The sequence below is a fragment of the Amblyomma mixtum genome, chromosome 2, assembly GCF_055824585.1.
Source record: "Amblyomma mixtum isolate Tamu chromosome 2, ASM5582458v1, whole genome shotgun sequence".
Lineage (NCBI taxonomy): Eukaryota > Metazoa > Arthropoda > Arachnida > Ixodida > Ixodidae > Amblyomma > Amblyomma mixtum.
In genome coordinates, this window is record NC_143013.1 from 4,236,096 (window position 1) to 4,380,274 (window position 144,179).

The following is a 144,179-nucleotide window of genomic DNA, read 5'->3' on the forward strand; positions in this document are numbered from 1 at the left end:
GGTACGGCGCCACTGATTGATTGGTACGGTGGCAATATGATTTTTGCGCAGGTTTTTCGGGCGTTACCAAGAGACTTTCGTTGTCACAGCTTTTTGGAAAGTAAGATCTTAAGATAAGCTTTTCATTAGAGCAAGTTTTGAATTTGTTTCTAGATGCAGCTTATAAAAAAATAAATCTCCGCATATCCGTTTTCATACTATCAGTATAGGTTTCCTATACAGCCATTTGTTTTTATCTTTCTTAATAGGCAGACATGAGGAACAAAAGCCAGAAACAGGTTTCTACGCATCTCAAGAGCCATGACTTTGGCGTTGTTTATGCACGCGAGCAAAATCATATTTTCTACTTCCACACTCGCATGTAACTTGCACTTTTAACTGGGGGAAGTGATTTGAAGAAGCTTGCAGTCCAGGCAGATGATACAGTCAACCGGATGCAGCCTTTGGCTACAGAGGTAAAAACCAAACATGGATGCAATGTTTTTTTGATCAAATACCTATTGTGTGATGCCCTAAATGATGTCAGAGTAAGGCTGTGCTTAGTGAAGCGAAAGCCGTTGTTGTAGACCTTACTTTCACTTCTTTTATTCATTGCTGCGCTGGGCTAAGTTGAGAAGACTGAGCGCTACTTCGTGTTACGCATGGCACAGCATAGTCGGAGAATGAGAGGTATTACTTCTTTACGTCCAGCGATCAGAGCTCACTGCTTTCGAATTTCTCCGCACAGCGTGATTTTGACTGGCTTTTAGAGTAACGTCGTTTCAGAGAGAAATAGTAAACTCTAAAAATGAAGAACAGACGTGCATCATATGTTGCAATGGGAGGCAGCAGTTTTATTACGGTTTGTCGGATGGACCGACTGGATTTGAAAATTTCATCACATACGGTTGACACGAATGGCCCAGGGCTAGGGTAAGCCGTAAAGCAAGTTATAAGCTGGGTGTGTAAGGCAAGGCATGTGAAATTGCATTTTTTTTATTTAGGTGGTTCTGCTCGCGCGATGATAGTAGTAATTGTTCTAAATAAAAATGAACAATAATTTTGAGATCTGGTCACCGCATGAGGTCGCAGTAAATGAAAAGTAACAAAACACAGTCAAACTTCCACGAGGCTTCTCAAGGTCGGATCACTTTACTTATTACGAAGCTGCATAGTTTTACCAATGGTTTTGGCTATTTTCTGTTGATCTCGGTACAAAGTTACTGTAAGCCTTGTTCCTATGCGAGGTTTTATGCAAGAATGTGGTTATGTGAGTTGCTTACATAAGCAGCCACCTTTTGAAGCATGGTCAAGCCGACACGAAAAAGCGCACGATATTGTGCTCAAATTGATGGAATTCTTTCTTGTTGTCGATTCCAGGCCTGATCCCTAAAAAGCATGATTTCGGCTTGAGCCCGAAACACCTTATGAAACTACGTAGAGAAGAGCGCTAAAAGTATTACCACTTCCGCGATGTAGGCATGAGCCCAAATGTTATTCCGAAGTCTTGTATAACCTATCGCATGATATGCATGAGACCTAGAACTGAGGTGCCGCAGAAGTCACAAAAGCCACATAAAAAAGGATGCCTCTATTGTGATTTAGAGAATTTCTATACATCTTTTTCATAAGGTTTTACAGGAGCAAGCTTACAATATGAACCAGAAGGAGAAAGGAAATTATTCGATGAGATAACAAAAATATGCCATCTAAATGAGCTTACACCCCTTAACTCAGCAGATAACAAACAGTAAAATATGCATTGTATAAGCTAAAAGGTGCAGTCATGGAATGATAGCAAATACAGTATGTTGTGGCGCGTAAAAACAAACCAAGTTGTAAAAAGCGCTAAATTTGTTTTAAAACTTGTTAGGTTCAGTTAAGCTTAATACTGCTTCTTGAAGTAACTGCCGATGCTTGGAAGTTTTCAGGAAGAAAAGTGTTGCCTTTTACGTACCGTTCATGCACAATATGTGTAGGAACTCCCCCTGACGGTCCTACAACCTTGAAACCTCCTCCTGTATTTTGCAAATAATTAAAGTAAAACTGAAATCTAGTGTGTTGTAGAATTAGTACTGGGGGTGGGGCGGCTGTGAACGTGTGGAGTTGCTTAAGGCAAGCAGCAAAAATTTTACTGGTAACCTGCAAGAGATAAGCTGTTGTAAAATCTTTTACGAAACACGCATTTCCGACAGCATTATGTGCTCCAGCAAGCAGTGAATATTTGTCTCATCCTGTACCTCTGTCCGTGCGTAGTCAAGGCGTGTAGTAATTTTCACATGCGCTGTCCTTCCTCTTTAAAATATAGATATAGTGTTTGTTCGACTGTTACTAGAGCGTGTTGTTCGTAGCATGTTTAATGAAGTTGCCATGCAACCAATGTAGCTTCCGTTGTCGGAAACTCTGATTAAAGGTCCTAGCGATGCTAGTATTTAGCGAAAGCCATGTGAGACTGCTTTATGTGTCTGAACAGTTCAAAGCAAAAGAATAAGTTGAAATAAACGATCTGATGATCATCGCTACGATATTTATTGATTTCAGGCCGAATATTTCAGTGGGCGATTCGCAACCGATCAAGAATGCTGGCTTGCGCAAGCACGAAAAGTGAAAATCTATTTAATGGACATGTACCGCAGCTGCTTTGAGATAGTATTTTTCTCCTGTTATTTAATGCCCGATTGTTTCATATTTGCCTTTGTACGCCATGCACACTTCTGCCTCATTGCTCCATTTTAGGTTCTAATCTTCCAGTTTCACACGCTTCTACAAGTTGCGCTTAATTTTTCTGGTAGGTAAATGCTTGGCATTCGTTTGTGAGCTTGTTTGTATTTTACGAGAGAGAGTACTTGCTCTACGTACGCGTTCGTTAGTTTCGTTCACAATGAAGGAACTCCAGTAAAACTTTGGTTTAATTGGCCGAATGGTTAAACAAGAAAACTTTACAGAGCTGTTCCAGTTTAATTATTTTCTTCCTGCCCGTAAGTGCGTGTGTTTACGTCATAGTCACTCACGTATAGTCACGTATAGTCTGTTTACGTATAGTCGCTTTTTCATAGAAAAAGGAGGGGACAGTTTATTTGGTTTGCACGTATTTCTGCCTGTCTGCTATGCGTAGCCCGTTATACCCAGTAACACGGACCGGAACACTTTATTTTACATTCTTTTTGCAGCCCCATCATCCTCTTTCTATGCTATGTGCGGGGTGAAAAATGGGACTGTGCGGCCTACTCGTGGCTCCCTCTGCCAGCTGGATAGGCCGAGTGCCGTTTCGGCTGCCAGGATTTGTCCAGTTTCATAGGAAGCGGTCAGAATGGGATCTGCCGTGGCACATCCGTGGGTCGGCGAAGCCACAGGCGAGTTATCAGCATACTCGCCGCGGGATTGTGAGCGTTCGGCTGTAGATGCAGGGGCAGGTTCGGAAGGGTCCACACTGGGCACGTGGAATCCGGTCAAAAAACGTGGCAAAAATTCGAAATAAAAAACAAATCCCACGGAGGCTCCTCGCCTTGGGCGAACCAAGCTCTGGTTTTGGGGAAGCACCACTTAGGCTCTAAAAGGAAAGAGGAGAGAGCGGATAATCGGCGCGGGCTAACTAAGCCTTGGTTTTGGGCAGACTGCTTTTAGGCACCAAAAAAAGAAAAGGATGGAACAGTACGCAGTCGGAGTGGCCAGTAAGCGAAGGAAACTCGGGAATGACCGGCAGTTGCACCAGAGTATACCAATTAGTAGCTCCGATGAAAATGCAGAAATTTCTCACTGCCCTGGCGCCCGGGCTATCGCACCCTCGTATGTGGAGAACGAGGGGGTCATCGGACATAACAGTGAGAACGCTAGGCGTTCGGGCCCAGAGAGGCTTGGTTGGAACGCCTCTCGAATACTTGGTCGGAGATAACAGCGCGAAGCGGTTTCCCGTCGTATGGCGTGCCAGTAGTAAAGTGCCGGCCACGGCATGTTCGAGTACCTTGGAGTAAAAGCCGAAGCATCACTCCTGCGGTGACATCCCAGTATGGTCGGGGCGGTGGAACCAGGCTTTGGGGAAAGGACCTCTTGTCTTGCCTCTGGTAGGGATCTCTTTCCCATAAGGTCGGAAACCTGGCAGGCTACTACTGATGTTGGGAGTCCGCTTCAAGGCCGACTGCCGCAGATTCGTCTCAGAGCGAGTGCTCGCCCTCCAAGGAGGCCTGAAAAGAAGCTGGACTCAATTTGGATCATTGTGCAAAAACCTACGCTGTCCCCATTCCAAATTCCCACAACCCACAACCCTTTCCCATCCACTCAACTTATTCCCTATTCCGATCCCTTCATGCTACCTCCCAGTGGAGACATGGGCAGTTCCCTCGGGCCTGCTCCCCGGGCTGTGGTGTCGCAGTGTAGCAACCCCCCCCCCTTTTTTTTTCTTCATTTTCCGTCTGGGTGGACCCAAAAAAACTTTTAAGGCAAAAGCCTTTAATGCCTCATACGATCGTCAGTTAGCAGAAAGTGTCATACCATTGGCAGCGTTTTACTCGTGTTAACTCGGGGACTTAAATACATAGAAAACGAATGGTTGCTTCAGACAGAGGAGGAAAAGTAAAAAATGAACCTAGAAGCTACGTTTGATGACTGTAGAGTAATTAGTTAATTAATTACAGTAAAAAATGGCAAAATTGCGTAGAATTAACGCGGATGTCGATATAGCCACGGGAACGGTGTGACGTCACATCTACCGGAAGTCGTCACGGCATAGTGAAAATTTTGACAGGATGGTCGGAAAAACGTCGAATTTCTGTCAGATTAGATGAACAAATGTGTAATTAAGCGTAATACCCGCTTAAGATCCCTGAAAGATGTATAATTTGGGTATCGATAAAGCAACGGGAACGGTGTGACGTCACATCCACCGGAAGTAGTCACGGCATAGTGTCCTCGGCTTTCCTCTCTGAACAATTTAGTTGCCAAAATGTTCTCGCAATTTTGTCCCTCGTGATCAATTAGTTTTATTTACCGTTGAATTAAACCTGTTATGCATAGCAGTGCAGACAGGGCCCTATTATTTTTCATTGGTTTGGTTTGGTTTATGGGGTTTAACGTCCCAAAGCGACTAAGGCTATGAGAGACGCCGTAGTGGAGGGCTCCGGAAATTTCGACCACCTGGGGTTCTTTAACGTGCACTGACATCGCACAGTACACGGGCCTCTAGAATTTCTCCTCCAAAGAAATTCCAGCCGCCGCGGCCGGGATCGAACCCACGTCTTTCGGATCAGTAGCCGAGCACCATAGCCACTGAGCCACCGCGGCGGCTATTTTTCATTCCTTTTGTTTGCCCAAATATACTTTTTATCCGCTATATGTACTGATAAATATTTTAATGTATACATTTATTACATGATATACGAGTGTGTGATTCCTTAACATGCTTAGTGAACCTCACGTAGAATAAGATGAAGACAAAAACAGCATTGTTCTTATTTTATAATTTCCTACAGCGCAGAATGAAAAAAGCCTCGAAGGAAACAACAAACATTTCCTTTTCTATCTAGACATTCCTTTCAAATTCCTGAATGGAAGGAATATAAAAAAAAAAAACTTTCGTGAGCGTCAACTTTCCATTATTGAATTTCTGGAGCCTAAACGTTTCTTCAAGATAACAGGAAATCCTTATTTTCAGAATTTTGTTCACTTTTTTATTTTAGACTTTTTCGATTTGCGCAAGTAAAACGATTTCTGGGTTACTTCCATTGTCCTTGATGTAGCACCGAAATTGACTTTACAACCCATTCTAAAAAGAACTCAAAGTGTCGCGTAAAGCCAGGAAAACTCAGCTGCCGTTTAGCAGTAAATTAGATTTCCCGCAACGAGGAAACGTACTTAACAAAATATAGAATACATAAACAGGTAACAAAGCTCCATGAGCATAAAATGTTACAGCCAAGAAAAACCCCGATGCTACCGGAAAACTCAAACAAGCTGCAAGTAGAATGAGCATCGGAATTTTGTTTCTTGATTCGCATGTGCGCCTAGCAGAGTAAGACGGCAGAAATAAATTAAAGATATTCTTGAAAAGCTGAATTGTTTCCGTCAGCGGAGTCTTAGAGCCAGCAGCCAGTCTATAAAGACAGTAATTTGGAGAACCGTTCAGTGTAGCCTGGAGGCTTCCCCTTGTCAAGTGTGGTCGAACTGAAGAGAGACATGTATTACACTCAGGCAGCCTGAGGGCCGCAGCATTGGTGTATAATGAGCTTAAACCGATCATAATAATAAATGAATCTGCCCAAAATATAGGCCAGCGGAAATTTTGCCACATGAAGATCAAAATAGTGTATTAGTAAAGAAGCTACAAGAAACATTGCCGGAGAGTTAACTGTTTCTTTAAAAGTATGACCGCTATGCACAGTAATGTATAATATAAGGAACATTGTTACAACATACAAAACTGGTAGTCGCGAGCCGAGAAATTGCAATAGAACATTAACATCTCATTTGCCTTCGAAAATTCGTCCGCAATGCTTGATAAGCTTGGAAAGCTGTTCACCGTCTTGCCTAAGCTATACTCCAGCAAGACCAAATTGCCGCGGAACCGTTGAGACCACTTCCACTCGAAGGATGCGTTGCAGCCTGAGCTCAGCCGTATAACGTGGGCTGCTCCCGATGACACTTCTATTATGGTAGACACCAAGTACCTGGAACAGATCTGGTCTTAATTTGCGTGATTAGGACCCCGTGATTTCACATTGTAGGAACCTACAAAACATTCTCAGAACACTCAGGAAAGGAACAAAGATTTGCAGCATTTCTGTCTGTTTACTTTCCCTGAAGGCTGTTTTCCTTCTACTTGGAGACTCTCGCTTTGCGTTCAAGTGTTATTGCATGAAAAGTAAGTTTCGATTTGAGGTGGATTCCAAGATGCTATTGGTCAACTGTAAAACAGCCCCATCAAAAAAACAAACAAAAATTCTGCTATCGAAGGAGATTTTCCTGTCGTATTTTGGAACCTGTGAACACAAATTTTTGTAGTAATAACAGAATCTGCTGTGGTATTGTTCAGTCTCCTGCCGTAACAACAGAGCCAGTTCTGTCGCAACAACCGGAAACTTAACAATAGTACTGAAAAATCAGTCGTACCAGAGGACGACAAAAATTTTGTCGCATTTACGGACCGGCTATTTTGTACTTTTAAACTGAGAAAGAATGTGTTAACAAAAAATTTACGCAGATCTTAATCTTTGTGGCCTCACACACCAGAAACATTCAGCGTTCCAGCTATATTAGTGGCTGCAGATATACATGCAGAGCTGCAGAGCTATACATGGCTGCAGATATGACATTGGTGCAGCCAACGTGTGAGTTGCCAGACTGAAAGAGTGAGAGTGCTGACGAAAAAATGCAGTCTCTTTTATTAGACCTCGTCGAACGCAGCTGCCTTGCTCATAGATGCAAACAGCTGTAACAGGTGAGCTCTAGAGTGAGACTTTGGATGTTTGTTCCCAAAATTTTCGATATATCACTTTTATTGTGCGTGTAAGCATTTCGACGCCCCATATTCAAAACGAGTATCATGAGGCAGACAGTGAAGACAGATGAAGAGATATGTACATGACATCAAGCAACACACGCAAACTTTGTACGCACGACAGTGAACATCAATAAATGACGATCACGGAAATACACGTTTCAATAGATCATTATATAAAAATAACACCGAGCATTATTACCGGCAGATAGGCACCATAAAGCACGTGTGATAATGTTATTATTGAGCGCCGCCCATGCGAACTACATCGAAGAGCAAAACGGTTAGTGGTGCAGGGTCAGGAGTCGACACTGAAACTGAATCTTGTACGAAGGTGTTGCCAACTTGGAGCAGGCGTAAGGTATTGACGAGAAAAAGTTTAAGCGGACATGTCCATTTAACAGCTTCTCGTGGCCGCTTGTTCGGGCAGTTTCCCACACTCGTTCTTTCAAGTGCAAAACTTTGAGTTACAAAACGATAAACACTTTTCTGATAGCTCTAATCGTTCTAGGCAGTGCACAGATTGGTAAATTAGACGCAAAACTTCGCATTATACAGCAAAATAGTTAAACTATTGAGAACAAAACTCGGTTAAAAATTGAACGCTTCAGACACATCAGTGATCGATGTCGACAAGAATACATATATAAGAAATGTTGACACGCGAGTGTGAAATCCACATGAGCAGAAACAAATATTCGTACGTAGCCAGTTGGCTGAAAGGCTACAACCGTAGACTGCGCTGTGAGTAGGAGAGAAGGTTCTTGGTGTGGAGTCCTCATCGAGGGCTTTATCGATGAGGCTTTGTCGCAGTGTGGTCGTCGGTAAAATATCTCGTTTCGTCGATTGAGAAAAGGCTAACCAAATAGCAATGATAGCACCCTGTAAAGAAGGCACACATAAAAAGTTATCATAAAGAAGATAAATTTGTGAAACACAGATTGATTGTTTTACACGACTTTCTGTGAAAAAAAAAACTGCAGTTCCAAATTCATCAAAAAATTAGCTGAGGTTTAGCTCTGATTAAACCGGGCAAGTTGCGTAAGCAAGCAGCAACTGTTTTGCCCGAGGCAAACGCGCGTATTTATTCCCCGTTTCCGTCCCGCTTCCTCTCTCCTCTCTCCACATTCCGACACATGCGTCGAGAGCGCGCGACTAGGCGCGCGGCAGCGGCGGCGGCGGCGGCGCAGCGGCGGTCCTGCCGCCTGGTGGAGCATGGCTGAAACGGTTGCTATGGCAACGGCGCTCCATCTCTTTGACCTCGGCCACCGCCGGGAGCTACGCGAAGGCTCGAAGCCTGGCGCAGTTTTGCTTACGCAATAAAACTTGTAAGAGAAAATTTGGTTTCCTCTCGAATAGCACTTATACTCTAGAACGTGACAATCATTTATGCTGCGAAATTTCTCACGAGTTCTACAGGGTTAATAGAAAATTTAGTACCTTTATTTAGTAAAAATTAATAAAAATCTCTTTCGCAGGGTGACTAATACACTGCTGTTATCTCGTTCACCAACCTAACCGTTAATACGGATCACTTGTTTGCTGACGTGCTGTACTGCAGGACGCGGATGTCAATATTATTAGGACCCTTTACTTGTCTTTATACCTCGAGAAAGTAATTTTCAATATTGCTGGTTTGCTTTACTGGCCTACACTATACAAAGTTATTTTTTTTAACCTTTACAGATTTTCAGTTTAAAAATGATGAGTGAGACGTCTGTGCGGAGTATTTAGCTGGATTGCACAGCAAGGAGGACATAATGTACAGTACGGTCCACTGTTAAAGGGAACGTGCGATCGCGGGGCTTCCGCGCTTTGCGAAGCGCTGCCGCCCAGAACGTGCGAGAATTGACGGCGCAAGATGCTGGTTTTGGTTTGGTTTTGGTTTATGGGGTTTAACGTCCCAAAGCGACTAAGGCTATGAGAGACGCCGTAGTGGAGGGCTCCGGAAATTTCGACCACCTGGGGTTCTTTAACGTGCACTGACATCGCACAGTACACGGGCCTCTAGAATTTCTCCTCCAAAGAAATTCTAGCCGCCGCGGCCGGGATCGAACCCGCGTCTTTTGGGTCAGCAGCCGAGCACCATAACCGCTGAGCCACCGCGGCGGCGGCACAAGATGCATGCACAGTAAGCATGTCAGCTGGTCTTTTCGCGCATGTGCCTGATGCCGGCCATTCTCGCGGCATTTAGGCAACATGGCTTCGCGAAGCGCGGAGGCCACGCGATCGTATGTTCCCTTTAACAATGGACCGTACTGTACGTCGTATGGATCAATAATTGAGCTGTTAATTAACATGAATTAACTAGTACACTTTTTAGTTTTTATTTTTGAGAGAAAAGTTTTGTTGCGCTATTGGTGACAGTCAGAATAGAAGATGAGCCGTGTTTTTTAAATTTTCTTAAACGGCAATGTGGTTTGAACTATCGAACGTCAAAAACATGCATTTGAAAGCTCATTGAGTTGGCTTTCCCGCATTACCTAATTATAAAATGGCCTCGATGCGCGCCGTATCGCCGCCGAAATCAGCTTCACTTCTTCTACATCATCGAATGCTTAAGAAGTACGAGAGACGCCATTTCATAATTATGCAGTGGGGAGAGCCAACTCAACTGGTTTTCTAATGCGTATTTTTGGCGTTCGATATATGAAAAGATAGTGCCGATTAAAAAAAATCAAACATAGTGCTCACCTTTCATGTTGACGGCAATCAATTTAGACGTATCTTTGCCTCCTAAAATCGTAAATAAAGAAAGTTTGTAGGTAATTTCAATAAATTAATCGTCTAAATGTTGATGTTTATGAGGTATATAATGTGCGCCTTGCTGTAAAATCCAGCTTAACAGACCGCACCGACTTGTCTCTCGGAGTTTTTAAAACAAAATTTGCAAATGTTAAAAAGAAGACACCGTGTAGAAAATAGACTATACAGCACTAAAGCCCAGTTCTTCAGCTGCCTCGTTCTCCACGCACGGTGGCTACACTCACTCACTCACTCACTCACTCACTCACTCACTCACTCACTCACTCACTCACTCACTCACTCACTCACTCACTCACTCACTCACTCACTCACTCACTCACTCACTCACTCACTCACTCACTCACTCACTCACTCACTCACTCACCAGTCTGGTCTGCCGCTGGCATGTCGACGCCGCTTTCCTACACAAAGTCTTCGTGCCGGTGCAGGGCCTTGGCACGCTGCGCACTCTCCTCGCACGATGCAGAACGTCGAGCAGGAGTGTGTGCTGAGCGCGGCCCTTGCGGTGACGGCGGCCTCACGGTTCCGAACGTGAGCTGCGCAGAGGTTTGAGCGCAAGCGAGCGAATTTTAGGGTTCACACACTTTAAGAACTCGCTGGTCGCGTGCAGCACACAGACATTCAAGGCAAGTTATTCCACAGCTGAAAATGTTCCGAACTGAACATTCCGATGCACTCGCGAACAATTTTTGGCTTTCACACCCGCAATCTATGCATGATAGCTCACCACGTTATTAATTGATCTGAGATTTTCCAGTTGTCAGATCCGTTGTGGTCGCCCTGATACAAGGCTGGCGCAAGACACACGTACTGGATTCGAGCTCGCGGTCAAAAATCATCGCCCTTCCTCCTCCCATAAGCCCTTCCTTCTCGGCCGCGTACATTTGCATGGTGTCGCCCTGCTCTATGACTTCGCCTAGCATGACAAGTTGTCGATGACGTAGCTCCTGAAGCTGCCACTGCCCCCTCCCAGGCTCCTATGTGATTCAACTGTAACCGTTTTCTGCGGGAACCGGACGTGGTTTGTCGTGAATAACATATTCGTGGCACTCGCTCCACGGCCTTCATTTACAAAACTACTCTTTCGACCCCAACTTTCCTCGATTCGTAGTGGCCCATCGGTACAAGCAACGAGATCAGAGCCTAATTATGTGCACTCAATCAGAAACCACAGATCGTGTTCACTTAGTAAAACTTTCTTCAATTGCTCTAATTCGGCCGCATTTCCTGGTTGAAGAGAATGCAATCCAGACTGGCCGTTGGCGTGAGGATGACGCGGGTGCGGGAACTGATGGTAGCTATTATTTCGTCAGCTCTGGTGCGGGCCAAAAGGCTGCGGGTTTGTTTTAATACAAAAACAAAGTTTTCTAGTTTCGTCAAGAAATTCCGGATTTTATTCAATTCCAGGTAACCACCAAGCTCAATCTCAAATAAAAGCTAATAACAAAGTTTACGCATGTGCCTTCAGGTCACTTGGAAAAGATAACGCTTAATTTGCAACCGCGACGCTTACCACAAGTTGCATTACTACTACTTCTACGGTACTGTAGTCATGCTCAAGAACTGGCCATTTGTTTTCAGCTGTTACTCTGATAGCGTACAAGGGCTGCCTGATCCAGTACACAATTTTATTTTCCTCTAAAATTATAAAAATATGTTCAACGGGGACCATATCTCAAGAATACATGCCTCAGATTTCGTTAAAGCCTACGACAAAAGCATGAGTAATGGAGAGCTTAGAAAGTAGACAGTTCACGCAGTTGGCTGTTGTGTAAGGGAAGCGACCAGTTTTCACGCTTAAAATAACAACGCAGGCGCACGCTGTCAAAGAAGTAAGTCCAAATGCAGCTCGGTAGTCTTATTCAGATTACAGCAGTCTCAAGAATTTGCGCTGAATTTCTGAAAAAAAAAAAATGAATGCATTTGTTGCCGAAACAGGATGTCTAAAAACCGAATCCACTCAGGCGCGTATTGAAAAGTAAGGAGCTTATCGATAGGTATTAGTACAGTTTGATGAGCAAAATTCATGCTTTCTTGAATACGTTCACCATGCTCCAGGAATAAGGCAACTAAAACTAGTCCTGCTCGTCGCAGTGATACAAAATAAATATTGACTTTATAACTAGAGATACACTTCTCCGGTTGCGCAACCTGCTGGATGTCTTCCCTCTATATCAAAGGGCTGCCGCTCTGGTGCTCGGGAGTTGAAGCTAACAGGATGTGAAGTGGCTTAATGGCACTAGAGCTTGGTACTTTGCGCAACGAAAGCCCTCCAAGCGTAATGGACAGATTGAGTTTCCGCAAGAGTTGCCCACGTGGGGCTTCTTGGAAACATATCTAACCATATTTTATCAAAAGGATCGTTCACTCTGAAATGACATTTGTAATTGGACGAAAACGCACTTATACGGTATCGCAAAAATTTAGCTTTCATCTCATAACACCGTTTCTCCGTATATTTTATCTGAAAATTCAACTACGTCTCTTTTAAGCGGAGCGGATAGATGTTTGTATATGTCGGTTCTTTAAAGTGGCTCTAAATGGTATTTTTCGAAGCTGCTGGCTTTCTTCAAGCAATGAAGCGCGCGGTCTCTAACAACTGCTAACCTAACCTCTACCCGAACGAAGAAAGGTGCCTCTACATCAATGCTAATGGTTTGTCGATGACACGTGAAATTTTGTGAGCGCTCTACCTTGCACTGCATGGAAAGCTAGCTTCAGGGAAATGGCGTCGACCGTCGTAATATGTCTTACGGCTGAAAACATTTGCCGACACGGACGTGAAATGCTGAGGGCACATTCTTAAAAACTATTTCCTGTGTAACTTCACTGAAATCCCTGCATTCTATCCAGACTCTTTTTTTTCTTCCTCTGCTGGCCAACCCTGTTGTTCTCATCTTTACCGGATACTACGGATAATAGATGTCAAGGCATCCAAAACTAAGCGCATGCTCTTTTGACGGAGTTGCATATGCCACTTGATTTAAGCCGCAAATCCCAGGGTGTCAACCTGGATTTAGTTAGCCAGAAATTTATATCGTCGTTAGGAGTACCTGTAAGCGTAGAACGCACTGCTGGAAACAAGTGCCACGTTCTAGTGCGGCTAATAGATAATATTAACTGTGAGAAGAGGGTGACCCTATCGATTAGGGGCATAGGGCAATAGCGAAGTTCCAGTGCGCAGGCGAAGAACAAAAAAATTCAGGGGGCACTTTGGCTCTCGAAAGTGCTGCAAGGCGAAAGCGTTTCCTGGCGCACTGTTTGTTTTTATTTATTTTTATTTTTCATATATTTTATTTTGACCTTTTTCTTACTCTTATTGTTTTTATTTTTATTTTCATATCTTATTTTATATTGTTTTTATTTTTATTTTTTTATTTTTCCTTTCCTTCACTTTCCTTTTATTTTATTTATGAAACCCATGCATTCACTAGATGCGCCTTTATTCATGCTCGAACCTTGAGCCTTCGTGGCGGAGTGGTAGCGTCTCCGCTTCAAATTCCAAAGGCTGTGGTTCGATTCCACCCTCGGCGCAGTTTCTTTTTAAGCAGTGACGCCGAAAGGCGGACAAATCTGCCGACGCGTCTGTCGACACGGCTGCCGGCAGCGTCTGTCGACACCGCTGCCGACGCGTCTGTCGACAAGGCTGCCGACAGCGTCTGCTAACGACAGTATGAGGCATTAAAGGATTTCGCCTTAATAACGCTATTCATGTTATTATCCTGCTCATACGCAGTGGCGACCCACTATTCCCATATGCCCCTGACCGATAGGGCCACTCTGCTATAAAAGTGCCTAATTATGGCTGCACTGGAGTCTTGGGGAGCGTCCCTCATCAGCCGCTTTCCTTTCCTTAGCATTCTGCCGGTCGGCTGCTAGACCAGGAAACGGACCAAGTCAAAGACGAGCAAGTTATCGCAGTCCTGAAGGCCTTTATGAATACCGTGAATGAACTGCTTTGCAGCCTGCACACGCCTGCTGCACGAAAGGCACTGCAAGTGCTGGATGTGTTCGATCCATTCTTTGCAGCTGTTGAGTAGCAAGCACAATGGCACCTCCAGCCTCAACGTTCCGAGAAGAAATCGCGATGTCTCCCTTTAGCATTCATATTACTAACTGCAAATGCAAGCAGCCTTGCTTGGTAGAACGTTTGTTCTGTGTGTTATATATGCCTCCTGATTTAAATCTCAGGGTGTCAACCTGGAATTAGTGAGCCACAAATTTAAAAATATATCATCAGCAGGAGTACCTGTAAGCGTAAAACGGACTGCTGGAAACAAGTGCCACATTCTAGTGCGGCTAATAGATAATAGAGATAGGTCTCAGCGCTCGACAGCCCTCTAGGTGAGCAGGCCACTGCTGCCGAGGCGTCTGACTTTCAGCGCGCCTATCTTCGGTTGCTGTGGTTACTCCGGACCACACTGCTCTACTCCCACTCATCGAACTCTCTTAGTGCAGTATAGCCGACCGGAACACCCATCAGGTTAGCCTCCGTGCCTTTTTTCTGCAGGTTTTCTCGGTCTCTCCTTCGCGAGTAACTGCGCGCTCGGCTTTCTTTGACACTTTTTATGTACGTTGACTCGCGCCATTAGACACTTTTAGTTGGGCGTACGCAGTACGCTTGCGCACGCATCGCTTACTGCGTTGCGTACGCTGTAATGTAAGCACGACACTTTTAGCTGGTCGTGCCGTAGCGTCCCTCAGGGGCACGCGTAAGCAGTAGCGCCATCTAGTGATAAGAAGCCAAAGCACATCAACGCTGTGTTTAAGAAATTTTCATCCGTAATTACTGATAACTAGGGTGGGTGCACTGCGAGCCTTTTTTGTTCCAAGAAAAACTATGCAAATAGAACAAAATGTAACAAATGACTAAAAGCTAGAAAACTGCTTCGCCAGGTGTCGTTCTTGCGAGGTAAACAAAGGGCATTTAGCTAGGCCTAAGAGCTTGAAAATCGACAAATGATCTGAAAAACCGGGGCTAGTTATCACTTATACCTCTACGCGTGGGCGAGAGTGTGCGAAATAAAAGCGAACCGCTACCATTTGAGCGACCTATCGCGTCGAAGAATCCAGCGGCGACATACGTTTATTCCGAAGCGGGCGAGCAGGGCGCCGCCATTTTGTCAACGCAACCCGTAACGTGCCCGTAGCGCACGCACGCAACGGCACGATACGTGCGCACGTACGCAATCGGCCCAGCGTTACGGAACGTTCTGCGCATGCGCACTCGCGACCCGCAACGCTCCTGCGTACGCAAGCACGGGCTACACAACACGCTGGGGCTTTCGGCTCGGCCGGACGCCGCCACCGCTACCGCTGCAATCAACCATCGCGTCAAAGAAAAAATTGCAGCTGGTTGCTGGTCGTTCTGATGGATGGCGCCACGGGGCCATTGCTCTAGTGTTCTCTATTTGCTCCTGCACTGGCCCGCGCCTTACGTAATGACGGCAACTCACGCGGCGCTGTCACCTACCAGGAACAACTTTGATTCGGAGTATTTCAGTTTTTGCGTTGAGCTTATGGTAACTTGCTGCATTTTCTTTCGGCGTTTCACCTATTACTTCACTTTTTTTATGGTATATTTTGCATGGCGCGCATTTTTCTATGGTTAGAAGGTTTATTTTTTCGCACTAAAAAATCACAATTATTATTGATTCACAAACAGAAGCAAAATGGGACAGAGAAAATGCTTGCTTTAGTTGCTACCAGCTACTATATTTTTAATTTAAGTGCAGATATTTAGATTTTAATTGCAAAAGTTATTTTAAAAATGAGCTGACGCTGAGCAATATCGAGTGCTAACACACCTAACACGGTCGCCGGTTCGAATCCCTGCCGTGAGCTCTACTCTAACTTAGCTAGCAGATTTACGCTGCACGAAAAGCGATCACAATGCCACTACCTCCCGCACACACTGCGACAAACGGTTGAGCCGCAATGTTTATATGAATATTCGTAAAGCCGTGGAATTGGGGGTACATAGGTCGCCCGTTCGAATCACTGCCGTGAGCTGGCTCTAACTTAACCAGCAAGTTTATGCTGCACGAAACGCTGAATCGTATTACACCATCCGGAACATTCTGCAAATGGTTGGCCAACAAATTTTCTACAAATGTCGGGACTAAGTGGCCCGACTTTGACGCCTGTCGGACAGAGATATATATATACCGAATCGGCGTAGTTTAGGTTGGACTTGTGGTTTTTGGGCATCACGCTTCTGCGTGTTACTTTTGTATTCCATTATGTAAATACCTCTATTACCATGGCAACCCCTAGAAAAAAATGTCCTTGTTATGGAGCCGCCATCTCGGATTCTACTCGTGTAATCAACATAACTCGGAGGTTCGAAACGCCACCAGTAGAGCTAACACTCGAAAGGAACTAATTGCTTTGAAGCTTTGAAGTAGGTCGAAAAAGAGCCTTTAAAATAACGTCCCTCTTAAAATTTTCGTACAAAACCTAGTTAGAGCATATTCCATCTCTTCGGCAGTCCAACAAGAAAATCATATACGCCATGTATCTTACGATCATGTTTTTAGATGCAATGAGCTAGTGGCTTCTTAGGATCGCTGATCAGGTATTACTTTTACACATTGTAGGGTATAAAAAAACACAGTGCGAATTTTTCCTTCTTGTACGTGTCCTTGTGTAAGGTCACAAAAAAAACAGACCAGGAAAAAACAAACGAGGCCTATCTTACGACGTGATACACACTAAAAACAAAGCGACATGGCACGAAAACTTTTGTGATTTCAGGTTAGGCACAACCGTGTTCACTTTTAATAACTTTTTGTTCTGAAAACACAGAGAAAACACAAATATACGAAGTCCCACGTGACCCGAGCCAGGGAAAGTGGAAATCTGACACAGGTTTCAAAACTTTACTCCACCGTTTTTCGAAATCTCGCCACCACTACAGTGATTAAAGTTACCTAACCTCTTAGCACCCCAAGAAGCGTCAACAGTTTAAAAACTGATGGAAGTTGATGGAAGGAATTCAGAAGATAGTTCTGATGAAGAGATTTCTGAAGCAGCATCCTCATTGTGAAGTTCGAGCTGCTATTTAAAAAAAAAAAATGCGCGAAGTCTAAAGCGCTCGCGGAAGTGCCTTTCCTAAACATTCTTTGCGCAGCTGAACTCCTTAACTGGCGGTTATCATTGTGAGCATAAGTTTACGAAGGCGCATTCGATACCTGCTCGAGGAAGTGTCAACCGTCAAGCAGCCTCCGTGTATTCGTGTACTTCATAAGAGTGCATAAAAAAAAATACTTGCAATTAAGCTGCCTCTTGAAGGGCTTCTGAAGATTTTAAGATCGAAGTTTTCGTCTCTTTGTTTTCAGTTGTTTTATAGTTGCTCATTTAAAGGAATTTTCCTTCAACGACGCAAAAACGAACAAGCGCCCCTCTCTCGTCTTATTCTTGATAAAAGAGGGGCGATAGGACCTCCTTTTCTTTTCTTCTGCAAAAGTGTGGCAGACGCATAAATAAGCCGTTTCGCACTTAATGAACAGTAAGTATTATTTTTATAATGTTTGACTGGGGTTACGTGGGAGATATAAATTACTTACTAAGTGTGATTTTAAAGCAAGAAATACTTTGTAGCTAGTCTACCAAGAGCCGTATTTGTTACACAGATTAAGCCAGTTCCTAAAATTAGCATCAAAGCTGTCGCCTCCTTTGATATAGCTGCTTTCTTGTTGCTTGCGTAAAGCAACATCCCTTTAACCCCTCAACGTGAGCAATTCCCTGCCTTTCCTGCAGCCCTCCGCAGGAGGAAGACAATGGGGCATTTTTGATCATTTAGTTGATGTCGGGAACTGTGCTAGGTGCTTAAATAAGCACACAGTCGGCCTTGATGAACAAAACGTGTCAGTTTTGATTATCCTTGCCTCGAGTTACGTGGGACGCATATCAATCTTTCATTTCAATGCGATCAAAAAGCATGAAATGCTTTCTAGTAGGTCTAGCAAAAGCCGTACTTCATAGACAGTCAAAGCCACGTCCTCGTCTCCAACATCGTCTTCGTTGTGGACTCCGCTGTCGTCTTCACTGTCCGAAATTCGTTGCACGCTCCACCCGTACCGCTAGCACCTCCGAGCACCTGCGTGCAACGAAGTGGACACGACTCAGGGGTCTAAAAGCACCTCTTCGAGTACTGAAAGCCGTCGGCTTCGAAATCACCATGTCCATGAGAATTCGTTTTACACCCTTTTTCCCTCACTGGAACTAGCTGAGACCTCGCCCTTGCTTCTCTTAGTTACCTTTGATTTAAATTTTGCGTTACCGAGGAATAGAAGGCATTTCATGCTTTAGTGCGCAACGCCATCGCTAAGTTTCGCCAGGTGAAATGTGGTCCACTGCCACCAACCTGCTGGAGGAGCGAGGGTTTCTCAGGGCGTCGGTCTCTACCGTGTCAAAAGCAGTGAAACGCAGAAAGCGTAGCGGGGCGCTCACGTCAGAGCTTGTGGAAGGAAAGTTGCGCTTGAAGCTTCGGTCGTACGGCAGCGAGGACCAGGACTGCGCCGAGTGGCGCTCGGCCGCCGCTCGCCGGCACTCGCGAAGCTTGGCCAGGAAGCAGTGCAGCTGCTGCTTGAACAGCCGCGTCGTCAGAGTGTACAGCACCGGGTTGAGCGCTGTGTTCACCGGTAGCAAGAAGACGGCCACCCATGCGTACAGGGTCTCGTCGATTGGGATACCTGCACACCAGTGCACGCAACTGTGGTTAACGCACAACCCTAGAGCACTGACAGACAAGAAAACAAAAGTAATAAGTTTAATTGTATGAATGTTATAAATGTTATTATATCATGTTATTATATTAAGCTACAATTAATATTTTTAAAACCTTTCATCAGCTGATTCATTTTATCCCTGGCAGGAGGCTATGGCTCAAAGCGACGCCCGCCTAAAGCACTTGGTAGGCTTTGCACATGCAGGGCGCATGTTGCAATATTGCTTTGATTAATGCTAGACAGAACATGTTCCTAAACGAAATCGCCTTAGCACCGTAAACAAGGATAGCGACCGCAGACAACTGTAAGCTGTAGATTATTGTAAGCAAAGCGCCTTTAGAGTCCACACGTTGTTAGACACATAAATGAATGAATAATACTTTTATTGATCCACCGAGAAGGAGGCCCGAATCCCCGGTCCCGGCAAGCAGGCCTCGGACGCGGGTAGGGATGCTCCGCAGACTAACGACTAGTGGAGTTGCAGTGTTGCTTCACGGCCTCAGCCGCCAGGCGGGTGACTTGCTGCTCGATGGTGGGGTCTTAGAATAATTCGGTTCGATTTTTTTTTAAGGCCCGGGGAGTCGGCGCATTCCCAAATGATGTGATCGATAGTGCAAGGTTTTCCGCAATTCTCACATTTCGCGTCGTTTTCATTCCTGGTCTGCGTCAAGTAGGCCCAGACTAGGCAGATGTAATTTCCAGCTTGTAGCCTCCTCCAGATACGCGCCTCGTTGTTGGGGAGAGACCGTTCTGGAGGTGGAAATGTCCGTCTTTGTGATTTTTAGTGTTCAGTAAACTCGTTATATGCGGCTATGCTGTCATTTAATCCTCTGTATACGGGTTGCCCTACGGCTGCTCGTTAGTACAGATCTCGAGCGAGCTGGTGCGCAGCCTCATTGCCAGGGACAGATTCGTGCGCAGGTGTCCATATTATAGATATTCTTCTATCAATTGGATTTTTTTTCCTCTGAAATTCTACCTATTACAAAACTTCGAACGGCTGTTTTTCTGTAGCTAATAATTATATGCGCTCGGGTACCGACGCAAGCGAGCGCTATTGCTACTTCTTCGGCCGTCGTTACGTCTCAGGTGCGCGACGAGGCCGTGATTTTGGGTGTGCCTTCTCCCCCTACCACTGCCGATACTGCCGCTCCATGCTTCCAGCTTGTTGCGTCCACATAGGCTACATACTCGGCTTTCTTGTTTTTCATATTTTTAGCTATAACCTTGGCCCTGTGTTCTCTGCGTTCTTTGTTGTGTATTAAGTGCATGTTTCTCGGTTGAGGTCTGGTTAGTAGATTCATTTTCACGTCTGGGGGGATGCCTGTTTTTTCGCGCTGGCCTCTGTCTGGTCGGAGGCCTATACATCCTAGAATTGTTCTTCCCGTCCTCGTTTGACTCAATCTTTCGTGGTTCTCGACGCTTCGTATAGTTCCTGCCATCTATTGTGGACGTGGACCCCCATTACTTCCAGTTTCTCCGTTTAGGTGGATATGGGGAGTCCTAGTGCTCGCTTTACGCATTTCCTAATTATGGCGTGGATTCTGTTGCATTGCGCTTTTTTGATGTTTAGAAAGGGTGTGGGGTAACATACTTGGCTGATGATGTAGGCTTGAGTTGTTTTCAGGTGGTCACGCTCTTTGAGACCGTGGTCTTTTTCAGCGATTCTCCTGAATATACCGGTTACTTTCGCCGGGTAGAGTTCTAATTTTCTAATGGTGTTTGTGTTTTGTCCGTTTCCTTGAATGAACATTCCAAAAATTCTGATTTCTTCCGCCCTCGGGACGGTCTTGCTTTCTAACTCGATTTTTATGTTTACGTTTTTCTTTTTCTCTGAGCTATAGACGAAAAATTACGATTTTTCCGGGGAGCATGATAGACCTCTGCGCCGTACCTGACTACTATGTCTGCGCAACTTGCAGTGTTTGTTCTATCTCCGCGTCGCTTCCTTTGTTCATCCAGAGGTTTATACCGTCCGCGTACAAGCTGAACTTTAAGTCTTGAATTCGAATTAGTAATGGGGGCAGTGCTCTCATTGCTAAGTTAAACAGAAACGGGGATAGGACCGAGCCCTGAGGGGTGCCCTTGCTCCCTAGTTCGGTCGAGGGAGGTTCGATGTCTTGGAATTTCATGACTATTTCTTTGTTTGAGAGGAAGTCTTTGATGTAGCTATGTGGTTTCTCGCCTACTTCGATGTCTTGTAGTACGGCAAGTACTGCGTCGTGCCTTACATTATCGAAGGCTTTGATTAGGCTAAGCCTAGTATGGCCTTTGTGTCTCTGGTTTTATGGTCGATGATTCCGTGTTTGAGTGTAAGCATGACATCTTGTGTGCTGAGGCCCGGTCTGAAACCGATCATTTCGTGAGGCCAGAGGTCCTCTTTCTCCATGTATTCAGTTAATCTCGTCTGCACTACGTGCTCCACAAGTTTACCCACGCATGAGGTTAGTCAGATGGGTCTTAAGTTTTCTAGCCTGAGCGGTTTGTCTGGTTTGGGAATGAGAACCCCGTTCGCCTTTTTCCACGTTTGCGGGGTGCTACCGGTGTCCCATACTTTGTTCACGCATTCTGTTAATGCCGAGATTGATGCGTCGTCGTGGTTTCTGAGTATCGTGTTTGTAATCCCAACTGGTGCCCCTGGGATGTACGCGTTTCTACTACCTTCGGGTGCTAGTATCCCGTTCCGTGCAAAATATAGGAAAATGCCTGCTTAATAATAAGCACCTGTTTGTAGTTGAATCCAGTCTGTGTCCTTGTAAATGCCCTCACGATGTATTCCGCTGAAACATCTTTACTGCGTATGCTTCTCATGAGCTATATGATTATCAACCGCCTCCACCCCCCCCCCCCCCCCCCCCCCCCCCCCCGCCAGAAACGACCGGGACAAGCATTGGACTGAGCCTGTGGTACGCACCTGCAATGGCGATGATTTTGATGATGACAATTGGCATCCAGCAGAGAAAGTCGGTGCCTACAATGAAGGCAAAGCGCTTGGCGATGGCGCGGTCATGCAGCTGCTGAGTTGACCGCAGTCCAACCTTGGAGTGCTTAATGGTGACAAACATGCTGAGGTAGGCGTATGCGATGAAGCTGAATGCAATTGTGTTCACCGTGCAGAATACGAACGCCGAGTATTCCCAACCTGTAAGAAATGAATGAATGAATGAATTTATTTCGGAAGGTAGATAACGTAGATTAAGCACAACCCACAAACAATCCTCACTCTCAATCATTAACGCCATCCCTTTCATCCAGTTAAAGTTAGTCGTGGCTACTGCTGCAGCTGTGATGGGAGATGAACCAATTCCACTATACATTGTGAACTACAAAGCAACGCCAACCATAAAAGTGGTACGGTACAACATGACTTAATTTTACAGTAGGATGTAAAATTTATTAAGTGAATATTGTAAGCGACTCTTGCAAAGTTGTTGGATGCATTGCTGAGAAACACACTGCCTGTCTCTGCTACACAAGCAGTGTCTAGTGTAATCTAATTAAGTGCAGTGTTTGCTAGGTCTTTTTTTCTGCCAGGTACTTTGCTCACCTCGGCGTTTAGGAAAAAAACTAAAACTGCTTTTTTTACTGGCGAAATAATATGAAAACAATAGGATGTATTTTCAAGTAATACTATGCATTCAACATTAGTAACGCGTTAATATTGAGGAGTTGAATTATCGCCCTGTAAAGTTCATGTGCCTCACTGTCGCCTATTAGTTTATTTTGATAGAGAACACAGGCACACGCGTTCACACTTCGGAAGTAAAGGAGCACTTGGCACAAATGTTAGGACATTGATCGCTTCAAAATGGTTGCAACTACAGGTGACGGCTCAAGACCCAGTGTACATCACTGGAAGTTTTATGAGTTTTAGGAAGTTTTATGAAGGCTTATGAGTTATGAGCAGCCTTTGCACTGCCGCTCACCTTTCGTGCCCGGGTCGTGGATGTGTAGAGGCAGGCATACGCCGTTGCTCCCATAGAAGTCTTCCCCGTAGTAGTCGGGCCAGAGCATGGGGACGGCAGCCATGAGCAACGTGGTGAGCCATACGCAGATCATGCAGCAGGTCGCCGACCTCAGGGTGCGCTTCTTTATGGACAACGGGTAGAGAATGGAGATGAAGCGGTCTACCGTGATCACGGTGAGAGTGAACACGGACGCCTCGCTGCTCACGGTCGAGAGCACGCCGGAAGCGCTGCAGCTCCACGAGTGCCTCCACCGGTAGTCGTGGCGGATGTATTCGCCCCGGAAGCGAACGTCATGCGCAGCTATGACCAGCAGGTACACGCCCATCAGCAGATCGGCCAGGGCCAGGTTCTTGATGTAGAACGAGTGCACCTGCGCTCGCGGAAGAGCCTCGGTTGAGTTGCATGCGCTGGTTGAAGAGGAACTAGGTGAAATGTGCTAAGGAGTTTTATGCGAAGCATATTACTAGAGCTACACTACAGCCCGTCGAGCGTGGCGGTGGAGCTACCATTGTGACCACGTGACACCACGTGACAACATGACGTCACAGCAGAGGAGAGATGGGCTGCCGGCTCGCGCGGTCGGCCGCGGCGGTGAAGGCTCCACATCAGAGGCGTGGCGGCTGACCACGTGACAACATGACGTCACAGCAGAGGAGAGATGGGCTGCCGGCTCGCGCGGTCGGCCGCAGCGGTGGAGGCTCCACATCAGAGGCGCTGCAGCTGACCACGTGACGCTACAGCAGCGGTATAAAGCTGAGCTTGCCTCGCTCTCCGGGCACTTATGAGGCGGCCAGGTGTTGGGATGCCGCCTAGAAGCAGGGCTGATTTGAACGAGAAGCGAAAGCTTCAGCGTTTCCAATGTGTTTCCAATGTACTTTCCATGGGTGCCAAGAATGCTGTTGTAGCCGGTGCTGGGGCAGCGGTTGTACACTCCGCATTGAATTCACCGATGATCCCGTATATAGCTGCCACGGCAATCCTTGCTACACTTCTAGTGGTTGTATTAAAATGACCAAGTATTCAACCAAGGAAAGCCATGTATTACCAAGCCTAGCCATCAATATGATTCGCATCTGACTAGGCTTAACCTTAGCTAAGCCTCAGCCTTTTTTTTTTTATTCAGCAATGCTCTTGCTCTCCAGTGCTGCTTCTATTACTTTTTTGCTTGTGTATGCGAATATCGATGAAAGTTCTACGTTAGGCCTGCATCCTGGAAAATTTGTTCCCTTGAAAGCAACACTGAAAACATTGGCCATGAGGCGTTAGGTAAACAGAGAAAGCAAGCTGGAAGGGGGCGTACACTACGGTACTCAATGTTCAACACCAGAAGACAGGGCAGACAATGCCAGCATCGGTCCATGTAAGGAAGGAAAAGAAAAAACAACACAGAAAAGGCGGAAAGAAGTCGCTAAACTAAGAACGGAAGCTTTTCCAGAAAGGCGAAGGACAAGAGACGATAAAACGATTCACATATCCAGGGCGTTTCACGTAAGATTTTACACAATTTTTAAAATAGGCTTTTTGACTTCGAAGAGCGCTTTTTTCGGCATAGCATTTTCAGCGCTGCAGTACATCAGGATAAAGCTAAGACGTGCTAACTAGCAGGTTGGTTGATTAATAGTGAATAGTTACGCTTTTAACTATTACTGTTAGTCTTTTTAATTACTGAAAGGCGTCTAGCCCACTGTAAATAATATCTATACCAATTTTTATAGTTTCGAAAATGCGCTTACCCTTGGCGCTGTGATCCAACAAATTTTGGCTTTTTCAGCGAGTTACGTGCACTGGAGGAGTTGCTTTGCCTGCAGGCTTCTCAAAAGCGCTTGTATATTAGCGCGATATAGTTAAGATGCGATGGACCACAGCGCCCAGGGTAACCACCTTTTCGGAATTATAAAAATTAATATGGATATTATTTACGGGGGGCTACACGCCTCTCAAAAATTAAGGAGCCTAACGGTAATAGTTAATAGTTAAAAGTTAAATATTCCATATTAGTTAGGCAACATACTACTTGCACATCTTAGCTGTATTCTGTTGTACTTACTGCTGACAGTGATATGTCGTAAAAAGCACTCTTCTAGATCCAAAAGCTTATTTTTGTATATTGTCGATATAAAAGACACGATACGCGAAAACGGGAAATGAGCTCGTTAAGAGCGCAAGACCTATTAACAAGAAAGGCGCGTTCACCTCATTGTGCTCCCTGAACATGACGCGTCCGACGAGCACCAGCAGGTTTCCCCCGACGGCGATGATGGCCACGATCCAGGCTGCCACCCGAAGCACCACATTGTCGAGTAGATGAGCAAGGCTGCTGATGCCGTCGCCGCGGGGCTCGCATACGCGGACGTGCAGGGCCATCGAGCACATGCTGAAGTCACTGAAGTATCTGCGCATTACCGGAGGGGGCGGCAGGAAATGAGGTGGCCGCGGGAAAAAACGCGTGGGTTCTGACCACAGAGCTGGAATTCTGAGCAGTGGGCGTGCAGGGCCGTGGAGTTATTGGGTCTTAATAATGCGACCTTTTTCCTCGCCATGCCATCCTGTCACAATTACGGCGCCGGTTTCCGTCAGGGTAGAGAGTTTTTGAGGTATCTATGCAGAACTGTGAAAACACATGCAGTCGCGTTCTACCCAATAGCATAAAAGCAGCGGGGAGCCCACCCCGACAACTAGGGAAGAGTGGGCCACCGAGAATTCATTTCGAGAGAACCCGAAACGAGCCTGGCTGATGTGATTATTCGGTAAATAACCATACAGTTTACTAGCTAGTAGAAACCGTGTATTCAAACCGTGTGTACAGACCGCAACTGTGATTGGATAAACTTTTCTTTTGTGCTATGTCTGTGTAAATGCTCCTAATGTACAACCACTCGTAATTGCTTTTGGAACGTGATTTGTGGACGAATATTTATTTCTTTCCATTAAGGAGGCACTATTTAAGGTATATTGGTGGAGCGTTTAACCCGAACACTCAGTATTATTCTGCATATTCTCATTTCTGACTGAGTGCAAAAACGGCAATGAGATTGACTTTCTTCGCAAAGGTTACGTTCCATAATGTTTTGTTGACGGGTGTACATAGTTATGCGTAAAAACTGTTTTCCTCTCTAACCCTAAGTATTATCTCTATTATATTTGTTATTGAGATGGTATTAGAAACTTAATCGGGAAAAATAAGCGTTGTCTGTCACCTAGTTCTCAGGAACGAAAGTGACAACTAGACCTTTCGTTGCACGTTCATTATGTCCGTGTCGCCGCTTATCCGCACCTTCAAGGAAACCTGTAACCGCCAGCTAGATGAACCGAAGAGATGTCTGGTTGTGTGTAGACTGACGCGTAGGTGTCCACAAGCACAACCATGAAGGAATGGCTCAAAATTCAATGTAAAGGCATCAACAGCTTCTAACGCTGTCACATTGGCGACACATAATATAATTAGGTGCCCGTGGGAATTATTTATTCGTGCTCGGCTGCTGACCTGAAAGACGCGGGTTCGATCCCGGCCGCGGCGGTTTAATTTCTTTGGAGGCGAAATTCTAGAGACCCGTGCACTGTGCGATGTCAGTGCACGTTAAAGAACCCCAGGTGGTCGAAATTTCCGGAGCCCTTCACAACGGCGTCCTTCATAGCCTGAGTCGCTTTGGGACGTTAAACCCCATAAACAAAACCAAACCAAACCAAACCTATCTCCCTCGTACTAAATTTGGTCTATTGAGCAGGTTCAAAAAATTATTCTTGGTAACCACTTTCCAGGTGTTTAGTGTGCTTTCCGCAGGTTTGATCATTGTCGTGTGGTTTAGACGCGGAAAAAAAAATATAATACATGCAGAGCCGATTTGAGCTAATCTTTTGATATATCAGTAAACATTACACCCCACCCTCCCAATCTGCCCACGCGTCCCTCTTATCGTGTTCGAATACACCGATGTACTGCTTTCAGCGCATCCTCCTGTGACAGTGCCTTGAGAGAAAGGAAGCAAGTGGTGTTAAGTAGACTTCGCTATTCTTCTGTGTCGCTGCATGGCCTTTCAGAATGAGATACGTTGCTGGGGTGTTCGACCTCAGTGAATCAATGAGGGGGATTTCCCCACGTGTTTTGTTACTAAACTTTGCTTTCAGTAAAACAAGTATTCCACCCAATGATTTTCGACATACCAACTTCTCGCACAAAAAGAAAGAAGTGCCTGCCTTGAATAAATCATTCACTGTTGGTTAAACCAAGGAAAAAAAATGTGCGAACAAATATCCTTTCATGCCCGGCTCACGAGTAGAAAGTAGATGAAAAAAAATGCGTAAAGAGTTGTGTTATGCTTACATGTGCGTCAGATTCTGCAAAGATGCGAAGACCTGCGGCGAACAACTGCGTAGCGTGTTCTTCTTGATATTGCTGAAACAAAAAAGTGGACACATTATTTCATCGACATCATCATTAGCCTATTATTTATCTCAAGTATTCTGTCCTGTTCCGACGGGTATGTCCCTCGCGGCTACTGACTTCGATTCGGCTATAACGAGCACAAGGCTGACCTCGATTCCTAGCGCAGCGGCCGAATGCGATTAAGATGAAATGCGAAGGAGCCCATGCACTAGTATTCTATTATTTATTTATTTTTTCTCCAAATGTTTCTGTCTTCTGGAATTCAACCCCTGTATCTTGGATACTGCCCCCTAGTGGGCACGTGCCAACTTTATTTCAGGCCAACCAATTTCGATAACGTGTGAAATGGCTCGAGGCATTTGGCATTAATCCGGGACCCTGCACTACGGCTAATATCACTGCCCAGAAGAAGTACCTTCTATATCATCCTAGTTACCGCTATCAGATGAACTGAGTCCAATTCAGGAAAAAGGCTTCTGCTGATGTTCTAATATTTTTCTCTCCTGCCAAGCGCGCGCTCCTTCTCAAAGCAAACTCCCCTTATATCTACGTTTTACACTCGGGCTCGCCCGGCTACATTTTGTTTCTCACAAGAACCGCTGCACTTTTGTTACAGGCAGTTGCTTGTCTGTTCGCCTCATTCGATGTTCTGCCCAAGTTCGTTCAATTTACACTTTGATGTCATTAAATACAGCTTTCTACACAGCACACTTGACTTGCATTCTGGCTCTGAAAGCTACCGCAGTCATTTTACTTGCGATGGAACACCGTGCGGTCCTCAATTTACTTCCAAGATTTTCCTTTAGCCTCCAAGTGTTGTGCTTCTTAGGAGAATCCCCCCCCCCCCCCCCCCCCCAAAAAAAAGCTACTTTCATGAACTCCTTCTTTAGAGGGATATCGGCTCGCTATGGTTCATAACTTGGGAGTGGCTACCAGACGCACTCTAAACGCTTCGTATCTTCCTGCTTGTGTTATTCTCGTCGCAAGAAAAGCCAAACCTTCTGTATGTGGCGGGGCAATGTCTAGCGGAATACTTACAGTGACTGCAACCTTTTCAGGGGCAGGAATGTGTCAATGGGAATAAAGTCGAGATGGTTTCCTTCCAGGTCACTGTAATAATAAGGAAAGGGAGATTATCACACAGAAGAGTGATAACAGCTCGGAAAAGTTGAAAACAAAATGACAATGGTAGAATGTACGCTAATTACATTACGCGACTGCGCTGTGCCATTGACATCCGTTCATCGCAGGCTAGTGATATAGGCGATTAATCTAATAGGTTAATTGTAGCCTACAAACACGCTCCAGACAATAACAGATTCTCGCACATTCCTTAAGGTGCAGGCTCACACATGGCAACACTGTTTGGACAAACGACCAACACGGGTAGCTCCTAGTTACGATATGTAACGACGGCAACGAAAACGTTGTTTACCCTGGAAAGTTATTAATGAGCTACCTCTAGAGAAGACAGATTATTTCAGCACAGCTTAACTAAATTAAATACCACGTGACGCTTTCTTATTGGGACTTATTGGGATCGCATACCTCATAGAAACAGATCCAGTGGCACTAATGTCTGCTCATTTTTGTATCTTTTTTAGGAATTATCGAGATATTTACTTTGTGTTTTCATGAAGCACTCTACTATTTACATTTAGCGGTAAAGAAAGCATGCGCATGAAACCTAAGCTTGATGAAGGTATGGAGTTTGATGTTGTGTGCGATTGTAATGCACTAAAGAAGAACATTTGGAACGAGTTGCTGAACTATATCAAAAACTACGTTAGTTTGCCAATAATATGTTACAATATATGTAAAGTACACCACTTTTTCCACTGCATGAGTAAATACATATGAGTGTTGCCACTTTCTCAATGTGTGTTGCTGTTGAACGTTTCCGAATTCCTGTTTCTATTCGTAAGTTATGCGAGTCGCTTGCAAAAGGGATTAATTTGGTTAGTCTTAGCCAAATAAGAAGCTCCTTAATCGCTGATATTTTGTGGCTGTATGTAGCCTTGCAATACGAAAAAAAAAAGAAAAAAAAAACGCCTTCGAATACATGTTAGAGACATAACATACGCACATGTTTAGCAGTTCGTCCAGGCCAAGAAACGGCGTCTCGAGGATACGAATCTTGTTGTACGCAAGGTTCCTGAAAGCGACGAGACAAGACACGGTTGCAGGTTACACTCAATCACTATAGAAAAAGTGTATTTTAGTTGGGTACGAAGCAAACCGACGCGAACGTTGGCTTTCCCGCGACATTTCAGAAAGGTTCTTGGAAGAGCGATACTCAGGAATACCTCATAGTCGTCACTCTTCTTGAGGTAATGGGACGAAGGAAACCGCATGCTTATAGTACAGTCTGCAATGTATCAGTACACCTGCCGAGTCCATTGGCAGCCCTATAAGGTGCGACACTCGAGCCCTTCGAAGATAGCTTGTGTAGACAACCTAAATTTAATGGCGTCGTATGTGCTTTCACGTTGAAGAGTGAGGTAGGAAGATGTTCGCACTTAGCACTGAAGACGACAGAGTCGGGGTGATACATGACAACGGAGCGCGAAAACAAGACGACGGACGAAAACAGAACACAGACCACGAGCGCTATCTGTCTTCGCCCGTCGTCTTGTTTTCACGCTCCTTTTGTGATGGATCATCGATACCGACTCACCCAACTTTCCACCTTTGTCGTGGTGACAACAAGACACAGGATAAGCAAAGATGATGCTCAACCCTCCCGCCATTCTTCAGAGATTCCGTGCTGAGCTCTGCTTGAAGCTCGAAATACGCGGCGAAATTCTACGCCTGCCAGACAATCTTACTATTGCTTCTCGTGAAACGTCTTTGAAAGGCGGGGCCGCCACACAATTTCGCTGTTGTTGTGGTTGCTACGAAACTCTATACATGCACTTCATCTTCTCTTTTGTCAGTGTGGCCTCAGACACGGAGTCTATCATAGTACAAAATTTGGTGCATTCATTCATTCTTTCATTCTTTCTTTGCGAACGAAACCCAGCGTCTCCAATTGTGGCCCGCGATGGCAGGCGTCCGTGAAACCTTACACTCTAGAAGCCGAGAGAAAGAGAGATTGCGCGGAGTAGGAAAGTAATAAAATTTGCTGCGTTATTGGGTTTTTGGAGCGACAGCCTATAGAAACGCGAGTCACCCGACGTTGTTTGTTGTGAGACTTCACCTCCGTTCACTCGGTTTTGCCCCAGAGCACACGCCGTCTAGAAAAGCTAGATTTGATTTCACTACCACAACTTCGCTTATTTGAAACAGCGAAGAAAGCATTGACAGCTTTTATTTGCCTGCACTGACGTGCGACACAACGTCAATGATGGCAGGTCAGGTCTCTTTCCTCACGTTTCGTTTACTTTCTATTTAATGAGTTTTCGGGATTGAATACAACTTCTTGCAATACGCTGCTTGTTGATCTTAGAATACCTGTTTAAATTCTAGTGACTGACAGTTCCATTTTTTTTCAGTGCTGACACGGTTTACTCAAATTTACTTACAGCGTGAGCAGGAGTGACAGGCCACCGAAACATGGAGAAGAAAGTCGAGTAAGCTTGTTTCTTGTCAACGATCTGTAGGCAAACAAATAGTTTTAGTATTTTCTCACAACTTCCTGAAGAAACCCGAAATTTAGAAAAAAAAAGCACTGTGAAACTAATACTTACAGTATTTCGAGGCTTTTCAGAGCGGTGAATGTCTCTGGATGCAAAGTCTCAATAGAGTTTTCGTCAAGCCATCTGTAAAGAAAGTAGAAGGTTTTTCTAACTTGAAGCGAAAGAAATCTGAAAGCAAATTTTCACCCAGCGTACCACTCAGGTTCAACGCAAAGTGTCACACTCCTGAACATATTTGAAACACGGATTCCCATGCATCCAATGCTAAGTTTTCAATGAGTGTAGTTATTTTGATCCCCAGCCCGGAGTCTGCAATTGTAATCGGTACCTACCAGGAGGGGTTCTCGTTTATTCTACTTTCAGCGAAATTATTGCGGAAACCTGAGTGAAGTTTGCCGACGTAAACCGACCTAACCGACACCCTGCGCGTTACGCGCATTTCTTTCATATAGTATACACTTATGCGGGTGCACAGACTGACGTTCAGACGTTCAGACTGCAGCTGTGAACAGGGGTAGGTGCCAACAAATGTTCCAAACATCCTAACGCTGTCTTTAACTTTATAACTGTCCTTCCTAATTGTGCGCTTTGCTATAACCTGACAACAATATCCCAATTAAGCACTCTTCACGGTGATTTACAAAGGAAGCACCATGCTCTGGAACATCATATGCACGCAGAAAAATATCCTGCATTAATTTTAGGCCTGTATGGAAGGGCGTCGCAGACGATATGGAGGGGTTATGGGTGCGACTCCTACGAGTGAAGTGTTTTCCGTTTCTTGTGCAGTTCGCATATCATTCAACCATCTAACGACTGTCGCAATCACTTTCCCTCTGCGAGTAAGAAAAAGGAACCATTTCGCAATGGGATCTTTGATAACTTTGGCGCTTTGTTGCTTTGGTGCTTGTTGCTCTTGGTGCTCGAGTATGTGTTTTCCTAACGACTTGGTCTTTGAAGCTAAAAGTGTAGATCAATCTCGACCAAGCTTTGAAGGTGTTGCTATTGCGTAATATTGCATATTTTAGTTGTAGCTCCTCCGTGAATTTATTTTTCAGCATAACAAAGTCTGAGCATGCCGCCGCCTTGAAGAGGAATTGAGCAGGAACGAAGTGCTACTGTCCAGTGCTATATAACAATCCGAAGCGTTTTGCAGTTTGTGAGAAAGAAATAATCAAATAGCTATTAGAGCATTTGAGTGCTCTGCGACTAAAACACACATTCGGAATTTATGTTTTCAGTACCGTAAGGTTAAGCAGTATACAAGTGCTTTAGAAAAAAATGACTAACCTGAGCGGTACGTACCAGGGACCTTCACTAAAACCATTTTTTAAGTTTATTTGTTCTCACTTCTTTTGCACAGAACAGCTACACAGGGCTAGCAAACAGAACAAAGATTAGGAAAAACCTGCTTACCAACGACTGGTAACAAAACTTCTCTAACTGGGGAAAAAATTCTCGGAATTTAAACCTTTCTGCGTAATAGCCCTACCTTGCGCGTGGAAGTGAGGGAGTAATTGCGCAGACCTCGTATTTTTGTGGTAAATTAGTGTTAAGAACCCGTTACACCTACACAGCTTCATTCAATGGTTGCAGCTAATCGAAATAATATATGTGGATGGCAGAGTGTATTAAATAACGATAAAACTTCACAAAACGAAATTCATGTCACGTTAGATATCTCATCAAGCGCGTGGCTTCGTATTACGATTATCGTTCCTTGCTCGTCGAAAAACAGTAGGGAGGCATACACCAAGAACGGCATTGCAAAGAGCTGAATGAACATTTGTTAAAACTGTCATTTGATTACTATTCCATTTTGTAGAAGTTTAGCAACGCGCCTTTGTCCTGAGATATGCACATCTAAAATATTAGCCCAAACAGTCTTATTACGCATGCGACAGCGCGGCACACAGCATGAACCTTCTCTCTGGGTGGCGCAGCTGTCGCCTACGGCATTCCGTCTGACAAGGATGCGGGAGGACATGCGACGGTGACCACTTTTATTTCTTGGCCAGCAAAGCAAAAAATGACTGTGCGGGCGACGGGAGGCGAAGACGGCTTCTTTCAGCGATTCCTATTACACTGAGAGATAAAACGTGGCGCAGCTTTAGACTACGCATGCAGTCAAGTGCAGCCGTACCGCATTGCTGGCCAAGCGCGAAAGGTAATCACAGTCGCCTCTCACTCCACAGCTAGGTCACACCAGGGGGGAGCTTCGTGCCGGGAGCCGCGGTCTCGCGTGAGTAATTGGGCGGATTGAGCTGAAAGTTTAGAAACGCAGATCTCAGCACACAAGTGCTCTACTAAAATTGTACAAAACAGAATACATCAAATGCCACTATCCCTAAGTTTTTAATAAATGAAATTATTTAAATACTGATATTACGATGACAATTATCCTCATATTTTCTGTCCGGCTGCCAGCATATCCCATGTACAAAAAAAGCTGCTATGCAGTGCTACTTGCATTAAAGAAAAGTCCTGACAGTGTAACTTTGAACGCCCTGTATATTATTTCGGAAGGTTGCTGAAAGTATCTAAAAAACAAGTAAATCAACTACACTGCAAGCAGAGGTCGAGTGCTGATTGCGCTACACATGCTTTACTTACAGGCTTGTTAGGCTCTCTAGGTGTCGAAAAAGCTTTGGATGGATTCTTCTGAGGGCACAGCTTCTGAGATCCCTGCAAGGTTGTTTGTCGTTATTTTACGTCGGACGTAGATTCCTGATGGGTCATAACGGAGCTGGGAAACACTTATGAAGATATTTTATTAGTGATCGTTTATATTGAGGTGGCCATCAGCTTGGTATTACGCAAAGATTTCATTATTGAACCATCGCAATGAAGAAGAAACCCATTTCGATAATGTGAGCACAAACTGAGTGTCACGCAACTTCAGTGAAGCTTCAGTGCTTTACAACGCAGTCCTTGCCATTACGGTTTCAATATATAGGTCTATGCTCCTTTCAACAACTACCATGCTCATTTCGCATTTTATATTTTTCTAAACGGCGCATAGCGTTGGCAATAGTTGGGCTTTGTTTAACTTCGGAAAACAAAGCAGCGCTTTTAAGAATGACACGCTCTCCAAGTTTCATATTTTGAGCTGAAGTGGGATATGAACGGCAGCTTCTAATAAGCAAACTTGAGGCCCTGTAATCTTCCCGAAACCTGACGACTCTGCGGTATTTGGCGGAAAGGATGCTTTCTAATATTAAAATATTAAAATAATTTCTATAACTTCTTGCTTGCTAGTATCTCCATCGGACACGAGTTCAAATAACTGCATAAATCCTTACAGAAGTATGCCACCTTCACATTCTTGTACCTTTGCGAACATTACAGCTGGGTTTTTAGAGACTTAACGAATCGCTTTAGAAGCGTGCATGGAGGATAGAGAGTGGCAGTGTAGGATCTATGTGCTGCGTTATTTCTGCTTTCTGTGCACAAAAATAATGTTCGCAGATATTTATGAACGTCTTATGAGTGTAAGAAGAAACTTACAAAATGCTCAAGTTTTCAAGGCCACTGAACGCTTCAGGTGATATATCGCGTAGAGCGTTGTGAGACAAAACCCTGAAAAGAATAATAGCACATATAACTTTATCAGTTAGGCAGTAAATGAGTGCTACAAAAATGGTCACACTTTCACGCATTTACATATTTTAAATTTCCTTCCTTACAGTCAAGGCTGCTACAAAAGTGTTGACAGAACCAAGTTGACAAAAGGTCAACACGGTTGTAAGGAGTTATCCGTTACTGTGGTACGCCAAGTAGGCGATAATGGGGGAATATAATAGCACTTTTACAAACTTTTATTCAAAATTTCAACACAATGTAAGTTAACATCATTGATGGACAGTCCGGTCTACGGGAAAGTTTGCCTTTCTAGCACCCGTGAGTGTAGGAATGACTGAAAAATGTTTTTGGTAGCATTCGGAACCTAACAGTCGAGCAGAAGTCCATTCTCTATGGAGCAGAAGGACGGATGCGTAGACATGTGCAGCAAATTAACGCCAGCTGTTTCAGTGGCATTAAAATCTTGTCACATTGGATTGATAGGGTTTGTTGTCTCACACCCTCCGCAATAATAACGGCCAAGTTTTTGCTTGAAAGCCATGCTGTTATGTACTCACAGGTTTTCTAATTCCTTGCTCCCTTGGAAGGTGTAGTCGCGCAGCCAGACGATGTCGTTACCAAGCAGATATCTGGTAAGAAAAATTCACTTTTAGATGTTATCGGTTGCCTAACGTGAATAAAGAGGCTTGCACAAGTGACAACTTTCTAGAAGGAAGCGCTTATGAAGTGAGGGAAGCGGCCGGTCAGTGTACATACTGGTTATTAATAATAAAAGGCTCGTTATGCACTGATACAGGCTCCCTTTACCAAATTTTGATCTCAGGTGAGCTCCAGTTTGTCAAAAGCAGAAGTATTATTTGTGTAATATTGATCATTTGCTAAAACATACATTAAACGTCACCCTTTTTATTTAGGCATTTAAATGTTTTCACACACTTTTTAAAAGCTGCCGCGTGAAAGCTGCAGGTGCCCACGACAAGGTATTTCTTCACTGGTTCGCTCCTTTTTGGAAAGGTTAAGTTTCCTAGACAGAAACACTAAATTTTTTTTAGGCTTAAGGCACTCTCAGATTCTGTATGATTTGCTAGATTTACTTTAAGAGATCAATGTCTGAGGAAATTGGGAACACATGCGTTGCGCTCTACAGTTTGTAGGCTTCCAAAAGTCTTGCCCTCTAGGAGGGTCCTTAAAAATTTTGGATACTTTGACAAAATTTCTAGCCAGTTTAAAGGAATTCTGGCGGCGCTGCCCAGTGATAGCAAACTATTATATAAACAGTGCTCGCCATAGGCCATTGAAGGTGTCCGCTATCAGAGCAGTTACACATGATAAACATCACGATAACCCCGTGAACTGCCTATGAAAGTGTTCTAGCTAGTTTATGTCCTTTTAATTATCTATTTTCTACACGGTTTTGCTCTCGACAACAGACTCTACAAACGGCTGTAAGAGTTTTTTTAACCACCAGGTCCTATATTTAACCTGAAAGAAGCAATCATTTTTGACTGCTTCCAGCTGTGTGTAGTGACCAAAAAAGTTTTCCTATCTTCAGCTCTCAAATGTCGTGTTTTTTTTTTCGCTGACTCCAAACACATTTTTCGGTAACGCCGCGCGCCCTTCCTAGTTTGTCTTCATTGTGTGCTGGAAAATATTTTTAGCTTCGGAGCGCTCTTGGGCACGCTGACCAAAGATTATGACCTCGAAACCGGCGCATTTCTGTTGAGCGATACTCACGCATCTTTTAAACTTGGAAGATTTTCGAAGACGTTTTTCGAGAGTTCTTCGACTTTCGACGAGGACAGGAACCTGGAGCAAGAACATGACGAGGAGTTTTCAGGAAGCACTAGCCCCAAAACATGCATGCTCTCATACCTTGAGGAACAAATTCGCATTTGAAACTGAGAAACGCGAGTTTCGCAACCAGTTGAAATTGTTTCATTCGTTGCCGAATCTAGCAAACGATTAGGTTGTCACAGCTGGGTTCACGTCACAATTGTAGAGCGCGCAGTTTTCAAGTATGCTTGCAACAAGCTATTGGTACGAGGCGTGGAATCAAGTTTCACTTTATGCTCTGTGTCTCAGTGGGAGTAATCGACAAAACAACACAAAAGTTATAATAGCTTGAGAACAGTAAGAAAGAGAGAAGGAGACTGCAATGGTGGTTAAATCAGGATCATCGTGATTAGACCACCACCCTGAAACTAAGAGCATCTGTTGGGCCTCGTCCGCTAAGCGCGCAAGACCCAACTGATTTCTGCGAAGGGTGGCGTGAGCCACCGCACAAAGAATGCGAGAATATGCTCAACCAAAATGATATTCGAAAAAAAGCCTATTTTTATGTTCCAGCTTTCAGGATCATTATCTTGGTGTCTTTGTATACGAGAAGTCCAAAAGTGACTGCCTGTAACGGAAGACCATTATTTTCAACGTTAAGCCCATTAGCAGTGACGTGAATTACACTGTCCGTCGCAACAGTCCTTGAAAGACTGTGTAGGAAAAATTACACTTAGTGACGTTTCTTACATAGGGCGTTTTCTACAGCTCGATCCACACATCCACCTATGGAATTTCGCGTCACTCGTCAATTCTATCCCAAGCGTGCCTGCGTGCCTGCGTGTGTTAGACGCGAAGAGACACTCCAGTGGTGAAGTCTCGTGCATTGCTAACCAAAAACGCGCCGGGACCAGCAAGCACTGGCGTCTCGGACTCAGTAATGCAGGTAGCCACTGAACCACAAGCTGTCAAGACGGAAACATCAAACGCGTTAACATCCATTGGCTTTCGATTTGCCAATCTCCACACAAAAAGAAGCACTCAAGGTAGACTTGTTTGAAGGATAAATATAAACAAACAAACAAACAAACTGTAATGGGGCGACACAGTCACAGTCAGTACGGACGGGCCACAGTCCTTGTTTCAGCGGTGCTGCTCAGCAGGCCAGCGTTCGGAAGCGCAAAACCCGAACTTCGTCTGCGTCGGCTTTCTTCTTCCTCTTCTTCGTCGGCGCTAGCTGCTGGGGCATCAAACCCCAACTCTTTCTTACAAAACAAACAAACAAACAAGCAAGCATCGTAATGAAAAGAAGGTAACGAGTTCGCGCTGCAAGATACAGCTGTAAGCATTGAGATAATATCTACAGTATAGAAGCAAGTACCGTTGGCCACATTTTGCCTCCACACTGCCTGGCGCGACTGGTTTTTCACAAGTTATTGCAAGTGAGCCAAGACGTGAGAATGCTTGAGTAGCCAACAAAATAGCCCTATTTCTTGCGTGCTTGGAAGAATACTTATGCCATCAATTAAACGCTTAAGATTTCTCTCGAAGGAAACCACCCGAGCTGCTCTACAACAAATATTTACTTCTCTCGAGCATGTATCTCGTTTTTGTGGTCTGAAGTTATCAACTAAAAAAACGCTGTAGTGCGCTCCTTAATTTAGGCAGCATTTTACTTTTTCTGCTTCTTAATGGGATTGCACAAGTTTGCAAAAATGGGGAGTCTTGTATTCCTGCTTTTGCAAATTTACTAAGTGATTACCAAAGCACGTGTCGAAGTTATCTTGATAACTTCTTTTTTAGGAATCATAATAAGAATTTCATGACCCGGCTACTTCCCATAACGCTCGTGCTAAAAAAAAAAAAAAAACTAAGCAAGCTGTGAAATTCCCTAACTTCATGCCAGCGAATGCTAATAGCATGGCCTTCAGCTCGCATTACCGTACCCCTACTATTCATAAGTCTTTCAGAGTAGTAATAACAAAACCCTCAGCTTTACTGCGGTCGTTTATAACTTTCGGGAGGCTTCACTACTCAGAGGATTCGTTCCTCATGTACCACCGTTTTTCACAGCGATAAAGCTGTCCATATTAGAAGGAAGACGGCAACTTGCTCAGAGCAGTTTGAGGACGGCTTATTCGTTTCGTGCGTAGCGAATAAATCAACTACGTCGAGCAGAAGTAACAAGAGAGATACAACAAAATCAATTAGACGCGATGAATGGCGGACCTGACTGCAGAGATATACCGATGCGGTCTGTGGTCAAAAGGATCGCTAAAAATAGCGGGTTGTTCTTCTAGGTGTTTGACACCACTGTGGCCGAAATAAAAAACGTTTTTGACTTCTTACTCTTGTTTTATGGGCAATACGCAATTCATTTATCTCCAAGATGAAAGCCAGGACTGCGTACTTCAGCGGTGAGGTCGAGCAAATTCGCTACGCCATGGACGGTCTAACATCCTCTCTTCTCGAGTGTGTTCGCGTATTTGTTGACGAGTGCGTGCGGGTGGGAAAAAGCGTCCCACACAACATACCTTACTCCATTCAGGCTGCTCCTTACGCAAGCTACAAAAAGAAATCAGGGTCCCAGCGGTTGCTCTCAAAACCGGCGAAGATCAAAAGAGGTACAAGGAAAAATTTATTGTTTACCTGCCCAAACTCGTAAACACTGAATGTGCAACAGGAAGATGGATCCCGGACAACCTAAGATAAGGGAGGCCACGTCACGAGGGGGAAATAACATTCGGGTTCGTATCATGAATACGCAGACGAGTCCGCTGAACAGGATTCGTATGTTTCCAAGTAAACAACAGGAAGAAGGTAGTTCTCGCAGATATTTTGCTGGGAGGCACAACGTACTCTGGAGATTGTGTTTACGTGTTGGCGTGACAACGCGGCTGAGGGTCGGCTGAAGGTCGATGGAGTATCTGCACTGGACACGTGCCGCGCTGGTGCGGATGTTGGTCAGGACGCGGATCTTGTACCTGGCGCCTTTTTGGCCGCTTTCTTTTCAGCGCATCGTTACTCAGGGACTCGATGGTAAATCGAGTTCCCAGCTGGGAGACAAATGACTTTCTACTCTGTGTGTTTTCTTGTGGAAAACGAGTGACTTCGTGTTATCGTCATCTTCACAGCATCAGGACTTTTATTTCTGTTTGTCCCGTTTCAATATTTCAGATTTTACAGGCACACTGAAACAATAAATTGTGCAGCATTGTTCTGGCTTGCTTATTTCCCAGAACTTCCTGTTGAGGAAATTGTTTCTTTCTTTCTTTCTTTCTTTCTTTCTTTCTTTCTTTCTTTCTTTCTTTCTTTCTTTCTTTCTTTCTTTCTTTCTTTCTTTCTTTCTTTCTTTCTTTCTTTCTTTCTTTCTTTCTTTCTTTCTTTCTTTCTTTCTTTCTTCTCTTCTTTCTTTCTTTCTTTCTTTCTTTCTTTCGTTCTTTCTTTCTTTCGTTCTTTCTTCCTTTCTTTCTCTCTTTCTTTCTTTCTTTCTTTCTTTCTTTCTTTCTTTCCTTCTTTCTTTTTTTCTTTCTTTCTTTCTTTCTTTCTTTCCTTCTTTCTTTCTTTCTCTCCTTCTTTCTCTCCTTCTTTCTTTTTCTTTCCTTCCTTCTTTCTTCCTTTCTTTCTTTCATTCATTCACTTTTTCTTCTCTCTTTCCTTCGCTCTCTTTATTTATTTATTTTTTCTTCCTTTCTTTCTTCCCTTCTTCCTTTCTTTCTTTCATTCTTTCTTTGTTTCTTTCTTTCCTTCTCTCTCTATTTCTTTCTTCCTTAGTTCTTTCTTTCCTTCTCTCTTTCTTTCTTTCATTGTTTCTTTCTTTATTTCTTTCTTACTTTCTTTCTTCCCTTCTTTCTTTCTTCCTTCCTTTCTTTCTCTCTTTATTGCCTCCTTTGCTTCTTTTTTTCTTTCCTTCTTTCCCTCTTTCTTTCTTTGACTTCCTCTGCCCTGCCTGTATTTTTACAATGTCAGCGTAGGCACAGCCAGCAGCGATAATGGTGCCACCGATAAACGAATTTCTTTTTCGATTGCGTACACTAATAATATTCCTTAAAGAAGGTCAAAAGTTCTCAGCTCCTTTGTATTGGATCACTAAAGCGATTTCTTTTGACGTTTTAGCGAGTTTGTTCATGCCTTCCTTCAATACGTGTTTTTGAGGTATCTTTGCACGAACTCGCTCTATCTGCGCGGCGCCTGATCCCGCCGCAAACGCTCACAGAGCAGGTTTACGTTAACTATAGCTAATCTAGTCCCTGATAACTTACAGAACCAGCCAGGTTGGTTGGAATAACAGCTGACAGCAAAACTAATTTCCTCGCATCACATTCCGTCGTCCTCTTACGAAAAACAGAACGAAAATGGAGCGTAAACAAATTATGATGACTGAGGCCTCCGGTAGTAAGAGAAACAGTCATTGCGCGACCGCCCCCCCCCCCCCCCCCCTATAACCAGAACTGGAGCTACGTCTGAACGCTGCCTTGTTCGCCGTTATTGGAGTGAAGAGCTCTGGTTGCAGCAGGGACGTCCTGGCAAAAGCTTCCTGGTCGGGTAATGCCTTCTAGTGTACATAATACATCAACGTACACGCACGAAATGTGCATCGCCGAACCGGCAAGCCGGTAATGAAATTACGCCTGGCTCTGAAGGGCTGTCAGATGCCATGTCCCAGAAATGCACCTGTAATAGGTTGTCACTAAAGCGTTTTTTCCGCAATGTCGACTTTGGCAGCAATGTGGAGGTCTAAAAGCTCTCTGGTACTCCTCGCGCAATAAAGGGCTGTTGTCGCTCACGAGGCCCCCACGTAAATACTCGAGGCTGTAGATGTAGTTTGTTGGAAATGTTTTAGCGCTAGCTCTAACATTTGATTCTATTTCACCATCCACCTCTAACTTGCCGCAGGTTAGCTGGTGATTGCGGTTGTCAGCTACGGCTTTTTGGACAGTACAGATGCATGGCGTGTGCCTTAGTTATGACGCTAACCGGAGCGGAGAGCCAGAAATGTAATTTCGCTGCCTACATAACACGATTAGAAACTAATGCTGACAAACGAAACAGAAAACAGCGTGACCGTAGGCACACGCGTTAAGCACTGCGAGCACCGGCAGGCCGCTGTTCATTCCGAAAGTAGACAACTTGAAAGGAGGAAAAACAAGAGCAGGTACTTGACGCCCGCCAAAACGGAACGCAAAATGCGCGGCGTCTTCGTTATCTCTCATGCAAGGCTAACGCTTCTAGGCAAAGGTTATGGTTATTAGCAAGGCTCGCGGGTTGTGGCGTTAACGCTAGTAATCACCAAGCCTATTGTCATTAACCGCACTCATACTCGTCGATTCTTTGTGAGGTTGTTTGAGCTACTGTTGTTTGGGCTATCGTGCAAGTATATTCCGCTATGAGGGTGAGTGATTTTGGGATGGTTGTCGCAGCGATATGCTGGTAACAAGAACTGTAGAGCTGCATTTCGTTCCGTAAGCAGCCATGAGAACAAGAGTAGGGCAAAACAATTTCCCTGTAACCTATTTCACAAAGAGGTTCTTTTAGATTTTCTATCGAACAACTTGAAGGGTAAATAAAGGCTTTGAGTGCTTTCAGTGAAATAACATTTGCTAGATCTTCGGACTTGATGTGTTGTTGAAGTTAACATTTAGTCTGCATTTCGCCTGTACTTTTCCTAGTGGCTCTGCATTAAAAAACAAGCAATTTGGGGTGTTGGGAGAGCTGTCGAAAGTAAAAAAGTGACTTGTCAATGAAAAATGTTGGCATCAGTAGTGGCAGGTAGGGTCATTTCTCATGGAATTATCAACACGAGGCACAGCGTGACTTTCGCAGCCGAATCACTCCACCAGAACCTGTTCACTCGCCACCTTGCGAATAATCGTGTATTTCTGACATCTAGGATAGCCGTTTCGAGCTTTGAAAAACTCCCATCGCACCAACCCTTAACAATCACATGTCTCGTGTTAAAAGGTTCGCTCAAAGGGAAAGTCCACCAGTAAGCTGCGCCAGTTGTGCATGTTCATTAAAAGTACACTCTCAGTTGTTTTGTGCTCATTTCTTTCTGAAAGGTACTGACTGCGCCCTGGAACGAGTCATTCATCACACAAGTGTTTCTTTACTTAACGCTACATCTTTCTGGCTAACGAGATATATGTGTTCTCATGAATTACACGTGCTAGTATGTTTATGCTGCTATCAGTATTACAAACACCTGAAGTGCGCAAGCAACCAAAGAGCAAGTATCCGCTGCTCTTTTTTCAAAGTCGCACTTTTTAATTTACCAAGGAGCGGTATACAAAACAAGGAATGCGAGAAAACTCAAGGAGCAGCTTGAAAACCTGTATAGCAGAGGTCTTACAGCTATACAGTCTTTTTAAATCTTAACCATGCCACAGCAAATAGACTAATTGTACGGAGGAACAGTAAATTCTGTAACAGACTGATAAGTTACCACTTATGAGAATATAATCGCGGATGCAATTAGCAGGTTCTAAAACTCAATATTCCACCGCCGCCAAATAGTCTCCGCAAGGACAAGAACGGCTACTTTCGATGAGGTCCTGAAATGGGTAGGTGTGCGATTATTGTCGGCACTCCTATGACAGACCGCAGTGGCGACCAAAGGACATCACGGAATTGCACAAATGCTACCCAAACGTTGAAATGCATATAGGTTTACAAAATCTGCTTACAAGGTCTCCAGGTACGGCATCTTTGGAAAGTCACTGGTACGGAGCGTCGTGAAGAGGTTACCAGATAGATCCCTGCGCAAAAGCAAACCAGGCACACATTACATTTCTGCCAGGGATGACCAGAAAGCGCAGCAAACCATTAAATTTTTATACACAAAGAAAACAAACTACTGAGCCTCTTTACTTTTTTTGTACGTTTTGACGATCCCTTAATCAGTGGAGGACCAAATAAAAATTCTTAAACGGGAGTTATGAAAGCAACTTTGAAGTTTGCTGCCAATGGCGCAATAGAGATAGTAAAAAAGTCTCGTGCAATACTGAAAGCAACTTCAATTTGGTAGAGTTCATCGATGTTCCATATTTGTTTTATTTACGCTGTGGATGCCACTTTAAGTCAGAGGGAAAATGTAAGTCTCGGGGCACCTTGAAACTGAATTTAAGTACGCATAACTCTTTTTAAATCTGCGGCGCAAAAATATACTCACAGGTCAATAGCGTCTGCTGGCACATTCGGCGGTATCTTAGTGAGGCCTGTATTTTCACAGTAGAAACTCCGGCCCATGCAACGGCATCCTGGGTAAACCCAATCTGCAAAAAGAAAAAAAATTGTCTTGGTTTTCATTTTGGAGGTAAGCCGCTCGATGGCTTAGTGGTTTTGGTGCTCGGCTTCTGACCCGAAAGATGCGGGCTCGGTCCCAGCCGTGGCGGTCGCGTTTCGATTGCGGTGAAATGCTAGAGGCTAGTGTACTTTGCGATGTCAGTGCATGTGAACGAACCCCAGATGGTCGAAATTTCCGGAGCCTTTCACTACGGCGTCCCTCATAACCCGAGTCGCTTTGGTACATTAAATGCCATAAAGCCAACACCAAATAATTTTGGAAGAAACTCGGACCGACGCTGCTAGCCAAACTTGTCTGTATTCGGCAAGATTAACCTAGCCTTCATCAGCAACTACACGACTACTGTCATTTGTTTCTCCTTTTACCGATATGACAGCTACTTACCACGGCAAAGCGAATAAAATTCAAAAATTGGTGCCTGCTCTGTTCGCTTTTCTGTCTGAAACGCATTCATGCTAAGCCTATCACTACGCTCATACGTTAGGAAAAGGTAGACGGGCCCAAACTATAAACAATAACCCTGTTTAAACAATTTCATGCGCTTTTTACAATCACTGGTTTCTGCCGTAAAATGCGATTTAATGTTTACCTCCCATCACAATTGTCTTCACTGCATACAGAGTGGCGAGTAACGTCACATGTTTTTTTTTTTTCTACCACTACAGGCCTGAAACTCACTAAACATAATTTCTATGTTCAGTGGATACCAATGCCGTTGATATGAAAGTATCTTTTCAATTTCGGGAAGACTGTTCACAGCAAACCCAAAGGAAAGCAATCGATATTTTCGCCCGGCTCCTGGTATTCAAGGAAAATGCTAATGTCTTTCTTCTTGGCGAAAGCGAAAATGAGTTCGTAATAAACATTTATCAGCAAAACTCACCCTTTCTGTATAAAATGAGAAGTGCCTCGCAGAATCTACCTAAAAGTTACTTGCTGAGGAAGAAATAGCTTGAAAAAGGGACTTTTTTCTCAAATGTAGGTTGGCGGTGTTCGTAATTAAACCTAACCATTTCTGACATCTGAAGTCTTTCATAAATGACGGCATATGCGAAAGAAGTGAACAGACATCAGGGGCGGTGTATTACGCAGTAATGTGACTATTTCACATAAGATTTAGTCCCTCTAGTCCGATTGGTTCCTGATACTGTGTTTCACTACTGCCCACACTTTCTTCCAGCTCCCTCCGGTCGCCCAGTAGGGTTAGTTCTCATCATTTCAGTTTCGATGTCCTCAAAACCTAAATCTCAAGTCTTGCGTTTCAATAGCGGGCTTATGTGTATAGTGCTCTAGATGCCCCCATTTCTTCTACGCGCACGATATTTTATTTCAGCCGCCGACGCCAAAGTCTACCCAAAAGTTACTTGCTGAGGAAAAAATAGCTTGAAAAAGGGATTTTTTTTTTCTCAAATGTAGGTTGGAGGTGTTCGTAATTAAACCTAACCATTTCTGACATCTGAAATGTTTCAAATGGCGGCATATGCGAAAGAAGTCGACAGACATCAGGGGCGATGTATTACGCAATAATGTGATTATTTCAGATAAGATTTAGTCCCGCTAGTCCGATTGGTTCCTGATACTATGTTTCACTACTGCCCACACTTTCTTCCAGCCCCCTCCGGTCGCCCAATAGGGTTAGTTCTCATCATTTCAGTTTCGATGTCCTCAAAACCTAAATCTGAAGTCTTGCGTTTCAATAGCGGGCTCATATATATAGTCCTCTAAATGCTCCCATTTCTTCTATGCGCACGATTTTTTTTATTTCAGCCGCCGACGCCAAAGTTTATTCATTGCATTTCTACTTGACGTCACAACTCTCTGCACCGAGTGCCGCATCATGAATTCGCGCCATTTAATTGAGTTGTCGTCAGGTGTTAAGGCTTCTATCTTTTTATTGTTTTTTTTTGGCACCTTGTTAATATTGCACAGCATTTATTATTTATACGGGGGAAACAGATTAATAAAACTGCTCGAATCCACACAGCCCTTCGTTTGTGCTGATGATATCTTCGTTGCCGGTTATCTCCCAGAAAAAAAAAAATTGCACTTCTAACCAAATAACGTTCTCGTCGTGAAGTTATGTGTTACAAAAGCCCTGAATAGAGTATGATTGGTCGCAGCGCATGATGGACGTTTACACCATTTTTGGCCTTGAAATGTTTTGTTTCTAATGAAATCAGAATATATTTTAAAAGCTGAGATGATAATCTATCAATATAATCTGCTATGTGAAGGCTGAACGTATTTTATAAACCAAATGCTTTTCAGGAGTAAAATTATTCCTAGTTAATTGCAACATATTTGCATTTGCAAAGCCAGAAACCTTTTGAAGATATAACAAAAAAAATAATTTCACGGTCGCGACTTCTTTGAAGAACCTAATCAAACATTGCGGGGTAACCAAATGCAGGTCATTATGAAGAAAATAACTGTTGTTCGACTTTCTTGTTTTTAACGAATGCGGATTGCGGATTTTAATTTATTTGCTGAGTGACAACATTATCTGTGGTAAGAGTTGTTATAAAATTTTCAGGTTTCGTAACAGTAAATGTTTAACATTGTTTTTTTACGAGATCTTTCATATGCGGTCCGATTTGCAAAGAAGCGCAACGTGTTTGTACCGACGAAAATACTTTTTTCGTCTGTGGTAGACATTCATTTCATTTGATCTGATGCTGCCGCCGTATACAGTAACAGAGAACACGGCTGTTCATCTGCTTCCAAAGGGAGTGCAATCCATGCAGGCGTGAGCTGTAAACCAGATCTGCGTCCCGAGTAAATGGATGTTCGCAGAAATGTGCCACATGTAATGACCACTGGTGGCTAGCAACGTAGATGAAAATAAGCAGTAATTCCTTGAATTCAATACAACTGCTGTTTTCACTTTTCCTTAGGTTAGAGAAAACTCTTGGGAGTTACCCTTTTAAAATGTACTTTGTCCTTTGTCTGGCGCGGCCATGTAACTGTTCTCAAAATTAGTGAAAAAATGTGCTGTTATTGTCATTATTAAATGAAACAATACCGTGAAAGTAAGCGGCTGATATCCCTCTGTATTGAAAAACTTTCCTCCGAACAACTTATTCTCCATAACTCATTAACCGCAGTCTGCAGTTCTTGAAAGGGTGGTCGTCGGCTTATCCCGCCGTTGGAAGCAGCGAGATCCAATTTGCCAAACGATCAACTGAAACATCTGAAGCACAACAGAGTCGCTCGTAAACTGCTATCACAGGTAAAACGTATCTAAACGAAAGAGAGGTAATTGAGGTGGTCCTTTTGTTCTGTTCTGGAAAGAACAATAGGACGTATTATCCTCTATCTGCCAACAAACATATCAACTTACTCTTGCGGAGATACAGGCAGTCAGCGCAGCGTTTGTTTACAAAACAGGCGCTTATTGTTTCGAGCAGCTGTCCACCAAATTGAACTTGCATTGTGTCCTGCGAGCATTGTTCTAATCTTCTAAAGGCGTGTTGGTTATGCCCACCATCAGTACCAAACGACATAAGCGTAATGCTTGTAAAGTTTACGGTGAGTAATGATCGCTCTGTCTATCTTTGTTGGCCGGCTGCGAACACCTGCTTAATCGCAAGAATTTTTTTAACCAGGTATAGTATTGAAATAATTATAAGTTGAGATAATGAAAACAGGGAACTTCCAGGAAAGTTACTTTGTTTTGAAGTGGAACCAACGGACAGCGAAAATTATTCGTATGATGCATGATGCCGTTTGTGCTCGACTGTTCTGCATTGTAGCCTGTGAAAGCTCAGCTTTACTAGCCTACAACTGAGTGCCCTCCTGCCGACATTCTAATGTTCAGAATTGATAATCCCTTTCTCCCTTGATATTCGATGTTCACGAATTTTAGCGCGGAACAACAATAGAGGTTGCAAAGGCTTAGCACTGCCTTCGAAGCGTATCTATAGCTTCAGCGATATAGTATATCAGTGTCGATACGTCAGTGTTGTACGAGGAGTTATCTATTCATAACGTCGTAACAATGAATCATGTTAACTCTGCGCCGTTTTATCAACATTGAGCAACAGGGCTGGTTTCATTCCTGAGCTGCATTTAATTTCACTATCCTGATTGTATTCTGGGAACAAGATATCATAGCGCAGATTTTATTTTTTGTCCCTATCTTCAACACTGGGCTTGCAGTCACTTATGTCATTCGCTGCATAAGATAAGCTTAAGAGTCACGAGTAAAGTCGAAACTGTCTTTCTTCTCTAAGCGTTTAGTTTTAGAAGCTCAAGCTTGTACAGCCGCATTTACAAACAAGCTTTTTAGAGAGGTAAGAATAATTTATTTTCATTTCCTAACTACTTGCACAGAACATCACGGTGCGTGCGAGCTTTATCGCCAGTTGTCTCCCAGGGAGTAATCCTCTCTCAAAAATGCCATTTTCGTCAGAATTCAAAGACTTCCGACCTGGCCGAGCTTTATGTTGACACTACTAACAGAGTTGAAAGCAATACAGAACGAAATAAAACTCTTTTTTTTTTTTATAGATTGCGCGGGTCATCCGTAAGTGCCGCAGAAACACTATATAATCACTTTCTAACCAGTTAATAGCATACGACGACCACCAAAATCCGCAAGAAAAGGTGTAAGGGTCTCTTTCAACAACGCTTATTAATAAAGCATCCCGAAATCATTTAACAGCGATGATTTGTCGCAAATAAGAGTAAGGTATACTCATTCCGGAGAATTTGGCGAGCAGTGAAGATTATAAATGAAAATTCACATTCGAGCTTTCTTTATTTGGCTGTAGTAATGACTAATACGGCCAGGTCAGCTGCAAAAACAAGCTCTCGGACACGGCTACACAAAGCCGCAGCGTTCTCTTTCTTCGGGGAGCCGAGCAGCTTTAATTGACTCGAATTTTACAGATAATAGGTATTATCCCTCGAGATGTTCGTAATTCGCTTTCTTATGCACGAAAAAGGATAATGTTAGTCAAGTATTCTCTAGTTGAAGTCTCAAGTAGGCCACTAATTTCAAAAATGAGGATAAATATGGCAAAATAAATGTTAAAGACATCACATGGTACAAAGAAGGGTGCCTACATTGTAGTCATATGCCCCTTGTAGCCTTTTCCGCTATATGGCGAGACTGAGGTGTACGTTAGAAATCATTTCGCTTCTAATCAAGAGAGTTTCAACACTTGATATTAATCTCTCATTGCCTTCGGCTGGTATCATCGACCCACAGCCTTCATAGTTATAGTTATTCAATATGAAATTTATTATACTAAGCGCGCATCAGTAGCAATATGTTCACAAGATACCATTCCTTATATCCACTAAGGAGGGTGGCAATGCCGGTCATTTCTTAAAAAGGTGTCAAATGAAGAACCGCTATAACATAGGACGGCTCGGGACACAGCGATGCAGATCTCACAAATGAGTATCTACTGAACACCACCGCAGCTTTTCTGAAAGCGCATGCGTGTGCCCGAAATCAACGGTGAAGGTGAAAGCCTGAAATAAAGGTGAAAAAAAAAAAAACTGGAGTTATTAAAAAAACAAGATGTCTCCTAGAAACCTCCACCTGGAAGGAACAGCCGAAATAAGTCTTAACAGCTACTAGGAGTGATGTAACGAGTGTTTCACCGTGGAAAGAGAAAGCTAAATATTGCAATCACGCACCTTAGAGATTAGGATGGCGGCTTCCCTAACAATTTATGTTCCTTGATAATCTCGCTTGCGACTGTTTTCTTCTCCCAGTTCTTTCCGCGTCAGTATATTTTCAGTAGCAGTGCCAAATTTAATGTTTATTTCTAACACTTCGTACATAAAAGCTGCGTCAGTGCTCTATAAATATTCAGTTTTCAGTATCCTATTGTTGTGTCTACTTCTGTCGCCCCGTGATGATGCAATTCATCTTTTTTTTTTATTGACCGTACATCTACTGGCCAAGCCTGGCTCCCAGACTAGAAAGAAATCTTATGGCGTCCACTGTGTGCACTGAGCACGACCACAACGCTTAGCCGGACCCGCGGGTGCAGGAGAGAATGATGGCGACATATCTCAAAATTACAGCTCACGACAGCCAATCCTCCGTAAACTGTATGCACTCTGTCAGTTGCTCCCCGGGGTAGAAGACATCCGCTGTGCTTTTCTAGCGTTACTGCTTCCCGCTTCCCATGTCTGCGGAGTGTCACGCGCCTGTTCTGAGGAGATAGCTCCGTAATTTGAGCCTTCTTTCTCTTATGTGCTTGCGTTGCAGTGTGCGAGAGCTGAAGTTAGATTTTTAGGCGTAGAAATCAGTGGACCGTTGCTTTTTGGGCTATATATTTTTTTTTTTATCTGGAAACTACATTCACTGCATTGAGTCTTGTGTGTCTTGAAATATTGGAAGCAGGGAACGACATCCACTGGAAGCAAAAAGGGTACTTGAAGCTCAGAGATTGCCCTTGCAAGACAAAGTATATAAAACATCCAGAGGAATGTGGCCATGGCCCCGTCTCAATTTTGTTTTTAGTGTTTTGAGCTCTGCGAAGGTATTAATCTGAAGCTTTTCATGAAAGGGTAAGCTATGAGTAGAGAGGGTAACGGGGATAAATATCCTTAAAAGGTGGTTTTGGGGGCGCTCTGCACTGGAGTGATTCCATGCTGCAGCCGTCATTCGTGCCACACTAAGAACCATCACAAGTTTAGGGATGAATTGAGGCCTACAAAAAGAGCGTGAACAATTACACGAAACGCTGCCACCGTTCATGTCGAACTTGTCTGCATTGCCCTCCTCACGTGCGACACAGAGGGCGCCACTACAGGCTAGAAAGTATATTACAGTTTTTATCTTCCGAATGGATTTTCCTTTGTGAGCGTGAATGTGCAACGCAGAATAAGAAAAAAATTCTTTGCGTGATTAACAATCTTCAGTGCAATTGGGTCGATTTTTTTGTGCACTATTTCTCATCAGTACCAACAGAAGACAGCACAAAAAGACCCTGCGTCAATATTGTATTCATAGAAGCCTACCCCCCCCCCCCCCCCCCCTTCAATGCCAGACTTGTCGTAAAGCTAATTAATTCATTCTTACAAAAATAGAAGGTTGCAAATATATGAGCAAAGTTCACCGTGTCTAACCAGCGAGTGATGCGAAAAACTAAGTAACCGAAAAGTAAAAGCACCGAAGGTATCGTGGGTTTTGTTTGCGGAACGCTGGAATGTTTTTAAAGTAACTTTTTTGACGTCTGTATTCCTAAGCTCTTTCGAACTCCGGTCTTGGATTCCTCGCCATTTCGAGTGGGATGGGAAAACAACATTACTACATAGAAATAGCTATATTGCGAAAGCTTGGGAATGTAATTCACTAAAAAAAATTTACGCCACAGCCAGCTTACCGAACCGAAAACCTTCGCTGCTCGGCGGCCGACTACTGCAGAGAGGTCGCTAAACTACGCGACATCTCGCGTCTACAAAAACAGCCAGCCCAAACCGATTTATAGCAGCTCAGATGGCTATCGTCCCTGGGAACATTTGGCGCTGTGCTCTAACAAAAGTAAAATTGTTCTTTTGAGCGCAACGGCTGTTACTTCGTTGTGCCAGCGAAGACGGATTAAACGACGCTGTGCTTTATTTTATATTGTCACGAGGTGGTGACAACGTCGTGAACAATGGACAAGCAAACATAAGTGACGGTGAACCGAATTCTTTGTTAAGCCCACTTGCGCCCGCAATAAACAGAACAACTCGCTAGTGGCGACAGCAACAACAGTTCGGCGGTCGTCGGCGAACAAAATGACCGCATATCTCGACCGCGCTCAGTTTCAAAGCTGAAGGAGAATTATAATAGAACTATTTGCACACGGCCGGCTACAAACATTTCAGATGAATGTGATAGCATCACTCGTCAGAAACAAAGTGACAAAACCACGTGCCGGCGGCTTTGAGCATGAAAAAATAAACATTAGAAAGCGTTGCGGCAATGTCAATCTTAAGAACAACTAAAAGGTTATTACAGCAATCATAGCTCGGAGCTAACGATTCTAATATAAAATTTCTACTCACATTCAAATGCCCTTGTTAAAAATAACAAATTTGAATTTCTTGCTGCTGATATAGCATAATTAACCTGCTCGTAGCGGTTCTTTTAAAAAGCAACAAGTGTTCTCAACAGGCCCAAGAACAATTGGCAGAAAGAAGAGCTGAAGCTCATTTACAACTCATGTAGATGTCTATGTCCATAGATTATTCTAAGCTCACTGGTCCTAATTATAGGTTAAGCGTAGCTCCCGTTGTCGGCGCGCCGCCGGTGAGCTTGCCGCCAGAGCGGATAGCAAACACGACGCCGAACCGGAGGCGAACCGAAATGAGAACACGCAGGCGAACCTAAACGAACTTTGGAGAACCTTTTTGTCTGCGCTCTGTCACCTAGGTGCTGCGCTGTCGCCGGAGCACCTCATGCGTCAACAACAGCGTCTTCCAATCCTGCTGCGGTAGAAGCCAGCGCACATGCGCTTTGAAGCCCAGGCTCTGTCCTCCAGCCAGAGTGCTGCACGCGCAGCCCTTGCGACTTTGAAGCGAGAGCTCTTTCCGAATTGACCAATCCGCGTGCCCGAGGCCTTGTATAGAACCATGGCGCCATCCTTCGGCACAGCGCGGATAGTGAGGGCATTGCATTAGGCCGCGCAAGCAGTGCTGCGGTGGGCTGATTTTGTTTCGACGAGACGAGACCTCATCTGGCTACGTGGTTTAGGCGCTAGAATATTTCCCCTAATTAATAATCAGAGCACCAGAAAAACACAGACAGGACCTTCTTCCTGTCTGCGCTAGAATGTGTTGCGCCGGTGCTGCTAAGCGATTCATTCTTAAGTCTACTATTGACCACCAGAGAAAGCGTTTTTGTTTTTTAAACTGATTTTCTGACCGATAAGTATGAGTTGCGCTGACTCCAAATGCATGCCTGGCAAAATAAACAATTGCTTGAAAGGAAGAGCCCACAGTAGTAGTAGTAAAATACTTTTATTCGACCAAAGTTTATAGGCCGAGCATTTCGACCGCCTGGGCGACCAGAAGCCGCTGTTCTTCTTCCCCTTCAGCGCCAAGCCAGTCGAGCCAGGTGGTGATGGATAGAGAGGGTGGGGGGAAGGAACCCGACTGCTGAGCAGCCGGGCAATAGAAGAGGCAATGGGCCAGGTCCGCATAGATACAGGGGCAGTTGGGACAGGAAGGGTCCGATCGATAGCGATAGAGGAAGAGGCGGGACGGGGTGATAACTGCATTCATCTGAATGTGCCGAAGAAGGCGAGACTCCGGCACAAACGTTGATCAGCGCTGCGCGAGGCAGAGGTGCAGTGGCGGTGGGCGGCCTAGGAGATGTGTGCTTTGAGGACACCCCGCAGTTTTCGTACACACAGAGTAAATTTCTTCGGAATGTTTCTACCGTAAACTTTGTCCTTCTGTGCTAATATCAGGTCCACGGTTTCCCTCCATTTTTTTAAGCTGTGCAAGTATATGTATCCATGAACGCAAAACAGCTTTGTCATGCTATTATTTACATTGTTCCTGTGTCACCTTCACTGACTTCCCTTTCTATCGAAATATATCTTCCATAGCCGTAGGCTTGACATATTCTTATATAAAAGCCCATTTTATAAAAGAAATATGCAGCTAGCCCTGAGCAACCAGTCGTGAGTAACCGGCACGTGAGAAACGCGGGTAGGGTGTATAGCTTTTCCAGAAATTATAGAGCACAAGACGTTTGCTTCTATTTTATGCTGTGCAGCTCGATATGCATCGCCCCGGTTCCAAATCACTCGAAAGTGAAATTAACTCTTGCGCTCACGCGTCCGAAAATACGGACATCTACAGATGTTATAAGAGGCCTACTAAACGGCTGAAAAGTAAACGCCTTGTGCTCTTCATTTCTGGTGATGGCTGCAACGCCCGTCCGAAAACCAGCTCTTCATTTATAAGGTAAACAATATGTGTTTTGTAGGTTCGCCATCCTGCAAAAACCCCGAGCGTTGCAGCCTGCTGAGCACACCTCGCTAGGGATACCATTTCGTTCACACGGCTTGGTATCCATGGTTCAATGCTGCTTCAAAAAAATATCTGTCTCTTATGAGGTTTTCCGAGGGAAATAAGCAAGTTAGCGCAATTCCGGATTGTTTAAAAGTGGCTTGTGATATTGACTATAATTATATTTTATGTTTTCTTGGTAATGCAAGTCTTCATAGGTGGTTTCGTGTTTGTAATGAAAACTGTAATCCACACGCATGGTGGTTAGTTATTAAGCTAATCATCTAATGCGATTTTCTCGGCTGCGCACATCAAAGCGCCTTTTTCGTAACGTTTTCAAAAGATCCCCTATTATTTCACTCTAATTTAACTCATCTAGCCTCAAACATGAAGCCACACTTATTGAGAACGCGAAAGCATCTATGCAGAGCGCATATTTCTTTGCCGCTAAGCCGGGAACTGGCTGTTACTAATGCCTTACTTTACGCAAGCTTGCGTTTTAAATACAGCGAGGGAAAGCATGCGCCTTTGTTTAGAGCCTTTTCGGCTTTGCGCCGTTGCATCACGATTCAGAGTCATGCATATAAGGGCAGCACCAGGGGCTTTCCATGTTTACCATATTCAAATTAATCTTATAGTGCATGCTTTCAATCTCGCTCCTCATTAATTATTTCCAACAAGTGTGGTAGCCATGCGATATTTCAGTCAGACGCACACCGTTTTTAAACTTGGCCATTTCAGTAGCCTAGGGTCAGGTCATTTACGCGAGCAGCATTCAATTCTCGATGTAGCAAACATGCTTTGCATGTTAATACCCGCTGCCCGCTTTATTAACAAAGTTTTAAGGCTTGTATTAGATCGTCTAGGACATTTTAATAATGGGCTCATCGCTTCCATTATCTACTTTAGTCGTCACAATGCCTGCGAGTGTTTTTTTAGTAATGTTAGGGATGTCAACGCTGCGTCGCGCTGAGCTTTGTCCTTGATCACAGATTTAGTTTCCTTTTTTGGTTTGGTGTCTTCGGTGCTTTAAAACAGCTGCACTCGGTATGTTGAAAACTGTTTCTTCTTTTTTTTTCTCGCAGAGAGAAGGGAAGGAATATGATGTGACTATGAAATGAAAATGCTAGAAACACCCCAAAGTCGCCCTTTAAATTAATGCGGAAAATATTTTCTGGTTGATACGACTGGACGTGGTCATTGCTCTAACTTTCTTGCACAAATGAACCGAAAAATATTAGAGATTTTAACTCTGAAACAATTTCTTGAATCTTACTTCTGGAAGTTACGTTTCTCATCCTGCTTTCAAAAGGCTGTCTTTTCACCTCCAATCCTTCTCGTCAGCAGGTGCTTGATATGTATTCGACACTCTTCAAAGGCAGTTTGTTTATATTGCTACTGGCCTTTTCATTTGCGAGCAGTATGACTTTCGCCATCCTGCCGCACAAAAACACGAAAGGTGGAATGGTAAGTCAACTCTCCTCTATTCATGCTATAGAAAAAAGTGAACGCTTGCTCGGTGTTAAGTGGCATGTCATCGGAGTATAGAAGAAGGAAGCGACCCCACCATCGCCTTGCAGTTTCTAGAGAAGTTCCAGGGCAAAGCAGATAAGCCTACTTACAAGCAATTAGGACTCCGCTTACCAAAGGTTGAACGAGCCGAAACGCCCGTCATAGTAAACCCTTTCTCTTGTCTGATTCGAACCGTGCCTTTTCGATAAGCAACCATCGTCTCTCCCGCTACCCTCTTTAGGCATCGTTGACTGGAACTGCGCTACGACTGAAATTGACGGCATACGAAAGAAATACATGAAGAACAAAGTTGTTCCGCTAGGAGTTCTATTTTAGGTGATTAGAAAGCGAAGAAACTCAGTGATGGCTTTTTAACACGCGAAGCACTCAACACACCGCGTCACAATACGCGACTGCGCCAATGCTTTTTTAATCGTCACGTGCCTGTAATTTCGCTTTCGTTTCAGAGGTGTAGGGGTGTTTTGCTTTTATGGGCAATTTCAGGAAGACGATCGTTTGAGCAGATCATTTGGGCTGGATTTTACAAAACTACCGACATTAAAACAATTAGTTTCTCGTCTCACTGTAGATTCTGCCACCTGCATAAATTTTATTGCTTAGACATCATTACTTTTCACTTATATCTGCACCTCCGAATGGAGTGCTTGTGGTAAACTTACCGCACTTTTTGCTCCTTTTCTCCCTGTCCTCATCTGGTCTCTTCTGGAAGTAGTTCTTGAAAAACTCCCGCACATGTTCGTCTCCTGGAAAAACACAAAGAAATGCTCGAAACTGTATTCAAATGATCTACATCTGACGGCTATATAAAGTAGTCGCATAATGTGCGGACTGCAAAACCTGTGAAGCATTTGTTAACAAGCCAATTACCATCGCGAATTATAAAGATGAGACCTCACGGTTGAATTACGAGCCATTTAACATACATATCTAAGCTGACACGTGTGTGCCAGCCGTCACTTGCTCTGATACCACAAGGGTTTGCTTTTCGTAACAAGTGGCACTCTTTGATAATACCTGATTGCTAACATTCCCCGATTGATGTTTCGTCCTTTCTGTATCTTCTCGCCATGTTCTCTTTATACAGCTGCCTTCTCTTTGGCAACAAATCATTTACTTTCAGTCAGCGCATTTATCTGTGTTATTCTCTACCGCCAAGTCAGTTAGCTCTGTTCAGTCGTTTCCGTAAGTTCTATGACATGTTGATGTATAGGAACTTTCAATGGAGTTCCTGCTGGTTGGTCTCAAACTGTGAAACAAACATCGTCTCTTAGGAGCAACTTAAAGAAAAAAGGTTGAGCTCCACCCATACAGCCACACAAGCGAAATGTTTTCTTTTAAGTTTTTGTTGTTCTTTTCCTGTACGAGATAAACGCACTTATAATACATAACCAAAACGATAAGGCTGACCTTGCCAGCTATTTGTGCATAGTCTGTGCTTAAATTTTACTGCAACGAATAGAATTTGTGTCTGGGCATCAGCACACGCTTCCATGTTCATGCAGACATTGCCGTGCTTTCCTAAGATATCCACATCCGTACTTACCGCAGCTGAGTTCATCAGAGCTGTCAGGGCAGTCCGCACGGCCGTCGCATATGAACTGCCTCCGAACACAGTCCTTTCCTGTCTTGCATGGAAAAAAACCTTCAGGGCACGAGGTCTCAGAAGCGCCGACCAAGGCCGACTTGCCGATCCCTGCGCATCATGAAAAGAAAAAGAAAAAGGATTGAGAGAGTTTCATGTGGCTAAATCAACCCAGCCGAAGTTATACTTACTTTTATATTCATTCCATACAAACAATGCACAAAAAAGTGACAAGCTGGGGATAACACGCAGCAAAACTCTCGTTATGACTATCTTAACTAGTCCTTTGTTTATTGCAATGTTTTCCCATTGAGAACAAACATCAAATCGTTCAAGTTTTGATACTTCGTTGTTTTCACTTTTCCTGTAGAGAAGTGGCTTGTTAAATAATGCTTCAACCAGTTTCTCAAAGTATGGTGCATTAGTGCATATCCAACGCGTGCTCACGCGTGCATATCCCACGCGTGCTCACAACGCGTGCTCACAGCACCATAAGCGGCTCAGCGCTAATGGTGCTGGTCTGCTGCTCGGAATGACGCGGGTAGGTCCCGACCGCACCGGTCGCATTTCGATGGAGGAGAAATGCTAGAAGCCCGCTTACTGTGCGTTCTCTGTGCACATTAAAAGAACCCCAGTTGGTTCCCGAGCTATTCATTGCGGCGTCACCCATAATCTGAGTTGCTTCGAGACTTTAAAGACCTTAAAGCCAACCAGACCACATCGACTTAGTGCAACCAAAGGAAAATTTTGTGCCAGTTCATGAAATCGTGTTCCAAGAAATGGATTAAAATTATTACATTTCTTTTTTTTTTTGCAAGGTCAACTGCAATAAAAATTCTGTGTTGCAAGGGAATCTTTTGTGAAGTCGAAAATTCCTCGTCAACAAAGCGCCGAGTTCGCAACAGATCGCGAGTTTTCCGCACGTTCGTCGAAGACAGAAACAAAAAAACGTGAAAAGAAAGAAAGCGAAGAGAAATGAAGAACTTAGAGTGGATTAAATTAGAGAAATAAGATAGCTCAGGAGAAGGAATAATGGCATTTTTGGTGGTGCTTTTACATAGATAGAACGTTTGAAGCCTAACTGCGAGGTAATCTGGGTTAGCTTGGAGGGTAGCACATAATTAATATCTGCCTGGCTGGTTTTATTGACACTTATATTGTTCAAAGAATATAGGACACAAATACCAAAATAACGAGGAGGAACGCAGTCCACGAAACTAAAGAAAGTATCAAATAATTCATTCCTTCTTCTATGCGGTGTTATTTTAATTGACGTAGAGTCTCCGCAGCTGTGCGAATGCGAATGCGTATCGCATTCGCATTTGCCATGCGAATGCGATACGAAATAAGGTAGTTAAGATCACCCTCCCAAGAAACAGTACTGCTTTTGTAAGCGCCACCTGCAGAACCCAGGTAGGCTAGCACCGGCAAACGGAGAGCGGGGCAGAAAGAAGCACAATTATACAAAAAGTTATGACACCATTTTTACAACATTTGTTGCACCGAGAACTCGGAGCCTTAGTCACGAGGCAAGACATTTCGATAGAGCCGAGAAGCTCACGAACAAAACAGGCAGCACGTAGTGCCTCATGACTACTTCACCGCACGGTAGGGTAAGTGCATTACACCAGCTTTAATAAATGAATGGTGTAAGAGCAGAGGACGCTCGGATGCCCCAGACGACCATAATACAGCGGGCGAAAAAGCTGGCCTAGTGCGGCACGTGGGATTAATTGAACGGCGAGATAAGAATCAGAAGCATCCCAGAAACCTTCATGGCGCACCACAGTCGATAGTCGTGTCCACAGGACGAACAAAATTACAGTCCCGCTGAAGATATCCCCTAGAAAATTCATTCTCTGGCTCGGGCGGTCAACTATTTACTTGAACGTAGAACTGCGGGGAGTAAACGGCACCGTCTATGTGCCCTGTTATTGCACACCCGTAAATCACTTGAGATGGCTTATATAAGCTCCACGCCGAGAGACTAGAAAGAAGACTTTGTCCCCAGCCAAGTTTCAGCGTCATCGTCTGCGGCAGATTTTTCTTACGTCTTAGAGACACCTGTACAGTTCTTGAAGCTGGCGCCTTACAGCTAATTGGTGCATAAAAAAACAAGGAAAATCAGAAATTTAAGAGAAACTTACTGGTACTTCGGTGGGTTCTTTTTGTGCCTAGCCACTCACAAAAATTTTTTAAAGAAAAATGCACAGAATCGGTGTTCATACGGGGCTTTTCGAAAAATAGAAGGAACTAATTGGGCAGAACTAATTTTAGCATGTCACTCTTAGCTTTCGCCGTATAGCCAATGGTATGAAATCAATGTGTATGCCTGGCTTTAGCGAGTGCAAAAAGAAATAAACAGAACAAAAAGCCACCTTCCATGTGTTGTCAACGGATGGAATTTGAAATGGATGGCATGTTGAGAAGCGACCCCAAGGTTCCAGAATGAAAGGGTGATAATACTGTTACGTGGCGGCCAGCCGAAGAATGAGACGTGGTGAACCATGAGCAAGAGATGATTTAATGGCCGCTGGCCTAGCGCGGGCGCTCCGTCACGCGCCACTGCCAGCTTCGTCTTCGTCACACTACCCGGGGCCTCCGAGCGATGGTCCCGATCGGTGACGAACAGACGGCGAAATGGTGACGAAGACGAAGCTGGCAGTGGCGCGGGACGGAATGCCCGCGCTAGGCCAGCGGCCATTAAATCATCTCATAGCCATCGTTCACCACGCCTCATTCTTCGGCTGGCCGCCGCGTTACAATACATTTAAAATCGAAGCCCCAAAATAACCGCTTCTTCCCCATGGAGCAGGGCCAGCCTTAGATATTGAGGTAGGTGAGGGTTTCTACACGCACGCACGCACGCACGCACGCACGCTCGCACGCACGCACGCACGCACGCACGCACGCACGCACGCACGCACGCACGCACGCACGCACGCACGCTCGCACGCACGCACGCACGCACGCTCGCACGCTCGCACGCACGCACGCACACACGCACGCGCACACACACACACACACACGCGCACACACGCGCACGCACGCACGCACGGGCACGCACGGGCACGCACGGGCACGCACACGCACACACACACAGACACACGAAAGGAAACCTTACCACTTTTTGTCAATATTGTTCTCGTGGAAATTAGTACAATAAGAATAGGCGCTTCCCTAGGATGAAATACTCTAGTAATCGCTAACAAAGCTAAACCACCTAATCTTGAAAAAAAAAAGTATCTTCAGAACTGCATATTTGATTATTACACCACGCGTCCACTTTGTTGCTTGCCACAATAAAAACCTACACAATTATTGAAAATGTTATATTAACCAAAAGTATAGCGCTTTTTAGTCAAGCGCGCATTGAAGATCAAAACTTGGCCCTTGACCCTGCTTTCAAGAAGAAACCGAAAAAAAGCCTCGCATTGTTCAAACCGCATCGGCGAATCTACGTGGTCTTTTTCTCATGATGCCATCATTCACCGACCTTCCATTAGACATGACACAAACGAACACTCTTGGAGAGAAATTTCATTTTCCAGGGAAGTAAAAAAGTTACGAAAGTCCGTTCTTAATTTTATCAAAACTGCATGAATTGCCTCTCGCAAAAAGGGGTAGTGCGCATGAAGGATTCTATCTACAGCGCTGCACTCACTCCAGCCAGCTTCTCGATTTTCTTATAGCAAGACAGAAAATGAAATCCTTTCATGTCGCTCTTTCCACGCATATTTTGTCCGCTGGTGGTGATATGCACAAAGATGCAATATTTTTTGACCATTTTCTTATTGATTGCAGAAGTAATAAAAATACTTCTCTCTAGGACTTAAAGGCACACTAAGGACTGTTTCATATAATTCTTCATCCAAGTGGTTGGCGCATGAGAGCCTTAGTCGTTTTAGCGCCGTAAAACTGAATATAACAATTCTTCAAAGTGAATTTTTTTCGTATGCTTTTTTCCCTTCTGTTTTGTCGTTTTCGTCAGCAAAATACATATTTATAGCAGAGAGACTGACATAACCAAAGATTCTAGCGCCGAGACGTACAACACGCAAGACACAGGCAACGCAGGCGCTTATTAACAACTGTTTAATGCGGTGAAAGTGATCGACCTATATGCCCTTCCAAAATCTTTGCCCGTGCGCACGCGTACAAGCCAACAGGAAAATACAACCAAAAGGTCTTGTCATAGTAGAAATGTAAGAAATTTCTTCTCAGCCTCATAGGGATAAACAGATTTCTGACTTACGCAGTTTCACCCCGAATTTTTTACGTGAAAGACTTCCAAAGTTTCACGAGCTGCTTGTTGAAGCTGAAACTGCAATTTTTTTCCCGGTTCAACACTCGAACTTGTGACTTTTTGAGGATGATGCTGAGAGAATTGCGGACTCCATTATCACTGACTGGAACTGACTGGAAGTGAAAAGAAAAGTATTCACGTCGTTCCAGTTTCCTTTCGACAGCGACCAATACGAACGAAAATTCCGTGCAGAATTTTTGTAGCCTATAAGACCTTTGTCTTCCGTCGAAGTATCCTCTTTGGCCTTGCAACGCAATAAACAGTTGTCATAGGCATACATCGATTTGCACTCTGCCCTTTTAAGAACAGAGAGCCTTGGTCATGGCAGTGCTAAGGTATGGCTCGAAACAAGCTCCCAAGCGACTGCCCTGAATTATAAGCTTTTAGCGGTTTTTAACGAATCACACGCTCTGTGAGAATTTAATCTTAAGACCTGAGCTTTAGCTAACGGCTCTAGCAGAGGGCTAGCGGGTTTCGATATTCCCTCTCGGGAGAAACACATGCGCATTTTCTTGTCGGGAGAAACACATATGCATGCAGCCGTCGCAAACTTTCTGCCCTTTTTATCTTTCTCACTAACAGCACAGCGAGACAAAATATATCTGGCCTGAGCTTAAAGCAAAATATAGAAACCGAATCAACGCTTCAGGGAGCCGCAGCGGCATAAAAATCGGTGTCTGCCATAACACGTGTGGAGCTATCAGACGTCAAACCCGACATAAGGCATACCATACCAAGACTTAGGAGGGAATTTTCACCTTCCACCTTTTTCGGGCTTTTTTTTCCCCCTCTTGCTGAAGGTCTCGCGAATCGTCTCACTATTCCTTGACTGTCGTTGCCTCACCTATCCTACGGGTGCATTATTCTAGGCGCGGAAGAAGTACAAAGTTGCACAAGCGCATGTGAGTCTCTGCCACCGAGCCTAGCCTACATTGCTTTCAGGAATTCATTGTATGCTGCAGGTCACTAAGTACGAAAGTGTTGTACGAAAAGAGCCTCTGAAGAGGGGTATCGTGAACGGCGTTGACAGCAGTTCCTCCTTTGCAGCAGAATAGAGAAAGTACACCGCTGTTCCAACTTGAGTGTTATTTATACAAGTCAAACATTATTTATGGCATTCAAAGCTGTGCAGCGTTTGTTGAAAACAGTCATGCTGTTTCTACACCCTATTTGAATGATAAAGATATAATTGAACAAGAAGTCCGAGACAAAAAGTACATTAACCACATCTCGAAGACAGCTTTTTATCGCAAGTTAGCTCTAATCCTAAGAAACATGGAAGCGTCTTGAGGACCGTCCAAACCAGCGAGAACTAGGTGTAGTAGCTTCAACGTTACCTACTTGACGCCGTAAGTAGTCCTAAGTCTAATGACGACAGACACAAGGACACCGATTTCCGCAATGACTCACTCGCTTCATAGCACACGACGTCACATAGCGCATCCACAAATGCACTCATCGGCCCGGAGAATCATTACTATACCTAGGAGGCCCTTGTTTCTTACGTCTGATCCCAAATATCACCATATGCTTTCCTGAAGCGCGCTTAATCCTCGTAGCTGTCCTCGTAGTAATCCTCATAGCGGCTTGCGAATTAAGCCCTGCTGTCTCCGTCGGACCAATTCTCATTTGCCGTTTCAGAACTCTTCCGCTGTGTTACAGGGGAACAGAAGCCACGTAGCTTCTGTCTCATTGAGAATACACCGAGAACAAGCGGATTCTCAACAACCCGGGAGAGATTTGCTCGGCTTGATTCGCGTTTGTATCCTATAGGGTGCATATAGAACCCTCTCTTCTTACTCTCAGGCATGTCTAGAGGGACGTCAAGGCTCAAGGGTCTTGCTGGGTACCATACTCATTAAATGCGGAAGAACGAAAAGAACCGGATGAAACTGGGGCATCACCGGGTGGATTCGCTCGGAGAGGGACCGACCTGGCACCTTCAAGACCTTGCCTTCTGGAGGCACTGAGTGTAATTAGGGCTGCCCTGTTCCGCGCAAGAGCAACGTCGGCGGTCAGGATGGGTTCTGCTGGGACCCATTGTGCACGGATTGCGAATCCCAGGGAGTGTTGTGAGCATTGTGGGTGTGATGCAGTCCACGTTGCTTGTTTACATATGCGGGGCAGGGCTATAGAGGTCCAAACTGGGCACGTGAAGTACAGCTACAAGTGGCAAAGATTAAAAATTCTAAAAAGGACATGCCGCACGATCTGCGTCCAGTAAAAATGGTGTGCCACACATCCGCTGCGCACTGCTCTTCGATTACAAAGAGCTTGGTGCCTAGCAGGGACTTACGGCTTGGGCGAGCCAAGGCGGAATTCTGGAGAATTCGTGCTGGCCGGGCTCGGTGGGCTTCAAGTGGTGGCTACTGTAACCGGAGGTAGTACTACTCCTCTCCAAAATGAGCACTACTGCGGGCGTGGGTTAGCTTTGAAGGAGCGGTCATCAAACTGAGTAATCTCAGAGCAGGGAGAAACTACTGCCAACATACTACGCCGGTGATGAAAACCATGAAAGGGTACCGTTTCAATCAGAACAGGTGCCGAAGCATTCACAGTGGTTCGTGGAAAAGCAGGGCCCTTTAATAGTTGATGAAGTTTCGGGAGGGGGAAACTGGCTTGGGTCAGGGGACTCCAAATCGTGCCCCTGTTAGTGCTGTCTGTCTAGTGGACCCCAGCAAGCGTTCAGTGGAGATGAGAGTATGCTTCGAGGCGTAAGACCACACATTCGGCAAAGAGCGAAGGCTCGCTCTCTGCGGAGGACTGGAAAAGAGCTTGGCTCTGTCAGGACCATTCGCAACAATCTACGCTGTGCACAATCCGGACCCAATTCCCATAACATCTCATTATCAATCTCAATCTCTTTCCCTTCAACCCATCCTTTCCGGCTACTTCCCAGCGGAGATTAGGGAAGCCTCCCTCGGGTCCCTTGCCCGGCTGTGGTGTCGCTTCGGTGGCTCCTCCTTTCTGATTTATTCTTCGCTTTCAGTTCTGGCAAAGTACATTTTTCGTCAGTAGCTATTTCTTTATCATTATAATTCCCTGTCGAAAAAAACACAAAAACGGTAAACGTGTCGTCACAAGAGAAGTTTTGCAATATATTTGGCCTTATCTTACAGTAGCAGCAGAAATTTTTCCAGTAACAACAGTTTTCTGTCTATTTCGCTGCCCCTTGTCGTAATGACAGAACTGCAGAAAAATATATAAAAAAAATGGTACAGAACCGCAGAAGAGTACTACAATAGGGCAGAAAAAATCTTTTCTTGCAACGTTTTCCTCGCACTATTCACATAATTCTGCAGTTTTTCCGACTTAGCTCGGTTTGGATTAAGCCTGCTATTTCTTGTGGCGTGGCCTGAGGCAATCTTTTTTATATTTTTCTTGTGGCACCGTGATTTTCTCTAGTCTCATAATCAGCGCTTTCTAAACTGCAGTTTTTCCACAAATAGACGGTGTTTGACAGCGTCATTTATGACAAAAATTGCTTGTGTTTGTCGAGTAGCGTGCTTCAATGCGTTTTGTCTGTGTTGCTGCGGCGTCGTCGGGTGCCTATTTTGAGCCTCTCTCAGATGTGTGTTTATCGTGCGAAAATAAGGCAAGCGAGTGGCTTCCATGGATAACTTGGGCTCCGATATCTTCCGTTCTGTTGCCGAGACACGCTGTTTTTTCTCATGACAAGTGCTCATTGTAATAGCCAGTGAGGGTGAAACATTTCTTTGTCTCTTGTCGCATGCACTACAAATGAAGCGGGAAGTGACCACTGCAGCTGTCTTGTTCACGACGGAGAAATGAAGCACTGACCACAGGGAAAAGCATCAGAAGAAAAATCGCAGCTAGTATCTTGATCCTTCTTAATCCTCCCGTGTTTGGCCAAAGGCGTGCACCTGATCCGCTTCTATAATAAACAGCTAACTGACAAACTCTCCACCTGAAACGATAATCCCAGAGTGAAGGTAATACAACTACGGTATTACAGCACAATGGTGCTATGCGACAAGTTTCAAAAGTGTTTCAATTGTACACTGATGGTATTGTGTGCCGTGCCGTTACACCGAGTTTTCGGTCCCTTTTAATATGATAAAAAAATCCTTCTTTAGTACAATCGCACTTCGTAGCATTCAGTAGAGGCTGCCGCAGGACTTCTGAAGCTTTATAACTTGTCAGAATGCCAGGTTCGTAGACAACAATCGAAATGTCACAGAACGAACCTATGACCGCTGTCGTTGCTGAAAATAAATTAGAGGGCGCGGGTCAATTCTGCGGCATTAATACGGACGCAAGCGCTAATGGTGGCGTGTAGTCGTTAATGACACGAATACTCTTTAATCACGAGTCAGAGTTACCTAAGCACTTCTTGCAATCCTGCCCGTACGGAATTCTGGTAGGTTAATCCAAGATATCCAGTTTTCTGCGTAAGGGAACCCTCTAAACCAACAACCTCCGCTAGGCTCTCCCTCAGAAATATTTGGCTGCCCTCAGGCTACCATCGTTGGACGGAGCGCTGCCTCTCTGTAAATATTGGGTTTCCTTCACTCCAAGTGCGGGGGCGAGCATGTCCTAGATGTGACGACTTAGATGATTTCGTCCTGGTATGCTCTTTATTTTTCGGTTTTTATTGTAGCCGCCACGCGTTCCTAGCCTACCTGCTGCATTGTGCTAACAACCCCTTCCCGCGTCCACTTCAGTTGCGCCGCACCGTCGGCAAGCCCAATACGCTCCAGCACAGCATTGCACCAGCGTAAGAAGACTATGACAAGAAAGATAAATATTTAGCATCTACAAAACTGCCGACTCCAGGGCACGGCCACTCCTCTCTTATCTCCAACCTCCGGTAAATGCCAACTCGGACAACTGAAAGGAACTTCGGGCAAACCGTGGTCCTAATTCAGACCGTACGCGATGCAGAGTACACTTCTCACAGCCACGAATCCGCCCAATCATTTGTAGCTAATGAGGCAAGTTTTGTTTGCTTAGTGGCAATGATACATGAGTTTAGAGCCAGTAGCCATGAGCGTCGTCAATACGTGTCTTATTATTTTAGCGAACCTGGTAGCGTTGATCACCTGTTTTAGCCTCGGGGTAAGCGGCTGTAGTTCTTACGGCGAGAGCCGTAAGAACTACAGCCTGCGTCATCGCTGTAGCCCCACCCTGCGTCATGGTGCAGCTGAAGCTCATTGGGGTGTAGCTGTTTTTTCTTAGCCTGGCTTGGCACCAGAAAAAATCGACACCAAGGCAGGCCAAGCGAGAGAGCAGAGAAAGACGAAGAAGCGGGAGAGGTAAAGGAGACAAAATGGAGGGACACCATCGTAGAGAAAGAAACGAACCAAATCGAAAAAAAAAATTACTGGGTAAACAAAGGTACAGCTGGTTTAAAACTAGCTTCTCGCTTAATGTTTGAACTAGTCCGCAGTGAAGTTTATGTTTTTTTTTTGCTGTTTTCGTATTAGGGCTTTTTACTTCGTTGAGGGGATTCCGAAGAAAACGATAAACAGAATTTCGCAGAACTAGTCAGATGTCATTTACGAACTGAATCCACAAACAGCGGCCAATAGGATCGTACTAATGCATTATTTTGTTTGTCTGTTTTTTATTTTTTTTTTCGCTCTGTGGCTCAGTTTAATCAGCACTTGCCTGCGGAAGTGAAGAGCTTTCTTGTTCAGCGTCTTTCATAGACGACGTGCAGCTACGGGAAGGTAAACTGCATGCACCATATCATCGCTTCTTTTTTTTTTCCTTTTCTCTTCGTCACGTGTGTTCCTTTGTGTTCTGCCTTGGCTTTGATGTCTATTTTTTCTCTACGTCTTCTGTTTGTCTTCCTGGCTCGGCATATATTGCTTTCTTCTCACTGAATAAAACATATAGTAGGGAAGTTACCACATATGAAGACAAACTGCGCCCACTTCCGGAAGCCGGAAAGGCTAGTCTCGCCTAGCAGGCACGACCGTTCATTTCTCTAGGGGAGCTGGGAAGCAGCCCCTAGCGTAAGGACCACTTCAGCAATGACTCTGTCCACTCGGACTAAGCGTTCATGGCTGGCACCTTTGTTTGCCTGAGAGTCATTCTCGATCGCTCTCTGGGGAACCAGTGGGAAGGAAGCATTAAATCTAACCTCATTTCCGATCTCTGCTTCAACTGGCAGAATTACAAGCGTCTCTCCATTCTACAAGCCAAGAGTATTAACAAGCGATTCACACTGACTACTCCTTACGCAATTTCTTCGCAATCGAAGGCTGATATTTTAGTTTTTGTGCCAAATAGCTGCCGCGAAAGTGCTGAAGCCGCTTACTGAATGGTCGCACAACTTGGTAAAACTCGTAAAAGCGGCTTCTGACGCTGCTAGGCTCTTATCCTATCCTTATCACTTCTTGTAACCAGAACATTACAATTATTCGACACGGTAGCTATGAGACATATTCGAGATGTGCGTTGGTGTCTCTGTCAGATAAACAGGAGCTCTAATTTCGGTGCACCTTGTTAGAGCCACTGTGATCATAAAACTTTTCGCCAATTCTATGAGCAGTTTAAGAGATTATCCGCTCTTTGGGAACAAGGTATCGTTACCTGTTCTTGTACATATAGCTGCAGGACTGTCAGGAGTCAACGCGTGGATCAAACTTGCGTGCATTCATGCTACGCAGTAAAAAAGAAGGGAATCTTTCAGGTAGTATCAACGTTATACGCACCTGTTCTGCTACAAAAATAGTTTTTTCATGAATAAGTGTATCAGGAACCCCTGTCGTGTAAAGGTTCCTGCAGTTCGCGCGTAAAATCAGGCGCATACAGGGCATACAAAGATACGTGAGGCCTGCAAACTGGGGATTCTATTTGTTTTCACTCTGCGGCCTTCAATTAAATCCGAATTTGTAAGCGACAGTTTTTTTTTCCTTCTTGGTGCAGCGGTCGTAGCGGGAAGCATTTAGCATTGAACAAGAGTCGATTTTATACTGTTATTTTTTTTTTAATGTAGAACGCTTCACGATTTTGCCGAGTCTTCGGTGCACATTTAAGCTACGTCGTACGTACCTGACGATAAATTAATTATCAGTTATAATAATGTAACACATTATAAGCAGCCTGGGTACTGTGTGGAAGACGGGTGTAGGAAAAAGTGTCCCCGGAGAAAACGTCCAAAAAAGGTCCCTGGAAAAAAGGTCCCCTTAGGAATCACCGTCTAGGAAAAAATGTCCCCAATTGAAGAAAAAATTTCTTCCGGAACCCATTTGACAGTTAATTGCCCGCTTTATTAGACTCTTGTCTGGATTTGAGGATAGATGTAAGCATGAAGTATTTTGTAGTACTAGACCGCGCCATGGTCATGCAGTCCAAGTCATGCAAAGGAAAAGCACTTCTGCAGGTTACTTCGCAGAAGCGCCGAACGATCCAGAGACGCACTTACTCTCGACCACTTTCCTTTCACCGCCATCATTGTTCTTCATGGACGCCCCGTATCTGTTCGTTGTTTAGTCGCTGCTGTGCCGACATCTATAATCGTTGTAGCTTGCAATGTTACAGCTTGCCAAGAAGAACCGCAAGTTCAAGCTTTGATACCACGGTGAAGAAATGCAGCTGGAAGCAAAGAAATACACCAGACTAAAATGCATGGAAGCTAAATCTACAAAAGATGATGTAACATAAAATTAGTTATACGTGACGACTGTAGCAGGAAATGAGTTGCTGGGTGAAAACTAATACAATAAGGCATGGAGACTAAAACCATAAAAGATAATGTAAGCTAAAATCAGTAAAATATGACGAGTAAAAGGAAATTAGAGTCTGGGTGATGAAGACCTGAGTCAGGGAATAAAAATCTGAAGATATGAAAAGAAATGATCATGCAAGCCAACAAAAATGCAGCTAACGGATGAAGTAACGTGAGTAAACTGAAGTAAAAAATAAAAGAGCATAGAGTTATAACCTGATCGTTTGCCCAACATTTGGCAAAAAAATCTTCGATTTTGGTCGTCCCGGCAGCGTAGTTTGCACATACGTTCCGAAGAAGCTGCTGCATGGCCACGAGCGTGGTTCTGTTTCTTTTTTTTTTTGGCACCGCACTGAGTTTACACTGGGCTATCTTCACGGTCCCGGTGGCTTCTTCTGAACGCTAGGCGTCGATCGTCTTCCACACCGTTGGGAGGCTGTGACCCAGCATGCTCGGCAGCACCACCGGCAAACAACTTGTATCCGCCACATGCGAGCAGTACATGCATGCGGATCGCATGCATGCGAGTTGCATGCATGTACACAAGCAAGGCGGCCGGATGCTCAAATTGCGGCGGCTTACGATATTTTTGGTGTCACCCGTTTGGGGACATTTTTTCCTACTTCGCAAATCGGGACGTTTTTTCCGGGGATGTACGTTCCGGGCACATTTTTTCCGGGGACCTATCTTCCGGGGACATTTTTTCTGGGGACGTTTTTTCCGGCTCCCGTGGAAGACATATATGTATCTATCGCCACATCTCATGGACACATGGACATTTTCACGTTTTGGTGCCTGGCCCTTGGCCAGGCGAGCAAGGGACGCAGAAGTCCTTGAAGGAAGCCCTTGCCTGCGTGCAACAGCCCACTGATAGTTAGGCACTTATGGACTGTTCACTTGTCATATCTATATTTGGTAGGTCGGCGGGGGCTGCGCACACAAACGCACCAGCCAATGGAAAACGCGTTTTCGCAGTAGGGTTCTGCCCTCAGAACTTGAATTGAAGACATGTTCTTCGAGTCCACCCGTTTCGCAGAGATCAATAAACGCCTAAGAGGGAAGTAAAAACAGGGAATTTAATGCGCGCACGTAGGAAAACGGTTTTCTGCTCTTTTTTTCTTTAGGAATGGCACGTATATGTGCATTCAGTCCTTTGTACCCGTCATCGGCGCCCTCTTCTTTACCTTGTCCCCATTGTCAGTAAGCAATGCACCAAAAAGTAAACAAAAGAACAGGAGGAAGAACTGTCCCAATGCGAGCCGAGAAGCTCCAAGTGTCCTTCTGTATTCTCACGAATGGCCCAGATCTGCTTTACGTCATTTTTTGCTAGGGAGCCCCCGCCGTGATTGGACCAATCCCGAGCACCTCTCTGTTGCTAAGGGAGGCTATTGCTTTCCAGCAAACAAGTCGCACTTGTGCGACGTGAGATAGCGAGAGATAGAATAAAATATCGCCACCGAGCATCACAGATCTGCGCTGGGTGGAAAAGAGAAAAGTTGCAGTTGCTAGCGACAGGAAGGACTCAATTTAGTTAAACATCAGGGTCCTCTTCATCTGTTCACTCTTTCAAGTAGAAAATGTTGCCAGAATTCGCAGTCAGCTGAAAGCTACGTCACAGATTTACAGTGCCCAACTGCGTATTGTAGTGGCCAAAAAAAAATATTTATTTGCATTTGCAGTATGAGGAGCTTCTTCTGAGGAGTTTCTTTTTTGACGTCCACAAGCCATTGCTAGGCTAAAAGAATGCAACATTCTGCTGCTGTGTTCAATTCTGAAGGGATTTAAAAAGGATATTTGCGGCTGCAGTGTTCTCCTGTCATGGTTACAATTAGTTCCTTTCACTTTTGTGTCAGTGCTTGACAGCTAGGCAGCAAGCCTCATTCAGTGCCTATTTTTATCAAAGAACAAAAATAAAGAGATGAACCATTCTTTCGTACTTTTTTTTTTTTGCTTGGTAGTGCAAGCGACCTTGGTGTTAAACCGAATGGCGACAGAAAGGTCGAAGCTGGAGCAGTACGAGAGAAAGAAGCTGCGGGACAACGTGACAGACAGTGTGACAGTTATCGAAAAGCAGCCAGATTTCTCCTTAATGATTGGCTTTTACTCTGATTAATGTTTTTGCTGTACGCTGAGGCTTGACACACGACAGACGTTTCTGCAAGCTGAAGGTGGAGAGTGCTGGTGGGAAGGTGATGGGTTTCATTTCAGGAAAGCGGAGGCGATGTGGAAAGGTAGATTAAGGGTGGTGATGGCTGGGGGGAGGGTGATAGCCGCCTACCTTGAGGGGTAGCATGGGTAGGTGGTTAGTTTGTGGTGCTTCTGGTGGGTAGCTAGCTCGTCCAGTCTTTGAATTTGATTCCGCCGTCGCTTTTTGGTTAAGCTGTGTGTGGGCTTTTAGTGGGCGTCGACCCTATGGAAAGTGGAGGTAGGTGGGGCGGTAGTGGGTGCTGCTTCTGGAGGGAGGAGTTGGGAGGATGGGTGGTGAAGGGCGAAGTGGGCATGGGCGGGCTGGTGAGCTGGATAGACGGTCACCGTGAGTAAGTGAGACTCAGAAGGGTGAAGAGTTGGGCTTGCTGATGGCAGCTCCCTAGCTCGGTGGCTGTAGTGGTCTGGAGGCGGTTGGTGGGTGGTTCTTCTGTCATGAAGACTTCTACCAATCTTACTAGCGTTTTTGTAGGGACAGTAGCTATGCATTAGAGTAGGGTTTTAACAGGGTTACCCGATTAGACGTGCGACAGCATGTAGTTAGCCTGGTTCGCTCATGGTGTTGCTGCCCCGCCGCGGTGGCTCAGTGGTTACGGCGCTCGGCTGCTGACCCGAAAGACGCGGGTTCGATCCCGACCGCGGCGGCCGAATTTCGATGAGGCGAAATTCTAGAGACCCGTGTGCTGTGCGATGTCAGTGCGCTTTAAAGAACCCCAGGTGGTCGAAATTTCCGGAGCCCTTCACTACGGCGTCCCTCATAGCCTTAGTTGCCTCGGGACGTTAAACCCTAATAAACCAATAAACCAATCTTGATGTTGGTCTCGTGCAGCGGGCCGCGAAGTTGATCTGTTCGCGCCGGCGTGGGATCAAAATCCCATCGCGGCAATTCCTCGAGGTTGGCCAGAGTCACCCTCAAGATCAAGCTTTCAACAAAGTTTGGGGTTCCAACCGCGTTAAGTAGTGCTTTCGCAGGAAAAATCGTAACGTGGTGGTGACGGGTGGTCGGCATTTAAGAAGACAGCGAAAGGCTTCCAAAAGAAACACTTCGTTCGGCTGATTTGCACCCACAAAGAAATTAGCTGCTGAGAGGCGATGATAGCAATAAACGTGCTCGGATGTCGTGGAGGGCCAGATTCACCACCACTCTGTGCCTTGCTGACAATGAACTGACAGAGTTTCGACATAAAGCGCGCAATGCACACACGACAAGATCGAGCAGAGTGGAACCAACACGGACAGCCAGCTAAAAACAGTCAGATAAATCTCGTCGCATTTCCCGTTACAATGCGATAAAACAACTTTGTGTCTGTGAGCGTAAGCGAACAAACATTACGAAGCTTAAACTAAGTAACGGGCTTCCTTCCTTCTTCCTTTTTTTTTTTTTTTTTGCCAGGAGAAAAGTTACTGTCTCGTCACTTTCTTCCGTCCGTTCGACTGGCTTTCGTTGCGCTCTGAGGATAAAAAGCGACCGATTCTCAGAAGCTGTATTAAGGCAATGCCTCGAGCCCTGCCTTCCTGTCTCTGACCACGTTTTCATCTTTACCGAAGAGCTTTCGCATCCGCGAAGGAAGCCTCCTTTGCGGGAAGAAAGAAAGAACAAGAGGAGGTTCGGTGCGGCTTAGTGTGTGGACTCCAACGGTTCGTGGTTTGCGGATCGGATTATGTCGCATAATAAATATGCTGCCAGCGTATTTTCGCGCCTGCTCCTCAGGTCATTGGTTTTTTTTTTTTTTTTAACACGTCGCTTTTAAGTCTGTTATCAAACCCAGTGCGGCTACGAAGTGATGGCTGTAGGATTGAAAAAAATATATTTTTGCTTAGCTTAGCGAAGCATAATACTACAGCCGCCGCGGTGGCTCAGTGGCTATGGTGCTCGGCTACTGACCCGAAAGACGTGGGTTCGATCCCGGCCGCGGCGGCTGGAATTTCTTTGGAGGAGAAATTCTAGAGGCCCGTGTACTGTGCGATGTCAGTGCACGTTAAAGAACCCCAGGTGGTCGAAATTTCCGGAGCCCTCCACTACGGCGTCTCTCATAGCCTTAGTCGCTTTGGGACGTTAAACCCCATAAACCATAATACTACACATGGTAGTTCGAATTCAAAGAATTTCAATTCGCTCGGCTGCTTGAGCACGAGGTCGCGGGTTCGGCCACATTTAGAAGAAGAGGAAATGTAAAGAAGAAAGAAGCCCGTGTGCGGGTCTCTCGGTGCGCTGTAAAAAAACAATGTAATCACACATAATTCAGAGGCCTATACTACAGCATAGCTTGCATTTCACAAAAGAATGCTCTCAGTGAATGACTAATTGACGATATTAACTCTGATCAACCCAAATTTTTTCTACCGTTGTATTTCATGTCTAGCCGAGCCGCCGGCCATGAAAACTACCAAGAGCGGCAGGCGTTTCAGCTCACAAATATACCGAATTGGTTTCGCGATGGAACAAGTCATGTGCGTATAAGGACAGGACTGCATATGATGTGCTCGTTTCAGTGTTACAGAGTGTTTCTATGGGCTCAGTGGGCCTCCAGCTGGCTGATCGTCACTCATTGATGATTGATTGAGAATTTACTAAGTTCTTAATCGCATATATCTGCACGGCGCGCTGTCAGCCGATTATAATGAGTTGTGCGGGATTTTCGACCACTTGCACTTTGGCCACTCGGAACTGAAAGGCCACAAAGTGTGTAATAAGACAGCGCAGTTTCACATAATATACGTTGAGTCAGCATAACTCCTTGCGTGCTGATGTCTAGGAACATCGGGGTGTCGTTGAAAACCCCCAAAGCAAGGGGAACCGGTGAAATCTGTAGGGCTTTGGTCATTGCTTCGGTGATAAGTGCATCATTTCCTTTTATGTCAGAAACGTGTTTCTCGTCCTGCCCGCTAAGAACACTTCCAACATGAGAACGTAAGGATCCTCAGGAGCAATTATCAGATCTAAAAAGAAAGCAGAGCTGCTTGTGGACTCTGTCATTATGAAGTTAAGCTTCGACAGCGCGTCGGCTTCAACAATGTTAATGCTGTAGCAGTCTTTGCCTGTGCAAGGTAGCCAACCGGAATACCTCTTTGGTTAATATCCCTGCCTCCCCCCCCCCCCCCTCTCTGCATTTATCTATCTGTAGCAGTATTTCAGCAGGTGACAACGCCTGATTTCGTCACTTAGGCTATTTACGAATCAGCAATAGAGACAAGAGGAGTTGGGTCGGTGCTTTTTCCCGGAGAGGGGACGATGCCTTGAACATGTCCAGTCACTTCGATGTTAGGTTATTTATTTTCTGGAACTTTTACAGGCTGCACAAACACGCTCACCTGGGCTCTTTCCACCTTCCACTGAAATTTAGTAGCATATCGAGCTTTCACTAATAAAGTCTCCACTTAAATGCTCACGTAAAAGCAATGTGTAGTGCTTGGCAATAAGCATTACGGCGTTTCAGAAAGAAGTATTAGCATCGACGCTAAGGTGCAGTCTTTGTCGAAAGTTTAGAGCCCAGGGAGTTTGCTTATAAGCCTTGCAGTGGGCCTCCTGAAGTATTTTTGGGAGTCCTAACCACTGGAGGAAGCACGACTCGGAAATCTTACCTTCAGGAAATTCGGAGCGCTGGAGATGCATTAGGAACCACGCAGTGTGGCTCAGAAGCAAACCATCTGGCCTCCAAACTTTTGACAAAAACTGTGCATGCCAATCCAGGCAACCTCCCCCCCCCCCCCCCCCCGCCTTAAAAAAAAAAGAAAGAAAAATCCCCGCCACTTTTCTGCACGACGCGCTCACTAAAGGCCAGGTTTAATAAGCGATGGATAAATCCGCAAGGACAATACCTGAAATAAAATTTGCGTAACTAGAATTTGACTACTGAACGCAGAACTTAGGATGTAATTTCACTGCTCGCGACGGTTTTGTTTCTGTTGTCTTGGCTGAGTGGGATGTCAAATGTCACGCGTCATCATTGGTCGCGACCGACTGTTTTCGCATAGCTTAGAACCGTTTGAGTATTTACGAAGCAGCAGACCAGGTACAGTGGTTTAACAAATATCTTTGATCAGATCTTGTTTACGATACACGAGGGCTAAAAACAATATCTGCCCGGTAAACTTTGCGTTGCGTTAAACGGCATTTGCCAAAAGAAAGAGGTAACTTTTCTAGGAGCTTGCATGCTCAGGCCCTCTGCGGCCGCTGCGGAGCTCTTTCACCCGAAATTGAGCCCGGGAAATATAGCTCATTGGCACGATATCACACCGTCTTGTTTTCTAGTTTTCTCTGAAGACTTTCTTTTCGTCGGCCATCGCTGGGAAGAACTTCAAGTTCAGGATGAAAAAAAAATGTTATTTAAGAACTCGTTTAAAGGGTTATTAGATTAGGCAAGCTGCATCAGTTTCCAAAGATGCTAGAAAGTGCCAGGTGAATTATTGCTGAGCTCTAGAAGATAACTCCTCCCTCACCTTCTAGTGCCTGCCCATCAGCGTATACGAACCGAAGGTTCTACGGAAATAATAAAAGCAACTTGCGCTGTTAAAAATACAGCATTCCACCAGAAGAAAAGGCGCAAGTTCTAAAGCTATGATTCCAGCGCACGCTTCAAAGATAAAGAAAGAAAAAAAAACATTGATAATGAGCAAAGTGTGCTCTTTCTGCGCGCAGGAATCGTCGATAATGTACAGACGTAAAACTATTTTGCTCTTACAAGAACAATCTATTTAAGAGTGTTTACTCTTTCAAGACGGAGCGCCGTACATTGCTTAACTGCACGGGCTCTGCTTCAAGCACCTCACCAACCACAGATGCCATACGTCTTCCAAGCCCGGGAAGCTAAAAATCCTCAAGTGCAACTTTGATGGGATACAGGGCGACCGCATTAAAGTAATAGAACTCAGTGTTGCTATACTGGCTGAAATTGGCTCCTATTGCAAGGCCCAAGATAGAGTGCTGTTTACTTTCGTTCTCCCCAAATCGACCGTGCTTTCTTCGCCAAAAGACTAAAAGCACCCTGTGTGTAAACAGCCGAGCCTGACGAAGAGCCCAGCACACTTCCCACATCGAGATAAAAAAGAAAAGAAAGGTACCGCCGGCGGTCACGCGTTCGCCCCATGGTATTTCGTGCAGTCGTATCTTTGCAGACCTGGTCATTGTTTTTTTTTTGCACGAATAAACGTGCAGCACGTTTCTTTCAGGATCGCAGCAGTTGGCGCCTTCAGATTTCATTTCATTTCATTTCATTTATTTTACCCTCAGGGCTTTCGCATTACAGAGGGGGTGGGACAGTGAAGAAAACAATACATAGATCAAAAAACAGGGCTATATATACGAACAATATTGAAAGATCCTAGAGACATAGGACGAGTAGCGTTGAGCGTTCGCTGATTGCGTTCATTTCTTTCCCTCGTGTGTCTTGTTGCTCCTGTCTTTGATCGAGGGGACACGTGCCTACACGGACAAAAACATTCGGTACCTTATCTGTGTTTGAAACAAAAGGTTTTCAACCTTTCCTGAAATTGTACAAACAGAAATCACACTTCCTCGATGGCGGATTTTTTTCTCTTTCCCGCTGCTTTTGGAAGCAAAATATATTCATTGATGGAGCTGTCTTTTTGGAACTTTTTCTATAAAATTAAGAATCGTGCGCTGAAGTTTCAGGTTAGTTGTGGTAAAGACTCTTGGATTACAGTTTGAGGAAGTGTTCGCTACTGTCATTCTGTCCCTTAATTGCAATCGGTGTAGCAAAGTTTTCACATCTAGGCAAGCAATTTGAGCTTCGCGAACATTCTATGTTCACCGTCGTCTTCTGTAATGTTTACCAATAATTTTTCGTGCACCAAAAGCGCTAATAGATGCGCGGGAACGGACATGCGGCAGTTGCTCCTGAAGGGAACTTTAACATGCCGGTGCCGAAAGTGTACTTACATTCACGGAACGCCACGAAGAGCAGGAGAAGTTGAAGATGATGCATTCAAAAGGTCCTGCACCTGGTCCTTGACGTTTCCTGAGCCCGTCTCCAACCAGCAAGGATACCTACCCGGGGAAGAAAAAAACGAAACGTTTGTTCATTACGCACAAATACTTGCAACTAACAGCGCTGCATACTACTAAACTTGCATTTTCTAATGAGTACCAGAGGTCCTTTTGTCTTGAACGAATAAGTGAGGACAGCCAATGACAGCAATAGAAAGGCTTTTTCTTCTCATTAACAACAAATGAGACGTACGTACCACTGCGTTCATCGTAATCTGTACACCACGAGCTGTTGAATTGTTTTATTGAATAAAATTTCTGCAGCAGCGTCTTATATATTTAGTTCCAAACACACTAAATTCAGTAAGTAGAAAAGACCGACAACGATGTGTTGTTATCGCCTCTTTTCATTGTTCTCTTACACACGCGTTCGAATTACGCTGTTTTCTTGTTCCGTTCAGCAGGAATTTTGAGACCTCTGCTTTTGAAAAATAAGCGTTACGACTGACGAGTCCAGGCAACATTTTCTTGAACTGATCATAGCTGCAGGTCTAGTGTGGGACCTTAGAGACAGTAAGCAGTCGAGGTAGCGAGTACAAGGTCACAGAAGGCGCAGTTGATAATTTAATAACCAAGGCTACATCGTCACCGTCCACTAAAGCCTGAGTTCCATATCATGCTGATAGAAATACACGGACACATGAACGTTCATTAAATACTGTACTTTCATTAAGTACATAAAACAAATAACGAAAGATGGAGAAAATAAGCTCGTTCAGCGGACAAAGAACAGGTCTGATAAATAGAAGTATAACGATCAACAGTGTCGTATGTTTGTTGTATTAACTTTTCGAAAAGTGCAAAGTGAGATTCATCGCCCTCCTTGTGAAAAGCGTAAGCTAGACTAATTCAACAACTACAACTTGTCGATATTAATCTCTGAATGCCTCTTGAATCGTGTGTGCAATAAGCCCAGGTATTAAAAAAAAACAGACTTAAAATAACCTGTGCTTGGTGGAGACTGATGATGTCTTGCAGGCAGCAGCTGACGACAATAATAAGGCAGGAAATATTTGACATTAGTAGGTGTCTGATATTATTCTTTCGCATTTTAATTAATACAAAGACGCATTAAAAACGATAAATCCATAACCATGCGTGTGCACCCAATGTACATAAACAGAAGTCGTTTACGCACGTAACTTACACGACTATGCTGGAACAGTGTCAGAGGGTAGTGGCTACCGTCAATCCTTTAATAAAGAATAATCAGGTCAGTGCAGTTGGTATGAATATCTACGCTGTATAATTAATGGCGGACTTGTTTTCAGACCATCTCCTTCTGAAGAATACTCGTAGCACGCTCGTGTTTTGAGATACCCACCCCTTAACTTCCATCTCGATTTTTTTTTCATCTCGAAGTTTGTAATTATAGTTTTTTGTAATTATAGTTATTAAGCTTTGACGATCGAAATGCAACTCCTCCCTGTCGTGAGGTACCTGTAGCATGAAATAGAATTTTGTTCCGTTTTTGTCATGTTACTACTATTATTGTTGTTTGGCAGTATAGATCAGTGCTTTTTTTTTCTCATTTCTGCTGGACTATGAAGAAACATGATTCTTCCTGCGTACGCACGTTAAAGATTATTACCCAATATTGTAAAAGACAAATTTTTGCGCATACCATACGAATTTACCATGATCTCCTCTGCTCAGCATCTTTATGTGACGCTGCATCAGCCAGAGGTGCTAAATGTGATATGGTAAAGCGCATTCGAAAGGCGTTCACAAGTAGTAAATATAAAGTGCGTTAAAATGGGATTACATTAATCGAACAACCACTATAATAGGTATAATGTTTCTTAAAGGGAGGCGGGGTGGGGGAGGAAACAACCATATGCCACCGGTGGGATCCGAAGCCACTTGAAGCGAAATTCGGATGTCCTGGGTTCGGTTCTCACCTGGAGCGATGGTTGTTTTTCTTCTTCTTTCTTATCAATTATGTTTAACCTCCAGTTAATTAACACCACAAATGGAGAAAAGTCCTCTATGCTCCTTGGTATTGCTGTTGGCTTCCGTCATGTTTGTCGTAACGAGTGTCTCTTTCCATTCCTTTCTCTGCCCATTAACTGGTTCCTATAGATACAGCGCGCTAATCGTAGCCATCATAAAAGAGTACACGCTGCCTTTAAATAAAGTCATCAATGCAAGGGTCACTTCCCGGCTAGAGATGTGAAGGCCTGAAAAAAACACTGCAGTTTTGGAAAAAAAACACCGTTTTTTTTTCGTTTTTTTCAGACGAGGAAAAATGGAAAGAAACATCGAGAATTTCACAATGCAATTTCAATGTTTTATGATTGCTTGATTTTGGTTAAGGTTTTTGTTTTTGCTTTGAAAACCATTGCAGCGTGCATCGTTGAACGAATGGAGAGCAGTCGTCATCGCTGTTGCCAGGTAGTGCTTTTAAATTGTTCGTGCTGCGAGTATGCGCCTTGAAGGCCAGGTCAAATATAAGATCCAGGCTTGACTTAGAAACATACTAGTACTTGAACTCACTGCTAAAGTAGAACAAAATGGCTTCAAGTTCTACAGCGCTACACACATGGTATAAATAACATAGGCTGCTGTGCACGTAAGCGGTTTTAGCCAAATACAAGCCTAGCTTCTTGATTTCCAACGCAGCAGAGTACAGGGCATCCGCAGGAATTTGGTCCAGGACAGGGGTCTTCAGCGAAGCACGTGGCCCCATTACCTGGTAGCAAGACCTTTGCACCAACCAGCCGCTAACTTGTCTGGCTTGCCAACTGCTGCAGATACCACCATCATCCGCCAGCTGCGAACGAAACTGGTCCCGTTTCGGAAACGTCCATACAAGGATTCGCAACAGGCTTTCAGGGGAACGCGTTCAAAAGCTTGTGTATGTGCAGTCGAACCTAGCTGTGGACGCAGCCTCAATACATGCTGCTGCGCGTAGTGCCGCATCCAGCTACAGTGACTTTTAGTCTGATATGGAGTGACTTAGAGGTCAGTTTTCATGTTCACTTCCTTGGTGCAATAGAACAAGAAGTTCGTTCCACAAATATGATATTTATATCTCCATATTCGCCTGAAGTGCAAATCATTATTTATCTTCTCGGTGCAATAGAACAAGAAGTTCGTTTCACAATATGAAATCTATAACTGCAGATTCGACTGAACTTCGGAGCACTATTATTGATCGTTGTGCTGTTGCAAATAAATCTGTTCTTGTCACGTTTTGCAAAATTTCCAATTTTTCATGAAAAAGCCCTTAAAAAAACGTTTTTTTTCGTTTCATTCAAAATTTCTTGAAATTTTACATCTCTATTCCTGGCACAGGTTTCTCATGCTCTGTTGTAATTCCGATTTCAATTTCACTCCATCGCGTTTGAGCTGCACAATATTAAATCTGGTTTGGTTTGGTTTAGGGGGTTTAACGTCTCAAAGCGACTGAGGCTATGAGGGACGCCGTAGTGGAGGGCTCCGGAAATTTCGACCACCTGGGGTTCTTTAACGTGCACTGACATCGCACAGTACACGGGCCTCTAGAATTTCACCTCCAAAGAAATTCTAGCCGCTGCGGCCGGGATCGAACCCGCGTCTTTCGGGTCAGCAGCCGAGCACCATAACCACTGAGCCACCGCGGCGGCAATATTAAATCTGGTATTCATCACGTGTTGTCTATGGCATGAGCAGCAACTCCTTTATTTATTTTTTTTAGCAACAGCTGAAAAATTCGAAGATCCAAGAAAAGGTTTTCGAAGTTTCGCTTATAAAATCTCAGCATAACATACCACTTAGGAGAAGTTTGTTCACAGTGCCTAATTGTTATTCACAGGTCATTTTGTTATTGTTTTCAATGCAATTGCATTCAAAGCCTCATGTAGAAAAAAAAATCGTCGTCGGCCAAATAATTCCCATGAGTGGAAGGGACGTGAAAGCAATGGATGTGACAACTATATGTTTCAATGTATCTTTAGTGCATCCGTGAAGTTGCCTCTAGACCCCTTCGGGGAAACACCTAACTGCCAGTTAGATTACCCGAAGAGATGCCTAGTTCTTTACAGACAGACGTGTAAGTGTCCAGCAACGCAACCCTCAAACAATGACACAAAACTTAGAGGCATCAATAGCTTCGAATGCTTTGCAATGCCAACCCATAATGTAATTAGGCGTCCCTGTGAATTTTTTACCATTTTTTTTTTACCGGTGCTCGTTTCTCGACATTAATGAAGACCTCTTTACGGCAGTGCATGAGTAGTACATAAAGAAGTAATTGACTTGCACGTAGCTTTCGACTCTCTCACTACCTTAGCGTTAGATTCTTCGCCTTCGGATCAGATGCTATAAACTTAACTTTATTCTGCCAAAAACTAGGTCTCACCGAATCCCAGCTGATTTCCCCTGCCTTAGCTGTAGGCCCTCCTTTTCTTAATTTCATTATAAATTCATACACCCGGCTGACATTCTTACGAGCGTTTCCAGCTGCTTTTTCAGGCACCCTTTGATTAAAGAGCAAGGAGGTGAAGTCCACATTTTGAACTGAAGCTCGGCGTATCTACATATCTCCCAAGCAATCCATTATTTAAATGTCACACACTCCACTAACTGGCATCGCTTCCAAATTAGGAGAGATAAAAATTGGTAAACTTTCCTTCGCAGGAAACACCTCTTTTAACAGCGCCGCTAAGTTTGCAATATTTGTTTTGTCATGTTCTCTTTCCTCGCTGCAATTATGGAGCCCTAAAACTTCACCATCCGCGCGAGAAGCGATGAAAAGATTTTAAATACGCGCAACAGTTTCAAAGCAGTTTAGGATCTGTGCTTTCTGTTTTTTACCTCTAAATTATACCGTCCCCTTTATATTGAGCTGAGCCGAAAGAGGCTTTGATTTTCCTGGAAGACCACCCAATGCGTTCCCTGCTGTCGCCATCTCCGCTTCAGTTCTCCTGACACCTCGAGCTCTGCCGACAATAAGTTTAAAGCCGGTTCCTTTGTTCCCCATCCGCGCCAGCGCTTGTGCTGTCGTCCCAGCCACGTGACAATAACAAGCAGCCTTAAAATGCAATGCAATAACTCTCTTGAGGAAGATCCTATTAATTTAGATAAGAGGTGAATATTTAAATATTGAGCACTTAACTTAATTTCCTAGTGAATTCACAGCGATAAATTCATTTAACGGGCACGTCTGGCAGCCCAATCTTGTTTTTTAATCCAGTTTCAGGAGTGCATTAGAAAAAGGTCATCTGCGGACAATGTTTCCAAGCATTCAAGTTATATGGCGGAACTGCCGATATAGCAAAATGTAATTGAGCCTAAAAACTTCCTGCTTCTCGTATGACTGATAACTTCTCGCATCACTAGGTTATCAGTCAAGAGATTATGTCTTAAAATTTTTTTCTTTGCGACCACAACATATTGCCTGGCATCTAATGGTGCATTTTCTAACTTGACGAATGGTCATTGGGTTGCATATGCCTATTTTTTCATGTGTGGAAAGAATATAATGAAAAAATTCTGCTTAAATTGCCTTTCAAAACGTTTTGAAGAAGGTATACGTTGTGCAAAATAAAATACTGTGAATAAAACGGTCTATGATAGAAGCACCCATGCCCGTTATTACTGCGACTTTTGCTGAAGAGCTGGCTCCGTGCAAAACTGTGTGTCGACGCTTATCGACGTGATAGGCCAGGTGAATACGACATAAGGCAAGAAAACAATGTCAGGTGCCACGTGTTTTGGCCACGTCTTTATTTTCGGATAAATTGAAGGTCATTGGTAATATCAAGATTAAAATTTGTGGCCTTTCGGAACCTATACTTCTTTCGTGTCCACTAAGGATGAGAGAACTTTGGCCCCCCAGTGAACAAGGAACCAACGGGTTTCAAAACATCAGAAACTTCAACCTTCATGTGGTAAATGACCTTTAAATTCTTGATTGTCAAGCCTGACCGCACGAACTTTCGTCACACCCGCAGCTGTGCTTTGTCTCCGATGTTTCGCTGCAGTTATTTTTTTAGTAAGAGGTATTTTTTTTTCTAGCCCTTTTGGATCTCGGGTGGAGGGAAAAGGGACGATGCACGGTTTAATTGGGATAGCTACTCATTCGTTATTTGAGACGTCTTCACTTTCTTAACACTACATCGTTCTCTTGGCATTGCAGCTGGCTTCAAACATCCTATCTGATGTTGCTTCTGCAGTCACCCTAACGTTTTCATTTCGTCGTGTTTCTTTGTTGACTCATATGAGCAGGAGGGTCTTTTTGAAAAAACTCTTTGCCTTTGAAACCTTTCACTACTTTATTTTTGTGCTCGCCTCTCTGCCTGCTTTATTGAATCCCCCGAGTCCAGAATCTTTTATTGCTTTCAGCTTCCATCACCGTTCTGGCCTGGATTCCATCTTTCGGAGTTCTTTCCTATTGAGGCGGAGCTTCAATTCCGCTGCTGTTTTCGGTTGTCCGTTGTTTCTTTTTCGTTCGCTTTAGTCATGTTTCTTTTTTGATTGCCTGTCATCTTTTCAGTTTCGTTCACTGCTGTTGTATTGGGACACGACTCCAGATGACAGAGGGGGACACTAGAACCTATCCCCCCCCCCCTACCTCCGTATTTCTTCCGTATTAAAGTGTCAGTTCCAAGCTAGAATGTGTCCTTCCGTATACTCCTCTGTGCGTGCCACTTTGAGCCATTCAGGATGCCTCGAATGCCTGCTGTGTACGTTCATAGAACAAGCATGGCCTTGGCCCATGTGAACGACTCGTCAGTACAGGTCGGTGTGACTGTTTTTTTCTTTCACTCGAAACTGTGGACAAGCTCTCTGGCAAATATATAGTCATCAAACAAACCAGAACATAACTTCGAACAAAGCGGAAGGGAATGAACACATCTGCGGCACGAGCGATTGTTCTCAAAAGTCTTCGCCTCTGATGCACATTCACTATAGATGCTGCTATGGCGAGCTGAAGTTGCCGGCACAATTTTCGCTGCAGTAGAGTGAGAGAGGCCGCAGTGAAACTTTCTCCAGGATTTCGAGCGCTTCGTTTATTTCCAACAAGTGACTCGTAGAATAAAGCTATGCATTAAGAAACTGCGGTAGTCGGTGCACCTACACCAACAGGGCTTAATCAAAATTCCGCAAGTGCGCTTTCTCCCATAACTGTGTTGCCAAAGACAAGATGGCCGGCTTCTCTATAACGATAATAATAATAATAATAACAAAAATCTGCGAAGGCTACAGGACCGGCGCTAAGGATGTGGATGGAATTTAAGGAACGCATTTTGGAAGAATCAAACTAACAACTCGTCCCTCTTGCTTTGTTTCAGCTGGAAACGCGAGACTAGCCATCCTGTCTTGAGCAACAAAGTTATACGAGAAAGCGCACTTGCGAAATTTTGAATATCCTCTTTTCTAGGGATGCTTGGTTTATGGTTTGGTTTATGGGAGTTTAACTCAGGCAACGATAGACGTCGTAGTGGAGGGCTCCGGAAATTTCGACCACCTGGAGTTGTTCTTTAACGGGCACTGACATCGCACTGTACACGGGCCTCTAGAATTTAGCCTCCATATTGTAGGGATGCGCTTAGTCGGGGTGCAAGTGCGAATAGGGTTAAAGAATCCTTGCATAGATCGGAGGTCACTTTATGGCGATTCAAACGTTTGTTGTGGAATCTGCGCTAATGCTGTAGCAAATAGACTAGAAAAAGTTTTAGAGCCGAGTAACTCGTATTTGTTTGTCGTTTCATATGTGGCCCTGCTTTATACCCACATACTGTATATCATTGTACGTTTTAACATCCATTTACGGTACAAAGCCTTAGCCGGTTGTGAACTATAAAAACCAACGCCACACGAGATAGAAACGCTTTAGCCGCTTTGTAAGCATATACGGGCGCCGTAGTTATAAACCGATGTCAACAGAGTCCGCGTTCGGAATGGACGCTACGTCATCATGGAAGTAAACAAACCACCACTGCTGCACATCGCTCCTCGAAAATGAAACTAGGCCCTAGCAGCTGTACAAATGTTTGTCTTCCCGCAGATTTACGACCATGCATCGACCAACAAGGCTCAAAATCCCGAACACTAATCCCTGCCTCCTGAATATGGAGCGGTTCATCATACGAATATAGAGAACGCGAAACACGTTGTGGGGAGGGGGTGGGGGGGCACAGAAAATAATTGGGGTTTGTAGCAGCCTCGCCATTAGTGGGCGCAATCTGACGCAATCTGAATGCTGGGCAGGCATTCATCAGCCTAAGGGGTATGCGGACCGGGGTGTGGTGGTGGCGAAAATTTGAACATGGATGTTGGATGATTCACCTGCACCTTGAAGTGGGCACCTACAGCGGGGCCACACTTCTGGTTTGGAAGTACTTATGAATTCTTCGTCACGAGCCACAGTGAGACGTCTAGCCTGTATCTTGGCTTTCTACAGTGAGAGCAGCTCCTCGCACGTTTAATTGCCAAAGTACGGGTCGCCTCATCTGGTTTATTCACCCTAGCACGAGATGGCGCCGCAAAACTTCTTTTCTTAAAGTCCCTTGATTATTTGAAACCAGTTCCAATCCTCGAATCAGCTGCGACCGGGTGACATTCTCGCACACTCCTCGCCATTTACGTGACCCTCCCACGAAGAATGGTTTACCTCCCGATTTTCTGGAAGGTGACTGGTTCTCACCGCTGCGTTGAACGATGTGATATCTATGCTCTGCGCTAGCGTACTGCTGTACTGTTGCGCACTTTAACGGCAAGCGGCCTAAAAATAACCACGCAGTTTCTGAGATCGTACACAAGTGCGATTACATGCGCGAGAAGTGATGCTTCACAACATTAAAAATAGAGATTTGTTCCTATGAATTACACTACGTCGTTTCAACACACGAGGACGGCCAATGCAACGCTCAGCTGTGAAGTGGCCCTGATAAGCCACTTACTTGACAGTCAATTTTTGTTGTGTGGTGATGTAAGAAAAATTGCGAATTCAGGAGGCTGCTCCCAGCACTCATTGAATTGTGTGACTTAGTGAACTATGGCAAGTACTGGTGAATTTTTGTTACCTAATATACCCAAGTCATTATCAAATGCTTTAAATACGTCAGAGGGAAGCGCTGAAATTTTCTCTTACGTAAAAATTTGCGAGGTGCCATAATTTCCAAAGCCATCTGATGAATATGAGAAATAAGCGTCTCATAAATACTTCAAAGCTTCTCAAAATTAATGCGTCAGTATGCATTCCATCATGTAGCCTTCACTGCGCCATCGCAGTTAATTTAGTTAAGAATTACGAAACACAACGGATGTTAAAATTCAATAGCAAACAGCATTTCGTGTATACCTAATTCCTGTTAACCCTAAGTACGCTCCGCTCAGGCTTTTCGGTCGGTCGGTCGGTCGGTCGGTCGGTCGGTCGGTCGGTCGGTCGGTCGGTCGGTCGGTCGGTCGGTCGGTCGGTCGGTCGGTCGGTCGGTCGGTCGGTCGGTCGGTCGGTCGGTCGGTCGGTCGGTCGGTCGGTCGGTCGGTCGGTCGGTCGGTCGGTCGGTCGGTCGGTCGGTCGGTCGGTCGGTCGGTCGGTCGGTCGGTCGGTCGGTCGGTCGGTCGGTCGGTCGGTCGGTCGGTCGGTCGGTCGGTCGGTCGGTCGGTCGGTCGGTCGGTCGGTCGGTCGGTCGGTCGGTCGGTCGGTCGGTCGGTCGGTCGGTCGGTCGGTCGGTCGGTCGGTCGGTCGGTCGGTCGGTCGGTCGGTCGGTCGGTCGGTCGGTCGGTCGGTCGGTCGGTCGGTCGGTCGGTCGGTCGGTCGGTCGGTCGGTCGGTCGGTCGGTCGGTCGGTCGGTCGGTCGGTCGGTCGGTCGGTCGGTCGGTCGGTCGGTCGGTCGGTCGGTCGGTCGGTCGGTCGGTCGGTCGGTCGGTCGGTCGGTCGGTCGGTCGGTCGGTCGGTCGGTCGGTCGGTCGGTCGGTCGGTCGGTCGGTCGGTCGGTCGGTCGGTCGGTCGGTCGGTCGGTCGGTCGGTCGGTCGGTCGGTCGGTCGGTCGGTCGGTCGGTCGGTCGGTCGGTCGGTCGGTCGGTCGGTCGGTCGGTCGGTCGGTCGGTCGGTCGGTCGGTCGGTCGGTCGGTCGGTCGGTCGGTCGGTCGGTCGGTCGGTCGGTCGGTCGGTCGGTCGGTCGGTCGGTCGGTCGGTCGGTCGGTCGGTCGGTCGGTCGGTCGGTCGGTCGGTCGGTCGGTCGGTCGGTCGGTCGGTCGGTCGGTCGGTCGGTCGGTCGGTCGGTCGGTCGGTCGGTCGGTCGGTCGGTCGGTCGGTCGGTCGGTCGGTCGGTCGGTCGGTCGGTCGGTCGGTCGGTCGGTCGGTCGGTCGGTCGGTCGGTCGGTCGGTCGGTCGGTCGGTCGGTCGGTCGGTCGGTCGGTCGGTCGGTCGGTCGGTCGGTCGGTCGGTCGGTCGGTCGGTCGGTCGGTCGGTCGGTCGGTCGGTCGGTCGGTCGGTCGGTCGGTCGGTCGGTCGGTCGGTCGGTCGGTCGGTCGGTCGGTCGGTCGGTCGGTCGGTCGGTCGGTCGGTCGGTCGGTCGGTCGGTCGGTCGGTCGGTCGGTCGGTCGGTCGGTCGGTCGGTCGGTCGGTCGGTCGGTCGGTCGGTCGGTCGGTCGGTCGGTCGGTCGGTCGGTCGGTCGGTCGGTCGGTCGGTCGGTCGGTCGGTCGGTCGGTCGGTCGGTCGGTCGGTCGGTCGGTCGGTCGGTCGGTCGGTCGGTCGGTCGGTCGGTCGGTCGGTCGGTCGGTCGGTCGGTCGGTCGGTCGGTCGGTCGGTCGGTCGGTCGGTCGGTCGGTCGGTCGGTCGGTCGGTCGGTCGGTCGGTCGGTCGGTCGGTCGGTCGGTCGGTCGGTCGGTCGGTCGGTCGGTCGGTCGGTCGGTCGGTCGGTCGGTCGGTCGGTCGGTCGGTCGGTCGGTCGGTCGGTCGGTCGGTCGGTCGGTCGGTCGGTTTATTCTGCATTGCAAAGACACTTTACAGGTTCAGGCCTGCCCAAGCCTCATTGGGCTAGTGTGGCAGCGCCTGGCAGGTAGCGGCAAGTTGCGTGCGGCGCTTACAAACTAAAGAGAGAGAGAGAGAGACTCTTTAATGAAATGCAGAGAATTTAGCCGGCGTTTAAAAATCGCTGGCATGCTACTCTGCGTAAGAAGGGGAACTCGGGAGATAAAGACAGAAGGAGAGCAGCTGGGAAGAGGTAAAAGAAAAAAACGAAGATAAAATGCGGCCATTAAATGGGTACTAAGGATGCAATGGCGAGTATTGATGTAACCTATGGAATGATGGAGCGCATAGTCCGACAAATGGGCTGACAAAGTTCACTGCATGAAGAATGCATGAAGGTAACGTGCAAGTGAATGTAGAGCTTATCGAGAAGTCCAATGTCTTTTAAATATGTAAAAAGAAAATTCATTGCAAGTCTCTGTTGCCTGAAGCAGGCTAAGGGACCTAAGACTTTGTCCAATGTCAGGGGCACTGGGCAGAGCTTCTGCATGCAATATTCATAGTACGCACGCTCGTAAGCATACGCAGGGCACACAAGTAGGATATGTTCCACAGTTTCTATCGAGGCAAAATTGTCACAATGTGGACTGTTCACTTGTCCAAAACGATATCGCAGGCCGTTTGTATATGCAACATTCAGACGAAGTCGGTGATAAAGTGTTTCCAGTTGTCGAGGAATTCTGGGTGAGAGTCTTGATCTAAGATGTGGGTCGAATGAGTGAAGAAATTGGTACTGATGTGTCGGCAAACTCCAAAGCCGATACGTTTCTTCGTAAGCAAAACTTTTAGCCATTTGGGACGCATCAGATTTCATGAAAAAAGTTCGAATGTATCTCCGATGTTGATGGCCCTTACGGGCCGCTTCATCTGCTTTTTCATTAGCCAGAATACCACAGTGAGCAGGTACCCACTGAAATGTTATGCAGTGGCCTGCGGCAATAGCTAAATGATGTATATACCCAATGTCCAGGGAAACTGGCTGGTGATTCGTTTTCTTCAGCAGGTCGGCCAGGATCCGCAGAGATGCTTTTGAATCGGTGAAGATAACCCAACGGCCGGCGGTTCGGCGCAGGATGTAAGAAACAGTTTCCTTAATGCCGTGAAGCTCAGCTGTCGTAGAGGATGTCCTCTGCTGCAGCCGGTAAGAAAGGGCATGGTCTGTTGAGGGCACATAAAGGCCACAAGAAGAGGTTTCTTTAGTAGTTGAACCATCGGTGAAGATATGGGTGTGCTGCGTATATTCTTCGATTAAGTAGGCGAGAGTAGCTTGCAGAAGCGCTGCCTGTGGCATGCGGCTCTTTGAATTCACACCTGGAACAGACTTCTTCACCTTTAGAGGAGAGAGTGTCCATGGAGGAAAGGCCAGAGGTAGTAGTTTCAGTGGCTGATTAATAGTAGGGAGGGGCAGGAGCTGCACTGCCTGGCCAAAGCTAGAGTTGCTGTGAGTTAGGTGGACACGGTGTAGGAAGTGCTTCTTCCCTGCCAGGACATGGCGGAGATGGGTACGCATAGTTTCCTGGGCGGCAATCACCTCTAGTGGGAAACATCCTGCCTCCGCTACTGTTCCTGATGCAGAGGAACCCTTTGGGAGGCCAGGGCATATTCGCAGGCAGTTGTTCCGTGCGGCAACGAGAGTCTTATTGCTTGATGTAGATAATCTTTGAAGCACTGGTAGACAGTAGCGCAAGGTACCTTCAACGTAGGCTTTTTCAAGCAGAAGCACTGATCGGCAGTTGCTACCCCACCTTGTTCCCGCCATGAACCTGAACACTTGCGATGATGCAGTAATCCTCTGGCGAAGTCATTTGATCTGAGGTGACCATGACAGATTGTAGTCGATTACAACGCCCAGGAATCGCTGAGATCGTACATATGGCAGCGATCGTCCGCCTAGGAGCAGCGGATATCGGGTCATCGTTTTTCTCGTAAACGCCATTACAACACTCTTTTCTGGCGATAGACGAAGACCTCTGGAAGCCAGGTACATCGAAACGTGCAATAGCGCTCTCTGAAGACGTTGCTGGGTAATATAGCGCGAACGTGATGCGGTCCAGATGCAGATATCATCAGCATAAATTGTTATGCGGACCCCTCGCGGAAGGTTTCTTGATATGTGAATAAGGACAATAATGAACAAGAGAGGGCTGAGCACCGCTCCCTGTGGTACGCCCCTCTCCACTGCGTGAAAGCGTGTTGGACCGTCTGGAGTGGTCATAAAAATTTGCTGTTCTTTTAAATAATGCCCAATTCACTTGTATAGCCTTCCTCCAAGGCCAAGACTGCCAAAGGCTGCGAGAATTGCATGGTGAAAGACAGAGTCAAAGGCGGCCTTGATGTCTAAGAAAACAGCTGTCGGGATGTACCCAGGATGAAGGTACTCCTCAAGTGATGAGACGAGGGCGATGATATTGTCAGTCGCAGACCTGTTTTGACGGAACCCGTTCATTTCTTGGGGGAACTCATTTCGGTTTTCTAGGAACCAAATTATTCGTTTGCAGATCATGCGCTCCATGAGCTTACCTACGCAGCTCAGTAGGGCAATGGGCCGGAATGATGCGTAGCTTGCTGGCTGCTTACAGGGCTTCATAACGGGCACAATTTTTGGAATAACATAAAGCAACAGAAAAGTTGGACAGCAGCAAAACGCTGAACACATCCCATCTTAATATTCGCTTCTGTCATTATCTTTGTCCTGGTGCGAAAAGAAGGCAGAAGTCGAATGAAAATACGCCTTTTTGCTGTTTTATTGCAGTCTCCAAAAGCGTTGCTTTAAACGGAAGTATTGTTCATTTACCATAGCTTAATTAGTCGCAAGCGGCGTGATTTGTCCTCCTCTTTGACTAATTACTTCAAAGCATTCTACCTTATCTGTCGCTAATATATCGCACGTTTTTCTTGTAAGTATTGTTTTAAAAGCTGTTGAACATCTCGGTACTACAAAGCAGGCGTTTGGAAGAAAAAGACACGGTTAAACGTACCCGGCAACAGCTAATTGGCGTTCTCAGAGCGATTTCCCCTGGCACTGAGGTAATCACTGCTCTCAATGGATTTCGTTTTCTTCAGATACTTTTTTTCTTTTCTCTGCCGGCCTTATTAGTGAAAACAGAGCACAACTTTATATGGTGCACCGGAATTTTTTGCACGACCAAGAAGTTCCGGGTTGATAGCACGAGGCGATAATCATTAGAAAGAACTCGATTGTCTCTGAAATACTTTACCAGGAACAATGGATTCTACCAGGAATTTCCGCGAAGGATGTAAGAAGCCATTAAATGCAGGAATTTGATTAAGGCACCCGACAGCACCAACTATATATCAAGAGAGCTGACTTATTTCGCACATTTAAGACGTGCCACAAGAAGGACCGCGAAATCAATACGATTTCTCATTTTTTTAAAAACTGCCAGAATCTGCTTTTCAATTTTTTCCCGGGATAGGTTATAGTAATGAGTTTTTTGAATTCACCTCTACAAAATGACCTTCATCAACATAATCAAGTACAAAAAAACATCTTTAGCAGTAAGTATATGCACTGAACATTTATACCTTGATGCTAAAATATACTTTTTTGTGTCGTGTTCCAAACACCCTGATGTTGCTTATCAGTGGCCCTACTCCAAATTGCTTTTTAGAGCAGGTGTCGTGCGTTGTTGTGCGTAACAGCCGAAAACCTCACTTTATTTAACGGAAGAGGGAATCTGATATGAACCTGCGGAGTAGCGTTCAGGACCGTTCAGGAACTCTTTAAGCGCTGAGGTGTTCTATGGAGATAATTTCAAACTAAATTTGAAGGTGACTGTTCACTTTTTCCTTGTACGAAAGAATGGCGTAAAATTATGTCACTCTCGTGATGTATCAACGTCGCTTGTGTTGTATGTAGTAGTGCTTAAGCGGTGTAGTTCACAAATATGCATGCCGGGTGAGACGGAACGGAAAGCCTAATAGCACACAAAACATATCGTCTTAAAGATCACTTATATAGTTGAGTACTTTTTGTGATGCCGTGCTCGTCGTGATTAAATCTGGTGCTGTCGCAGGCGAATAAAATATTTCACGAGACGTCCAATTTCATATAAGCTACTTCCGCCCAGAATATTACTTGAAACGGTCGTAACAACTGGCTCAAAGGGCCTTCTGCATACAATCGTGCTCAGCAGGGCGGAACTGCCATATGCGCAACCAATGAAGACCTTCGAATGATTTGTTCCATGTTCTTCTCGACTGACCCGTTGGGTACATCGCCGGCAGGGGTGTATGTATGTGTGTGTGTGTGTGTGTGTGTGTGTGTGTGTGTGTGTGTGTGTGTGTGTGTGTGTGTGTGTGTGTGTGTGTGTGTGTGTGTGTGTGTGTGTGTGTGTGTGTGTGTGTGTGTGTGTGTGTGTGTGTGTGTACCGTATTTTCCGGTGTATAAGACGCACCCTTGTATAAGACGCACCCCCCGTGTATGAAGGCAGCCATTGAAAATTTATCATATAAGACGCGCCCGTGTATAAGACGCATCCCAATTTACCCAGTTAGGCTAGTGAGGCTTAATTAAACATGCTTGTGCAACCATTGCAAAATGCACCTTACCTGTGAGAAGTTCTTAAGCACCGCAAAGCGATCGAAAAAGGCAACACTCACTCCATACCCACCCATGTTTTAGCAAAAAAAGAAAAAAAACGAAGGAACTCTCCTTATGTCCATAAGAACATTTTATATTAACTTAAAACCTTCGAAGTCTTGATCTTAAGATGTGCTATCAAAAAGCACGCCCATTTCTGGAGGCGACCCAGCTGAAACATTTTCTTCGCACTACGTACGTACTACGTACACGGAGCAAACAAAGTTGCAAAGGGTGACTGAAAGAAACGCCGGCTTGTCTTGACAATGGCGAGAAACGCGATTGTCACCATCTTTTGGCATTTCACATTTCTTTTGCTTGAGGCCTGGGAAACGGTCGCGGGTTTATGATTCCGGAAGTCGTCATTCCCACCGTTTAATAATAAAGTTGCTCTCGGTGGTCCCCGTATTGAAGTATTAACCGTGTTAAAACCGCGTTATTGGTAGTGATGTTTTTTCGGTGAAGAAAGCTTGAACATGGATTTGAGTAATTTCTGAACTCACAAAAAAAACAGAAAAAGTTGCATATGAGACGCACCCTTGTATAGGATGCACCAGCAAGATTTTTGAAAAAAAGCCGCGTCTTAATGTATGTATGTATGTATGTATGTATGTATGTATGTATGTATCTATGTATGTATGTATGTATGTATGTATGTATGTATGTATGTATGTATGTATGTATGTATGTATGTATGTATGCATGCATGCATGCATGCATGCATGTATGTATGTATGTATGTATGTATGTATGTATGTATGTATGTATGTATGTATGTATGTATGTATGTATGTATGTATGTATGTATGTATGTATGTATGTATGTATGTATGTATGTATGTATGTATGTATGTATGTATGTATGTATGTATGTATGTATGTATGTATGTATGTATGTATGTATGTATGTATGTATGTATGTATGTATGTATGTATGTATGTATGTATGTATGTATGTATGTATGTATGTATGTATGTATGTACATGGTCTGTTCTGAAAGTAGTAGGACTGGTTTTTTTTCCTGGGCGAACGGGCGGACGAGAGGTGGTCTGCGCGTGCAGGATCGTTGAAGGGGGATATTGGGAATGCTGTGGAAAATCGGCAGTCGGCTCTCGGCCGTTAAAAAGAGTAGGTCGCTTGTACTGTGAACCCCTGTCGAAACGTCTCGTCACGCAGAATCGTCGAGCGTTTACTGCATCAGCGATACGCGATCAAATTTTGAGTAAATCTTGGTAAAACGGGCAAAGAGACTCACAACATGATTAAGGAGGCCTACGGTGACGCTTCCATGGGTAGATCAGGTGTTTTTGATAGGCACAAGCTTTTCCGAGAAGGTAAGGAAAGAGTGGAGGAAGACGACCGCTTCAGACGCCCTTCGACCAGCAAGACCAACGAAAATGTGTAGCGAGGGAAACATTTACTTAACAGTGATCTATCAGAATGATTGCTGATGACTTGAGCATTCCTCAAACCCAAGTTTTTGGGATCGTGACAGAAAACTTACCCATGAGTAAAGCGTGCGCGAAGTTGGTGCCGGGAGTGTTGTCAGAGGAGGAAAAGGCCAACCGGTAGGATCTTCTTCGTCATCTGAATGAGGACCCCGATTTTTTGTCCCGCACAAGGCGGCAACGCTGTATCAGCCCCCCTACAGCCTCGACTTGGCCCTGCCAGACTTTTTTCTATTCCCGAGAATAAAATCGACGCTCGAGGGGAAACATCACGGATCGGTAGAGGTGGTTCAACAGGCCGTGACGAGGGAGCTAAACAGCATTCCGATTCAGGCGTTCCTAGAGGCGTACGAAAATTGTAAAACTCATTAGCAGCAGTGAGTAGGTGCGGAAGGGTGCTACCTTGAAAAATTGTAATCGTTTGTACTATTCTCTTGAATAAATTTTGTTTAAAAAAATGAGTCCTACTACTTTCGGAACAGACCATGTATGTATGTATGTATGTATGTATGTATGTATGTATGTATGTATGTATGTATGTATGTATGTATGTACGTACGCACGTACGTACGTACGTATGTATGTATGTATGTATGTATGTATGTATGTATGTATGTATGTATGTATGTATGTATGTATGTATGTATGTATGTATGTATGTATGTATGTATGTATGTATGTATGTATGTATGTATGTATGTATGTATGTATGTATGTATGTATGTACGTACGTACGTACGTACGTATGTATGTATGTATGTATGTATGTATGTATGTACGTATGTATGTACGTATGTATGTATGCATGTATGCATGTATGCATGTATGCATGTATGCATGTATGTACGTATGTATGTATGTATGTATATATGTATGTATGTATGTATGTATGTATGTATGTATGTATGTATGTATGTATGTATGTATGTATGTATGTGTAGATGGTGCGTGCGTGCGCAATGCGAGTCCGACGGTTAAAACACTTACCAAAAAAGTCCCCACCATCCTACGCTTCCGCAAGCATAAAATTTACCGAAACACAAGTAGTACACAGCTAAAATTCAACTTTCTACGTTTATTGAAACAAACTGCTCTCAGCGCACCGCTCTTTTTCTTGTTGGGACGAATTTGAACAAACTGGCGGACACACGAACGAAAGTCGAAACGACTGACCGATCGGGGGAGGGGATGAACGGGACTCCGAACGAATGTACGAATGAATGAATTGATACGTGTAAATGCGATGAGCTGCTTGTAGCGAGAGTCTTCGTGCGTCTCTTCAGCCGTAAAGTGTTGCTGCTTCTGCGAGAGAAGTCCATCAACTCGCCGCCATCATCATCCGCCTAACTACGCCCACTGCAGGACAGTCCTCCTCATATCTCTCCAATGAATTATCGCCTCTGCCAGCCGCGGCAACCTTATCCCCGCAAGCATCTCAATCTCATCCACCCACCTAATCTTCTGCCTTCCCCTGATAGAACTGCCTTCTCTTAGAATTCCCCCATTACCTTTAACGACCATCGGTTATCTTGCCGTCGCATTACGTTCCCTGCCCAAGCCGATTTCTTCTTGCTTTTAGCTAGTATGTCATTAACTTGAGTTCTTTCCCTGAACCTCTCTGCTCTCTTCCAACCTCTTAACGTTACACCTCTCATTTTCCTGTCCATAGCCGGCTGCTTTGTACTTAAATTAGGTTAAACCCCTTTCGTTACCTTCCATTTTCTGCCTTATATGTGAGTGCCTGTAAGATACAGCCGTTATATACATTTCCCTTCAGAAAGGTTGGCAAACTGTCATTCAAGATCCGATATTGAGTAACTGCACCATATTTATTCTTTTGACTTTTTCATTCTCGTAGACACTATATGCCCGAAATAAACGTATTCCCTTACCACTTCCTTCGTCTCGCTACCAATCTTAAACATCCGTTGCCTTTCGAGACTGCTGAAAATTACTTTTTCTACGCAATAAATTTTATACCAACGGTTTGGATTTACCTCTATGAGTCTTTGATCTTGTTTTGTTCATGAATTGATGATGAACTAACACTCCAACAAAGCACTGCCATGCGATAGTGCCCAACATCCGGTTTAATAATAATAAAAACCTTGGCCGGGTGAGGGTATAAAGGGAAGATGAACCAGCTTTTTAGAAATCTCCGAAATTCTAGGATGGTAAGTAAATCATTCCAATGCTTTTCTATTTTTCTCTAGCATGTCAGATGGTGACGTAACAGGAATTAAAGTTTAGGCTTCTCTTCTCAATGTCGGAGAAATGCGGAGAAGCTCTGTGATGACGTCACGGATGGTGACATTTCAAATTTCCGGTGCCGGCGCCAAGTCCCTGCTGTGCGTTGTCGGATGCCAGCAAACAACATCCCGCGTGCTCTAGCTACTATAGCTCTGATTTTTTTCACTCCGCGACCAAGCGTTTCTGCCTTGGAAAGAAACGACTCCCGTAGAGGATGCCACTGTGAGCCGCGAACCCGGATCTGCGCACTGCGGGGAAGCATGAAACCCGTCGTGGGATTATTTGGTTCTCACTCATCATTAATCCTAGCACAAAAAGACTTCACAAGCTCTATGTGGAAGTTACACGCACTCGGCCCCTTTAAGATGATAGAATTCTAAAGGCCCCACACTCACCCCCTATAACGAACCATCTCGTGAACCTCTAGATGAAATTCCGATGAGGAGGCGAGCAGTTTCTTTGGATTTATGTTACTTTACTTTGCAGCCTGTGCGTTGTATTCAGAGGTTCGGAACTTCGGATTTCATTCCGCGGGCGAATATTCAATAATTCAACCGAGTCATTTCTTCTGCTGCCATCGATCTTGTGCCATAGTCACTGTCAAGATATCGTACAGCCTTTGCATCAGCAGTGCTCTTCAATCTTCAATCTGTTCTAGAGAGGCGTTGAGCTTTATGAGACAGCGCTACTCGACAATGAGTCGCAATGTCTTGCGTTCTTTTCCTGGCATTCATTAAACCGTGATTTTGGTTTCAAGCGGGATTTTTGCCTTTGTTCTGCAGTGACGAAAATGCCTATTTGAAGACACTGCCGAGCTGCGAATGTTTTTTCTTGACGTTCAATGAGATAAGTTGCATTTAACTTAGTTCTAAGCACGATTTCTACTTATTTTGTTATTACCGACTTAATAATGCAAACTTTGCGTGGATGGCGACTATCTGAGCAGCATGTAGTCTTTCCGTCAATATTTGTTATCAGTTTTCTCTTTGCCCTGATGTATATAAGGAGTTTTCGCAGACATATGGCATAGATCACTTAACAGAAAGCGAGTGCTACGTAAGGAACAAAAAGCGCAGGCAGTTGCGGGAAGGCTACATGAAAAGAGGTGTCAATAAAATAAACTTTTGAATCCTGGTAGAATGTCGGCTTAAATAAAGGGCCCTTGTTGCCTTGAATAATTATGGGCATAACGGGTGTTCTGTCAGTATATTAGTAATCCATTTTAGCTGCTCATTCTTTCTTACGAAGCACAGATGCATTAAAGAAAAAAGAGCCATCGTTATTACGCCTTTGAAAACTATTATTTGAATGGAGGAAAAAAAAGCAGGTATTTTAACGACCATGTCGTCCCTGGCAAGTCTGTTCATCGACAGAAAACATTTCATCTTTCAGTACGCCTTCTGAGTGCGCTGGCTTATATACAAAGTTAAAGTTACCTCCCCAGGGAAAAAATTCCGACTGGCAAATACGTAGTCATGTCTATCAGGAGAAGAAGAAAAAAGCTGGGTGTGGTCAAATAAGAATTTTGTGTCCCGTATTTTTTAATTCTCTAATGCGCCAAATGTCACGAACTACTCGGAATTCAGCACTGAAGGTCGCAAATTCCACTCTATCATACAGTATAATGATGCGCAAACAGATAACTTTGTTCAGCGTACTTTATTTATGAAAGTTACTGCTACTGCATCCATTCGATTTTGTATTTTGACAGCGATGGCCGTGACCTCTTTTTCCTGAGAATGGCGCATGCGGTAAGGGTGAACTGTGCCCTCATATGTTATTCAGAAGCTTGTGGGGATACCGTGGCCGCGGCTGGCAAAGGACAGGGTTCACTAGAGATACATGGGAGTGGTCTTTGTCCTGAACTGGGTGCAGTCACGCTGATGATGGCGATGATGCATTCAGTGACATGGCTAAACCGCCCATAAAAAGTGACTACTGACAGCTATGGGTATTTCTTTTTTTTTTACGCAATCGATTCGACCAGTTTAGGTCTCTTAGTTATGGTATGGCTAAACCGCCCATAAAAAGTGACTACCGACAGCTGTGGGTATTTTTTTATTTTTTTTAGGCAATAGATCCGATCAGTTTAGGTCTCTTAGGATGGCATGCGACAAAAATGCCCTCCCCCCCCCCCCCCCCCCCCCCTTCAGAACAAAGCGGCATCTTCAATTGTTGGCACATCTTTTCCATTCAAGTGCACTTATTTATTTGAAAATATGCCATTCCAATGACCACTTGTATATATTATAACGTTAAGCACTTGATTTACAAATTCCTCTATCATAAAGCTTCCGAGTAAAAATCATGCAAAGGAGATTTAAGGAAGCGCATGCGGAATACGACACCTAGATCAGTATTCACATGCACCATCAATTTTCATCAAGTATTCTGACAAACAAGAACGAATGGTTTCAGGAAGCAATAGACATTACTTACAGAGACTATCGCACTATGTGTTGCGGATCTTTCGACCCCTGGGTCTGTGTTCAGGCTTTTTTTTTTTGTAAGGGAGGGGGGGGGGGGGGGGGCGGAGTGAAATAGACTGAATGAGATATATGGACCAGCACAGCCGCACGGCAAAGCTTATACATATATGTCGAAAAAATAAAAGCTAGATTTATGCTCCTGCACTGACACTTGTGTTTGCGGAAGGATCGCATGATTTTGTATACAGCTTACTATGCTACGCAGGAAGTTGATCTTTCGACATTGGTCTGTGCACTTTAGTGCATATGGTTCCTTGCGCACATAATCAAATGCGTGTGCCCGCACGTGCCCAAACATATGCGCAAATATCCCCGAGTATACTTTCGAGGTGTCTGTTCCGCTCCATTACGCCATGAATTTATTCGTTGCCGTAAGCAGCGTTTTTTATACTGTATGAAGAGAGACGAGTTACGCTCAAGCATAAAAATCATGTGTGTTTAGCGCAGTTTTTCTGCGTACGCTCTAAACACGAATACGTCGAAAATGGAGTAAAAAAGAGAGTAAGGTGTTCAGTAGCGCAGTCCCTATTATAAAATAGAGGTAGCCAGAGGACAGCCTGGTCCATTTTCGCTCCTTTCTGGTTTGAGTGTACGGCTTTCTACAGTCCATTCACTCACTCGTGTTTCTCTGAGTCTGCAGTATGCCGGCGACAACTGAGCACTTTCAAAAGACCAGGAAAGTGTACCTCGACGTCTTCTTTAATATGTCACCCTAATTGCTCCTGGCAGCAATGAGAAAACTAATGTAATGCTCCAGCCTATCACTGACATGCAAGATAAAAAAAAACCTCCAAACTTCAGACTGAAGCTATTTCTCAGACGACAACGCTAATCGAAGGCAAGACACACTCTAGTGCAATTAAGTGGCAGCACAAAAGAGAGGACACAAACAAACAAACAAACAAACAAGCAAACAAATGAACGAACAAAGTAATAAACAAATAAACAAAACGAACTAGTTCTCGCACCAGATCGATGCTGGCCAATCCGTGTTATAAACGAGATGGTTGCTCTTAAAGCTTCTTCCATTAAGGTTCCGTTTTCGTGCACGTTCGTGCTTTAGGCACCTGACAAAAGCTTCGTCTCTTTATATCACTCCCGTACAATCTAGATTGTCTTCGAAACGACTGATGTCTGCTGCGCTAATGGAACGTTTTTACGTTTTCTTTCTCATCGGAACCATTTGGTGGCAGTGCTCCCTTGGTGGTTGCGAGCGATCTCGTTAGCTAAACAGAGGGGTTCTCCATCTTCATTTTTTTGTGTTGCCTCACTGTGCCCTTAGTCAGCACCGCTATATACGGCCGTTGTTTGACTGCCTCTTTGCCAAGGCAAAAGCCACACAACAAAAAAAAAAACAAAAAGACCAGGCTCTGGAAATTTTGTGGCGTGGGCGCTTGCCTAGCGAAAATTGTTTCGTATGAGTGTGCTATTGCTTTCCATTGCACCACATCTGGATTTTCGGTATTAATAACTGCCCTAGAGAAGTCTAGAGAACACGGACAGGCGGAAAAATGTTCAATTAAAGAAGCTAAACAACAAATGAAAATTCAGCTAATGAGATCAAGATTTCAAGCATTCGGATCACGACGCCTGGTGACCGATGCTGCTCTCGAGGTATGCAGCTATAATCATTTAACTTTTTTTGTTTCGTGGCAAATGCTAGGGTTTACGCCATCCAGGAAAGATGTAGAATCTCCCGCTTTCAATACCTTATCCTTTCCTTTGTATCCTTCAGGCGTGTCGCATAAGCATACCGTTAATTTGCATTTTAAAGAAGCGTCACCTGCATCCTGCCTGGGTTGGCAGGTAAAACGTGGAAAATAAGGACGAAAGAGTGAGGGAAAGTGGGAGACGAAAGAAAGAGAGAGAATGGGAAGCGGAAGGTGTCCTAGTGGCTCGTGTTTCCGCTTTGGCAGCGGGAAGTCATTGGTGAGAGAGAGAGAGAGAGAGACTCTTTAATGAAATACAGAGAATTTAGCCGGCGTTTAAAAATCGCTGGCATGCTACTTTGCGTAGGGAGGGGAATTTGGGAGATAAAGACAGAAGGAGAGCAGAGTGGAAGAGGTAAAAAAAAAACGAAGATAAAATGCGGCCATGAAATGGGTACTAAGGATGCAATGGCGAGTATTGATGTAACCTATGGAGTGATGGAGTGCATAGTCCGTCAAATGGGCTGCCGAAGTTCACTGCATGAAGAATGCATGAAGGTAACGTGCAAGTGAATTTAAAGCTTATAGAGATGTCCAATATCTTTTAAATATGTAAATAGAAAGTTCATTGCAAGTCTCTGTTGCCTAAGGCAGGCTAAGGACCTAAAACTTTGTCCATTGTTAGGGGCACTGGGCAGAGCTTCTGCATGCACTGTTCATAGTACGCACGCTCGTTAGCATACACAGGGCACTCAAGCAAGATATGTTCCACAGTTTCTATCGAGGCTTAGTTGTCACAATGCGGACTGTTAACTTGTCCAAAACGGTATCGCAAGCCGTTTGTATATGCAGCATTCAGACGAAGTCGATGATAAAGTGTTTCCAGATGTCGAGGAATTCTGGGTGAGAGTCTTGATCTAAGATGTGGGTCGATTGAGTGAAGAAATTGTTACTGATGTGTCGGCAAACTCCAAAGCCGATACGTTTGTTCGGAAGCAATACTTTTAGCCATTTGGGACGCATCGTCGGACAAGGATGCGCACAAGCGTCCCTACCCGGCTCCCTTCCCCTTTCTCTGTTGCTCCACCGCACCTAATTACGCTTAAACATTCGCGTTACACGAACTCGCACCCATCCTCTGACAATTTTTTTTAATCTTTGCTCGCGGAGCATACTTATGCAATTTCTGGGAGAGCTGGCCGCTCCTCCCTGCTGCCCTAAGCCCAGCAGTATTGCCGCTTACAGTGGCTGATGCCGCACTCGTGTTTGGAAACCACCACCCCGTGCCGAGTTGCAGCCCTAAACCACAGACTAAAAGCAGCGACCCGAACCCAGTTCTCGAAATAAAGTTTTCGCTCTCGTCAAAGAGCAGGTGGCTTGCTTGGGCAAACTGTTCTGCGCCTCTCTCGTCCCTTGGCTCATAACTATTCAGAGCTCTGTGGAATAAGCACCAAGTTTTGCTGTGCGTGTTGTAGTGTGCTTAGGGCTACGTTGCATTCATTTTTATTAGAGCGGACCTCCTTCTGAGCGGACCTCAGTTCTGGCATGCGTGAGAGCTCGTAGTTTTCACGCATGTGTTGAGCCAGCCTTCGCCGGGATGAGCAAGGTTCCGTTCCACGCCCCAGGGGAGCCGTGAGGTGCTAAGCGGGCCGGCGTGCATAACGAGGCAGAACGCAGCGGAACATTTCCTCTGGGCATAAGCACGCTTTTATTGGCTTTGGTGGTTCCCAGTATATACCTGCTTTACTCAGCTGTACTTTACTGCTTTACTCACTAGAAATATGCGCAGTAACATTAGCAGTTCGAATGCTTGTTATTGTGTATTAGCTAATAAGTAATTAAAGTTTTTGAACAGTTTGCGATGCGGCCCAAGAGTTAATATCTATCGCGGCATTGGAATTGGCGTAGGTACCTCAGCTGATTGGAGAAAGGATCCGAGACTGATACTTTGCCGAGACGTATTGTGGATAAAAGCGTAAAGGCGAGATAAAATGAGGACAATACATACAAGACAGGAGTGGCGACAACTTCCAACTTAGTTTATTTTGCGGAAAACACCATTTTTTAACAACACGAGGAAAACACACCAACAAACGGATTGAGGGGTGACTCTGCTTGCCAGATGCACCTGCCAAAACAATAAGGAAACTGGGAACAAACAGAACTCACGCTGCTTTTTTATAGTATGTATTTTTTCTTCGCAATTTTCGAGAAGAATTTCAGGATAATGAACGAGCTTTCCGGTATCCTGCATAACCATCCCACCGCCTACTTCTACTGTTCAATGCGTAATGATAGCTGTTAGATTATCGTTCATTGCTTGAACATAGAGGTGGTCGGCCTCAGTTAACGTCGAATATCTGTTCTGCAGCGAAATCCTAAATTCCTCGACTCTCGCTCTTACTGCTTCTTCGGTGATGAGCTTCTGCCTTACTAGTTGCTTCCGTTCCCTTCTTCGTGTCTAGGATAATTCGAGACCTTGCCATCTTGTGGTTGGTACAACGCACCTTTCCTAGGGCCTCCACATCCTGCTCTATGCCAGGATGAGTGCATAGCATAAAGTCCATTTCAATTTTAGTTTCGCCGTTGGGACTATTTCACGTCCACTTGCTGTTTTCGCATCTGAAGGAGAGCATATTTGTGATACGTAAATTAATTCTCTGCGCAGACTGTACAAATAACTCCTCCCTGTTATTCCTAGATCATATGTCATAGTTGGCCACACTCTGGCCTACAGCCTGCTTCTTACAAACTTTCGTAGGCGCGTAGGCTTGTACCATATTTTGTACCTCTTATTAAGCCGACGTACTATACCTGCGACCTCTCGTCAGTACTATAAAATTCCGCTATGTTGCCAGCTATATTCAGATTGAGTAGGGATTCCATGCGCTAATCAACGATAGCATAGCATGGTCCCACCCTTTACCACTGCATACGCCTCACATGTGCTCCTAACCTCACTAAGCCCTATGACATTTCATTTAAAACCCGCCAGGTTCTCGAAAAATACTGATAGACTAGCCTCACTGCACAAGGTTCTTCCGTTAAAAGTAGCCAGGTTCAATTTCCAATGGCGGCCTGTCAGGAACCAGAGTTTCTTAGCAGCCTCCGCTGCGTCACAGGTCTGTGGGACGTTTTTGTCAGTTACTCAGCCGCGGGGGACTAAGGGCCGAGGTTTGATAGCGGATAATCAAAATTTCGCAAGTGCGCTTTCCCGCATAACAATGTCGCCGAAGAAAATGGCTGACCATGCGTTTCCAGCTGAAAAGAAGCGATATACAATTCCATCGACACGCGGATTTTTTTTTTACGACATGATGAGTGTCCAGTGATTAAAAGACACTAGATTACAAAACTTTCTTAAACTCATTAAAATAGTTCACTTAATTTTGAACTCCATGATCGGACCCAGATGTTGCAAAAGTGGTTTCCAGTTCAGAAGCATAAATAACAACTCTGCCACCCATTTACTTTGACAAATAAATTACGTATTATGCACATAGAAATATTTTCGAATGCAGTTTACATCCAAGCATAGACATATCTCCTTTTGTCGATTTTGCAGCATCGCTGCATAACAAATACACCGATCACAACCCGCCTTAATTACGGTGCCTACTTTGAAGGAATGCCTGGTGGTACATTTCGTTGGATGTCTCTGACAAACGGCTCCATAACACATTTCCGTCATTATGACCAACCTTTAATTTAAGCAGGTTCGCTTTTTATACCTATAAAAACTCTTCCAAATCACAAAAGAGAATTTGATAAGTTCTTCTTATATTTTTTTCGTTCCTACATGTCGGAGCTTAACCACAAGAAACAGCTTCTAGAGGAACATGAAAATCCATCGCATTTCACCGCTCGGCGAAAGATGAGTCGCTAATTATGGTAAAATTAATGACCTGAGAAAGCAAAGACGAGGCGTTAGATTCAGAGCACGCAGCCCCAATGGCATACGCAAAAAAAACACAGAAAAATCTGTTTGGTGATCAGGAGCGAAAATAATCTTTGGGGCCAACCCTCGAGCGCCAGCCCCCTTTTCAAAAACCACAGAAAAACTCCCTCGAGGCTTTATTCATTGCGAAACCCAGTAATTGAGTACTTGCTAGGCACTTTGGTTTTTGTTAAAGAAAAAAAGAGGCTTTCATTTATAGCATATCATCTTGTTCAGCTCCTATTAAAACCCGTTATGTTAGTGATGGTATCGAATGTCATGGTTTTCTTCACTTAATTTTTCGCGTGGAGCTTTAGTTCTCGTCTTCGTTGTCGCATGAAAGTTCACTAGCAGTAGGGATAGGAGAGTTGGTAATAAAATCTGGCGTTTGTGTTTTCTTTTCTGCTAACCAAAATATCTCACTTGACCTCAGCGAAGTATATCTGTAGAAGTCGCGGGTGATGTCGATGCCTGTCTTTCATTTTTCGCTCGTTCCTAAAATCTAAGATTTCAGTTTTCCATACAAGTTCCAAGTTTTCGATTAAAAATTGGTAGTGCGCACTTATAAGTAGACCTCAGGCTACTTGAGTGTTTCATTACACTTCTCGACGCCGCTATGAAGCTGTCTTATGCAATGTCATTACTTTCTTATTTGACACCCTCTGTTATTAACTACTTATTCTAGATCTTTAAAGGGAAGGTGGAAAGGTTTCTGTAAAATAGATGAGATTCTAGGATTCCAATGTAGAAAACGTTGAATGTAAAAAGCAACATTATTGAGGCTTCCCCCCTGTGCGCCGGAGAACTTAGGAGAAGCTTCAAATGACGTCATTGTTGTCGAGATTTTATATTTCCATTTCATTCGCCCACATCCTGTCGCACTTCTTCCGATGCCGGCAAAAAACACTTTGTGGGCTTCACCTTTTCCGGCCTTGTTTGTCTTCCTTCAAGGCATCGTTTCTTCGTAGGAAACGTAACGCCGCCGCATATGACGTCATCACTGCGGCCCCTGCCTAGAGCTGCGCGCTGTGGAAGAGCCTGAATGCCAGCCCGGCTTTATTCATCGATTATGTCCTCCATTACAGCTTGGGTTCCTGGACCTGCAAGCTTCACGCATTCGGTAGTTCTAAGTTCGTGGAATTCTAAATCCTCTTACTCAGCCTTTTAAATTCTTTTTGCTAACTGCTTCCTCAATAAGTGAATTATAATTTTAAGGTTTCAGTTGTGATGATAAAAATAAGAGGGAAGTTAAACAGCGTAACGTAACCGTTGCTACGAGGCAAGTCAAAAGTCAAGAGAAACCTTTCGGTTTTGAATGTTATCTCGCAAAAAAAAAAAAAAAAGAACAGGTGGCACCTAAGGAACTTATGTGGAAATAAGCTAAATGCACTGCCACTCTGCTGCAGTTTCAGTCGAATTCTATTTCAATGCAATTCTATTCTTTTGTAGTTACTGCAGTTGTAAGCACTGGTAATGACTGTTAGCGATTAACATTTCGTATTTTACCGCTTTCGATGCCGTCGCACAGTTCTGACTAATCGCGATTTTTGTAACGCCATCTTCTTTTTGAGTGAGACAAGGTTTTCATGTCGATGGGCAATGCAATACTTTCGCAATAACGGGCATGGACATGAATCGCACTTATTCCACTATGTTATGATAACGCTCTCTCTGTGTGCAGTCAGACTGGCACAGTCGAGAGGTGAAGTGGAACCGATTTTTTTTTCAGGGTCTAAGCTTAAGTTTTTCATCATAGGTGGCGCCATCTGAGATGGCAGTAGATTCGGTGAAACCAAAACACAAAGATGGCGTGATAAGAAGAGAACTGACATTGTCGGTGTAGGCACGCGAGACATCGGTAGCAAAGACTCCGCAACTAATTGATTTTGTAACTCAGTGCAACCTTTGAGCGAATTAAACACAAGCTTTGGTAATAGCGGTATTGTAGTTTCTTTATCGAATTATTTTTCTCATTAGCGGGCAGCAGAACCAAGTTTGATATTCGAGGTTTCCATTGACCACAAGGAGTCGACCGCATGTGTTTCAGACTGTTGATTAACAGTTTTCGACAGCGCACTTCTTGGTGAACATTTTAAAGTGATACTTTCATTCGTTCACTCAGAGTAGAGATTCTGATTTCAATCAGCAGAGTGTAGTTGAATGTAGATGGTACTGACGTTAATTTTCAGAAATATAGTTAACATCAAAATTCCGCTTGCAGTTTTGAGTTTCAGGGTGCTTTATATTTAGTAAATAATCTCTAGCACTAAAAAACTTAAGAGCTAGGCAGGGGGTTAGTCAAGTTGCCACATTCTCACTTTTACAAGAACTGAAACTCGGATACTTTGTATTTAAAGAAGTAAAAAAATTTGCACAAAACAAAAAAAAATCTCGCGGAGCATGTTACTCAACAGTTAATAAGCACAGCAGCAACGGGTGAGGCGAAAACGTGCGCGTTGTCCCAGCTATTTGTTCTTGCACTGAATATATCGCTTAGTCAACTTTAGTTTATGTTCTGCAATGAATCTCAATAAAATTAGCATTTTAACTGGGGGACAGTGAAGTTTCGTTATTTCAAGCGCCTACCTTCATGGCTGCCTCGTCGAGAGCAATGAGCTTTCAGCAGGGTTACTCTACACTGTTCGAACGCAGCTAGTTAGGTTCTTCAGAGCGCTAACTTTGTGACTGAAAAAGAAAACAGGCACAGTATTGACACTGCACTTCGTAAATGCGTGGAGGCAAGGACGGCCTGCGGCGCATGTCACTTCAAGCTCCCAAAGTTCTATAGTTTAGTGTTTCTCATGAAAGCCGTGCAACTTCATCAAGACTGGGTCTCCCTTCCATTCATCAAAAAGCTATTTCCAAACCCTGCTATCTTCTAAAAAAAAAAAAAGAAAGATCCGCGAAATGGTTCCCGGTCGTCTAAGCGATCCCCTACAGTTAAGGTGTTGGCCAATCCGGAATACTTTCGCCTTACGGCTAACTGCACTAAAGGAGTTCGTTCATAACGTGGCCTCTGGCCCCAGCCTCCTGCCAGGTATGCTGCAGGGTTCTTCTATTTCAGGCGTGCAGCAGGGTTTTCAGGTTGTCTGCTCCTGACGCTTTGGGGAGTGCACTCAGGCGACCAGGAAGTTCGCGTTGCTAAGCGACGACGTGCAGGCAGTCTCCCAATTGCATTACCAGGGTTTCGCCCTATCTTTCTTTTCCTCCCTTCGTTTATTCGCCTTCTTTCATTTTTTTTCGTGCTATCTCCTACGCATTTAATATACCGATCCTCCCCAGGGTTGCCATCAGAGCCTGTTTACTTCTTGCTTCGTGCTTCATTCTTTCTATTCGGGCCTGTCGGGCTACGCACTGTACACAAAATGTCTTAGCGAAGTTTCACTCACCAGTACCTTTAAAAATTGGAGTCGTGTCAAGTGTCCGCCGCCGTTATAGTTGCATTAGGCCGCTCATACGTTAGAGGCACTTTTAAAGTTTCTGCTATCTGGGAAATAAAATGATCACGCCAGATCCCAGCACTGTGGATGTGTAGGAGACTTTTTATTTACTTTAGAAGATAGTTCGACATTTATAGGCCTCGTGAAGCACTTTCTTGATGTCAAAATAAAACCATATCTTCATAAAGATGACCGTGAAGCCGAGTTAAGTATCATCTAAATACGAGGGGTGTTCAATAAAGATTTCCCCTGACTCACTTCTACTTATTGCAGGATGCTGAAACTGCGCATATGTAATGACTGAAGTCACTATAGGCCACGTGCCAATTTGCAACCCTCAAGTAATAGCGGTCTTACTTTTATAGGTGCTAAAGTGGTGTGAGGTGTGATAATGGATGCAGTTGAATAGAGAGCAGTCATCAAGTTCCTGTACTTGAAAGGCCGCACTCCAAGGATACTTTTGATGAGATGAAAGAAGTTTATGGGGATGATTTCCCATCATATGATGAAGTGAAGTACTGGCATCGTCAATTCAAATGTGGTCGGAGTTCGGTGGAAACGACTCCGATTGCAGGACGACCCCACTCCGCTATCGATGAACACACTATCCAGCAAGTGGAGTCCGCCATTTTAGAAAATCGCCCAGTAACCGTTGGATACCTAGCCGAAAATGTCAAGATTAGTGTGGGGTCCATGGAAAAAATCATTTAAGACCATCTTTATCTGCGCAAGATATCCGCTCACTGAATTCCCCAGCTGCTCACACCTTTCCAAAAGCAGGAACGAGTCGAATGTTCCCAGGCTCTTTTGACTCTATGCCATGGAAACCAGAAAGACTTTTTCCACAGTCTGATTACACAGGATGAAATCTAGGCCCATCACGATTATCCAGAGACTAAAGTCTAGTCGATGCAAGAGAAGCACTTGGACTCACCGCCTCCAAAGAAGGCACGCGCCCAGCCCTCGGCGGGCAAGGTCATGCTCACAGTCTTTTGGAACCAGCACAAAATAGTCATGATGGATTTCTTAGCAAAGGGTACCACGATTACTGGGGCATACTGTGCTTCACTCCTGTGGAATTAGCGGGAGGCCATCAAAAGCAAGAGGCGTGGCATGCTCACCAAAGGTGTCAACCTTCTGCAAGACAACGCCCCAGTTCACAACTCACATGTTCCCCAGATAGAAGTACGCTGCTGCGGCTTTCAAATTCTGCCGTATCCCGCTTATTCACCCGACCTCGCACCATCGTACTTCCCCCTCTTTCCAACAGTGAAGTCATATTTGAAGAACAAGCATTTTCCAGATTATGAGACTCTGATTTCTGAAGTCACAACATGGCTTTTGGAGCAACCTGTCGACTTCTACAAGCCAGGTGTTTACAGTTGCATAAAAAGACGGGAGAACTGTGTGTCCCTGGGTGGCACCTATGTAGAGAAGGACTAATAAATCTGCAAATTTTCTTTGCTCTCCGTCCAAAGGAAGTGGGTCAGGGGAAATCTTTATTGAACGCCCCTCGTATATCTTTGTTTCTATCACAGCAAGTATACCGACTACGATGTTCTATAATTTCGTAATCAGCAGCTCAGTGAGAAAAAAAGAAAGCGAAAGAAGCGTTTACGTTCAATTAAAATTATGCTTGTTGTGTTCATTCATTTCAGAAACTTAGAATATATGAGTGCGGATAGACGAAATGGACAAGTACGAAGCGCAGGCTGCGTGTGTTCGTCTAACCTGCCTCATCTTTCTGAACAGTTTCTTTAAATGAACTGCAAGCCCGCGTAAGTGTTCTGTTGGATTATATTAATCCTTTCAAGCTTCCATTCCCTGCATTCGTCGTACGGCGCGTCCTTCCGCACCTGCCCCTAAAACGGCTAATGTCCGATTAACATTAAACACCCTTTTCAAAGCCTCGAATGAGAGAAGTCACTAAGGACCAAAGCTCTAAAGAAATAAAAAAAAAACTGAAGCAAGGTGAAATGAACAAAACAAAAACAAGCTTCTGGAGTTCGAAGAAAGTAATAATAAATTCATGAGGGGTGGTCCGCGGAAGGTTGTAAGCAAAAAAAAAAGTTATTTACCCTTCGACCTTCCCTGGCGTGAGAAAGTTGTGGTGATATTTGCGTCGCGCAGTCTAAACCAGATCGTTAATAACAGTTTTATCTAGAACGAACGACAACAAACGAAGCAGCCCTAAAAAAAAAATACTTCTGACAGTGTGTAAAAAGCTTACAAACTACGTTATGTAAAGAAATGTCTTTTCATATTTTAACTTGTGATAACGGAAGTCGATCTATGTCCGACACCTGGTACGAGCCCAATATGGAACGTAGATGTTGTTTTATCTATTTGCATGCATGCTTAAGCTGAAGTTGGTAACTACTAGTGACAACGACTAGCCCTTTTAATTGCGGTGAACAACATACCTCTAGAATTGATATCGTAATGCACAACAGAAATTAACTACAACACGCAACAGAAATCACTAGGCAACACGCAATATTACACAATCTAGGCGGCGAACCATAAGCAAGCGAATTTTTTCAATCAATCAATCAGTCTTTATTTTCGCATACATTGTACAGCGAAAAAAGGTGACTGGAGAAAAAGCCGCTTCGTTGCAGCTTGACTGAGCTCCAGTCACCCATCACCCATTAGCAGCGACGAACAATGCACTTGCATGCGGAAACAAAAACTGGTTTGGCACATAGTGGTGAGAAAAATAAACATGCTAAATACAGGGGAAACAAACAAAAATGCACACATCAGAAATACCATAACTGGAAAACAAACTTGGATAAGACATTAATACATTATGTAACGATGGTAATAAACGACTTTTGTATGAATAATAATAATTGAAAGCGGCAGCCAAAAATAAATAATAACGGACCCTTTTAACACAACAAGCAACTCTAGTAATGAAAGTAATCGTGCTCAGTCGAAGTTATATTACATCATTATGCAGCAAAGTATTTAATCAGATAGCATCGGACTTCAAAACGCTTCGTAGCCTGAAGGAGAGCAACGCAGTACTGCACGAAAAACAGCCAGTATGTGAAGGCGATTAAGTGCAGTGTGTGACTGAAGAGAACCTAGTAGTTGCGAGGAATTAGAAGATGGGGTGGTGCCATCTTTACAACACATTGGAAGTTTTCTTCCCGTGAATTTTCGGACATCTGTTGCCACTGCGAACAACGCAATGCCCGGTGTACAATTTAACAGTCGTCAACAAAAACTCCTCCTCTTAAAAAATTATCTTATGTATACATGTATGAAGTGCAGTCGTGATGAACGCGCGAGCGCTGCTCTGGAAGAAAATGTTCGAAGTTACAATCTTCAACGTCAGCCGGTGAAGGCTAGAGTTCTGGGATACGAGATAGTGTGACGCGTCAGAAACACTCTTCTTGATTAAAAAGAAATAATAATAAATTGTGAAAAAATTATGCCGCCATTAGAGCAAGTGTGTTCCATAGTGTAGCCCGAGTGTTAAAAAGCCCGAAACGATTGCGAAAGTATCCTGTTTACGAATTTATCATTGTCCACTAGGAGTTTACGAGAATTGAACAGAAGATGGGTTGTTAAAGGCCGATTCACACGACGGACCGTTCGCCCGCGGCCCGCGCACTACGTGTACATACGTCAGCACTTTGAGAGGCGCGCTGGATGCATGGATGGATGGCGGCCGACAGCGCGCCCCTCAAAGTGCTGACGTATGCACACGCAGTGCACGGGCCGCGGGCGAACGGTCCGTCGTGTGAATCGGCCTTAAGCTACACGAGCTGTAAAAAATGTTTACATGCAAAAACCCTTCCAGTACTTACTAGCGCAATTTCAGCATTTCAAATTTCGGAGCTCATAGGACTTGACAGCGGCGGTGGAATATTTCCAGTTTTTCCAACCACCGCTGATAAAAGCGGAATGAAGAAATTACTGGGAAAAAGCATCGTAAGACATTGTCTTCCTTGCCGGAGATGTGTTGCAACATTGTATAAGATGATGAGCCATAAACAACGAAGTGGAAACTGGCAAGGAATAAACTGAGCTGCTTTTTTATATAGTAAGCAATAATATTTATTCAAGACTGTGTTTACGCACGATAAAAGAAAGAAATAAGTATTCAGGCTTGCCGAGCATGCTACATTATTAACTGTGCAGCTTTCTTTTTTTTTGAGGCGGAGGCACAGGACTGGATGTGGCTTTTGAATTTTTGTCAGAAGCATCATGTTTTTTTTTTACATTATACAAGCGTATGCAACTTACGTAACCGCGTAAGACGCATGTAAGCTTGCTCATTATTGTGTAGTCTCGTAACCATTGAAATAAAGAAACATTAGTAAAGCAACTAAGGCGATATGAATAAATTAAGAAAACTGAAGGTGGAGCTCAGAATCTGCCAAATGATTCTGGTAAATTTTTGTGACGTTAAGACAGTACACTGCAAGAAAAAGAACTTCGCTGATATCAAAATAAGAAGGGAAACGAGAAATTACTTTAGAGTCCATATCTTGTTCGAAATATGCGTAATTATAGGCAGATGAAAAACGGGAAATGTTTTCATAATCACAAAAAATAAAAGGTTTCAAGTTATTTACTTCTTCGTTTTAGACTAAACATATCATTATCAATCAGCCGTTTTGGAAGTGTATTCCTTGTTTTCTTTTTTTTAATTTGCCCTCGGTCCAGTCAGCTTCACACAGATTGACACTGTACAACACTTGTGCACACCGCGACACAACATGTGACTATATCATCCAGCAAGCCTTCTTCAAGGGACCAAAGAAACGATGCAACTCACCAGCAGCGAACTTTCTTCAACGAAAGTGAACTGTCCGAAATCGTAGCGTTTCTTCAGCAGCTTCGACTTTCTTAGTCGCCTTCACAGACCGGCACACACGCCACAATTGTCAGTTGAACCGTGTCGATGGTGCAATCGCTTGTATCCGTTTCGCTCTTCCGCTAAGGAGACCGGCCGTCGTTCCAACCTCTGCTTTACACCGCACTGAGAGAGAACGGCTAAAAACTAACAAAAAAATTCCGCGATATATCACGCAAGAGGACGACAATAGAGAAGAAAAGATATAAAAATGTATCTACGGCACGAGAAGGAATGTGCCCTAGCAAATAGCGGATGACGGATACTGCGTGCCGAGCGCAAGTTCTTTGCCGTGTGATCGTGTCTGCGCGCCCTTTCGCAACCCGACGCGCTTCTGAGCGCTCACTGAGTTGCCGCGCCGAGCGCCGGCAGTGTTTGAGAGGAGCGCGCGAGGGAAGTGCGAACGGAGGGAAGGGATTCGAGGGAGCGTGGGGAAACGGGGGCGCCACTAGCACCCCTGGCGGCGTCCTAATCTGACTCGCCGAGCCTGGCTCTCAAACTCCGCGGCTCTCCCATAAGCCGCCGGCTGTCGTCGGCCGGTGTGCGCAATAACTGCTCGACATGGTCGGTGAGCTCCGCGAAAAGGACTTCGTCTTCGCTTTGTGTACTCTTTCTTGTCTGAGGCGTTAGAAACCTTGCCGGCTAATGGGGGTTTGAGCGCCGGGCGTCAGAGCCGGATTATCGCTACGTCTTCCCAGACTGGAAAGTCGCAGTGTAGCCCCTAGGATTACAACTTTCGAAGCGTACTTTCTCGGCGCGATCACTGCGAAGGAGTGTTCCCTGGCCGAAAATGAGATACCATGATTTGGCCCTTAGCAACGCATTGTCGGTTCAGAGCCGTTGCCAGTACGATTTCGCGTTAGTGTACGAAGCTGGGAAAATCCGACAGTGTGCCGATTGTTAATGGTCTGAGCAATCAAGCTCAAAGAGGGAAGGATTGGAAATAGAACGAGAACGTGAACGGATAGAGGGGTACTGGTCTGAGTTTCGGATTCGTGGATGACAGTGGCGTTAAGCCTCACTGAACCTGCTAGGACAGTTAGGCGCATAATGAGCCAAGACCTATAATTCCTTGGTGACAACAGGTAATTAGCTGCAACGGCACCACGATGCGTTCTCTGGCGAACAAGGGCTTACTATCGAATCACGTCAACATCACTTTTGTCAGAGCACGTGAGATCAAGGTGACCTGAATGTTAAGTGAAGTCGGCCATGCGTTTTTTTTAGGGTCTCATGTTTGAAATGATGCATCTAGTACCACCTAAGCGCACAGCTTTTGCAGAGCCACGGCCGATGCGGTTGCAAATAATGACGAAACAACGCAAAGTGTTAGAGTAGCTACTACAATACTCACTAACATGTGGCAGTGCTTTACACCTAACGCTTTTAGACGGAGCCTCCCCTGCCGGGTGCTGACGATCTGCGCGTAAACATTTATGATCCGGTCACTTGTGATCATGTGACTATGTGTCCGTTGCGATCGTACCGGTATCCCCGCTCACTGCAATGTCGGTAATCATTACACATTACTAGAGGTCTTAGGCATCAGCAAAAGACAACGAGCAGCTCCGCAATGGCTTAACCTGCTCAGTTTGCAGTGTAACGTAAACAGGAGGCAGTTTTTAATCCAGGAATGCATTTAACGGCTCCATTTCAACCTCTCCTTGTCTGCGTTTTGTCCATCCGTCTGTTCATCCACACCACGACAAAATGATTATCTGCAACTCCGCCAGTATCACTGCAGCGTGCAGACAGAACAAACTTCACATAGATGCAAAAGGAAAGATTGAAAGAATAGGAATAGAAGAATAGAAGAAGAATAGGAATAGAAGGAGAATAAGAATAGACGAAGAATAGAAGCGGTTGCTGCCCCAACAGCTACACCAAACACCGCCGCACACCCTGCAAAATAAAAAAAATGATAGAAATAATTGCCGCGTCACCGTAACCACGTCCGCCCAAGCGATTGCTGCACCAGTAGATACCCCGATATCTGACACGCAGAGAATAGAAGTTTATGTAAACAATACCCCTTCGTTTAACAGCCAGCTTGAAATAAGTGCTACAATAACAGCAACAGAGGTGCTAAAAATTTCCTTTAATTTTTTGTACATAGCAAAAAACAAGGAGCGAAGAAAACATTTGCATAACATACTGTGCGGGAGATAAATTTTACCTGCTTATGAGTGCATAGTATCTTCACGAGATGGCGAAGAAGAAGTTCATTAGAAACATCGCAGCGTTTAACGCATCTGGAACGCGCAAAGTGTCATGCACTGGTCATGGTTCTCTGTTGCGTTCGAGCACAACTTCGTAGATTCCCTCGCATGTGATCTTGACCGCTCCAGGACGTGCTCTTAGTGTCTAGGTTTCTCATTTCAAGTGTGATAGTTCTGTTGTGTCTGACTGGCTCGTCGTGTGCACAGAATAACGACATCTATGATGTGACATTTCAGCAGCGCGCATGAATTCCTGCAGTGGGGCAATCTAGGCGTAGCACGGACTAGACCGCTAATTTCTGTATCCGAATGGTGCAGAAATTATGGCCGCCGTAGCCTTGTCAGGAGCGCAGTAAAAGGTGAGGCAGTCAGATAAGCAGGAATGAGTACTGCTATGAAACAGTAACTTGAGGCAACCTTCTTTTTCGGCGAGATTACTGTGTTAATGCGTTGGTACTAATGGAACCCTACGGCCATGCTGCAGCTTGTGCGTATTCTACACGTGCTAAAAAATTACGCAAGGAAACAAATCAAAAATCCCCGCGAGCAATCAAAATTATTCTAATGAGAGCAGTTGAGACAAGAAAAGAAAGCTGTAAATAAGCAAGTATTTCGACTATCCTTTGGCTTTGTGAAGACACGTTTTGCGGACTTCGTGCCCTCTTGACGAAAAATTTATTTCTAAAAATTCTTCGTGAAAGATTTCGCCAAATTATTAGTTTCCCTGCTTGCCGAATTGCAGTCAGCAGCGCGCTTTGTCGTCGTGGGAAGAGAAGAAAAACCCATCTTCAATTTTTATGAGAAACTTCCTGAAGCTTGAGCCTGGTCTTCTTGGGGCCGAGTTGTCAATCACTGAATAAAAAAAAAACCGCCGAAGACGCAGCGCTTTCAGCTGCATCTTTAGATGTAAGACAGCGGAACTCTAGGAGTGAGTCCCCTGTCAGTGAGTGCATCTACCGCAGACAATTCAATTCCATAAAGCAAGTGAAGTACATTTTTATTGCTGTTTTCAAAGACAACAAAGAGCCATCTGATGGTCTTCAGAAAGAGACAGTCACAAGAAAAATGCCGCAACTCGCATTGTTGCAAATGCCTGTGAAATATATACCATGTATTTACCAGCTTGTATGTTCGCGAGGGCTGACTTTTGTAGAAAGAAAAAAACACCGAAAAAGAAGAAAACAAGAGTCACACAGACATAGTACTCAGTTGTATCTGGCTTTATCGAGATGTTACCGTAGTTGAGAGGTTGCAAACATTCTGAAAAATGAAAACGACAATCACGAATGGCGTACAGGGCATCCAAGAAAGACTGAAATGGCGCATACCCAGCAACGTTGCTTTTAGCCGTCATTCGTGAGAGAAAAAAAATGACATTGTAGAAAAAAAGAAGCCCGGGATTTCAATGATCTATAAAACGCCTTCTATTCAGCGCGCGTCATTTGTATGATTATTTTTGTAATTAATATTTCTTTGAATTCTTTAAATGCATGTCGAATTATTTAAATCGCGATAGCCCTTATCTAAAGCCATCTATAAGTAAATTTTTCCTGCGTGTATGGTTTCTGTGAGCTTTCACAGCGCTCTTATTCAAGAAATGCAAAGTTCTTCCACTAAGAGAGAGAGAGAGAGAGAGACTCTTTAATGAAGAGCAGAGAAGCGGACTCAGCATCCGTGGTGAGTTCTATGTCTTTCTCGGAAGCAGAGACATAGCAGTGGACATGAAACATAGAAATTTGTCACGTGCTCTCCTCTTTACCCTGGTACTGCGGAGGAGGAGTAAAATAAAAATTGAAGGACGCCTAAGCTTCACATTTAAGGGTGGAACGCGACAGCGTATTGCAGCTCTGCCAAGGAGTCCACGGAACGCCACAGCCCGTTCGGCGCGACGCCTTTTCTGTTGGACAAATCGCTCGGAGTCTCTAGTGGGCCTGAATGTATACTCCTCTGAGATTCGGCGTAATCTGATTGGGGAGTAGAGGTTCGCAAAGAAAAGAAGGTGGACGCCCTGCATCATAAACGCAGATGGGTTTATTTGTGCTTCGGTGCAAAATATGCAGCAGCAACAATGGAACGAATGAACGCTTCCCGTCTTCCTTTTTTTATCCATACACGTAAGAAAAGAAGAGGGAGCGAAAGAAGAAGGAAGAAGCGGCACGTGTTGTATGGCGGCGCCTTGGATTAGGACTCTAAGACGAGTTAGGCATTCTTTGCGAAGTGAACGACTGCCTTGGAAAACTTCCGCGCGCGTCCACTCTCGTCCGACGAAAACCAATATGTTTGGCGCACTTGAGCGTTCCTCACAAGGACTTTATAGATTTTTTTATTGAAGTATATGAAGAATGCGGAAAGGTTTTCAGTACGCAACCGCTGCACAGATTTTCATAAAATGAGTTCGGTGGAAAATTTCCATAATCTAGCGGCCGACGCAAGACGGATATGAACTCGATCTCTGAATTGCGCTGAAAAAAAAAAGTGTGGATTACGACAACAATTTCAAAGTTTTAAACCATAATTTGCACAACTCTGCAGCCCACAGAACAGCGACCGAAATTAAAATTAAGTAAGCCGCAGACTTTCGGGAGTTTCAACTAGAATAGTTCGACATCTTTAATTAAGTACGTAGCTGAGAATACACCATTACGCAAGTTAAGGCAGTTTTCTAGAATCTGTTCTATGTAATTCTGGTACAAGGTTCTCGCGCCTCCCTCGTCAGCTTTGTAAAACTTACTGGGTATCAGAAAAACCTCGGAGTGCCTGCCCTCGAGGCAAGCACCCTGCAGTTTTTCTCCCTTGTTCCCTTTGTGACTGTGCTTTTCTCCTGTCACAACTGGATTTTAGTTTTTATCCAACAAACAACACACCTGAACTAATATTTTAAGTGTAGCTTTCTTTCCTTTATGTGGTGCATTTAAGTGAATACCATTAGTGTAACTGGTGCCTGAGAGTCCACTAGGCTTCATACATCCCATACCTCGACAAAATCACGAGGGCTCATTCAGGTTAACTCTCAAAAGTTTGAACAACATATGGGCCCATTCAGACTCACACTCACAGAGGCCCGGGCTCACTCGAACTCATGAGCTGCAACTCATTTGGGCTCACAAATCACTGGGACTCACTAAGAATCATAGAGACTCGTCTCAATCAGACTCACGACTCATCTAGGCTCACTCATTTCAACTGACGACCCGTTTGGACTCACTCACTCATTTCGACTCACGATCGATCTGGGCTCATTCATTCTGACTCACGACTCACCTGGACTCCCTCGCTGATTTCTACTCACGACTGACCTGAGCTCACTCATTTCGGCTCACGACTAGCTCACCTGGACTCACTGGTTTTGACTCACACCTCGTTTGGACTCACTCACTCATTCCGATTAGCGACTCATCTGTGCTCACTCATTCTGGCTCACTCGCGCTTTTCCCCACATGGCTTAAAGACGCTCACCTTGACTCAGGACTCCTATCGGGCACATCGGACAGCTTAGTAGCTTTATGCTCATCGGCCCAACTTACACGCCTAAAATGGCAAAAAAAGGTGTTAAAAACGCGGTGATGCGATGAGCTCTTATCTGCAGCTAGCCTGCAGCCAGACCTGGCTGAGAGGCCAAGAGGCCTGTAGCTGCCCCTTGCGGGACGTAAAAATCTAAGGCCAAAGCTCAGAGGCTGCTGCATGTGTTCGGCAACCAAATAGGAGAAGAGTAAAGGAAGAACTAGAAGAAGCGCAATACAGCGAGCCATAGCTAATATCCAACGGCACCAAGAGCAGTGACTACTCAACTTTTCTCGCCTTTTAGTAATGGTCTAATGTGCTGCAGCTGTAAGAAATGCACACCTCGAAACAATGAAATTTTTTTACGTCATCATCTCGACCAAAAGCTGTTCAGTTTTACGAGTGCACAATAAACGTGCGTTTATGAATGTCAGAAACTCGCGCCCATTCGGCATCATGATTTACTTGAGATCATTGGATTGTTCAACTTCACATCAAGGACTTATGATTTGATAGCCCACAGACCACCAGACTGACTAGGCGGGCTCAGATCACAATGGGAACGTGAACCCACTCTCACGACTCAGATCATGATCTCTATGTGAGCCCGGTCTGGCGACCCAGATCATGATCTGAATATAAGTCCGGACTCACTGACGAATCAGATCATGATCTGAAATGAGCCTCAGTAAGCCCGAGTGAGTCATCCGACTTATGCCTCCCTAACATCTTCGTAGCTACTGGTCGTGAGCAGAAAGAGCACTGCGCGCAGTATTCGATCCATGCATTACCTGTAATTAACACAGTACCGATAGAGACAAAATCACTTGTTTTTAAGGCGTAAGCCTCACTTGCCCCAATGAACAAAACCCGTCTGTGTGTGTGCGTGTGTGTGTGTGTGTGTGTGTGTGTGTGTGTGTGTGTGTGTGTGTGTGTGTGTGTGTGTGTGTGTGTGTGTGTGTGTGTGTGTGTGTGTGTGTGTGTGCGTGCGTGCGTGCGTGCGTGCGTGCGTGCGTGCGTGCGTGTAAACACTCGATGGTAGCCATACAAGATGGCATCCTCGTGCAGACAGTCGAAGCAACTTAAGTGGGTCACCTAGGTCACGTCACCTTGTGGCGTCATCGCAACCTGACCACCGGATTGTGTCGATTGTGAGAAAATGGACAACCATGACAGGTGGCAGTTAACTTAATGATTGATCGAGAGAAGTTCCTTTGGAAGCGCAACTTGAGTCGCACAAGCCCCACGGGTGGCAGCACCTGCTATCCCAGGGCAGCGTCGCATCCCTTAAACCATTGCTTTCTTTTTTTATTGCATGGAAGTGCACACACCCTGACAGGCTTAAAGCCCGACTTAACCAGGTTTCATCCGCAACCCGTCATATGGTCGCACCAGCATCCTGCTCTCACTGTGCCCGCACATCAAAATTACGAGACACACGCATGCATCGAGTAAAGGCAGGCAGGCAGGAGGTCGATCCTGCGCCGCATAAACTGCCCGCACCATAGAACGCTGGTCAGCGAACAGAGACTTCAATGGACGTGGCTGCTCTGCGTGGCGATCTGTCAACCTTACCGGTCAAAACGTGGCCTCGTGCAAAAGGGACTTTTGTGCCGTGGTCACTGAACTGCCACCTGAGTCAGCATCCCGAAACTATTCATCATTGCCTTGTGTTTCGTCGTGATGCTATGTTTTCTTTTTTTTGGGGGGTGAGGGGGGATCTTCAACGCAATCTCAAAAAAGACATTGAGATTACGCCCTATAAGATACGATTTTAGCGTACAATGGAAGATCCTATGGTTTCTTGTGATCTTTTAGTAGGTAAGTAGAGCTATGAAACAGTGGAATCGCCAGCTGTGTGACGTCGGGTAATATCATGTCGCGGCGTGCGGCGACTGCGTTAACAATGTGAGTGGGTGGGCTTACGCCTTGTCACACGTAATAGCTCTTGGGTGCCTCTGCCTGCTTTTGTCGTTATCTCCGAGCATTAAGCACATCAAAGCATTATGCACACCAAAATAGAAGGCAGTTTTTTGGACTGCACATACTCCTTTATACCATGGTTTGAAGTTATAAAAGATGCGGCTGCTTTGGAATAAAAATCAGTCGCGAGTCTGCGCTTTTTTTGTACCCTTCTCGTCCTTGTCTGGGTGTGCGCATTACTCTTTGTTGATAATTCTGGACATCACTGAGAACCTAGCAGTAGGACGAGCTATTGAATGTTTCACCCCAGAGGAGGATTGTCACGCGAATTATGCTATTAAAGCTCCAAAACAACGGTAGCACATTTCTTTCCAAAAAGTTGGGGCAAGTCTTGAAATTCTTATTATTTTGAGAAGAAAAGTTTTATTACTCGGGGTTACGCGCTACACCCCCCTTAAATTACTAGTGACAATCCAATTCAGCAGCAGACAGTTTAACTATACATTTTTTTCCGAATACAGCGAAGCACGGCACTAAAATCCGCAAGAAGAATACAGACAACCTGTGCATTCGCCGAATTTTCAAGCGTGTTCACAGAAAAAAAATAATGAATAAAATTTAGAGGCGGCAACCTTCGATCGGGCCAGCTACGAGCCATTCATTCATTCATTCATTCATTCATTCATTCATTCATTCATTCATTCATTCATTCATTCATTCATTCATTCATTCATTCATTCATTCAAACGTCAGTAGTTTCTATTGTTCGGAGAAACCAATGCCAATCGACTGAGGTCTTCATCAAGAGGTATGACCTTGTGCTGAATTTCAGGGAACGATCAGAATTCGACTTGCTCCGTGTACGTCAAAACAAGATCTGTAACATGGTGTAAGCGATGTCGAAATTTTTGAAGAGCGAATCGGTTATGCCATGTTATAAATTAAATCATATCAGATTTATTCCGCAACAAAAAGTTACGAGGAGTACCGGCAAAAGTTTAAGGAGCCCTCACCCGCTAGCACACGGGGCAGCATAGAAGCGTGCGGCTCAGGGAGTAAGATATACTAAGACGAGCACAAGCATGAGTTTTCCAACACCGCTCCAAAAGCGAACTATGAGTTGAAGAAGAAAGAGGTCACTGTGTCACCTCATTAAATAGATATTTCACGCTTTTATTTTCGTGATATATACCAGATATGTTCATTCTTGTTTCATTTATTATGCGATTTTGAAATGTGGCCAATTGAAATTTCAACATCTGATGTCATAGTTGGTTCTGCATGTGGCGACATACCAAAGTTCACAATGGCACACATTATAAACAGGCTAGCCGTGCTAGGATTGTTATAGCATAACTATTTTTTACTCAACTGAGTTTATACATACGGCATAGCTTGCAATCGTACTTTATGAAACATGAATTTTGTGTTGCTTCTTGAATAAACCTCGTGCGAATCGAATATATTCTCAGGGCTTCGAATACGTTTATAACCTCTTGAGGCATGGCGTATACGATAGTACGGACGACTTTTGAAATTTTTTTCGGGCTTTAGCTCCAATGCCCGTATTACTCAAGGTTGCGTTAGTGTTAAGCACAAGGTCCTTCAAGTGGGACCAGTGGGTGGTACCATTGGTACACAAATTGAGAACCACCTAATTCGGGTAGAATGTTCAGTATCAAACGAGTCAGCTCGTTACGGAGCATAAGCTTGCTAGTCGAATAAAAGCGTAGCACATTACAGGGATTCGCATTGACGACCTTTGCTTCCCCAACCGTGACTTCATGAAACTTCAAACGTTCATTACGGCCAAACTAATTGACTTAGGACATTCGAAGCGGTGCCAAACGATTTGTCTTCTTGGGCTGCATACGCTGACATTAAAAAAGGTAGATACCCGGACATAACGAAAAATTTGTGTCGGATATAACGAAGATGGCTATTGATGCACTATTTAATAGGTACTGCTAACGCTCCATTCTCATACGCTGCCTCAGCGTTTTGCTTGTTTTTGTTTGAAGCGCCTGGCGCTGCCTGTACGAAGTCAGTTAGGTCGATTAAGTTTGAAGTCCCTGCTGGACAGGATGGGAGGGAAATGTAGTGTCTATATGAATAAACCGCTTTTGAAAAAGCAAGAAATTCAAATTGTTTTCGCGAAATAAATGCTGTCTTCCGCTTTATAGTTTTTTTTTCGCACGTGCAGGAATGCTTTCGAAGGACGCTGAAGCTCAATTTTTGGTGCAGAAGCAGCTTCTTATGAAAAAAAATAATTAATTTGAACGAACGTGTTTTATAGAAAACTTCGGTTGCAGCTGCGCAAGGGTGGATGTATGCGGCATGCCTGAATTTCTGAAGTTTTTGAGCCATTCATTTTGTTGCTGTGAAACAGGGGTTTCTAACTACGCAAACCCTATTTTTCCACCTTTCCCGGTAATAAAGCATTTTGCTTGTCTGAAAGCGCTAATATTTTGGCACAAAATTAGAATAATGTACGTAGTAGTGTTCTTGGACGACGTTTTTTTTTTTATATAAAGAGAGGTGTTATTCGTGCTGCGCTTTGACTACCCCCCTATTGTAGGAATGAACGACTGCTGACCGTGTTCTTTGATAGTACCAACACAGATTTCGCATGAAATTTTGAGAGGCGAGTGATAATGGTCCTTCCACGTGGTCTACATGGCCTCCTGGAATGGGCGTTGTGGCATTGCTCATGTATATTTGGTGCCCGGAAGTCATGGCTTATATAAACCTCTCGCCCATCTCACCTACTGAGATGTAGCACTAGCGTATTCGGTGTTGTCGTCAGTAGCAGAAATTATGTTCGCCAATATGTTTAAAAATTGCGAGGACACTTTGGCAACTAAAGCGTTACGAGGCGAAGACCGAGGACACTATGTCGTGATGACTTCTGGTGGGTGTGACGTCAGATTGTTCCCGTGGCTGCATCGATACCCAAATTATACATCTTTCGGGGATCTGAAGTGTTAATTACGCTAAATTACGCATTTTTTCACCTAATTTGAAACAAATCTGTCGTTTTTCCGACCATTCTGTGACAATTTTCACTATGCCGTGACGATTTCTGGTGGATGTGACGTCACACCGTTCTCGTGGCTATATCGGCGTCCGCGCTATTTCGACGCAATTTCGACATTTTTGCCATTAATTAATTAACTAATTAATCTACAGTCATCAAACTTGGCTTCTAGATTTATGTTTTCCTCCTCTATCTGAAGCAACCATTGGTTTTCTTCTATCTTTTTTAGTTCCCGAGTTAAACGCGTGTGACACGCTTTGTTAACGACGACGTTGCTTCGAGGATACGTCATTAACTGAGACAAACTGTGAGCGTTTAGTTAGGAAAACCTCCAGCCAGTATAGAATTTTGGTATCAAGGTTTAGTTGATGCAGTTTGTAGATTAATAAACTATGACACACCTTATCGAATGCTTTTGAAAAATTTAAAAATATTAAGTCAGCTACTGAAGAGTGATCAAGTATTAGGCGCAGTTTATGCGTGAACGATACTAGTTGTGTTTCACATGAGTATGTTTTGCGAAAGCCGTGCTGAAATTGTGAGAAAAATGACTTCGCTTCTAAAAAGTTGGCAATCTGAGAAAAGAGGATAGGTTCAAAAATTTTGCATGGTATACTGGTTAAGGAAATGGGCCGATAGTTAAGTGGGCAATGTTTCGTACCTGATTTGTGGAGTGGAATCACCTTCCCAACTCTCCCTTCAGCAGGCAGTGAACCTTTGTCAAGTGATTGCTGAAAAATCTTTGAAAGTATGACGGAACAATATGAGTTAGTGTTTTTCAGAAACTTTAGATTAATTAGGCCACAGCCAGGAGCAGATGAAAGTTTCAGTGATGTGATCACTTTTTCTACGCCGACTGGTTCAATGGATAAAGTGTCCATTACCGCAAAGTCGTAAGAATGTGTAGTTGGATAAGTAGCGTGGGTGTGTTTCGAAAAGTTGCGCGTAAAAACCTGATCAAAAATTTATGCAGTATGAATACACAAAAGAAAATATTTATAGAAAACCAAGTCTACAAGGAGTCTATAGACAGTTTATGGGCCATTTTTATAAGGGTTATCCATTATTCTTTCCTTTTATTCTTTTGTTTTGATATCCTTATGTTTTGGGCACAAACGGCTGCTGTGCTGGCCAGCGCGCCGTGACGTATGTTAAATAGCGGAGCGAAAAGATTAACGGGGGAAAAACTGTCCGCGGCACAAGTCTCGTTACAGTATATTAAGCTTCATGGAATGTACAGGTGCCGTCAAAAGTAAATGGAAGGCAATATTCACGAAAAAATTTAATCATGGGCCCCCCAATTCATGCATCCTTGAATACATGTGTACAGCCTAATTGGGATTTTGCGAATTGCACTGTGCACCAACAAGCATGGACCATTACATTTTAGATTTAAAGATATTAAATTTTTTTTTTGACAAAGTCGCCTTCCATTTACTTTTGACGGCGACAGTACGCACTGGGATCCGCTTGTGCTTTATTGGTGCTGCTTGTGAAACAACACAATTTGCGATCTCGCTGGCGTATTAAGTTCAATTCAATTTTATTCAACATCTTGAGGGTGTTGTATATGCCAAAAAAAACCAGAGAAAAGGCTTGACAGACTCGACGCACCCTCTCCTTCCTCCCGCGTTCTCGTTAGCATTTCTGTTTTTCATAAGCAGAGTTCAAGATCACAGGTTCGCCTTGTGGTTGGCAGCGGTGCTTTATTTATTCGTGCCACATCCACGGCCAAAGCCATTATAACGAGAGTGATATTGCGCAAATTCAAAAATAACGGGTTCAGTTTGTTTTTTTGCTGAATACTAGGAAAAACATTTTGCAAACTTTAAATTACATTCTTCTCATGCAATATTCGCTAGGGCCCAGCATGAATGAGAAACATTAGAAATCGAGGCGGTTGATACAAGAAAGTGGTTTCAATCCGAGGCGAGTGGGATGAGAGAATGAAGGCAAGTTTTTATGAATGCAGTACTATTGCTGCCTACTTGCGCATAATTGATTTTGGAAAAAGTGCACAAAGAGGTAAAGCTAGTGTTATTTTGCGGAGTGGAGTAGTGATACAATCTGGAAAGCGGAAGAAAATAATCTCCGTGGACGTACCACCGGAAATAAGTGGCGATGAGCGATTCAATGATATTGCCCTATGGTTCAGATATAAGTATCAGAATAATATTTTTAGTGTAGACAGAAAGTGTGAAAAACCAAGTTGTTAGGACAAAGTTTAATTAGTGCTAGTGGTAGCTGGAGTAAATTTTAGGACCTAAATACCGAGGCCTGCTGTAACAGACTTGAAGGAATATAAAACAGTTTAGTGTAATGGATCGGCTGGCCTGCCTGTATCGAGCCCCATTCGTGCATTTTAACGCTAAGAAAGCTTATTATTAAAATTTAGGAGCAGACAGATTAGCAGTGTTGTTAAAAAAAAAACGTTTTCCCAACGGGCTATAATACGCCGCTTGCTGACGTTCTGAAATGCGAGAAGACAGAAGATTTTTCATGACAGCTATGCATTAATGTTGCGGGCGCTTTATTACGACGGTGCCTGACAGGGCGGGGGAGGGGGGGGAGGGGAGAGGAAGAGACGAGGAGTTTCACGCCAGAAAATGCGCGTATGGGAAGCAAACAGATTTTGTGCTCTTTATTTGAGTATAAGGCCAGTTTCGCAGGCTGGCAATCAGGCTTTATTTGGAAACAACTTTGTTTCTCTTGGTGCCCGGAAGCATGGATTTGGCGTGTCGGGGCGTTCCCATTTGCACGACGCCAGTGTCCGACCGAAAATGCTGTGTAGGGGATGAATGCATTACGTCGATTTCGTGCATAATCTCGAGGCCCATATGCACGAGTGCAAGCAATCAATTTCGCTTGTTCCCTTGAAGCATGTGCTGTCTGGCGTAACACGAATCTTCCGCCAGGCAGGAAGTGTGGTGTGTCTGAAGATTGTTTCTGTCGTGTGTTCATACAAGGGCCGCGGTGATTCATTGTTTCTTTTCTAGCCCACTCATGAATCAAGCAAAATCAAATCGAGCAAGAAAGCAAATAGCTGCATCAGGAGTAAATACTGCCGTTGCTGAGCGCGGGCATACAACGAGTAACTGCCCATACCAAAGCAGAACTCTGAGAGCTTCACATGGAGGCGAGCAATTTTCTTTATAAACAACTAGAGAGAGTAAGTCGGCGAAAAACTTTTCTAACTTCCTGCTTGCCGCAATAGGATGGTGAATCTTTGGATCTGTGGCACTCGACTTTGAAGGAGCACGAAACACAGGGCTAAACGAAGGTAAACATAAGTAATTCGTGTACATCTTGTTCGGTTGGGTTAGCTTGAGCATTGGGACAAGGAGCTAGAAACGGAAGCAGAACACATAGCTGCCTTTCAACTAATTCAACCTAAAACAACCAAAATCAACCCAAAACAATAATAGATTGGAATAACCTTCACCCGCAATTATTTGTTGACACTACATGAACAGAGAATTGTGAGCATAAATTGGAATTGGAGTATGAATCCTTCTTCCTTGTATACCTGTCATTTCAAAGGTTGCCTAGGTATTATTATCATTCTAGCCGTGCATGACGTGTAACTTTTAAAACTGGTCCACTGATCTTTTTCTTTTTTGTTTGCTCCCACCCTATAACAGCCCGAAACGACTGACAGTATTGTAAATAAGCAAATGAAGGCATGCGAATCCCAGCAGTATATATACACAGGGGGCAGTGGTGACAGTAGGCTGTGCGCTTGAGAAATAATGTGCATCAGAAAAGCAAAAATGAAGAAGTCTGGATAGAATAAATTTGATTGTCGACGTCATGAAACGAGCAAACACGTAAAAAATAAAAATAGATGGAAATATACTGAGGTACAAGCAGCGTCAAAACACAAAGATGAAAACAATGGCCACTGAAGATATGAAGAAATGAAAGTAAAGAGAAAACAAAGACTAAAATTAAAGCTTAAGCCACGTCAATAATCACTGAAAAGCGCGATCAGGAATACGGATTAAAAGAATGGAAAGTTAAAAGCAAAAAGAAGTGAAAAACTAACAAAACGCTGGCCAGACTACCTTCACTTCCAGTCTTGCGGCGATTTTCTTAAAATTACGGCTTAAGTCAGGAACGAATGGCACGACCACGCTGTTCCATTTCGTACAGTCTACTTCCCTCGTAGCTGATTCTTTGTGTTCGAAGCTCCGAAGCAACGCCACGCTTATCGTCGTCAAGGTTTTCATGGAATAGCCTTCAGCCCGCAGTCTTGTGATTTGTTTCGTAGTGAAGCGCGAAAGGTCAAACAGCTGCCGAGAGTGGTTTTGTGACCGTAGTGTGAACCACTCTTTCAGAACATGCTCAAGAGTTCGCCTTCACTCACGAGCTCCCTGAAGGCAACCAAATCAGATGACGGAACCTCCGGCTGTTTTTGGAAGAGCACTTCGACGTCATGAAACGCCTTAAAACTATTTAATTTGACTGTTTTTGGAAGTTGGGCATGTGTGATGGTTCTACGAAACCTCGAAGCAGCAAAGGCTTTCTTACTTTCGATTCTAGTTATTAGGAGAGCGTCAAGAGGGCGATTGCCAAAATGGCATTGAAGTACGCTATTGAAAGATCATGCAAAAGCAAATCAGAAGACTGCAAAGCGCTGTCTATTCCCGAGAAACCCTGACAACGATGGTATTTCTTTGGAGCTTTAGATGCAAAAAACCTGCAACAACAAGAGAATGAGCTTATAACAGTGAGAACACCGCGGTGGTTCCGTATACCTTGATGCTTTTACAGATAATCTTAAGAAAATCGCCGCAAGATGTGGCAGTGATGGTGGTCAGTTCCAACTCTAACAAACCCTAGAGAAATCCCCGCCAAGTGACCAATTAAGAAAAAAAGAACAACTTTGAAACGAACCATCAACCAAGATATGCAGCCTGCGGGGACGGTTTCACAAACCGCTTTCCTATCACGTAGGGCAAATACTATACTGGACATACCGCTTGCTGGGTAAATGAAATGGCCAGAAAACGTGGTGCCTCATTAGAACAACCGCCACGTCGGACCTCCGTGAGTCTTCATTGCAGCAAGGGTAAGCTACTCGGTTCCTATGGGGGGACTGGGTAAAGCTGTCTAACGAACTCTCCTTAGGCTCTTTACACATACCCTGCTGTGCCCGGAGGTTCTCAAGCACTTTGATACTTCTTTTATGGCCGCTGATCATTCTGCGGGGAGGTGGCCGACAGCTTCCACATGGTTTGGGCATGCAGGAAATAACCTCCCCCCCTCTCCCCCACATCACCCCATGCCCTACCCTAGAAGACGGAGAGGAGGACCTGCTCGGCTGCCAGGAACTATCGGCCCAACAGGCCCTGGTTCGGCGGACCTACGCAGCGGTCGAAACCAACGGGATCCCGGAATGACAGACTCCGCCTCGTATTGTAAGGGATGAGACCCACTAGGGGCCTCTCCCCGAGCACCTATCTGGAAATATAGCCAAATAAATGCTTTTCACCGCCACCACCACCAGTGCTCCCCCCGCTTACACGACATCAGCATCCTATGAAAGGAAAAGAACTGGCTTGCTCGGGAGGTTATCAAGGCAGTTGCTGTCCATAAAGAAAAGGAGAGCACTGAGTGAGCGCTTCAGGCGTTCTTGAGTGATGCTTGCCTCTACGCAGAAGCTTGTATAGTTTTATTTTCGCCATAATGCGCTTTTATCGGGATGTGACTAGACTCGGTGTTTTTTTCCACTTGCTTTTCTTGCTTCTAATTTTTGCTGTTTAGCCGTGCTTCTTCTGGCGCTTTGCTACGGTTGCTGGCGGCGTTTAAGCGTTAATTTAGTATTTGTTTTCTCGTTATTTTTGTTAGTTCATATCTGGTGTTCTGCTTCTTGGCATCTTTGTGTTTGGACGGGGCTTGTGCCTTAGTGTTGTGTCAGATCCATTTTTTTTATTTTTTACCTCTGTTATCTCGCTTCATGATGTTTACTGTCAAGCTAGCCCAACCAAACGAACTAGCATCAGCTAGCTCGGATAATGATGGTGACGATAATCTAAACATTTATTTTGTTAAATAAGAAGTTTGCCCCGTCCGGGATGAACCCTCATTCCAGGGCTCCTGCCACCATCATGGCCCGGTCTACCAGATTGCGCTAGTTATTCAGTTCCGAACTGGACAGCACGGATTCCCGTTAAGTGGCGGTGGAATTTCGGATAGAGGGGACTGCAGCTCGCAAAATGCCATGCCCAGGGGACGTGGCAAAATTGGCAGTGGCTTTGCTCAGCTATGCCAGGATATACGTAGCGAAAGGTACGGTATATTCCTGGATACGTCTAGTTGTTTTCCTTATCGTCATGAGTATGTGTTAGACATTAAAGACGAGACATGTGATGAAGGCGGCACGTGTTATTCAACTTTTTTTTTTTCCACTGCCGCATCACCATCATCTCTCGGTCGGTGGCGAGCGTCGCGGCGCGCGGCGCACCAGCTGCGCGGCTGTGACGTCACTCGGCTCCTCGCGCATGCGCACAAGTGGCGCCGGAGGCCCACAGCGAAACAGCGAGACTGCGGGTAATGTAGCTCTCGCTACAAGATGCCATTCTTTCTAACTTCTTGCTGCCCGCCCTTCCTAGTACATGCATGCTGAAATGTCGTCTCTTCTTATAGAATAGTTGTATTTTCTACTTATTCAAAGATGAACGCCATTCAACTTGCCCAGCATTCTACTATTTCAGCATTCCACTTTCACACGACACGTGTGAATGTGTCGAGTCGAGTACGGCCCGTAGACAATGGTGTATCCACTGGTTATTCCTGCTAAATAAATAACGCTCAACCGGTCACTGTTGCCCAGTCTTTATGCGTTTAGTTGTGAGATATTTGTTCTAAGCATTTAATGAGCGCTGAAAGGACGGGCAGCATCATTTTTGCCCGCTGTAGTGTCTTCTACTGCCCTAGCACCTAAACTTAAAGAAGCGGATTGCACGAGAATGCAACTTGGATCGTGAGGAGGCGAAAGCTGAAAGCGCCATCAAGGGTGCTGCCTGGGTTCCGCTACAATATTGACAACTTTAGCAGTTGTTGGCCTTTAGTAATGTTTAACGCTTGTTTTGCCTCTGCATATGTGAATGCTGCTCTCTGAGTTCGATCCTGCGCGTCATGCGCTCCTCAATAAAGGATTTACGCTATGGTCCATCTCTGTTAAACGTGCAGCCGATCTTCGTACGCACGTTCTGTACTGAACACAGTAAGTGCAACGGCCATGTGAGCACTATAATTTGCAATGTCTCGTTTTTTCTCTTTCGGTCCTCTGATTGGTTGCTGCTTCACGGTGACGTAGGCCGTGAAGAGCAGCGGAACGCTTATGCTTGCATAAGCACTCTCATGTTGCGCTTTACTTGCATGAACCCCCCCTCCTTTTAATCCACCAATCCTAACTTTATTCAGGTATTAAGCTTTACTCACGTGTGCTGCAATGTAATGGCTTAAGAAATATTGATGTACTGTCATTTGTTTTCTAAATGGCGTGTTTCTAGCATCTTGAGAGCAAATTTAGCTCGGTCTTGCAATTGTCTGGACCCCATTAAGTAATTTCCTTTCTAAAGAGACCGTTTCAGAACGCCGTATGTATATCAGAGCGTCGGTTTCTTCACGTAAAACGCCACAAGAGCTGTTATCGTGTGACGCTGTCGTTTGATAATTGCTTATAAATGTTTGATGCTACCTTGGCTATGTCCTAGAACCTGTCATGACATAGGTGAAGTGTTGTTCGTCAAGGAAGACTGTATCACAGGTTTTCTAATTTACTCTACCTTGCTTGCTACGTGCCTCGATCTTCTCTCTCCCCCCTTTTAATTTCTTTCACCTTTTACTTCACAGCGCAGTTTAATTCTTGAAGACAGAGTGCGATTTAAGCCTCACCATTCCTTTCCTGATAACCTAGCGCAAGCCGCGCAATTAATGGGCCCAATATTGAAAACGTATTGGTAAAGGCCGATCCAACACAGGCCCATAGCGAAGCCATCCATTTGCAACAATGGGCTGATTACATGTTCTGCTTGGAGCCGTCTTATACCTATCACCATGAATATCACTGCTGCTGCGTCAGACAGTTTAGTGCCACCTAGTTGTTTTCGAACAACTGCGGCGCACCTTTAGTGTTTTCTCCTGACGCATCTCCATTCAGCCTCAGCTATAGATTGAGGTACGTGGGACAAAGCATTTGTCATCAGACCTGCGCAGGTTTTCACACGCAAACTATCAAGGAAAACCCAGAACCACACTGTAGTTAGTCAGGTGGTTTTGAAAATTATATCAACAATGGAGGAATTTATGAGCACCTGTCAAATTTTCGCCACATTTCTTTCTTTACGAGCAACGTTAGTGGTAAATAGGGCACCAAGAGGGTTTCGTCGTGGGCGCCGCTGTATTGCATGGCTGACTTTGCACCTGAGTGTTCTCTATATTTGCGATATATGGCACCTGCCCCTGAAATTTGTCTTAAAGTTTCCCTTTGATATTCTCAAGCTATAAGATGTTCAGGAACCCAGGAACACGGGGGGGGGGGGGGGCAAGGGTGGTCGATCACCTCTCCCGCCCCCGTCTCAAATTGCTTGCACATGATCAGATGAGATTTGTGACAAACGCTTCAATTCTAGGATGTTGTAATGTAAATCAGAGGGGGGGGGGGGGGGGGGGGGGAACTAGTTGGCTTTGTAGTCAGTCGTAAAGCAAGTCGCTGATTGTCTGACACTGTTAATAAACATCAATAGCCCAATTGAAAAAGACTATGCACAAATTTTTTAATGCGGTTGATCCGTCCTGAACGCAAATTTTTAAAGCTAACCATTTTATTCAAAGTTTATTTGGGTTAACAGATATACCTTTGAACCATGAAAAATAAAAAATATATCTAGGAAATATGAAACTTACATTTGAAAACTTTAAATGAATAAGTAACAAACACAACTCAAAGTCTAGCCTCTCCCCGATAAAAAAAAATGTTCCGGAGTCCCTGGAGATGTTAAACCAAAGCCACTGCATAAAAGTTGACTCAAGTTGACTGAAGCCTCGCATCAGTATCTCAATGTGTCTATTAGAAAATAAACCCCTAAAAAAAACGAGGTTTTCTATCCCCCTAATGGCTCCTCTGTGTCTTAAATCTGCGTTATTGCATTAAGTCACCTTAAAATATATTCGCTCTACTTCGCAAGTTCTGGTTTGCAAATATTACTCGAGTTTCCTGATCTTCCTCCATGCGATTTCTATTTTTCGTGCCCGCGATTACAATAATATTATTACGTAATACCCAAATGGTCTGCACAGTGAAAGTGAATGGAAGGTTACGCAATAGCTTTCCCCGTAACATAGTTCCAAGACATCAAAGAGTATGGTCATCAAACCAACGTCTCAATCAATGGCCAGCAAACGCACATGCCATGTTTCTGGCTCTAAGGAAAGGGATTTATGCAAGTTCCTGAAATAACAGCTGCCATCTGCAACGTATTGAAAATTTTTATCTTTTCCTACGATCTACGGCATTGCTCAGTGCCAAATCTTACCTTTGATGATGCTGAAAGAAGAAAAACCTTCGGGCAGCTAAAGCTAAGCGCATTATGTTTTCGAGGAAACGAGCCAAAAATCCGCTACGTTGAATATTTTGATCGCTTTCTTTCGCTGACTCTCTCGGACGTGCAGCCATCTTGAGGACCTTATCAGATTCTCGCATGGAGAATACGATCACAAAAGCAATATATGGGGGTCAAGTTATGGCCCTGGCTTTATGCAGGCTGACTTCTTTCTACAAACTTAAAAGTATTGATCGAGGGTCGATCAGCATAACTGTAAAGCAGTCAACGCTAATATGCATGCCTTCTTTCGCTGAAGTTCCTTCTTTCAAGAATCCTGCCTCCCGTAATTCACTTTGCATTGCAGGCAGAGCGCTCAATTTTACCTGAGCTGCCAAAGGAACTCGCCTGTGAGAACAGTTTTTCTCAACGCTTACAGCCCATGACGTCAAAGGATATGCACGTTTTATAAGACAGGTAAGGCGGTGTCTTTTAACGTAAGTGACAACGACGGCGATTGTTTTTTAGAGAGCACATTTCACTGCACAGACACACACAATTCAATGTGAAAGTACAACAGCACACTTGTCAGCTTTCGAAACTCTAAGGGCCCGTGTACTGTGCGATGCCAGTGCACGTTAAACAACTCCGGGTGGTGGAAATTTCCGGAGCCCTTCACTGTGGCGTCCCTCATAGCCTGAGTAGCTTCGGGACGTTTAACCCTTTCATAAACCAAACCGAACTTGCCAGCTTTCTGTTATTTCTCTGAACACCTTCCGCACTAATGTTCAATTGGTAAAGCGGGGATCTGAGGTAAAATGCTCCCTTTTTCGGCATAGAGCAATGAAAATCGACATCCTTGTTGGGAAGGCCACAGAATGCGCAAACACAAATTTTCATTAAAATATCTGAAAGTGTTTTGAAATAAACTTTTATATGCTCCATTCCTATAGCAAACTTGAAGAAAGCCCGGCGTGAGAGCAAAACAAAGTAGGAGCCTGCAAGAAGTCTGTATTTTGTTTTACCCCCAAAAAATAGTTGATTCAGTGACATTCTTCAAACATTTTTAGCAGCCTGTTTCTTTTCTGCAAAGAATGTCACATCAAAGCTTGTGAAATGCACTTATCATTGTCATGAAACCGTAAGGAAATGAAGGGCACGTTATTACATATGGACACATCCCTTCCTTGGAGGATGACGAAGAACGACACCGGCGATTCGGAAAAAGACGAAGTGAAACTGCTCTGTCTCGTGCTGACCTGACTGGCTGGTGGTGTTCCTCGGTGCAAGAGGAAACTAGCCATAGGTAAAACTCAGATGCATGCTTTGAGAGACAAAGAGGGCGATGTAATTAGCAATATGGGTAAGAAAGTTAAAGTAGCCGAATAGTTGTGTACAAACCGCTACAGTACCGAATGTAATTAGAACGTTAATGAGACAGCAGCACACAGCAATGGGAAATCTCGCTAGTGAGAAAGAGGAAGTAAAGAAAGCCTTAGAAGCAATGCAAATGGGAAAGCAGTTGGTTAGGGTCACGTAACAGCAGATCTGTTGAAGGATGGAGACGACAATATTGTGCTAGAAAAACTAGCCATCCTGTATACGCAATGCCTTATGACCAGGAGCTTTCTAGAAGCTTGAAAGATTGCTAAAAATATCTCAATTCCTTAGACGGGACGTGAAGGACTTGAAAAATTGCATACCGGTCAGATTACTGTCCGTTGCCTACAAGGTATTTGCTTAGGTAATAGCTAATAGTATTAAGACGGCCTTATAGTTGAATAATCCAAATGATCAGGCAGGCTTTCGTAAAAGGTATTCCAAAATACACCATATTGTAACGTAACGTTACAAAGAAGTCACTCTTGCACCGAGGAACACCAGCAGCCAATCGTTGTTGTTGTTGTTGTTGTAGCCTTTGACAGAATGGCACATACCCACACTGGGGGATCGGCCAAGAATCGGGAGGTAAAGGTTGGTGGGATTAACCAATGAGCAAATCCGTAAATATTGTATGGATGAAGAATAGTTGATTAGAAATTAGAAAAAAAACAACCGGATTCCGCCGGTGCGATCCCAACCCACGACCTTCAGATTTCGCTTACGGTGCTCTATCGACCACGATTGTCGTGCCAAATTAGTGGCAGAGTGAAAAAAACGAGAAAGTAATTCGAAAATACAGGAAGGTCAGTGCATAAGCAGTAAATCAAAGAGCACAGCGTAACAAGGTGCACGAACATTTGTGAACCATTGTTATGCTTTGCTTTCTGCAAACAGGGCAGTCAGGTCAAAAAGCAGTTTGGAGAAAAGAAGCACTCAAGTTGTACAAGCAATTCATGTACATCAAAATGCCCCTCCACTATACTGTTTGGTGCCTTTGGCTACTGGGGTCTTCTTATATCTCCGTCCTTCGTTTATTCAGCCTCGCATGCTTGCTTCTTGATTTTTTGTGTTCCCTTTCTGATTAGAGTCAGTGAGTGCGAACTCGCGCGCGTCGATGATGCAAGAAGTGAGTTGCGGACGCTTGGCGCTTCGTTCTAAGCCGTTTCCAAGGCGACTATGAATCGTTACAAGCATGCCTAAATAGCGCACCGTCAGATACAAACATTTTTGCTGTAATCCTGATAATCTTGCAACGAATTGCGTGCTGAGGCGAAAGGGCAACGTGACCCGCGTCGTAGTTGCTCCGAAGCATCCTGGTTAGTTATTTATGTGTCGTCAAGGTATTCGGGTTCGCTACCGGGCGTCGACACCGTGGTGTAGCTCGGCCTCCGAAAACGCATCGGCGTGGTCTTCATCGGGTGAGCTTACGCTGCCACGCTGCTGCACGCAACTGTCAGCGTCATCAATCGACGGAAACTGCCCTGAGCTGCAGCCGCATCTTAGCACAGAAGTGACTCGCGGGAACCTCGCCGCTTTCACTGCCGCTCTCATTTCTTAGCTCTTGCGAGAGATCGTAAAATGTTGGTTTCAAAACTTCAAAAATGTTGGTTTTGTTGTGTCTAATGTAGTTGTTGCTTTTGAAATTAAAGATGTGTAAGCTGGTTTTTCTTTTTTTATTATTTCCACTTATACATGCAGTATGTTTTCCATTATGTGCCACATTATAAAATGTCCGACTTCGTATTGAAATTAGTATAATAATGAACTTTGAAAATGTTGTCTCTCCTGCATCTAGAATGTACACTGAACATCTAATGTAATACGCTCATTGATGACTGACTGCACTATTGCAATACTAACTGCTTGTCTACCTACTTGATTTGTATTGCGTGTCCTCATGTATGAACATGTCAGCTTCGATTTTATATTTGTTTTTCTCCCTTGGTGTTTGTATTGCCCCGCTGGCCTGCCTTGTTGTGGTCTCTTGGGCCCTGTCAAGCTGCCTCGAGCAGCTTTTTGCCCAAGAGTTTCTACCATGCATATGGTGAAATAAACGAATTGAATTGAATTGAATTGAATAAAACACGCTGAATCTTTTTCATCGTTTATAGCTGCCCGGTACGCGCTTCGTTCAATTCGTTTGCCGACGATCGCTTCCTCTTCCAAGGGTTGGCAGGCTTGTGCTTCCGCTTTCCGCACGCATGCTTCGTCTGGGATGCGGCACAATCCATCGCTGACGCACAGAACTTCGCCCAACAGAGAAGTCCTGTCTCGCAGAATAGCAGCCGCAGACTCGCGAACTGGTGACGAATCAGCAAAAGAATGCAGGCATGCTATGGAAGCACATAGCCCGGGAAACGGCGGTGATCGCCACCATGGAGGAAAAAAAACTGAGGAGGGAGCGTCCGGCGACAACCTTGAAGCCTAGTCTTAACAAGAAAAGATATAGTAAAAAAAAGAGAGTGTGTCCCCCCGTGATCACACCACCTGATAGCGTACGGTAAAATCTAGCTTCGTTGCGCGCGCGCATGCGCGGATGAGCGCGGTAGACTGACTGTAGATCAACCTCCTTGCTGTAGACGCCCGCGCTACCCGCGCCGCGGGTCGCACATACGCGCGCACTAAAACCTACCAGAATCAAAACATAAAGGACAGACTCGGAGAGCGAAAAACTGAGGGAGAAAACGGCTTCGTAAACACTCGGCTTGCGAACGCTGGCCGCGTGACGTCACGCTCCCTCCTTAGTTTTTTTTCCTCCATGATCGCCACCCACACAGAATGCGCGCTGAGCGTCACGTGACAGGCCAACCAATCGACGCTAAAGAACGACTCTCTGGAGGTCGCCGCATTTTAAATTTTCGTGGTTTTGTTTTTAATCGTAGACACGTGAATTTGATGCGAGGCGAAATGGGGTGAAACCAGATTTTCAAGAACTCCAGTCGTGACGCGATCGGCACTGTAAAATCGGCGCTTTCACGTATCGCGTTTGAAAATTTGCCGCCTTCACGAATATTTCAGCCAATCTTTTTGGCTACCGACTGTAAAGAAAACATTTTTTAAGTCACTCTTCAAAAAATGTTCTTGATATAATTAAACAAATCTGAACAGAAAAACTGCTGCTTTCTCAAATCGGATTATTTCAGATTTCGGCAATGCAATCCCCGCATCCCCCATCAATCGGTTGCCGTGTAAAGCTTGCGCTGGAGCATTGGAATCGGGACGAGAATGAGGCGCTTGGAAGAACATAGTCATGAGGAAAAACCGGCGAGCAGACCATTTCCTATTTTTATCTAAAGTTATGGTAACACAAAAAGCAATCCTTCACCTGCAGGCGTCGTCGTCTGCACGAGCGAATGATTTCAAGTGACGCCTCAACTATTTCTTTCGCGCTGATGCCGCAAACGTGTTTGAGGCTCGTTTACTAAACTCGCCGATCTCGCTCTGGTTTTCTTTCTCCTGCTCCACAACTGTCTGAAGACGTGCCATCTGAATTAAAGAAAGAACATGGGCGGTAAGCTGACAAGACGAATATATATTTTTTCTTATTTTTCAAATCCACTGTAAAATCTTATGCTCCGCTTCGCCTTTGCAGGCAACATAGACCACAAAATCAGCGATTGAGGGCACTTATGAGGAACACTACGTCTGCCGCTTATGAACGCGGGTGGCGCTGATGAACACTCTCAAGGTTAGGTTACTTGTAAACATAAATACCCCCGAAAACAGAAGATTTGACAGCCGCCGCCGTAGCTCAGACGTAGAGCACCGGACGCGTAATTCGGAGGTCGTGGGTTCGGATCCCACCGGCGGCATGTGGTTGTTTTTCTTCTGTTTTTCTAATCAATTAGCTTTAAGCGATAACATATTCAGTAATATTCTAAATCGAACAACGGCACAAAAATAAATAAATAAAGTAAAAAATCCCCTGTGCCCCTTGGTTTCTGTGGCTGTTGGCTTCTTTCATATTTACAACGAGCCCCTCATTCCCCTTCCCTTGTTTGCTTAATTGCTTAGCGAGGGCCTCGGTTCTGGCAGCCTTGACGCCATAGGAAGCATAAGTGGGTTCTCACGCAGCTTCCACCCTCTCCGTTCGATGACGTTCTACGTCACACCTGCGGTAACTCAGGACGTTCTACGTCCGCCGCTTATGAACGTGGGTGGCGCTGATGAACACTCTCAAGGTTAGGTTACTTGTAAACATAAATACCCCCGAAAACAGAAGACAGAAGATTTAACAGCCGCCGCCGTAGCTCAGAGGTAGAGCACCGGACGCGTAATTCGGAGGTCGTGGGTTCGGATCCCACCTGCGGCGTGTGGTTGTTTTTTCTTTTGCTTTTTAACAATTAGCTTTAAGCGATAACATATTCAGTAATATTCTAAATTGATCAACACCACAAAAATAAATAAATAAATTAAAAAATCCCCTGTGCCCCTTGGTTTCTGTGGCTGTTGGCTTCTTTCATAAATATATATATATATATATATATATATATATATAACATGCATCAATTAGCTCTGCTACAAGTACTACGGCGTAAATCTCTGCTCTCGTTTGTGAAATGCTATTTTGCAGGTGCTTTTGTTCAACCTCTGGCAAAATTGCAGTCAGTTTCCCGCCATTATGTAGTCCGCTTTGTGAAAGCACCGAAGAGAGCAAGTGATTTTCGCTACTGAATACTCCCTCTCGTGCGCTGGCAGTCCTTGTTTCCAGGCGACTGACCGTCGTTGTATATCATTTTTACAGCGATAGCGGTTATACCTACGATCTGCACAACCGGCGCCTCACCACGCTCCCGCCCGAGAGAGTTCGGTGGAAAGGCGGAACCAACAGTCATCTATGTTTAATGGCGACGCCACTCGCCATTTTGTACCGATGCTCCCGTTCACCTTGCGGGAAGCAGTAGAGAGTGAATCACGTTTTTTGTGAGTAAGCGTGCATGATTCTACGTGCATGAGTAACAGCTACAGTGCAGCAAATCGGTCACAAAGAAAACAGAACCACGCAGAGTAACTTCCGAGACATCGTTGCGCGTGCGCTCCTTCGGCACAAAATAGGGCCCGCGGGAGAATGCTCTGTGTTGCCAGACGCCTCTGCAGCGGTTCCCAGAGTGGCGGCAAAATGAAAAGAGTGCCAGATTCTCCCGCATCTCATCCCTTCCGGTAGAATAGAACACTTTGCAACTCGTGGATTTCGAAGGGAACCAAACAGGAGATGGCGAGAGGAAGCAGGCAGAAAAACCGCTATAAACAATCGGTCTTGTTCATTCAGGCGCCGCGAGGCCGTAGGCGCGTGCCTAAGAGCTCCATAATGCAGTCGCATGAAATGAAGGCGACAAAACGGAGCGCACTGAGAAGAGATGGGAGGAAAAACAAAATGGTACAGACGGGAGCATAGACTACGAGGCGGGGAAGACGCCGACGAGCAGAATGCCAGAGCGGCCTTTGTTGTCGTTACTCATGCCCTCTGCCAGCCGAGTGGCGCAGCACTGCGGAGACTGCACCTCACTCTGTAAAGGCTATTTGCCAGCAAAAAAAAAAAAAGAAACGTACACACCAGGAAGAACAACCAAGGACAAGGGCTGCCTTGTGTGCACGTCTTTTTTTTTTTTTTAGCTGACGAATATATTCTTCGTTGTGCCATACAAAAGGCCCGTCACTCAGCCTTTCTTCATGTCATGAAACCCATTTCTCCGCACCGTGGCCTCGCTCCGCCCCTTTCCGATTGGGAAGCCGAGCCGTTATCCCGCTAGGCGTCACTTGCTTCCGGGCTACCGAATGCCGTATCGTAACTCGATTCTCTGCGCATCGCTGTTGTGTGGTACTGTTCTTATTCTTTGCGTAATTACGGATCTATTCCCCTGGATCCCGTTACCACACCCAGGAAACGCCTAGCGCTACATTTGTCGTCTTCGTGTGGGACACGCGTTCACCAGCAATCACGCGTGCGACCACCCTTGTACGAAGTGGCAGCAGAAGTGACGCATACGCACGGTCATAAGTCGCCACTCAGCTATTCTAAACTACTCTCGAACTCCAAAGCAATTCTTCACCATCATCATCAGCCTCACTACGCCCACTGCAGGACAAAAGCCTCTCCTATGACTCTCCAATTAACCCTGTCCTTTGCCATTTGCGGACACCTTGTCCATGCAAACTTGTCCCCGCAAACTTCTTAATCTTATTCGCCCACCTAACTTTCTGCCGCCCCCTGCTACCCTTGCCTTCTCTTGGAATCCACTCCGTTACCCTTAAGGGCCAGCGGTTATCTTGCCTTCGCATTACATGCCCTGCCCAAGCCCATTTCTTCCTCTTGATTTCAGCTAGAATGTCATTAACCCGCGTTTGTTCTCTCAGCCACTCCGCCAGCTTCCGATCTTACACCTATCATTTTTCTTTCCATATCTCGCTGCGTTGTCTTTAACTTAAGCTGTTGTTGTTGTTGTGACTGAGAGAAGGATGAAAAGGAAATTGCACGGGCCTGCTACTGGCTCTAGCCAAGTCACCACCGCTGTCACGTGCAGATAGAGGAGAGGTAAGAGATCAGAGGAAAGAGAAAAAGGCAAGAAAAGACGCGCGTCGCAGCAACAACTGCGTCCGCCGGAGCGGACGCTGCTGAAAAAATCGGATAAGCGGCCGAAGCCGCGCTCGCCGAAGCGAGGACAGATACTTCCTAACTTAAGCTGAACCCTCTCTCTTAGCCTCCACGTTTCTGCCCCATATGTGAGTACCGGTAATATAGAGCTGTTGTATACTTTTCTCTTGAGGGATATTGGTAAACTGCCATTCATGATCTCAGAGAACCTGCCATATGCGCTCCACTCCCAGAATTCTTATTCTTCTAGTTATTTTTCTCTGCGCAAATTGCTAAACTACGTAGTAGCATGGAGCTGCGATGCGATGTGAGGACAATGGGCTATGAGGCCAAATGGCGCCGATACCACGTGGCTGCCCTTATATCTTCATTACTGACGTCACAACTATGTGTTACCATCCCATGTATTCTTTGGTGCGTACATCACATAAACCCCGCCATGTACAGTATAAACTCCCACCTCCCCTCCTAAGGCCTCAATGTATTCCAAACGATGTGAAATGCTCTCATTCGGTAGCTTCCGCAACGACATGTGCTCCTTCGCATAGAAGCTGCAAACGGCAGCTCCTGTCGCGCGCTAGGGTGCGTGTGTAGGAAGCTGTCACGTAAGCCAACCAGCCAACCGCCATGGTGGCTGAGTGGTTAGGGCGCTTGGCTGCCGACCCCGAGGGTCCTGGATCAAACCTCGGCTAAGGCGGCCGCGTTTCCATAAAAGCGAAATGCAAAACTTGCCCACATGCAGTACGTTGTCCGCTCAGGTTAAACAAACACTGAAGTGATCAGCTACAGCACCCCTTTCTCTGTTCTTTCATGCACTTCTTTTTACATCCCTTCCTTAACGGCGTGTTCGAGATGCCCGCCTTGCAGTGCGCTTTCCTCAAAACCATATTTAATTTCTACTTGTACATCCGACGCGTACGCGGTGGTCACCTGGCCGCGTGTGATAAACTGCGCATGGTCGGTGTGAGGTAGCCGTGGTCGACGGTGTAATGATAATGCAAGCCGACCCGGGCTGCCGCTAATTTGCCACGAGCTTCGCGTCTGTCCCCGGGGATTGCCTCCTGAAAACAGCTCCCTCTGTAAAATTGATAACATTCACGCCGTGCTGCGTACCTCGAGGCTGAGCGTCCCCTGCCCGACGCTACAGTGTGTCCACGTAGCCGTAAAAGTATAAAATTTAAGGAAAGTCGTGATAGGATGAAGTTTTTTACAGTGGGTGGGCGCATGGACCGTACCTAGAAGGAAAAGATTAAAGAAGGGGTTAAAGGGACAGAGATTCAAAAACTGACAACGTTTTCGCTAGCCCTCGCAGAATTTTGTTATTAACGCAGCAAGCGTAAACTTGGAAAAGTTTAATCAAACTCTTCCTTTCAGGATGACAGATATTTTTCTCGTACCCTGCTTGCATGCGGTAAATCATTCCAGTCGCATGAGGCGAAACTTAAGGAGAATGTTTTCAAAATTAATCAGCTGTCTTCTCTTCAGGGCTTCTTACGAAGGACGGAATTACTCCACCGGCAAAATTTACACAATATTCAAAACCGATCGATTGGAAAAACAAAAGAGGCCTTCTTATAAGATGTTCGTGGTGTCTGCTGAGAGCTCAATTTCAGGTACTTGTTGCGAAATAACAAGAAACAAGAAGCATAACTTTATTATATGTTACAGACTTGCTGAAATTTTCTCAGAGGGCATACGTATACTTAAGATTTAGAACGCAGCCTGATGGCATGAATGTTTTAAAGTTTTGATTTGATTTTCTGACGTATTGTAGGTGTTGCGCTCAATCGCGGCTTTTTACGGCGTGCCTATTAGTATTACGCCAAAGCTCCTCCTGAGCTGTTACAAAGGTTGTAAGGGCGCACTTAGTATCTATTTTGATAATATTTTGTTCTTCGAGGTGCATAGTATTGCGAAAGCTATTTATGGGCTATGCAGCATCGCAGTGAAGGGCTTGGAATTACTGGTAGCCTCAGGGAACAGAATTTTTCAATTGTGTTTCGTCGGAATAACACCTGGCCCGCAGGGAATAGTCACCAAAAGCTCGTGCTTAGAGCTCAGGATTACACAGCCCTTAAAGCCTCACAAACTACTTCCCTTCGGAAGGCACTTGCTGAAACTCCTTCATGGCACGGTGCAATTGAATTGTTGCTCTGTTCTCCTTGTTTGCGTATTCCACCACGTTTTTAGCACACCTATATGTCTAGTAAAACTTGGAGGTTCATATTTGAGTTTAGTACAGAGACGATCAAGGGTTGAAAGTAATTCGCGTGTGTCTGGACGCTTTCTCATCAGCATCAGGACCTGGTGAGAGACTGCAGCTCGTAGAAGCTCGATGTGAGGTGCCCGGTTTCTCAAGCTGGGATGGGCCCAGAATTGTTCCATCATGTCGTCGTTTCCAAGGCTTGCAGCAACGCCCTGTACATCTTCCTCAGTATCACATGCCACAAGAGTTCCTCTGCGTGGTTGGGAGATGGAAGCGGTGTATTATGGCCGTCTCGTCCATTGGCATAAATAGAGCGTCATTGTATCGGGGTCTAAGCACTTATGTGTGTGTTTGGGGGTTTGCGTTCATGGTTGAGCGAAGCCTTTGTGATCATGGCTTCAGCCATTCCTTCGGGAACTATATCTTCTTAATACAGCGCGATACACAGGACGAGAGAAAGAAACAAGAGACGACACGAGCGCAATCTAACAACTGAGTTTTATTTCTAGAAGGGTTACTTATATACGCACCAAACACAACGATAAAACACAAACACATCGCGATAGCCCTCACAAACCCGTACGCGCATGTAGCGGACTGCAAAACCGCCTCATCCCAACAAAGCCATTCAGCATCTTAGCACATGACAAGACCCTGCAATCATCCTGTCGCCACACATTCCCCCAGAAGCAAGGGTCCCCCAGGAGTGTTACCGATGTCATTAAGATTTTCAAAGAGCGGAGCCGGGGTCTGTGTTTTACGTTTGAATTACCAGACTCGGGTTCGATTCAGTTCCTTGACCTGAAAGTCGATTTCCGTGACACAGGAACGTGTTGGGAATATAACCCAAGAACGGCTAAGCCGCTCCTCAGTTTCAATTCAGAGCACTCTAGGTTGGTCAAGGCGGGAATAGCGACGGCATGTCTCACGGCTTCTTTGCGAAAATCGTGCTCCCATAGGGTTCAGACTAGCTTCCAGGGGCAGGTTCAGAGACTGAGGGACGCTGGTTATCCGGATATGGCTCTGGCTCAAATATCCGAGAGGATACTGACTAGGGGCGTTTGTCCAGCAAAAGAAAAAGACTGCATGCTTACAAGAACCGTGGCGATTCCGTACGTTCATGGCATGTCTCACCGTTTGAAGAAGGTAGGCTCGAGATTTGGGGTGAAAAGTGGTTTTTACAGCGAAGGATAAGATGAGC

The 144,179-nt window shown here is 44.7% G+C and overlaps 1 protein-coding gene across 2 annotated transcripts; it reads right to left on the reverse strand.

Moving 5' to 3' along the window:
* Positions 1-7,334: 7,334 nt before the first annotated feature.
* Positions 7,335-76,941, reverse strand: LOC149358264 (uncharacterized). 2 transcript variants are annotated; one of them, XM_089568808.1, is made up of 21 exons: positions 76,808-76,941; positions 56,660-56,809; positions 55,776-55,859; positions 43,480-43,582; positions 42,995-43,066; positions 36,273-36,344; positions 35,096-35,167; positions 34,464-34,535; positions 33,570-33,641; positions 31,008-31,079; positions 30,843-30,914; positions 29,405-29,473; positions 28,357-28,428; positions 27,256-27,327; positions 25,128-25,326; positions 22,893-23,304; positions 21,881-22,108; positions 18,689-18,930; positions 18,214-18,335; positions 10,599-10,770; positions 7,335-8,350 (listed from the first exon to the last, which is right to left on the reverse strand). In XM_089568808.1, exons 1-19 carry the CDS (start codon positions 76,851-76,853, stop codon positions 18,225-18,227), a joined length of 2,292 nt encoding a protein of 763 aa, XP_089424934.1. In that variant the 5' UTR covers positions 76,854-76,941; the 3' UTR covers positions 7,335-8,350; positions 10,599-10,770; positions 18,214-18,224. The 2 variants fall into 2 exon arrangements, with proteins under 2 accessions (XP_089424934.1, XP_089424935.1); XM_089568809.1 differs by lacking the exon at positions 18,214-18,335 and having other exon boundaries at positions 18,603-18,930.
* Positions 76,942-144,179: the final 67,238 nt, after the last annotated feature.

What these genes read in the sequence shown, in the direction of transcription:
- LOC149358264 (XM_089568808.1), bottom strand. Translation starts at nt 76,853, where the DNA reads ATGCATCATCTTCAACTTCTCCTGCTCTTCGTGGCGTTCCGTGAAT. An exon ending in CCAGCAGACGCTATTGACCT is followed by an intron (nt 43,067 to 43,479) that starts GTGAGTATATTT and finishes GCTTTTGCGCAG; the next exon opens with GGATCTATCTGGTAACCTCT. An exon ending in CTAGAGAGCCTAACAAGCCT is followed by an intron (nt 31,080 to 33,569) that starts GTAAGTAAAGCA and finishes CTTTCTTTACAG; the next exon opens with ATGGCTTGACGAAAACTCTA.